The sequence below is a fragment of the Paramormyrops kingsleyae genome, chromosome 4, assembly GCF_048594095.1.
Source record: "Paramormyrops kingsleyae isolate MSU_618 chromosome 4, PKINGS_0.4, whole genome shotgun sequence".
Taxonomy (NCBI): Eukaryota; Metazoa; Chordata; class Actinopteri; order Osteoglossiformes; family Mormyridae; genus Paramormyrops; species Paramormyrops kingsleyae.
The window spans coordinates 10,224,869-10,334,007 of record NC_132800.1 but is presented as its reverse complement, the minus strand read 5'-3'; the positions used below and the strand labels follow the sequence as shown (position 1 = coordinate 10,334,007).

The 109,139-nt window shown below is 45.4% G+C and overlaps 2 protein-coding genes across 6 annotated transcripts; both read left to right on the top strand.

Annotated features, from left to right (window-relative positions):
• Nucleotides 1-1,725: 1,725 nt before the first annotated feature.
• Nucleotides 1,726-8,915, top strand: LOC111832846 (polymeric immunoglobulin receptor-like). Its single transcript, XM_023790568.2, has 5 exons — nt 1,726-1,862; nt 3,833-4,153; nt 4,805-5,125; nt 7,216-7,300; nt 7,886-8,915. Exons 1-5 carry the CDS (start codon nt 1,817-1,819, stop codon nt 8,043-8,045), a joined length of 933 nt encoding a protein of 310 aa, XP_023646336.2. The 5' UTR covers nt 1,726-1,816; the 3' UTR covers nt 8,046-8,915.
• Nucleotides 8,916-19,071: 10,156 nt separating this feature from the next.
• pde1ca (phosphodiesterase 1C, calmodulin-dependent a) lies at nt 19,072-107,388 on the top strand. 5 transcript variants are annotated; one of them, XM_072710632.1, is made up of 18 exons: nt 19,072-19,420; nt 24,316-24,366; nt 25,739-25,898; nt 80,740-80,853; nt 83,245-83,427; nt 84,828-84,894; nt 86,543-86,659; nt 86,989-87,129; nt 89,870-89,970; nt 90,112-90,240; nt 90,609-90,710; nt 91,132-91,252; nt 92,372-92,453; nt 93,440-93,560; nt 95,102-95,253; nt 95,589-95,828; nt 97,934-97,990; nt 99,396-101,810. In XM_072710632.1, exons 1-18 carry the CDS (start codon nt 19,339-19,341, stop codon nt 99,476-99,478), a joined length of 2,103 nt encoding a protein of 700 aa, XP_072566733.1. In that variant the 5' UTR covers nt 19,072-19,338; the 3' UTR covers nt 99,479-101,810. The 5 variants fall into 5 exon arrangements, with proteins under 5 accessions (XP_072566733.1, XP_072566732.1, XP_072566734.1 ...); XM_072710631.1 differs by lacking the exons at nt 97,934-97,990; nt 99,396-101,810 and adding an exon at nt 104,265-107,388; XM_072710633.1 differs by lacking the exon at nt 97,934-97,990.
• Nucleotides 107,389-109,139: the final 1,751 nt, after the last annotated feature.

The following is a 109,139-nucleotide window of genomic DNA, read 5'->3' as shown; positions in this document are numbered from 1 at the left end:
TGGAGGGTGAGGACAGCTCACTTAATTATCAGTCACTGTATCTCAGTGCTGCTATACTTTGTCACTCTTGCTAGGGAAGTTTATTGTCTTGCAGACAGTTTCCTGCTGATGTACAGCCCCGGTCACACAGGCCACAGTCAGCCATTACTGTAAGTCACAGGTGTCAGACTCCAGTCCTGGGGGGCCGGAGCCCTGCGCATTTTTGGGTTTCCCCTTGTTTAACACACCTGATTCAGCATCTTGTGCTAATTACCACATAGCTGTTGAGCTGAATCATTTGTGGTGGAACAGGGAAAGAACTAAGCTACACAGGGCTGCGGCCCCCAGGACTGGAGTTTGACACCCCTGCCGTAAGTGATGATATCGATCAGGTGGGCTGTGCAAAGGCAGCAAGACGATAAAGTTTGTGATCAGTTGGTGAGAAGGGGCCGACACCCCATGCAAACCGAACAGGAGAGAGCAGAACCTGTATAAACCAAGCGGAGGGGAGAAAGTGGGTTTTTCATTGGACTCCAGGAGTCCTGGGTCACAGACAGAGACAGAGAAACAGCGACTACATGGAGAATCAGGAAGTGAGTGTCAGTCTCCACAGACCTGAGGTCAGTGAGACGCAAATAAGTTTATTTTATCTGTGAGAATCTCTGTAATGAAACAACAGGCTGTGTCTTGGGCGTCTGTGTCTGTGTGTGTCTGTCGGGGGCTGAGAGAAACACAAACAGCACTCAGTCTGATAGGACTGCTGATAAGGCCCAGGTGTTTTTACAGAGTCTCAACCTCACATCCTGTATGACGACATTTCTGCCTTTCAAAATAACTGCGTGTCTGAGAAAAATTTCTGCATCATGCTAGTGATTTAGCTGCTTTATGCTCATGCACAGTAGAAAAAGGAGGAAGTTTGGCATGGATCGCTCTGGGGGATCCTTATCGTCATCCCAGCCACACCCCCCGGGGATTCCGATCCCAGCCACACCTCGCGGGGATTCCGATCCCAGCCACAGCCCCTGGGGATTCCAACCAGTAGGGCTTCCCTGAGATGACGAGCCCTATCGCCCCGTTTTTCTGGTTTTGCCAGTTACTCCAATTTAATACACACCTCTCCCAGCTGTTTCACGTTCTCTCTTGATCTGTGCTTTATTTCTGGTGACCCGGCTTCCTGATCTAGGCGAGATCTTCATGATGTGCCCTGAGTTCGAACAGTTATTCCTGTGTCTGTTTCCCTGTGTATCGACTCCTGCTTTGCCTCCTAGATTCTGTGTTTCTGCCTGTCCCTCTCAGTACCGACGCCAATCGCCCGACCCTCATCCGGTTTACCGAACACGGTCTTTGGCTCTGCTTCCCAGTTACCTTCGCCAATTTCCCGTCCACCTACCCGTGCTCCCTGGACCCCCAAGTGTTTTCTGCTGTCCAATAATAAACTTGGTAACCCGAAGGTGATCTGCGTCAATGTCTATCTTCTGATCATTACGACAAAGTTAAATAAATTCAACATATTTGCTTCACTTGCTTGTATTTTTAATCGCTGAGCTGCAAGGATTCTTTGTAAAGACCAGCTGCCAATTGTTTTCCTTTGAAGTTATGTTTCTAAAATAAGTTTCTCAAAGTATTTTAGTTTCTACAGACCAATAATAATGGTCTGACTTTCTGAAGGGCTAAACATTCAGCTTTGTGGTTTTGTCACGTCCTGTTTAAAGTGTCCACTCCCCCTTCACTCTGCCTGCTGTGTGTAAGAATAGAAACGACAGAAACAGTGAAGGTACAGAGGATGAGAAAGTGATTGTTACTCTCCACAGATCTGGGCTCAGTGACACACAGACGTATGGATCCTCTGATGCTCCTGTTTCTTCTCATTGCTGGGCTCACAGGTGAGTGTCACTCATTACAGTGGAACTGAGTAGAGATCTCTCTCCTGCTCCTCCACACACTGTCAGGTACAGTTTGGAGATCAGGATGGAGATCTGCTCAGGAGAAATCGCAAAATGTCAATTGTGAACAGATTCAGCTGCTTTCTGTAACATCAAGAAATTGTAAATATTTTTGGATTCTTACGGGTGTTTGTATCAAAGCATTTATAATCGCTATGTTAATATTTTAAAAATGATCAGTGTACCATATATCAGCTTATTGATATTATAGATATAGTATCTAAATATTCAGTGTAATACTATCATGTCTTTCTTTAGTAACCAAGCAGTACAAAGACCCTGTTAGTGCAGATAAAATATCCCTGTCTCTTGTTCCCTTTGGTTTTCTGTGAAGCCTACGATTGATCTTCCTGGGGTCATTTCAGCAGCACAGGTGGTTATGTGAGCAGACAGCCGGCCCGAGCCGGGATGCCATCAGTCATTTCTGTGTGTACAGTCAGAGAGGTCTAAACACCCAGCTTCATGTGCTACTGGGGCAGGTCTCTGTTTATCAGGGTCAAGATCAGCCTCAAGCCCAATTCATACTTCCCTTTTCCATTTGCACTTTCAGCCTGCAGAAGGTCATGCGCACAGCAGCTTGTGTTCATGCGGCATTTATTGCTGGATGCAGATTGTCATGGTCAGTGCCTGCATGCAGCAGTGATATCCCACCAGACCCAGAGAGAGCAGATATGTTGCAACAAACACAAAAGCAGTGTAGTGAAATGGGTAAACTTTTTATGAATAGTTTTAAAGTTTTTAGTAGAGACTTGGGCAGAATAGAATGCTTTTGAAAAGACCATATATAGCTGTATAATGTCTGGACAGTATAAATTATCTGCATAGTAAAAATGTAAAAAAACATTTCTCCTCACCTCTTACAACAATTTTTCTTCCTCTTCTATTTTTTGTTTGCCCTGTGAAAGTCAGTGCTGCCACCTACTGGAGAGACCTAGTCAGTTATCTTGCACAAGCGCAGTCGACGTGCAGCAATGTGCATGATCTCCACCGAACAAAAAATCCGGGCTAAACATGCATCATCCACAGTCATCTGGCGTAAACCTTTGATGACGAAATTTATGTCACCTCACCCTGTTTGTTACTGAAAGTATGAATTGGCCTTCAGGGGTCGAGATTAGACCTGGTTGTCTTTCACTCTGCAGCAGGTTTGGAGAGCTAGTTAACCTCTAGCTGGTAGAGACTGGGGGCAGCGTGGGGGCCTCACACCTCCAGGCTTGTGGTTTCAGTATCTGGCCCAGCTCTCTGTGGGGAGTTTGCATGTTATTCCTGTATCTGCACTGGGTTCTTCTGAGTTCTCCAGTTTCCTCCCACAGTCCAAAGACATGTGGTTCAGGTGAATTGGTGCCTCTAAAATTACCCATAGTGACTGTGAGCGTTTGCCCTGTGACAGACTGGCATCCTGTCCTGGTTGTTCCCCTGCCTTGTGCCCTGTGACAGACTGGCATCCTGTCCTGGTTGTTCCCCTGCCTTGTGCCCTGTGCTCCTTCAGATCAGCCCCACGCTCCCTGTACAGGTTAAGATTGGTGGCTGAGCTAAGGTATATTTCAGTGGCGAACTTTGGACTGAAGCACACTTCAATCCAGACCGCTGTGATCGACAAATACTGTGGGTAACTCCCCCCCCCCCATCCATGGTCAGTAAATGATGTGGACCTTGGCTCTGTGCCCCTGATGGGAATGATAGCTGAGTGCCCCTCCCCTACAACACACCTGCTTTGTTTTCCTGTGTCTTTCCCTTGTTCTTATGGCAAAATGACAGTCTTGCTGTTTGACCTCCTCACTGTCCTCTTAAACCCATCTCTCTGTGCCATGACACCTGGTACAAGTGTTACACAAACTGATAATATATAATATTAACCAGAGATACTGTGATGCTGTAAAAGTGAATTCAGTTGGTTGTTTTCCCCACAGGTGCTGACAGTGTGTCCTCAGTGGGACGGGTGTCTGTACAGAGTGGAGGATCTGTCACCATCCCATGTTCCTATGATGGCAGATATAAAACACATGTGAAATACTGGTGCAGAGGGAGTGGCTGGAGTTCATGTACTTACATAGTACGCAGTGACTCTCCACAGAAGGATGAAGTGTCAATCAGTGATGATCCTGACCAGTCAGTCTTCACTGTGACCATGAACAATCTGACAGCTGGGGACTCTGGTTCCTACTTGTGTGGTGTGGAGATCAGCAGAGGTTCAGCTGTGGGAACACGGATTTACCTGTCAGTTACTGAGGGTAAGATGTCTGTACTGCAGACTGTAGCCAATGAGATGCTCAGTATGTAACATGTCATTCAGTCAGAAAGGAAGGATATTAACATAAACACAGGAGAAAATATTTTAGAAAATATTATGTTTCAATATTTTAAAACTTCATTAATATATAAGAGGGACCAAATTTTACTTTTTGATCAATACCATAAATAAGATCTGGGAGGAGTAACAGTGACATTTTAAATGGGTTTTCAGGAGGTTAAATACGATAAGTGGGCAGTGGTGGCATGATGGTTAGGGAAGCGCACTTGTAATTGAAAGATTGCAGGTTCGAATCCCCCACCAGCAAGTCACCACTGAGGTGCCCTGCGCAAGGTACCATCCCCAAGCACTGCTCCCTGGGCGCTGAATTAGCGGCCCCTGCTATGTCATGAAAGTCACATATGGGTCAAATGCAGAGGTCACATTTTGTTGTTGCACACTGTGTGCTGTGGTGTGTTGACAATGACCACTGATCACCTAATTCTAAGTAATATGTTAAGAAATGTCCTTTGGTTTAGTTTTATATGTGTAAGAAATTTGTGGAGAAACATCAGTATTAACTGACTAATATTCATCACTATTTTATTGTTATGTAAATATCACAGTGTTTTTTCCTAATCTGTGTGTTCAGGTTCCCCAGGGCTGTCTGTGGACAAACAGGAGATGACAGGTGTGGAAGGAGACAGCGTCAGTGTTCAGTGTCGATATGAATACTATTACAGGGAATTGTCATGGTGTAAGATGGGGGGCTCCTGTGCATCAGAGGGATCTGGGAGTTTGGATGGGAGGCCTGTCCTGATCACGGATGACACAGTAAATAAAGTCTTCAGTGTGACAATGAGGGGACTGGAGAGGAAGGACACAGGCTGGTATTGGTGTGATAATGGAAACCAGCAGATCCCAGTTCATATTACTGTCAGTCAGAGAACTACAACCACAACCAGCACTGAACGTAAGTAATGACATAAAATCTGGCTGTGAATTGTTTATGCTTAAATCCACAGAGATAAATGCTAAATGAGCCCAAGGGGTCTCCTCATGATGGGGGTCTGTGTGTTTGTGGGATAATCTGGGGGGGTGGGGCTGTGTCTTCCCATATCAAGGCAGACCCAGGCAAACTAGACAGGGGTCCAATCAGGAAAAGGGGACCCAGATAAAGTCATAAAGGAATATACAGTGTATATCATATATTCATATATCCATCCATCCATCATCCATCTGCCGCTCATCAGGTTCTGGGTTGAGGGGATAGCAGTCAGAGATGACCTCCTGCTGGTCGGGTCTCTACCCATGGGGCCCAAAATAGTTACATGGGTCTGCCAGCCTATGGGCCCACTACCTGCAGGGGGGGCCGGGGGGTGGGGGGGAGGTCTGGTGCTGTGTGGATTGGGCAGTAGTCGAAGGCCGACACATCCTCATATAACTTTACATCAAATGAAAATGTTTTTATGCAGACAGATGGGGGGATGGGGGCAAAAAATATTGTCTCCTTAGTGTTATTTGATGACTTAATCTGGCCCTGGGTATTACCAACAAGCACCAGGCTGAATAAAGTAATGCAACAGCAAAGACAAAGACTCTGAATTTAAATATTATTATGAGCCTTTTTAAATATCTCAATAAATCTCTTGTGAATTCTTTAAACTCCCCAATATTTCAGCTGTTGTTGAATAGGGTAATTCATTGAGACAATAGTTTCTTTGTGGGTGGCCCAGTTGCCCAGTAGATGGTGCTGCTGCTTCACACCTCCATGTTTAGGGGTTTGAATCTCACTAATTCTCTGCCTTTATGGAGTTTGCATGTTCTCCATGTGCTGTGTGGGTTTCCTCCCTCAGTCCAAAGACATGCAGTCAGGCTAATTGGTGTCTCTAATAGAGAGTGTGTGTCTATGTGCCCTGTGACTGACTGGCATCCCGTCCAGGATGTCCTCCATCCCTGTGCCCTGTCCTGCCTGGGATCGGCTCCAGGCCCCACATCCCTGATCAGGATGAGTGATTAGAAGATAGATGTGTGGATGGCTGTAGTTTTATGTATCTGTATGAATGTACTGAAAGATAAACTTACATATCAGCATTACCTCTAAGGGAGACATCCCATAATACAGGCTTGATGACCTCATCAGATACAGGTCCTGCTCTTTATCAAATACATGAGTGTCTGATCTACATGTTACACCTGGGAGCTACAGAGGCCTCTGGATTTGCCTAATTCTAGTTTATGATCTATCTTTGTAAAATGACAAATATCACAAGATTTTGCCACAGACAGGCACCAATGTTACAGCCATCTATTATGCGTGTGTATTAGGTTTATATTACATTGTGGGGACCAAATGTCCCCCATAATGTAATGAAAACTTATTTGACATTTTGGGGACCATTTTTCAGGCCACCATAAAGGTCTGTAAATGCAATCAAAGAAGTAAAAATGCCAAAAGTCTCATATTTTGCTAATTATAGTTAAGGTTAGGGCTGGGTAGGGGTTAAGGGTGTCATGTCGTGGTTAGAGTTATCCCCATAGGAATGAATGGAGAGTCCCCACAAAGATATAATTACAAACCTGTGTGTGTGTGTGTGTGTGTGTAAATCCATATAAATCCATGCAGTTTTCAAATCATTAAATGCAGACTTTACTGTCATACTTAAAATCTATTTCAGGCATATTTCTTCCATGTTGGGATCATTACTGAAGGTGTTCAGACTGCTTATGTCTGTCTGTCAGTGGTTAATAATTGCAGCAAAGGCCAGTGTTACAGCTGTACTCTGTAATAACTGATCCAGTTCCATCATAAATACATTGTGATGTATTAATGACATAATTCATCTCAGCTTGACTGACCTGGCATATGAATACTTTTGTCATAAGCCTAATTTATTATTCTGTATCCAGCCAGCTACTCTTAAATATTTTCATTATTCTTATCTCAGTTTTAGAAAGGACTTTTTTTTTATCAATCTTTAATAACTGACAGAATAGGAGTTTTAACTCCTCATCAGAAACCAGAATCTTTTCCCCCTGTTTTCACTGCTGTCCTTTTCTCAGAAACCATCAGGGCTTCTGCTACCAAAAGGGTCCTACAGACAGTCTCAGTGCATGATGAGGAAGGAGGGAATAATGAAAAACAGAAGTAAGCATTCAACAGCATTTACAGTAGTGTGTTGGTCCAGCTAGCATCGTTTATGTGATCACACATAATGTAAAGCTTCAATGATATTTATGAGACAATTTGCATAGTTTTTCATTTTCAAATTAGAATATACTTGAGAAGGCATCCCATCCAGGGTGAGCCCCCCCCTTGTGCCCTATGCTGCTGGGGAAAGGCTACAGGCCAGTTTGGAAAATGGATGGATGAATGGATGGATGGATTCTACAAAGCAGTGTAACATGTTTATTGACCATAGTAAAACTGGAAGAGACAATTGTCCAGCTTTTTTCATGCTCTTTGTTAATGTCTCCTGTTCCTCTCATGCAGTCTGTGTAATAGTACAGATGAGGCTGAACCATGTTACTATAAAGCATGTAAGACTTTACTGTTCAGATCCACCCTCTTATTCAGCTCCTTGGTCCAGCTGGCTCTGTATGTAGGACTGGGCTTATTGGTGCTGCTGTTGATGGTTATAATTCTGTCAGAGTAGATTCACTGCGTTGTTCTTCAGGTTTAAATGTGATACGTGTGACTGACAGACACACTGATGTATTATATGTCTGACAGGTGGGAGCAGGTTCTGGATGCTGCACTGAAAGCTGGGACTGGTGTGTTGTATCTGATTTGCACCATCATCGCCATTCAGCTGCACTGGAGCTCCTGTAGAAAGAGGGGATCCAATCAGAGAGAAGCAGAGGGAGGGGCCAATACAAACCATGGGTCATAGGAAATTCTGAATAAATATACAAGCTTGGTAATCCTGTTAATATGATTAGCATGCAGCCTCTATTAGTGCATATAAATGAACAAACCTCAAGGCTGTATCAGCAGGGTTATGCTGTGCTCATATGAAATGTGTCTTTATATTTCAGCAGCATTTCAGTTTATGCTCTAGTAATTTTTTGTACATAAATCTCCCCAGATCAGAGGTTGCTGGGAGGCGGAATGACCTTAGTGGTGCAGAATGACTCAGAATAGCTGTAAAATAAATGGTTATGCTAACTGCAGTGAGGTCTCTCTCACACGGCCCTGCTCAGTCTGTCCAGTCATACCATGAGAGTCAGTTAAACACAGAGGGTTTGGTCTGTAGTGTTGGATTATCTGCTGGGAAGCCATGCGGCCGGTGCTTTGTATGGCTGATGGCCTCTTCTTCACAAGGACTTTGCTGCCACCTGCTGGTTACACTCACACCTTTGTAATTCTGCTTCACTTGGCTGTCTTATCACTGTAGCATAAAGAGTTAAAAATAATTTACTCATTAGTGAAACTAAATTAATTGTTCTGATTTAATAAATCATTGATAAGGATATGGTTTACTGTATATTTTGTATTTTTCTGGAGTTATTAAAATGATTAAAAGAGAATGAATAATTTTCCAAACTTGAAGTGAAAGCGTCTTCTCTGCAGTTGTGGGTTCGAGGCTCTCCAAAGGTCAGCTTCAGCTCTGTTTGACATTTTGAGTCTTCGTTTTGTTCCCCTTGTTATTTTGCAATCATGTTATTTTTGTATTGGTCCTTGTTTTTATATCTGTTTCTGACTGAGCACAATATGAACTTATTCTGAATGTCCTGTGTATAACACAATATTCTCTTCCTTGCTGCCTGTTAGGAAACTATACAAGGTCCATCTGGAGAAGCAAATAAATTCAATGTTGAAATACCAGTTAAAATTCAGGTTTGTGGTTATTTGCTTGTCTGGGGTCCCCTACTCCGAAATTTCCCATTAATTGCATTATATTCCCTTCACATAACTTTAAGTGACATATAAGAAAAATATAAATGAAATTCTTGTGCCATAGTAGCAAGGGTGGGGACAAGTGTAAGGGAGGACAAGAGGACAGACAACAAATTCCGGACAAAACAGCACATGACAAAAGACAATATAATATGGGAATAGGTTAGGGTTAGGTTTAGGGTTAGGGTTACAAAACAATAAACATGCAGTAAATATGTGGTGCATTGAGGAAGGATGTGCAGATAGCCACAGGTAGACGGTACTAATGAAGTGCAGAAGTGGAATTGACAATAGTGTGCATTACAATACAGTGGGGACAGATGCAGGTCACTGGTTATTTAGCAACCTGATGGCTTGGGGAAAGAAGTTGTCTCTGAAACAGGTGGTGCAGTTGGTGATGCACTGGTAGAGCTTTCCCCAAGGGCGGGAGTGTGAAGGGGGCGTGAACTGGGTGGCTTGTGTCCCTGAAGTTGGACTCGGCCCTCTTTCATCAGTCAGAGAGGCAGATGGCTTGCAGGAGGGAAAATTGGTGCTGAAGAACTTTGGGGATGTTCGGAAGGTTCTTTGTAGAAGTTTAAGGTCCTGAGCATTTGTGTTTCCCATCTACACTGTGATGCATCCAGTCGGGATGCTCTCAATGGTACAGGGGTAGAAGTTCACCAGTATTTAACAGTGATGGGAACAAGTCATTCCTTGGCGAGTCTGAGTCAAGTCTCAAGTAAAAACATGGTAATCTAACTCAAGTCTCAAGTCATTTGCCTCCAAGTCCAAGTTGAGTCATAGGATAAATCTTTATAGACAGAGACAGATAGAAAAGAGAGTGTCTACACATGATTGTCCTCACACAGTTTTTATGATCCATGTATATGTAGGGAGTGATGCATATTTCCAACAAACTATCTCAGGAGACCTTGCATTTGTTACCAGCCCTGACTTAGGGGTAATCCGAGCCGGCACAAGGTCCCACCAGTGGGGTAGTACTGTGGGTGACGATAAGGAGACATAAAACTTCACGTCTTGCTCAAGTCGATCGTCGTTTAATACTGTCACATCAAACCTATACATCTAAATACAACATTCATGATGCAGCACCCCAATACTTTTCCATTGCAACCATTAACAAACAGTAGATGATAAACTGAGACCAAACATACACTAGACATAAATACAATATTTCACCTACAATAATAAAATACATATGGCATACATACACAAAATGCAATACAAAACCTTTTCTAGATATCTGCAGGTTATAATAACAACATAATGACATACCAACAATATCAAACAAATACTACAATACATATAAATAAAAATACAGATCAGAAAATAATACAATTCTTAGGATACTCTTGTACTTATAAATACAATCAGTTTGGGGACTGTACTTGAATCTGCAGGTCCCGGTATTATCCGGCTACATGCGCATGCATCCTCATTAACGTTCTGTGGCAGCAAGCCAAGGGAGGACAGTAAGCGGCTCTGCCTAGGAGAGCAGAGTGATAGTGCAAACTAACAGAATAAAAGTTGGAAATAAAATAAATCAATAGGCAAACATGTATGTCAGGTATAAATGTAAACATTAGTATACACAAAGTACATTTCACAGTTTACAATCTAGATGGTTGACTGAAGCGCTAACTAACAGGAGCTAGCTAATTGGGCTAACTTGGTAACCACGACCGTCTGCACAAACAAAACACTTCATAAGTAGATGCTGTATTTACGCTTCACCCAAACATTACTAGGACACTGCTACTGTTAAACAGTTGTGTTTGGTTGACACAAACCCCTCTTGGAAATAAGTTTAACCAACCTGTGGGAGACGATAAGGAGACACAAAACTTCACGTCTTGCTCAAGTCGATCATAGTTTAATACTGCAGAAGTCTGGGTAGCAGGGGAAACACAGTAAGGACTTTTACAACGGGGAGGACAGGATGGACAGTGACACCTGCTGGCCAAACGGGGAGAAGACACAAAACACTTGGACAGATGGGTGCTGACCCTGATAGTAATATGTTTAGTGGTTTTCTCTATCCGCTATAGGAAAGTTTACTAAGCCTCTCCCATCATATTACATCACCTCAGTGATGGAGATGCACATCCCTAATAATTCCATCTCAATTCATCAAATTTAGGAAAATATACCCACCTTACCTCCAGATTTGCTTAAAAAAAATCCAGAGTAATAATCCAGGCTGTACTTTGTAACGGGAAACGGTAAAACTATAAAATTCAGATCTCTACTTGAGGGGGAATGTATAGATTAAATATCGGGTACTATTATTATTCCAGTATTTTTGGCTGGAAGATAATTGGCTGAGAATCTGTGAACATTTCACATTCCTGGAAGGAAAAAAATGTCTTTGAAATTGTATTTGGACCGTTGATTTATTATGATAATTATGCAATTATGTTCAGCTTCCAAAGACGAAGATTTTAGGAGATGTGTTTCCATGTTGCCTTTTGCTGTAATCTGATGATAGCTGATTACTTACTTATTCATTTTGCATCACTCAATTTAACTGAAAATCCTATTAATGTCTTACTGCTATAATCTATTAATGTAACATATTTCATGCTGTGCAATATTGGGAACCTGTGTGCAGCGTAATTCTGTAATGATAATGCAGGATAGAGGGTCTCAGTGAATGTGTATAATAATAATACTGTAGTGATAACGCAGGTCAGGGAGTCTCAGTGAATGTGTATAATAATAATAATACTGTAATGACAGTGCAGGAAATGGAGTCTCAGTGAATGTGTATAATAATAATAATACTGTAATGACAGTGCAGGAAATGGAGTCTCAGTGAATGTGTATAATAATAATAATACTGTAATGATAACGCAGGTCAGGGAGTCTCAGTGAATGTGTATAATAATAATAATACTGTAATGACAGTGCAGGAAATGGAGTCTCAGTGAATGTGTATAATAATAATAATACTGTAATGACAGTGCAGGAAATGGAGTCTCAGTGAATGTGTATAATAATAATAATACTGTAATGATAACGCAGGTCAGGGAGTCTCAGTGAATGTGTATAATAATAATAATACTGTAATGACAGTGCAGGATATGGAGTCTCAGTGAATGCGTATAATAATAATAATACTGTAATGATAACGCAGGTCAGGGAGTCTCAGTGAATGTGTACAATAATAATTATACTGTAATGACAGTACAGGAAATGGAGTTTCAGTGAATGTGTATAATAATAATAATACTGTAATGACAATGCAGAACAGGGAGTCTCAGTGAATGTGTACAATAATAATTATACTGTAATGACAGTGCAGGAAATGGAGTCTCAGTGAATGTGTATAATAATAATACTGTAATGACAGTGCAGGAAATGGAGTCTTAGTGAATGTGGTCTCGGCTATGTGCCCGAAGGAGTAATAATAAATAAATAAATTAAAATAATAATAATGTACTGATATTGCATGATTGAGAATCTCAGTGAATGTGGTCTGGGGTCCGTGCCTGAGGGAGTGATAATAATATTATTATTATTATTATTATTATTATTATTATTATTAATAATAATAATAATCTACAATCCTGGCTTCATACAATAATACTGGATACAAAGTCAAAAGTCACAGTCATCTCATTAACCATCTGTTATATATGGATGACCTAAAGCTCTACGCAAAAGGACTTCAAGAGCCTAACATGCTATTAGGAGATATTATGGAGATATTCACATGCGATATCAGCAAAAAAGGTAAAGAGCCGATAATAACTGGCGAAGGACCCGTTCAACTCAGCGGCCAAGAGTTTGAGGAATTACTACTCAATCAGACCTATAAATACCTCGGGATAAAAGAATCTGGCAATCCCTACTTCTGACCTTAACAAGCAACGTGCAAGCAACAGCGGCAGAAGTTAATTGTGCTTTATTTGGCGCAAAGCCATGTTCAGCAACACCACAGGTGCGGCATACGCTTCAATCTGCCACTGATACAAAAGAGGGCACAAGGTGATGTCGTGCAGGAAGAGCCAGTGAAGCAGTCCGATAGACAGGTTACTGTGCAATGCCGCCACAGAGATGCACGCACAACTAGGGGATAGAAAGTAGCACTTTTCACAGCATAAAGCAAAGAAGACAAGGACTTGTTGTGCGGTAAGTGTGGCAAATCACAATGTCACATTATCTTCAGTGTAATACCCTACCATGCATGTGCAGTTAGCTGACTGGATGTACCCAAGATCCATGTGCACATAAACCCCAGCATTAAGAGGTTTAGTATTTAGACCTTATCTTTGGCTTGGTAGGACTCCTGCCCTCAAAAGACGAAACTCTAATCTCACGTCATAAAATGTTATCGCTTGTACATGACCTCAAAGTACATACTTGCAGTGGATATAAAACGTTTACACACCCCTGTTAAAATGCCAGGGTTTTGTGATGTAAAAAAATGGGACCAATAAATCATTTAAAAACTTTCCCCACCTTTAATGTGACCTAGAACCTGAACAATTCAACTGAAAAACAGACAAATCTGTTAGGGGGAAAAATTTACAAAACACAAAACAAACTTACAATAAGTCAGTTGCATAAGTGTGAACACCCCTAAACTAATACTTTGTTGAAGCAGCTTTTGATTTAATTACAGCATTCAGTCTTTTTGGGTAGGAGTCTATCATCATGCCACATCTTGACTTGGCAATATTTGCCCACTTTTCCTCGGAAAAGCGCTCCAAACCTGTCAGATTGCGAGGGCATCTCTTGTGCACAGCCCTCTTCAGGTCGCCCCACCGATTTTCAGTCATATTTAGGTCTGGGCTCTGGCTGGGTCATTCCAAAGGTTTTAATTTTCTTCTGGTGAAGCCATTCCTTTGTTGATCTGGATGTAGGCTTGGGGTTATTGTTGTGTTGAAAGGTGGAATCCCTCTTTGTCGTAAGCTTTCTAGCAGACACCTGAAGGATTTGGGCCAAAATTCAGTGGTATTTGGAACTGTTCATAATTCCCTCCACCTTGACTAAAGCTCCAGTTTCAGATGAAGAAAAACATCCCCAAAGCATCATGCTGCCACCACCATGCATCACTGTGGGTATGATGTTCTTTTGGTGATGCGCAGTGTTGTTTTTGCAGCAGACATGCCTTTTGAAATTGCGGCCAAAACATTAAACCTTGGTTTCATCAGACCACAACACTTTTACCACATGCTTTTGGGAGACTTGATGTATGATGATGAAAATGTGGATGGGGCTGTATGTTCTTCTTTGTAAGAAAAGGTTTCCGTCTTGTGACCCTACCCCATAGTCCGGAGAATGCAGGAGAGTGACATACTTGCCAGAAATTCCTGCAGCTCCTTCAGTGCGGATGTAGGCCTCTTATCAGCCTCCCTGACCAGTCTTTGTCTTGTCATCAATTTTGGACCAACTTCCAGTTCTCTGTAACATCACTGTTGTCCCGATGACTGTCTTCACTGTGTTCCATGGTATTTCTAATGCCAACTGATACCTTTCAACAATGAGACCCCTTTGATGCTTGTAAGCTCTCTGTGAACCATGGCTTTTGCTGTAGGATACAACTGAGTAAATGTCAGGAAAATCCTACTAGGACAGCTGAACTTTATTTGGTGTTAATCAGAGTCACAGTAATCAATGGCAGATGTGTACCTAAAAAGACTGAATGCTGTAACTAAATCAAAAGGTGCTTCAACAAAGCATTAGTTTACGGGTGTGCAGACCTACGCACTCCATGCTTAGCTTACAGCTTATTGTCCTTTTTTATTTTTTGTATTTCCCCCCTAATAGATTTGTTTGTCTTCAGTTGAATTGTACAGGTTATAGGTCACATTAAAGGTGGGAAAGGTTTTGAAATGATCTATCATGGTCTCATTTTTTTGCATCACAAAAACCTGGCATTTTAACAGGAGTGTGTAGACTTTTTATATCCACTGTATACTGTAGGCATCTAAGGATTTGTATGTGTGCAGATTTTCTTTTGTGTGAACACCAGGCTTCCCTATGAGATAGTTGTATGTATCAGGCTACATGATTGCTGGCCACTTGGACATATTTAAAATCTATTTGTGCTCAGGAATAGTATTCGGATCTGGTAATATGTCACCATTACTGAAAACTAATTTATTGAGGTATTCGGCGCAGTCAGAGCAACGTGGGCTTCCAGTGTAATTTGTGCCACCCATTTCCTCACTTTCACAGACCCAGCTACAGTAGCTGTCATGTCTTGCGCAGTATGTTTACAGTAGCTGTCAATTTCAGATGTGGCATTTCGTAAAGTTGCCTCGTTTTTACTCTGACTTACTTATCTGAGTAACACTAATGTTACCTCCAGGGTCCTCATGTGGTCAGATGAGGAGAAAATAGACAAGATCAGCAACCAACAAAACCAGGTAAGCTGAACGCAATTCACAGGACACATCAGCCAACCGTAAATGTTTTTGTGATTCAACTGGCTCCTTTTTGCTAAACATTTATGTCAATAGAAGACAATTTCACAGAGACCTGATGACTATACTGAAAGTTAACGATTGTTAGCTAACGTTTTACATAATGTTATATTAATATGCAAATGATAGACAAACAGATCCAACTCTGAAATGACATTTTATTATTGAGTTAAGAAGAATTTACTAACAATGCAAAATCTACATTGTTTACAATGGGTGACTCTGATTTTGTGACTGGATACCAAAGCGGTTCTGCCCCTTGGGTGCACACACACCCAGTAATGTTTGTAAACAGGAAACCCATCTGTAAACCCAGGGCCGGCCCGCCCTCCGAGATCTTGCCTATGGTGCCAGAACATCCAGCGTTGGCCCTATATAAACCTCACCGTGAAGCCTTGCTTTCACCTAGAGTAGGCAGTGTTTAAAAATCCACCTAAAACTTACACTAAAAAGCATCTCAGGGTGTGTTTGAATTCATAAAAACTCTCCCTACAATGTCAGGTGTCTGCGCTAGAAGTGCTGACTGGTGAAAACCTCTTACATTAAGTCTGGCCTGCTCTAAGTAGTTTTGATCAGTTTAATTATTTCCAAAGACGGGTATCACAGGTGATTTAAATAGCAATAAACAGAAAACGCCAACGATCACTCCCAAATGGTCGTGCGAATCAGTGAACAGCCGCAGAAACCATCAATACTGTATGTATCACATTTAACCACATGTGCAATAAAAATACAACATAGTTATGGATAAAATGACTAAAACCCCATGTTAGTATCCATGTTTATAAATAACTCAGGGTGTATTTTAACCATGGGTGCTGTAAAGACCCGAAAAGCACAGTCTGCCTTTGGAAGGACAACTTTTGGGTACAGTTCCTGTCTTCCACTGTTTCTCTCGGCCTCTGTTTTGACCATTCAGGTGTTTCCTGAGCTTCTGTTTGATCTACTGTAGAGGTTAAGAAGCCTTGTCCTTCCTTTGTAAATATTTAATTAAGTAGATAATATAATACCAAGCTAAGCTGTCAGGAGATGGATGGATTTATGAATGGTAAATATCATAGTAGTGTCATTCAGCAGGATTGTGTAGCACCTCACCAGAGGCACCAACACAGCCCTCTGCTGACCACCAAAAAGTTGCAGCACTGTTGATATTGAGTTGCACCAGCTGTTTCCCACCTTTTAATTGGCTCTGAAAAGGTGGTTGTTTCTTGCGTAACTGCGTGTTCTGTTTCCAAGGAAACAAGAGCGGGCAGAAAATATTGGAGTTTTGAAGGACCATGGCCTTTTGAACGGACAGAATAAAAGGAGATCAGACTTTTGTGCAAGCACTCCCACTCAGTGGACGTGCAAGTTTGCCGCTTGAAGTTCCTGGCCTTGATTTTTTTAAATCTGTACTTTCATACATATGTGCTTCAAGGCACTGAGCTATGCTCCTTTCCCACATCGCTAGCTTGCATAGTTCACTTAAAGGTTTTCATTCGGCCGACAATGAAATGAAAGCTCTTTTCTCTATGGCAACAAATCCAAACATAACAGTAAAACAAACATGGATACCTGGATGGTGGAACTAAAATCAACTCAACTTTGGATTTTTCTAAACATTTATACGGACCAAAATGTACATGTAACTGATTTGGCCATAAAATATCTCTGTGTACCTGACATTATGATGACAGGGACATAACTGCAGAAATTTGAAAAGATGGAAGTGAGCCTAATCTGTAGTGTTAGTCTGAAACCTTAACATCACAGGTGTTAGGGCAGATGTTAGCTGAACACAGCAGTCTAGAGCCCTGGTAAGATGAGACAGCTGATTCTCCCTGAAACAGGATCTCACCTGACCGCTGTGTGACCCCTGGCAGTGACAGTGCTGTCCATAAAAAGTGTTTTGTAATAGTCGAATATTAGAAATTGTTGATTATGTTTATTCAGGCTCACTGGACAAAATAAATGCCAGCCTACCTAGAAAACTATTTACTGCAGCCATCCAAGGCTGCAGATACTGAGCCAGAATTGGGTTATAGAATGAAAATTACACTCTCCATTGCAATTGTGAAGAATGATACGACAGGAGAGCATTTTAGACACAGCTGTAAAAACCTTTCTTCATCTTGCACACTGTCTACATCTGCACCCTTCAGTGTTTGCTGAATTTCCCTGAACCACAGTATTTTGAGCAAGAATGAATCAGAGTGACTGGAGGCTCTTAAGTCAACACTGCTGTATCAACTGGCACCCCCTGCTGGCTGGCCACAGAATCACAGTGACTCTCTGCTTATACACCTGCATTACAATGTGCAGCTGTTGTTGTTTGTTTTATCCTTTTTTTTAATAATGTTTAAAAAAAATTTGGATAATGTTCCTGGCCAGGTGCCAGAAAAAGCCGGCATCCACGCGAATAGGATTAACTGGCACTTTTGACCTGCCGATTGTCGTGATCGCTGAAGTGGCAGCAATTTTACAGCGTGTACATTCACATGCAGGCACATGCGCGGATGTGAGGCACTCATCACCGTCGATAGTGCCATACACGAGTCCTTGTAACTACCAGTTCGTCACATAATTGAAGTAGTGTGTGTGTGTATGGGGGGGGGGGGGGGCATTTTTCCCATTAATGATGATAAAATGTTACAGGACCCTTGGTAGCACTGAGAGTAAATCCCCCCCCCCCCCTACCGTATTTCTCTGTGAAGGTCAGACTCCTCACAAAGGCTGAGTAACATGCTGCTGATGCCTTTGAAAAGCGCTGGTCCTGCGCGGCCAGCCAGACCGATGACAGCTAATTCGCAATTAAGGCTGGAGAGAATTCTGATCAGGACCAGTGAAAGAAAGATATACACAGGTATTCAGCCGTTTAGGGTGGACGACCAAGCCTGGATAATAGGGGGCTTCTGCACATCATAACGATGATATTTTGAAAGGGAGTCCCATGTTTTGATTAAGATAACTGTAGGCAGGTTCAGCATATATCCCGGTTAAATCAGATAGTATGTAATATAATATAATATAATATAATATAATATAAAGTGTCTAATTTCACCCATTAACTATAAAGCTCCACATGGCTGCCGTTGCTGCATGCATGATGTAACACAGCGCTGGCAAGTGTGCGGCACCAGGCTGAGGGGACTGTGATTTCACCGGTCAGCACAGCGACCGGTGGGGCGAGCAACCGCCACGGGGTTTCGATCTGGTGATTAGCGGCGCCATTTAGGCTTGTTTAGCTAAGTGGGGGGGGGGGGGGTGGGGGTTGGGGCTGTGGGAGGCACCTGTGTGGAGACAAGCGCGTCACCAAGGCACCTGCCATCTCTTGGGTCGCGTGTAAAAGTGACACAGGAGCCGGAGCATGGCCGTGTGGCATGTCACTGGGGCGTCGCCACGGAAACTGCCTCTGCCACCAACACGCACACATAGGATGGCACAGATCCAGGATGGACCGTCAGGGCTGGCTGCTCCTCTTCATTTATAGAGAGAGTGATGGAAAGAATAAGAGAAATGGAGGAGATGGGGGGGAGAGAGAGAGCGAGAGAGAGAGTGTGAGGGAGAGCGAGGGAGGAGGAGAACACAGTCCCTGGGACGAGCGGAGACCGGCCGCTGTTCCTCCCGAGCAGTGAGCAGTGCTGCAAAGTGGCTGAGGGACAGAGCAGCCGTTTAAGAGCCCAGCCCCATGGCCGAGCCCCTGAGGGGGCAGCCTGGGGGGCGGGGCTCCCCTGCGGGGCCGCCCACGGGAGGTCTGCCACTCGCCGGAGCCCTGCCCCCCTCCCTCAGACCCTCCCCTTCTTGGGGAGGAAGAGGAGAAGGACTGCCAGCGGCAGGAGCGAAGGAGGAAATAGGGCAGGTGTGCCTGGAAGGATGGAGCCCAGCTCCAAGAAGCAGGGCTTCAAGAAGTGCCGGAGCGCCACCTTCAGCATCGATGGCTTCAGCTTCACCATAGGTAAGGGGGTGGTGGGGGGCTTCCAGCAGTTTAAAGGGGAGATGGAGGCACCTGGCTTCCCAGGATGGGCGTGTTCAGCTTCCACAGAGATAAAAGGCTTTAAAGATGGCAAGGAGTGCACTTTTACCACAGGTGGAAGTTATGGTGCTTTTCTGGGGTGAGGAAAGAGGAAAGAGCTCTGCGATGCTGCAGGTGGAGGTAGTGCTTCTCTGGGGCAAGTTACTCAGTCAGGCCAGGTGTGGAGGTGCAGGTGGAGGTGCAGATGGAGGTGCAGGTGGAGGTGCAGGTGTGATCCCTGTGTGTCTTTCTGTCAGCTTGCTTCCCTTCAAGAAAAAATGACAGGACTTCACTGAGGTCAGAAAATTTCAGGTGTCCTGGGAGGGCGAGCAGGTGTCACTGCTGTGTTTAAAAGTCAGAGAGAGTGAGTGGGAAAACCAAGGGTGTACCAGTTAGGGGTGTACCAGTTAGGGGTGTACCAGTAAGGGGTGTACCAGTTAGGGGTGTACCAGTTAGGGGTGTACCAGTAAGGGGTGTACCAGTAAGGGGTGTACCAGTAAGGGGTGTACCAGTAAGGAGGGTATCAGTCAGGGGTAGGCCAGTAAGGACAAAACCAGTAAGGAGGGTAGCAGTAAAGGAGGATTCCAGTAAGACATATGACATATGTGTAAGGAGGATACCAGTAAGTACCAGTATGGGGAAAACAGTAAAGGGTATCCCTGTAACCAGGATAGCAGTAAGGGGCATGCCAGTAAATGGGATACCAGTAAAGGGGGTACCAGTAAGAGGGGATATCAGTAAGTGGCATACCAGTAAGGGGTATGTCAGTAAGGGATACCAGTGAGGGGTTTGCCCATAAGGGATATACCACTGATCAGGATCCCAATAAGGGGGGATAGCAGTAAGAAGGATACCAGTAAGAAGGATACCAGTAAGAAGGATACCAGTAAGGATGACAAGGCTCTAGAATAGGCTGGATGTCTGGGCTGAAGCTGTTCTTATTGCGCCGGGTGTCAGCGCAGCACCAGTGGGTTTGGACCTGAATGTGGCACGTGCGGCCTGTTATGTAAGCCCATACACAGCCGCAACCCAAAGTGATTCACAGATACTTCATTTAAAGGGGCCCTTCTACCATTCACACCCTGTCCGAGGCTGGGTGGTGTGACAGGCAGGCCCTCCTCACTGGCCGGTGTCAGAAATTACATCAAAGGTCACGCGGCAGCTCTTATGTAAGTGCGCTGTCGTCCTGGGGGCGTGTGTGTGTGTGAGGGGAGGGGGGGTCGCGTAGGGGTACTTGACAGTAGACAGTATGGGGGGACTTTGCACCGTGGCCCTGGGTACGGTCATGTGCGTCCGCAGGCAGCACTTCCGCTCCTCCTTTCCGTGCGGGACGATCGGATTCCCCAGCCCCTTCGAGAGCCAGATTAAAAGAAAGAAAGAAAACAGACAGAGGAGGAGAAGACGGCCGGAAGGCGTCAGACTCTATGTGACAGAGTGGTCCATGTTTACCCGCTCGGTCTGACCCTGCCCCCAGCTGGGCGATTCTCCTTAAGCAAATACAGCCCCCTCAAATATAGATTTAAAAAGGCGTTATCGTAAAACGAAGATTTCCCAGAATCCGCGCAGGTGCCTCATGGCGTCACCTGGACGAGCCTCTGGGGTCCACCCTGAATCCCTGGGCGGCGGGGGGCTAACCAGAAAGCCACCCCAATCCCCCCAACCCCCGCTGACCTTCAAACCTGTTTTTGCTCCACCTCTTTGTCTCTTCTTGCCCTTCAGCTGTTCTAAAAAGCCAACAGAGACCTCATTAAGCAAGCCAGAAGGGTAATCACCCACGCGTGTGGCGATGTCACATGCTCTGGGGGCCACGCCTGGTGGGAAGGGGGGGGGGGGGGGGTTGTATCACAGAGGCCGGATGGTTGTGGCTGTTGGAAAAGCAAAGAGCAGGGTTGCTTGGCGTTCAGGCCAGGGGCCCCAAAGGGGTCATTAGCCCTAATGAAGTGTCTGTACTTCTTGTCTCCTTGGGGGGGCCCAGCTTGTCTCCTCCCCATGACCTCCCATCAGGCCCTATTAGCGCCCCCTACATGTGAGCTGAGGCGTTGATGAAGCCCCCGTCCTCCTTCCATTTGCTGAGCGATTGCTCCCAGCGCCGAGTCCGTGTGAATCGATGGCTGGGGATCCGTGTCCCCATGTGCATGTGTGTGACATGTGTGACCCTGGGTGTCATAGTGACCCCCCCCCCCCCGCAAGTGGTAGCAGGGATACAATAACAGAAGCAAAGGCAAGACTATATACCAAATATATTCTAGAGCTGAACTGAAGAAGTTAATATTCACAATTTTATATAAATATTGAAGTGCATATTTATTAAGTATTTTTTACATAATACATATTTTTCTCTTTAATTTTGCAGGCTTGTGGTTCACATCAATGAATCACTTTTTAAAAAGCCGAGTTATTGGTATTTGATGAGAAGCTGGATCGCGAAGTAACCGCTCCATAAAAAGTAGGCTGAGTGCTCTTTATCTCTGAGCTGTTATCATCTGCTCGGAAAGCAGCATTCTGGGAAGGCGCGTGACGTTTTACCGGCCGATGGCGGCGAATGCTTGCATTGCCATAGCGATGTGGCCCTTCCCCAGCCACGCCTGAAGGCTGTCGGTTTTTTTTAGAGCAATTGTCTTTTAATTTGACACGACTACGAATCAGACTTTGCAGAGTTATCAACATACTCGTCCCAAAAGGCCGATTTGCTCATGTGTCTTTTGTGGCCGTCATTCAGAAACAATGTTTACCATCAAGTTAAAAAGCCAGTGAGAAATTTCATGAGGGAAAAACTCCATACTAAGGACATGCGGTTTGCATGTGGATGGATTATGAAGGTATTACTGGGTGTTTTTGTTTTCAGTTCTTTCTGGGAAAAGGTACAATATGTCACTTCACCCAAGGGCGTAACATTGGGTTGATCATTGGGGGGGGGGGCTGAGGTCTCCATCCATTTAAGGGGTTCCAGGGGGTTGTACTGGCTGGGTTAATTTATTGGGGATACACACCCCCCCCCCCATAATTTACACCCATGACTGGTCTGTGTGCAGTAGCACCGTGAGGCTTTTACTTTAAGAACACAATGGACATACACGGTCCAGCCGACCCTTTGCCTCTGGTTCGATGGCCGTCTTGGATATTTCACCATTTTGCCGGTGAATTTTAGTGGTCAGACATTGCATAATACAGTGTATTAAGAGTAACATTATAAACACACCTTTCTTTATGTGATACAAAGGGAAGGAGATGTGCCGTATTTTCGCATCGCAAGGCCAAGCGTGGGAGTACCGGCAGAACAGAGGCAAACGAGAGGGAAAAAAAACACCTTTGTGAGTGAAACGGAGGGGAGGCAGGCGGCCTCGGAAGGCAGGCGGCCTCGGGGGGCAGGGGGCCTCGGGAGGCAGGCGGCCTCGGACGGCAGGCGGCCTCGGTGGGCAGGCGGCCTCGGGGGGCAGGCGGCCTCGGGGGGCAGGCGGCCTCGGAGGGCAGGCGGCCTCGGTGGGCAGGCGGCCTCGGTGGGCAGGCGGCCTCGGAAGGCAGCGTCTCTCTTGGCCTGGAGATAGAGCGATGCTCCGGGTGCATGCCGAACGCGGCCCTGTCGTCGATCCCACTGACATCTGACGCAGATGGGCTTCAAGACGCTGCCCCCGTGGTCTGCCATCTCCCGCCGATCCGGGAGCCGCTTCACGCGTTCCTAACGGCTTTGCGCCCCCAGAAATCCTCTTCCGGTCATGGTGAGAACCGTTGCTCCTTATTCTCCTTTATTCATTTTGGCTACTGTGCTGTCCTGATTCACGCGGCACGGATCTGGGTGTGGAGGAGGTCACACACACACATGGTGACACCAGCTGCTCAAAGGGGATCGTCCAAAGAGGTGACGATGACAGTCTGCCATGGGCTTGTAAGTGTTGGGCTCCCTCTCACATTACTATCAAACTTTATGCTTTTTATACTTTTTATTATTATTTCTACATAAAGAGCTCTCCTTCAAAATAAAGTCAGATATAGTGTAGAGATATAGTGTCATTATTTTCCATCGGCAAGGTTAGCGAGTTTGTTTAGGGACATTCTGAATACATACAACAAACAGGGTTAAGAGGTTCATTTACTGTTTGGCTGAGCATCTGAATGGCTGAGATGTCTGAGCTAAGAGGCTGTGGTGTGATTGTTGCCGCCAAATGCTGTGGGTCCAGCATCTCAGAAACAGCCACCATCCTGGGATTTTAACACACTGCAGTGCGTAGAGTTTACTGAGAATGGTGCAATAAACATTTATTAACATATGGCAGTTCTATGTGCAAAAACACCTTGTTAATGAGAGAGGGCAGAGGAGATGGGGAGTGAGAGAGGAGATGAGGAGTGAGAGAGGAGATGGGGAGTGAGAGAGGAGATGAGAAGGCCACAACTGCAAAATTAACAGCTCAATAACACATGGTGCCCAACTCATGTATCTGGCGTGACACTCATGCTTTCAGACTCTCAAGCTCATGCAAGAAATCTTATGGCAAATAAATATATTATTCCTTTGTAAACCTAAAATTAGCTACATCAAAAGCATTGGGGTTGTTTGCAAACCATACAGACTGTTTACAAGGTAATAAAACTTACATACATGTAAACGTATGTGCAGATTTCTCGCGAACTGAAAATCTCACTCCATCCAGCTGAACAAAGTTAACAGCCCCAATAGCAGTGATTTGCAAAGTAGTTTCTCGGATCGAGTTAAGCTAGTCTACTTTTGACGTGGTTCTCCAGACTGAAAAGGGACTAGCCTCGGTCCAAGCCGGTACTTCCTTAAGTGACCGCTAAGTTTATCCCTATCAGCGCAAACTCACCCCCCGCCCTTGTTTCTACAGTGGCAAACGAGGCTGGAGAGACCAACCGGCGCCCCCTGGCCCGCTTTGCTCGTGAGTATGAGGGCATCACGCCGAATACCACACGTTTCCCAATCGAGATCGTTGACATCACAGCCACTGCGCTCCTTACCTTAATCCGATGAATCCCATGACTTCTGTTTTTAATGCATTAATATGCATTGTGTTGAAATACAGTAACCCTTTCATATTCGCGGATTTGGAATTTGCGGTTTCGATTATTCGTCAGTTGGCAGTGAACGATTAAACGGGGATATTTTTGTAGCCAAAAACAATACTGAAAATGATTTGGATCGCGTAATGTCATTTAACATATAAATATTAGTAGTAGGCTTTCATAATATTTGTTAGTTTAAAATCCTGAGCTTGGTACGCCGCTCATCTTTGTCTCAGTAACCTGCTTCACTCACGTATCTGTCTCCGTGACCGTGAAATCTCTCCTTTCTTGCAGCAACTTTTAAACTTTTCAGTGCTGGTAATCTTGCATTTTAATAATGTGTCCCAAATGTAATGCTTCTGTTACACTAAAGTACACTAACTTACATTCAGGGGCATGGCTTAGGTGGTTTGTATATTATAGAAAAAGTCTACATAAGAGATGACAAGACAATGACAAGCCAAAGTTTTATTCGCGAATTGTCACATTCGCAGGATCTGCCGCCCCCAGTCCTCGCCAAAGTGAAGGGGTTACTGTATATATACTTATATTCCTTTCAGTGATTTTAATTGACTATCAATGTATCGACCAATCCAAACTTAAACAGCAAATAAAATTTTTGTATAAGCGCAGAAACACCGGCGATGCTTCTGCCATCCCTGGTTACGTGGTTACCCTATTCAGATGCCACTCCTAATTTCCTTTTGATTGCTGCTTCATTAACATGATTAGCTTCCTTCTTTCTATCTGAAGTGGCCTGTATAATTAGCACACTTCTTATACGCTGAAAGGAGTTTAATTACACTTTAGGTCATAGCATCACAATTGGCACTTCTTGTCCCCTCTAGTTCTCAGAGATACCTGTTTCAAATAATAAACAAAGTATCTTTAATTATCCCGAAGCAGGTAATCAAGGGTGCATCGGCTGTGCAGTAGTGCAGAGAGAGAACTGTAATGACACTGTTTTTCCACTGGATGGCAATAGAAGACCAGGTCTGATCATTAGCGTATCCTGAACATTTCACGATTTCAGCGCTCTAATAAAGTATGAAACGACGGGATAGTACACCCAAGTCCTTCATTATGATTATGTGTTACGTGTCCAAGTCATGCTTCAGAAAACATTACTCTATAATTTACTTTGAATTAATTGGCAAGCAGAGTGACTCCATGGGTAGTTCTATAAAGGGTAAGAAGTTTTTTCTGGCAGCGAAAATACAGATGGTTGTTCCCCATCCCACCCTCCAGGCTCCAAATCCCAGAATGCACTGTGGAATGCCATCACAGCGGGCATCGGGATCAACGACAAGCGGGGGATCCTCATCGACCCACGGAACCCGGAGGAGATACTGGCGGATGAGCTGCCAGCGGTGGACAGTCCCGATGCCATGGAGAAGACCGCCATCAGGTCTGGAAACAGCACATGCAGTCCCACATACACGCACAAGCCCAGGCGGAATCAGCACGCCTATGCGCTGGGCATCTTCCCCAGGGTCATTAAGCTGAGGCTGGCTGTCAGTCAGGCACCAGAACGTACCTTTTGAGCACAAACTTATTGCAGTGACATAAGGATTAGCCTCTTCCCTTACTGGTTTGTGGGACTAATTTCTCAATCACGTTGTGTTGGTTGTAACCTTTTATGTGAACCTTAGGGCCACTGTCATGGAAATGAACTTGTGTGGTAGAAAAGACGCTTCCTTTAAACCTCGAAAGGGGGGATGAATGACTTTGAAGAGGCACCAGGGTGTAAATATCGCGTCCCTCTTGAGACGCGGAGGGTGCGTGGTTCACAAACGCCTCAGATGATGCTCCGGGGTCTGGCCGGAGATGGCGGGATTGCCTTGGCTTTGGGTAGGATTTGCTGCCAATTAGTGTTTGAGTGCCCAAATACGTTGCTGGCCCCAGGGTTTGAGAGGCTCACAAGTGCTGCTAGCTAAATTCCCCACAGATGGGATTAATTCAGGGGTGGGGAGAAGGTAGGACTAAAGTGTTTACCCTGCCAAATTCTGGGCATTTCACCTGAGTGCTGTTACCCCCCAAGAGGAGACGTAATGGTATATTCCACCCCAGTGTGAAAGTAACTGGCAGCTCGGCCCACTGATGGTCCGGGGCTAAGCCTTGCTGCAACTCCCTGTCAAAACCACCATCCCCTGTTTATATATGTTGTGGTACATTTGGGGCCGATATGCTCCCCACGATTTTGTGCTAAATTTCTGGAGTCTGGGGGAGCTGAGCTGGTGTCTCCTTCAGCATTTATAATCTAGCTGCATGAAAGGATAGAAATTGCATCCTCTTATTATATCAATCTCTCTTCAGTTGTATTCTTAAATGCTAAGTAAGTAAAAGCATCACCTCGGCTTATGGGGGGGGGGGGGGGGGGCATGGGTGTAACTTCACATTGAACACGTCAAACCAATTCACATGCATATGTGAATTATGGTATTTCTGGCTTTTATAACTTTATCATAGTTCACTATGGGATTGCATCCTGGGATTTGTGAGATGTGACAGAGAAAATCCCTTCATTTATTCAATCCCTCCATTTTAAGAATGAGAGTCACGGTGAATTCCCTGCCTAGGCAGATATGTCTCTGTGTTCCTGTGTATGGTCTCCTTATCATTCCTGGAAAAATGACCCCCGACCTACCAGCAAAATAAACGTTTTTGACTTTGTGGAACTGTGCCGCTCCCCGGCTTGAAAAGGGAGGAGGCTGATGATTCGGAAACCCCCACCCCTGAACACCATATGTTTAGCTCCTTGGCAGATGGGCCTTCCCACATCATTAGTGAGCACTTCATCGCGGCTGTTGTGCATGAGATGTTTTGCCAGTTACTGAACTGAATACAAATAATATGAAATGCTGAATCTCACTGACTCATATTGTCTCTGTGGACCTCAGTGTGTACCCTGCATCTTATTCTGAACCTCTATGTCTATCTTATGATGTTCTTAACCCTGCTTCCTCTTTCCTCACATCGTTACTTATTCTGTTCCTCACCATGTTCCTCAACATGTGTCTCACTCTGACCCAAAATCTGTTCCTCACATTGCATCTCACTCTGATCCTCACCCTGCTCCTCATTCTGTTCCTCACCTTGTTCCTCACATTGTATCTCACTCTGCCCCTCACCTTGTTCCTCACTCTGACCCTCACCCTGCTCCTCATTCTGTTCCTCACCTTGTTCCTCACATTGTATCTCACTCTGCCCCTCACCTTGTTCCTCACTCTGACCCTCACCCTGCTCCTCATTCTGTTCCTCACCTTGTTCCTCACATTGTATCTCACTCTGCCCCTCACCTTGTTCCTCACTCTGACCCTCACCCTGCTCCTCATTCTGTTCCTCACCTTGTTCCTCACATTGTATCTCACTCTGCCCCTCACCTTGTTCCTCACTCTGATCCTCACCCTGCTCCTCATTCTGTTCCTCACCTTGTTCCTCACCTTGTTCCTCACTCTGACCCTTACCCTGCTCCTCATTACCTCATCGCTTGGTTCGGTATCTCTGTATGAGAGAAGGCACCTGGCCATTAAAAGGGAGAGGGAACGATTGGGGGGCTTTTCTAGAGGATGACTGACAGCTAGAGGATGCATTTATCTTCCAGAGGTACTGATTGGGTCCCAGTGATCTTATCCCCAGAATGGAAATGACTCCCGTCAAACTGGCACCTGTGACCTTTCGAGACGTTTTGTTTGTTGTGATTAAGCAATGATGCTGAAATGTCTCAGGAAGAATTATCTCCTGGACTATGAATCAGAAAGCACAGAGAGAATGTGTATGTGTGCCTGTATGCTCACAACATATGTGCTGAAACATTTAAAGTACAGCATTATTTTAGGTATAAATAGAAAAACATGATCTTGTTGCATGTAACAGTTTCATTTGCATATTTTGCTAAATGTATACAGGCCTTTAATCACATAGTATGCATTTTTCTAGTGTATTTCTTCAGAATGCATGACTTTCTGGTGCACGTAAAACATTTTTTTTTATGTAAACCATGCCAGTAAATTGATATGTTACCGGAATACACACCTAAGCTCCTCCTGGGATCTGAACCCACAGCCTACTGGTGATAAACAGTCTTGCATACAGCACTGTATCAGCCATGTTTTGGCTACATCGTTGTCCAATCCAGCTTGATCAAAGCCAGTGACTCCTCTGTCTTGTCGCCACGGCAACCCCAGATGAGAACGCATTATCGTGTGAAGTCTTCCGTTTTTTCCCCGCTTTTTAAAAGCCTCGATTGCATTTGTGAGTGCAGGCGCGGCATAATCGTCCATCAATCTGTGTTTTAGCTGCTTGTCAACTTTTCCTAGAGCCTCTTCGAGGGAGGGGGACAACAGGATGGGATGCTAGCCCATCACAGGAACAAGCGTAGTCATAATTACGATCACATTGAATGGTACCTATTTTGTGGATTTTCAAAGGAAAGTGTCATGATACATGACTTCTTAACCACTATGCCAGCTGCTATGTGAAGGAAATAAAACCTGTTTATTTCAATGACTCTAACTGCTCCACACTGCTAGGTCTCTGGTCGTCTTTCACATATTCAGCAGTTTAGCAAAGTCAGTCTTTAGTCTCTGCTTGTAGACCAGTTGGCTTTATGTTGGCATCTTTGGCATGTGCCCAACATGTCCCTTTGTGACAAAATGTGCATCTGGCCAGCACACTAGCTGCAGACGACGGTGTGAACCACACCCACCACACCACACTACTTCAATCTGTGCTCTTTTACACCCTGTGGGTGAAAGAATGTGGGTGTTAAGGCAGGATTGATTGTTGACTAGGATGGTTTTGTCCACTCAAACAATGAGGAGGTACACTTGTTTAAGTTAGGCTAAATCTAGAAATGTGACATAACCGAATCCCATTGTGGCAGTTGTAAGGCTGGATTGAGATTAGGATTAGAAATTAAGTGTTTTGGATAAGATTATAACCATGGACTGAGCAGAGCATTAGTGGTGCAATTCAATGGCATGATGTTTATGTAACATTTTTCAGTTGGTAAAAAAAATAGTGACGAGCAGTTGGAAGGAGGCTTGATGGATGGATGAATGGATGGATGAAAAAAGAGACATCGCAATCTGACAGTTCAACATAAGCTTGCCAAAATGCAAATCCTGAGGTCTGTTTAAGATTATTGTGTTACGCTTTTGCGTTTTCCATGCTTTTCCGAATTGCTCCTCAGAAGCCCATTATCAATTACTGCCTCACTCGGTCGCCGGTTCGAATCCCATTGGTGCCTCCCTGGGGGCATCTTGTTACCAGCGCAGTTTCCATTTGACTGTTTTCTTTAGCGCTCGTAGTCTGGGCACACTGCTGCCGACGCTGCCCGTCCGATGTCACCGAAATGGGCTCCGCTATCCCACAATGCACCTGATGCCAATCCAGGACTGTTTTACGTTTAGACCAGCGACTTACATTCTGCTGTTTAATAAAAACAGGATATAGGAAAAACAACAGGTGATGGTGCACACACACACACACACACAGACACACAAAGACATACACGCACACACTGACACACGCATACAATTCAGGTCAAAACAATAAAAATAAAATAGAAAGGAACGCAGGAAGGAGTGTTTTCTACAGTGTTTGGTTCATATTTTGTTATTAATCGCCAGCCCTGTCACCGTAATATAAATGTACACACAAAGCAGCGAGTACAAATGCTCCTCATGTCGCCCATCCTCCGGCAACATACGATCTGGTACGAGATGCCAAAACCCAAAGCCAGCCTGTCGCTGGCCTGCAGCCCCGATCACTGGGGAGGCGTCAGCCTCTGCCATCGCCCACATCCCGCTGGCCGCTTGTGGACTCGCTAGATTCGCTCGCCCCACAGATCGTCATTGTTTCTCAGAGAACAGTGTCAGCACCCATTGCACGTCCAGCCCATTGTCTGCTTCATTTCGGCGCTTTTGACATTCAAGGAACTGTAGTAATGTCTAAATCACCATTGCTGAACTTTGCAGTGGGAAGGTGTAGATTGGGCAAATAGCCCCCAAACTGCCTGTGTGATCCAGGATGAAGTCCTTCATCACACTTAATAATAAAATACCTGCTGCAGATTTCTGATGTAGGGCTATCAGGTTAGTGACAACGTGGGGATTTCCCAGGGATTTCCCCCATAGCTTCTGTCTTGGTAAACTAGGTGAAAACAGTCAGTAGGAGGTGAGGGGTTGACTTTGAAGTGTCCAACATAAGCTGCTATGCTGGGTTTAGGGTGTGGGGGAGGGGGAGGGGGATCCTTATGAAGAATGTTTGTGGTGTTCTTCTCCCCAGCCTGCACATCCTATCCAGCCACTCAGGAAGCCGTGGGGAGGGGTTGCTCTCTCCACGATCTGTCAGTCTGAAGCAGCGTGCCCCCCTTCCCCCCCCCCCCCCCCCCAGGGGCAGATAAGCGTGACAGGCTTTCAATGTTAATGAGATGCCTTCAAACAGTATAGAGGGGGAGGCAGTCTGGAGCAGCTCCTAATTATAATTAAATAATTATGCAAACATTTAATAAATAGGGGTGGCGGTCTGTGTGTGTGTGTTTGTGTGTTTAATGGATATGTGTGGGTGTCTGTGTGTGTTTAATGATGTGTGTGTGTGTGTGTGATGGATGTGTGTGTGTCTGTGTGTGTTTAATGATGTGTGTGTGTGTGATGGATGTGTGTGTGTGTCTATGTGTGTGTTTGTGTGGGTTCTCGCATCCTGCATGTGTGACAGTATCATCACAGCTGCTGAATGACAGCAGCCTGACTGCTGCACCAGTCACACTGTTGCCCTGCTGGCGTGACATGCAGACCACACCCAACATGTTGCCCGCCACTATACCCCCTGAGACCCCCCTCCCCCACCCAACATGTTGCCCGCCACTATACCCCCTGAGACCCCCCTCCCCCACCCAACATGTTGCCCGCCACTATACCCCCTGACACCCCCCTCCCCCACCCAACATGTTGCCCGCCACTATACCCCCTGACACCCCCCTCCCCCACCCAACATGTTGCCCGCCACTATACCCCCTGAGACCCCCCCACCCAACATGTTGCCCGCCACTATACCCCCTGAGACCCCCCTCCCCCACCCAACATGTTGCCCGCCACTATACCCCCTGAGACCCCCCTCCCCCACCCAACATGTTGCCCGCCACTATACCCCCTGAGACCCCCCCCACCCAACATGTTGCCCACCACTATACCCCCTGACACCCCCCCACCCAACATGTTGCCCGCCACTATACCCCCTGAGACCCCCCTCCCCCACCCAACATGTTGCCCGCCACTATACCCCCTGAGACCCCCCTCCCCCACCCAACATGTTGCCCGCCACTATACCCCCTGAGACCCCCCCCACCCAACATGTTGCCCGCCACTATACCCCCTGACACCCCCCCCACCCAACATGTTGCCCGCCACTATACCCCCTGACACCCCCCCACCCAACATGTTGCCCGCCACTATACCCCCTGAGACCCCCCTCCCCCACCCAACATGTTGCCCGCCACTATACCCCCTGAGACCCCCCTCCCCCACCCAACATGTTGCCCGCCACTATACCCCCTGACACCCCCCCACCCAACATGTTGCCCGCCACTATACCCCCTGAGACCCCCCTCCCCCACCCAACATGTTGCCCGCCACTATACCCCCTGAGACCCCCCTCCCCCACCCAACATGTTGCCCGCCACTATACCCCCTGACACCCCCCCACCCAACATGTTGCCCGCCACTATACCCCCTGAGACCCCCCTCCCCCACCCAACATGTTGCCCGCCACTATACCCCCTGAGACCCCCCTCCCCCACCCAACATGTTGCCCGCCACTATACCCCCTGACACCCCCCCACCCAACATGTTGCCCGCCACTATACCCCCTGAGACCCCCCTCCCCCACCCAACATGTTGCCCGCCACTATACCCCCTGACACCCCCCCCACCCAACATGTTGCCCGCCACTATACCCCCTGACACCCCCACCATCCAGCACAAGCTACTCGCTCCCCTCATGTCACTCCGACAACAAGCCTGAATCTGACGCTGATCTGCTGTCCGGAGAGCTGGGCTGCACAAAGCCTGATAGGGCTATGAGGTTTGTCCTGATATTTTTATGTGGTTAAACGTGGAATTTGTAGTTTGAGAGAGTAACTCAAAAGTAAAGTAATGAGTTGTGTCAGGGGCATATTTTAGCCCCTCCCACTTGAAAAATACCTCCCCCCCAATAAATAGGTAACTGTTGGTGTCAGTAATGAATAGTTTACCATTAAACCCCCCAGTAAAGACTCACCCCCCCCCCCCCATCCATTCATCCCTAAGTACGCCCCTGTGTAGTGTAATTACTTTTTGAAAGGAGTAATGGGTAAAGTAATAACATTGCAATTTAAATAAGTAATTGGTGACTTCTATCTAATTACTTTTTTGAGTAACTAGCCCAGCACTACTAATCACATTCTGAGACCCTTCAACACGTCCCAGGACAATGTCCCCTGTCAGAGCAGATGTGATGCAATATGTCCCCCATTGTGTGCTCATGCTGACACAGACAATGTGTGTGTGTTTCCTATACATGTTGCTATGATCAGCCCACTCAATGGCTGAACGTCAAGGCTTTGTTAAGCTAAAGAAATTCGTCATGGGGCTACGCACAGCCATTGTCCCACCTGACCCCATTCCCTGTCACAGGTAGGGGGTCAGGAGGGGGGCCACCTTCCGGACACCCGAAACCCAACACGGGGGGGGGGGAGGGGGGGCAGAAAACAGACCCCCCTAAGGCCTCAAATGGGGTGTAATTATGGTGTCAATAATAGATGAGAAACATCAGACTCTACCTGCGGAGTTTTGCCTCTTTCACTTGGATCTGATGAGCAGATTCTGTGAAAAATGACAGGAAGAATGACACGCTGCCGGTGTGAGGGGGCTGTGAAGATGGTGTGTCCAGTGAGCTTTGGCCACCCTGTAGCCCCTGTCTAAGTCTTAGCATCAGGCCCACCCTGTAGCCCCTGTCTAAGTCTTAGCATCAGGCCCACCCTGTAGCCCCTGTCTAAGTCTTAGCATCAGGGCCACCCTGTAGCTCCTGTCTAAGTCTTAGCATCAGGGCCACCCTGTAGCCCCTGTCTAAGTCTTAGCATCAGGGTCACCCTGTAGCCCCTGTCTAAGTCTTAGCATCAGGCCCACCCTGTAGCCCCTGTCTAAGTCTAAGCATCAGGGCCACCCTGTAGCCCCTGTCTAAGTCTTAGCATCAGGGCCACCCTGTATCCCCTGTCTAAGTCTTAGCATCAGGGCCACCCTGTAGCCCCTGTCTAAGTCTTAGCATCAGGGCCACCCTGTAGCCCCTGTCTAAGTCTTAGCATCAGGGCCACCCTGCTAGTCGAAGAGTTTAGTCAGCGTGCAGCTGACCCGTGAAAAGCCGTATCAAGTGATTTGTTTCTATTGCGAGACGGTTCTGGGTTTGCAGTAACTGATCATTATCGAATGGGAATATGTCAGTCTGATACAGATCAGCAAAACCTATAATACGGTGTTGAGGAGAAATCCTAACAAAGTGTTGAGGAAGGATACAGTACATATATTATGTTCAGTGGAAATACAACTATAATATTCAGGAGAGCCTGTAATGTAATGGTTAGGAGGGACCCTAATCCAGAAATGGACAGATACGGTATGTCTTCTGATCTGCAGTCAGTCGTTTTTCATATCACAGCTGGTGATATGCACTGTTAAGGTGAGTGTGGAGGAGAGTGATCCTGCTGTCACTGAACGACGCACAAGCAGAGTGGCCTCAGACCCCCAGCCCTGGTGAAAGGCCCCTCAGCCTGCTGGTTTTAATTCTCCCCTGACATCAGGAGAAAACCATCCCAGGTCTCTTCTGGCATCGCGGCTGGGTGAGGCTGCCCTCTGCTACCCCAGGGACCCTCGTCTTGGATCGGCACGCGTTCTGCGTAAAGTTGTGTAAACACCGGGACCCCGATCCAGCAAACTGACCTCAATGTGCCTGCCACAAAAGACCAGGCTCAGAGATAAAGTCTGCGGAGCCTGCCAGAGGGGATATGGTCTGACGCACACTCTCCCTCCCTTCCTCTCGTTCTCTAAATCTCTCATTCTATAAATATGAGGAGCTCAAGGTCATTTCAAGGTCATAGCTCACAAACCAGCCCTACAGTGGCCGTTCAAGCCTGGTTGTCAAGGCAGGGTGATGGGAGCCTGCTGACATACTAGCTGGCTGAGGTACAGGATCTCCATGCTTAATACGGAGAGTCACCAACAGTGATTGGTGATTGGCTAATGGTGCTGGTGGGGGGTGGGGCTAAGGATTCCGTGTCTTATATGTGATTTCTGAAGAAGCTTGCAGTCTTCTCCAGTAATGGGAACCGGCCACGCTGGGGAGTGATGTTTGAGTGACATGGGTCTGAGGAGGCGGAGCTTATGGCATAAACAGAATGACTTGCGAGCCCCAGCATGCCTCTGGCTAAGTATATCCCATCTATTTGTGGGACAAGGTCAGGGGAGTGATGACAGTGACATCTGGGATTGATGTGTCTACTGGCAGTTGTCTAATGAAGTAATGCATTTGTTAAAGCCCCATGTGAGGGGTCATGCTGAACACAGCTGACCAGTGAGGAATAGCAGAGTGCAGAGTGCGGGGTGGGGGGGAAGGGGGGTGTTAACAGGCCCAAGTCTCAGATCCCAGGATTTGTCTAGTGTTGTACCTTTGATCAGGGCACAGTTTGGGCACCTAGATTCAAACCAAGACTGAATCACAGACCAAAATTTTGTCGAATTAAGCAGATGTGTTAAATAGGCTTTACATCTATGCATCGATTCGGTTGGGGGCCTGTTTCAGACAGGGGGCGCTGTTGGCAGGGGTCACAACCTGCTCTTTGTGTGGGTTGAGCTGCGTCAAAGTGATGGCTGCTCTTAGTGGCAGTATTTATCATACGGACCACAATGTCACCCGTAGGTAGTTTGGGGGTGTGAACAGCAGTTTAAGGGTGTTCTCCATACGGTCAGGAGAAATTTCTTCTTCATAACCAGCCCTGTGGTTTAGTTTTGCCATGTGGTCACATGAGCTGTGTTTGTGTTTAGGTCAGACCCCCCCCCCCCCCCCCCCCGTACCTCACAGCCCCCCGACTCACAGCTCAGCCCCAAGTGCAGATGGCTTGTTTGGCTTCCTAACCGCACTGCTAACCCTTTTATTTAGTACCAGTCATTCACGAGGTGCTTCTAGCCATCTCAAGGAAGGGGGGGGGGGGAGGGGTGTATGAGTTTAAAACCATCATAAAAAAATGGAGTGTTAAGAGATTGACGTTGCTTAGCGACAACAACAAAAAATGGTGATGGGATGTGGATTCTCCCCATTAGACGTGCGGCGTCTTCATTTGCAAGTTGATGGTGTTTCTTTCCCCTCTTTCATAGTGACCTCACAGTTCAGGGAACAAAAGTTACTTCAAAAATGCATCTACAAAAGCTTCATTTATAGCTTTGTATGAGACGCTACACATTATCCAGGATGTCCCCAGCCTGAAGCCCCTGCTTCCTGGGATAGGAATATTATCAGTTTATAGCATCATTCAATGTCAGGTTTTATAAGCATATTTTCTGCATCATTATGTATCTTTATGTTTACCGGCACTATTAAAGATGCAACACTGTGTAACTTTGTCATTGTTGAATCTTCTAATTCCTGATGAGGACCTTCTTGGTTGTAGCTCTTAAGTGCCTGGTTTTCCTTAACAACCGCGCCCCCCACTGGCCAGACACGGTAATCAGAGCAAACAGTGGTGAAGGCTGCAGCCAGGCCAACATAGATGTGGGTTTACTTCACCCGCCTGGGTGAACTGAGCAGAGGGGATGTATAAGGAAAACATATGGAAGCGTTTACTGGGTCTTTGTGCGGCGATGCACTGAATTGCCGTCTGAAGTGTGGCTGCTTTCATTTGTTTGGGTTTGTCGCCCTGAGGAGGAGAGATGGTGTCCTTTTGGGGCCTTAAAAGGCGCAGATGTCTAAGATCCCATGCCACACGTTCTGGTGGGTCATTCTCTTTGCCAGTAGCACCCCCCAACAGCTGATGAGTGGGAAAAAACAGAGATGAGGTCAAAGAGAGGTCAAATGTCAAACTGAAGCTTGTGGGTCAGCCCCCCTTTTCCTTATATTCATTAAACAGTGATCTGCTTAATCGGATTGCTTTGGAGAACTGTTTAAAGGGATGGCCTTTGGAGAACTCCTTAAAGGGACGGGCTTTGGAGAACTCCCTAAAGGGACGGGCTCTGAGAAAAGTTCTTAAAGGGACGGACTTTAGAAAATTGCTTAATTAAAATGATAGGCTTTAGAAAACTGCATAATGGGATGTGCACCAGCTTCTAGAAACACCAGAGCCATCTGCAACTGCGGTCATTTCCATTATAGAATGTCAGTGGCCATTGTCATGAAGGCCTGTATCACATATATGCAGAAAATGTTTTGCAGGCATTAATTACAGAGTTATTAATTAATTAGATAAATGCATAAATGTCAAATGTAAATATGCACAAGCGTTCCTCTCTGAGCCGCCATACTCCCCCCACCCACGTCCTGCACGGCGTCAGACTGGCGTGACTCCCGCTGGTCGATGCCCTCTGCTTCAGAAGAGCCGGGTGTTAAATTGCTCTGGTTACGTAAATGAAGCTGGTCTTTGAGCAGCCCCAGATCCTCCCAAGCCCCCGCACGCTCAGTGTGAGGTAATTAAAAGACCTTGGCAGTATCAGGGGTAGCGAGAGTGTAGGAAGGTGAGAGAGGCAGATCCAGCAGTGGGGAGAGGAATGGTGGGGGCAGCGTCCCTCCCCACCTCAGAGTCACTCACGGGCTGCATATCCATGGCTGAACATCACTCAGCTTTTATTTATTACCATATCATCTTCACACTGTAACTGGGGCTCAGATTAGCTCAAGGAATACAATGATAAGACTGGGGGCAGCGTGTGCATAAACTGTGGCAAGAATTTGGTGATTTGGTGATTCTCCAACTGCGGAATTAAGTGATTGGGTAATGAGGTAATTTGGTGAATCTGTGATTGGGTAATTAAGTCATTCGGTGAATCTGTGATTTAGTGATTTGGTTATTTGGAGATTCAGTGCTTTTGGGATTGAGTGATTTGGTATGGAAGTAAATTAATGACAAAAGTCGTTGATGAAAAAAAACACGTTGAATTACACTTATCGAATAAAAACTCATTGCATTAATGACGCTTTGAATTTTTTGGGACTGTAATTTAATATGTGCATACAATTAAACATTGAACATTTCAACTGAAAACATTTCAATCGTAATTTCATTGCTTAAATATTCAGTACAAAAATATTCGGCTTCCAAAATTCAGTTCCAAAGATACGTATTTTAAAGTGCATGTTTATAATTCAACCACATGAATTCAGTTAATTTAATTTCGCCTCAAAATAAATTTCAAAAGAACAAATTCAGTTGAAAATATTTCATGTGTTTTATTCGCATCTTTATTATTCAAGCAGTAACATTCAGTCCTCTTATTTCTGCTTTACAATATTCAGTCCCGTTATTTTCGCTGTTTCAAATACGCTGCCACAATTTCAGTGGTTTAAAATACGATCCGAAATTCAACCCTCTACATCCGGGACTAGCAGGATGAGCCATAGATTGCCGATAGAGTTCCCTTCGGGAACCGCGATCAAAATGGAGCAAGCGATCAGTACAAGAAGCCTACTGATTGACCTAGCAGCAGATTTTTGTTGATTGTGTTATTTATGTTTCTTGTCGTTTACTGGTCAATACGATAACTTATTGCAACCCCAACTAGTAGGTTTTTATGTAAATAATTCGCTAGCTGCATTAATTATCACCAAACTTATCTTGCTAACGTAAGATGCCTGTGGGCAACTACAAGGTCCGCTAGCTTGCAAGCTGGCCAGCTAGGTAGTTGGGATGAGATAGTAGTCGACTTGGGGATTGACAGGTCCGTGATGTTGGCGATGACACTAAAAGGGACCTTAATAGCACTTTGAAAGTATGATATGCCTAATTAATTAAGGAAAAGACGGTGACAATGAAACGGTATCGGACAGGGCTGGGCCATGAAATATCGCGTCGTGTTTATGAACATTCATATCGTCATCAGTGTATAATATCGTGCTAAACATTTGTTTTCTTACATAATTAATAGTTATAATGCACTATTTATACAAATTCCATCAAGGTATGAGTCAGTTGCTGGCGCCCTTACCATTATACCTGTTGCCAGCAGCTTTCATAACTGACTGTCATTATCATAAATTTATCACGCTGATTTAAACTCTTGGTGTGTAAACCTTGTAGTTGCCCGCAGGCATCTTACGTTAGCAAGATAAGTTTGGTGATAATGCAGCTAGCGAATTATTTACATAAAAACCTACTAGTTGGGGTTGCAATAAGTTATCGTATTGACCAGTAAACGACAAGAAACATAAATAACACAATCAACAAAAATCTGCTGCTAGGTCAATCAGTAGGCTTCTTGTACTGATCGCTTGCTCCATTTTGATCGCGGTTCCCGAAGAGAACTCTATCGGCAATCTATGGCTCATCCTGCTAGTCCCGGATGTAGAGGGTTGAATTTCGGATCGTATTTTAAACCACTGAAATTGTGGCAGCGTATTTGAAACAGCGAAAATAACGGGACTGAATATTGTAAAGCAGAAATAAGAGGACTGAATGTTACTGCTTGAATAATAAAGATGCGAATAAAACACATGAAATATTTTCAACTGAATTTGTTCTTTTGAAATTTATTTTGAGGCGAAATTAAATGAACTGAATTCGTGTGGTTGAATTATAAACATGCACTTTAAAATACGTATCTTTGGAACTGAATTTTGGAAGCCGAATATTTTTGTACTGAATATTTAAGCAATGAAATTACGATTGAAATGTTTTCAGTTGAAATGTTCAACGTTTAAATGTATGCACATATTAAATTACAGTCCCAAAAAATTCAAAGCGTCATTAATGCAATGAGTTTTTATTCGATAAGTGTAATTCAACGTGTTTTTTTTCATCAACGACTTTTGTCATTAATTTACTTCCATAATTTGGCGATTCTGTGATTAGATCATTTGATGATTCTGAGATGTATTGAGTGAAGTGGTGATCTGATGATTTGCTCATTCAAGTCAATGATTTTGAGATTTAGTCATTCAGCGATTCATTGATTGGGCGATTCAGTAAATCAGGGAGCCACTGCTCCTTCTCTTGGCTTAAAAAAATGTTCATGTACGCGAGTGTAATCAGTCACAGCTCAGAAGGAACTGATTGGGCAGCAGCGTGAGTCCTGCTGATGCCATGCCCCCCCCCCATTTAAATCAGAAGCTTGTGGTTCCTTCTCCCCAGAATAACCTATCGACTTTCCGTATGAGCCTACAATGGCAACAGCGCCCCCTGGGGAGAGCTGGCTGTTAATCAGACAGCCCAGGTGAACCTCGCAAAAGCTACACAGTCTCACTGTTGCTGACATCAGGGAATGCGGGGGTGGGGGGGGACGTATGAGGGGAATTCCGGAGTCAGCTACACATGAGCATTTCCTCCTCAGTGACTCCGGGAGTCATAGACAGCCATGGATGGCCTCTCTGCTCTCTCTCTGATCATTTACATTTGATCATTATAAGCAGTAACGTTAACGTGGTCTGGCTTCTGTCACTATAAAATTCAGTATCCCCCAGGCAGAAGGAGTTGGGTCAATATGGGGTCCCAAGATGGGTGCAACAGACCAACCCAGACCATCTCTTTCATTTTTACATCACAGCCATGGCCGCCCGCACAGGGTCACCGGATACTGCCCGGTTCCGTCCCTTAGTCGCCATGTTTAGATGGAGCTTTGGTGACATTCTAACAGCTGAACGCTCTTTGCATTAAGCATTTACTGATGCCGTGGTGGCGGAAGGGGGCCAAAATCTTGCTGATTTTCCAAGACTGAGATAAGCCTTCAGTCTTCGGCAACCTTTCCGGGACATTCTGTAAAAAGACGATCAAAGTGCTTGATTGTTCGTGAGGGACAGGTCCTACCTTGTCAGAAAAACAAGTGACCAATTTGTATCTTCGAGGGTTGCTTGTCACTCGGGCTGCACCCTCAAAGGTCTGTCAGATGTACCCTAGCTGTGGGTAAATGTACCTTTAAGTCTAATTTAAGGTAGAGAAATGGGCTCTGAGGAACTTTTTTGTACCATTGAGGCTACATTGATGCTGTTTGTACCTTGGGAAACAAAAGCAGGGTAGTTTTTTCTGACAGTGTACCATATGGTACATTGTTTAATTAGTTAATCCAAATATTTATTTCACAGTGATTTTGACACGTATTCTCTTGCATTTCCTGGATTAAAACATATTTACTGAATGATGCAGATAATATAGCAGATGGAAGATGGATGGATGTTAATAGGGTTATTGAGGGATATTATACGGTTTGTGAGAGTTACCTGGTTGAGCGGGTCACCGGAGATTCTTTTCTCCTTGTGTGTGTGAATATAACAAGACGTTCAGTCCTGCATATACCGCATCATACAGCAAAAAATAAAAACTAAACAAAACGCCGTGCTGTAACTTGATCTTGTGGTGTTCTGTAGCAGCAGTGGGATTTCAGCACTATATTACCAGTGTGTGCTGGAAAGGCATTTCTCCTCTAGAGGGCGCTGCCTCAGAGCATCTTCGTTGGGAGGGTGGGGGGGGGGGGGTTACTCTGCTCTGCTCTGGTAACTAGTCAGCAATGAGATGGAGAGATGTGGTGTCCTGGGAGGAATCATTTATTTATTACAGAAAATAATGTTCACAGTCCTGCCAGAACAAAACGATTGTTCTTCAAATAAAGATAAAAAACAAAATGACTTGTAATTGTGCATGTTTGAATATAAAACTTTCTGTGCCTGGAATGCTGGTCATTCTATCTCATCCCCTTCACCCCCCCCCCCCCCCCCATCCCTGGGTGAGTGGTGCCCCCTCCCTTTCATCACCCCTTGTCTGGGCACCCTCCCATTGAAGGATGGCTTATCTCAACTGTTGCTCTGCTAATCAGCCACCAGCAGGGGGAGCTCTGAAGGCTGAGGGGGTTACTCATTTCCCTCAAAGGAGTGGTGCAGCAGGCCAGAGATTCGGTCTCTCTCTCTCTCTCTCTCTCTCACACTTTCTCACTCATTCTCTTTTTCATGTCACTTAGTCACGCTAATGCTGCTACTCTCTCAAAGTTACAACTCTTTCTGCCTCTCTCCTTCTCCGTGTCCCTTACGCGCAATCACAAACTCTGCTGCAAGCTCACACACACACACACACACACACACACACACACACGTGTTGTGGTGTGTTCATCGATAGCCTGTCAGTGTGGCCACCATTGATCACTAATGTTAGGGACTGGGACTTCTTGAAGCAGGGATCAACAAACAAACCCCCCACCCCCCCACCCCCATTCAGTACGTCATATGCATGAGGACGAGCATGCCAGAGCCCACTACGCCCCCCCCCCCCACCCACTCCCTGTTTCAGCTGAAGCTTCTGCACGCGCTCAGTGAGCACCTGAAACCAGAGCTGCTGACAGACAAGCTGTGAGTGTGAGCAAGCGAGCGAGCTTGGGGGGGGTTGGGGGGAGCTGGGAGGAGGGGGGGGGGTGGGGGGGCAGGCACCGTGGCCGGACCGCTGCAGACAGCCACAGCAAAGTGAGGAAGGGAGGGGAGAAGATGTCTGTCCCACCGGCACCGATCTAACAGGCAGCAGAAGGGGGGGCTTCTATCGAAAAAAAAACTGCTCGGCTGCGATCGTCTTTCAGGGTGGGGGGGACTTTTTTGTGCTTCGGGTCATTTTTTTTGTGAAATTGTGCCGTCATGGAAGTCCTGGAGTCTCCCACGAAGGAAATCGAGGATTTCGAGAGCAACTCTCTGAAGTACCTGCTGCCAGAGCAGATCGAGAAGATCTGGCTACGGCTGCGCGGACTGTGAGTAATGCCTCGTGCCCACTGTGTGGTGCGTGTGAGTGTAAAGGTGTGAGTGAGTATGTGTGTGTGAAAGAGAGAGTGTGCATGTGTTCCTATAAGTGTCTGTGTGTGTATGTGAGTTTGTGTGTGACGGTGTGCGTGAGGGTGAGAGTGTGTATGTGACTGAATGTAAGAGAGAGAGTGTGTATGCCAGTGTAAGGGTGAGAGTGTGTGTAACTGTGTGTCAGATACTGTGTATGTGTCACTGTAAGTGTCTGTGTGTGCATGTGATTGTATGTGAGAGAGTGTGTATGCCAGTGTAAGTGTTTGTGTGTGTGTATGAGTGTAAGGGTGAGAGTGTGTGTAACTGTGTGCGTGAGAGAGTGTGTATGTGTCGGTGTAAGTGTCTGTGTGCATGTGAGAGTGTATGTGATTGTATGTGAGAGAGTGTGTATGCCAGTGTAAGTGTTTGTGTGTGTGTATGAGTGTAAGGGTGAGAGTGTGTGTAACTGTGTGCGTGAGAGAGTGTGTATGTGTCGCTGTAAGTGTCTGTGTGCATGTGAGAGTGCATGTGATTGTATGTGAGAGAGTGTGTATGCCAGTGTAAGTGTTTGTGTATGAGTGTAAGGGTGAGAGTGTGTGTAACTGTGTGCGTGAGAGAGTGTGTATGTGTCGCTGTAAGTGTCTGTGTGCATGTGAGAGTGCATGTGATTGTATGTGAGAGAGTGTGTATGCCAGTGTAAGTGTTTGCGTATGAGTGTAAGGGTGAGAGTGTGTGTAACTGTGTGCGTGAGAGAGTGTGTATGTGTCGCTGTAAGTGTCTGTGTGCATGTGAGAGTGTATGTGATTGTATGTGAGAGAGTGTGTATGCCAGTACAAGTGTGTGTCAGTTTTGGGTGTGATTGTACATGATTGTGTGTTTGCATATTGCGGTGTTTGGGTGTCTGTATTCATATTGCCGTGTAGATATGTTTGTGTGTTTGGATGTGTCTGTGTGTGCGTGTGCGTGTGTGTGTGTGTGTGTTGTGCTCCTTTCAGATGTTCACCCATTAAATGTAAGTTTGCTCTGGAACCTGTAGCAGTCTGAAAACAGGAGGGAAACATCTACCTCCTTACGGCCGCGCACTGTAGCCATTTACATGCAGTGTTCAGCAGTAAATGCTGCATAGACAAGCAGTCACTTAGTAGAGTTGTGTTTTTGAATGACTTTCAGGAAAGATATTTTAAAATCAATGATATATATATATATATATAAAATGTGACCTTAAAGATTTTGTAGGGCCACAGACGTCAAATTGAACTTTAATACATATTCATATACAATATTTATATACATATATTAATATTTAACCATACTGGTGCTGTCTCAGTTGACATTGAGTTCCTAATTTGTTCTTGGTTCTGCTTTAAGTACGTCTCAGGTTTTTAAAGACAGCGCCCCCCGCTGGCCTGATATTGCTCAGATGTCAAAAAGCTGTACTGAAGTTCAGTTTCCAATGAACTTAATACTACAGAGGAGTGGAGGAGGGGTGGGGGGGGGGGGGGGGGGTACGAACACGGTCATCATCATTTAATCCCTCTGTTTCTGCAAGACGGCATTTAGCACAATTGAAGGTTCGTGCATCACTGGAAGAAGATAGGCTGGCCAGCAGAGATGGGGGGGGGGGGGGCAAACACTGAGCGCTAATCCAGCCCCCACCTGCTGCTCACCTCATTTATTCATCGTGACTGGTTGGGGGGGTAGGGTGAGTGGGGAGGAGCATCGCCCTGCTGAATCCCCCCCCCCCACACACACACACATACACACACAACACATGAGCCGCAAGGCAGTTTACGTGTGAAATTTACACGAAACATAAACGTGAAAGCAAAAAATGATGAGAGCGGAACCCCAGAGGAAGTTGCTCGGTCAGGGAAACGTGAGAGTCAGGAGCCATGCCATCACTGTGTGTGTCAGAGCGCAAGGCCATGACAACACTATGTGTCACAGCGTAGGGGCCATGATGTCACTGTGTGTGTCAGAGCGCAGGGCCATGACAACACTATGTGTCACAGCGTAGGGGCCATGATGTCACTGTGTGTCACAGCACAGGGACCATGACGTCACTGTGTGTCTCACAGTGCAGGGGCCATGACGTCACTGTGTGTGTCACAGGGCGGGGCAATGACATCACTGTGTATGTCACAGTGAAGGGGCCATGATGTCACTGTGTGTGTCACAGTGCGGGCCATGATGTCACTGTATATGTCATAATGCGGCGGCCATGACGTCACTGTGCATGTTATAGCGCAGGGAGGAAAGTATGTACAGCGCTCACAGAAAGTCTTGTTTATTTCGTTAAAAATATTACAAATTTATTGGTTTTATTACAAAATCATTTCTTTTTATATTTGTTTACAAAAAAATCACATAATAACCAGTAAATATAAATAAAACATTTATTTCAAGTAGTAATAAATTGAAACACTTCTGAGATGTAGCTCAGAGATGTTCTGAGTTAAAAAAGTTCATTGACAAATATTCTCATTGGGTGCTTTTTAGTTTGTAACACCTTTTCAATAATATAAGACACCAAACATTTGTGTTTAGTGTCCCTTTGGGAGCCAGTTACTGCAATTGCAATTAATAGAAAAATGGCAAGAACAGAAGTGAATGAGTCAGTCAAAAAATTTATGACACTTAATAAAAAGAAAATCTCTGTGCTGCAGATATTATAATCATTGCTTGTCAATGGACTTTTGTTATGAAACTAATAAATTTTCAACTTTCTCACCAAATTAAGCATCCCAGCACATTCTGTGTGCACCGTATATTTCTGCGTGTGTGTGTGTGTGTGTGTGTGGGTTTGCATAGATCACATTTGAGGACCAAATTGTCCCCAAAGTGTAGTAAAACCTGAAATTTCCCTACTTTTGGGAACATCTTTTGAGGTCCCCATTTGGATAACCTCAGTTTTATAAAACTCTGTGAATGCAATCAAAAAAGTAAAAATGCCAAAAGTCTTGTATTTAGGTTGGTTACTTACGGTTAAGGTTAGGGATATATATATGTATTTTAATGCCAAAAGACTTGCCTCTTCTTTGGTTACTTATGGATAAGGTTAGGCCTGGGTAGGAGTTAAGGTTGTCATGTTTGGGATTAGGGTTTTTCCCCATAGAAATGAAAGGACGGTCCCCATAAATATGTGAATACAAGCATGTGTGTGTCTGTGTTTCAGAACCTGATCTAAATCTGACCCCACATCAATAGCTGTCTCCCACCCCCCAACTTCAGCAGTACTGACTGTGTTAATCCCCAAATATGAGTGATGGCTGCCTGTCATAGATATACAGTTACTAGATAAGCCGCAAGCGCACTGTAACTCTATATGTACCAGATACCATATGGACCAGAGCACAGGCAGGTCAAACACATGGTCTGCTTACTCTACCGGTTTTGGATCTCTGTGTTCGACATAAAGAAAAAATTGAGGAAGCCCCCCCCAGCATGTCCTACAGAATCATAGAATTAATTGTTTCTATTGTTCACCATTAATTAGCAAGGCAGGTGTCTTTGACACTGAGTGCCAGTTTAATTCGGCATGTAATAACTGTGTTAGTGGGTGGCCGTGCGAGCTAGCATTAGGATTAGCATTGACACGGGGCTGACTGATTTGCCCGTGTTGAGGTTACTGTATCAAGCTGGTGTCTTTATTAAGCTCCACGGTGTAGCAGGAGGCTTCAGTGGTAGGATTTATGGTGGCTCGAACGGTATCCCAACGTGGCTCTGCATGATCAATCAGTCACGCCTTTCTGTTGGTCATCATATTGCTGGTGTGAGTCATATCCCCCTCCTAACTCCAAGTTACTGCTACTCACGTGAACCTTAATTATTTCGTGTACTTATCTCTCCAGCAACATCCACCTACATTGTCTCCAGCTGCTCAGTTGCGGCATCCTACCATCTAGTCCCATCCTCTCGTAATTGCTGTCCAATCCTGTCCTCTCCTAATCGGGTTCTCCTACTGTCAAATCCCATCCTTTCCCAGTTGCCCTCCAATCCTGTCTTCTACCAATTGGTACCTCCTACAATCCAATCCCGTTCAATCCTAAATGAAGTCTCTTCCCACGCAATTCTGTCCCCTCCCATTTGGGATCTCCTACAATATAATGTTGCGCGTTCCCAGTTGCCATCCAATCCTATCGTCGTCTCCCACTTAGGGTGTCCACCCATCCAATCATATACCCTCCCACCTCATTTCCAAGGCTTCACCTTCCTCCAATATGTCCATCTCTCCATCCTCCCTTTCTTTCATTTCTCTCCAATAAACCTCTCCCTTTTCACACACTCTGGTGTCGGCAGCCCTTCCTGAAGCTCGACCTCAATCCCTCCGTTCCACCTCAATCTCCATTGCTGAATAGATCCCTGATCAGGCCCAGACCTCCTGACCCCTCCCCCCTACCAGCTTCCCCCCATCCTCCTTCACTCGTCCTTCCCAAGTCCCCCTGGGGCCGAGCCTTTCATCGCAGCATAACGAACTGGCTGATGTCATCAGGGCTCCACGTCACCGAAGGAAATGGAAACATCTGAATACCCCTGGCGCACAATCGAGCAGATCCTCAAACCGCCAGCTATTCTATCCGTTTTTCCCGCTTATTGATCTCGCCGTTAAAGCCAGCCGGAGTAGACGCAGATACGTTTTCATCACAATGCCAGCGTTGTTGTGCCGAGGTCACGTTTGACTGAACGTGAGAGAGCGTGTGTGTCATGACAAAGAGGGCCAGCTTCTCAGAAGCATTCTTAAATACACGTGACGGCCCCCGGTCGAGATTTTCACCCTTTTTTTTGTTGTTGCCATTCCCCCCACAGGCGAAAATACAAGAAGACGTCACAGAGGTAAGGGGCCTTGCCGCCCCCATCTCCACCCACCTCTGCTCCAGAAGCATTCCGATTGGCTCTGGTGTCTCTGCTGCTGAAGTGTCACGTGGCTGGTTTGTGGTGACCCTGGCCATGCTGCAAGGTGTCACCTGCCAGCCTGATCATAGATAACCTGGGGTGGGGGAGGAGGGGCTCCTCAACATAAAGCTGTGACAGGGCAACTCGATGGTGGGGGGGATGAATGATTTACGGGAGGGAAAAAAAATCTGAGTTTGGGATTTGGGGCAAATGGTTAATCTGTGACCAAATAGTATCATGCCAAAGAGACTCTCGGACTCAGAGTCACTCGTCAGAGCTGGAGTAGGGAAGCCATCCGACTCTGCTGATGTCACACGTTAATGCCACGTTCAGAGTTGCTGTCACTCCTGACGGGTGAAGCTGTGTGATTAGTGCTCGTCGATGCTTATACTCTCCCCCCATCTCATCGAGTAGAGAGACTGAGCTGTATGTCTATGAGGCTGAGCACCAGAACATGAAGCTACACGTCATGTTAAAAACTCTGAGAGGTGGGATTCTTAGCTGATCCTGCCAGTCAGCATTCCTTCTGAGTGATGCTCAGCTTTAGGAGTACTCAGAATGTTCAGCGGTGTACCTGTACACTTACTCTGAACGTTCAGCTGTGCCCCTTTATGAGCAATCTAAATATTCAGTCGTCTACCTTAATGTGAATTCCGAATGTTCAGCTGTGCACCTTTATGAGTATTCAGAAAGTTCAGCTGTGTACCTTTATGAGTATTCAGAAAGTTCAGCTGTGTATCTTTATGAGTATTCAGAAAGTTCAGCTGTGTAACTTTATGAGTATTCAGAAAGTTCAGCTGTGTATCTTTATGAGTATTCAGAAAGTTCAGCTGTGTAACTTTATGAGTATTCAGAAAGTTCAGCTGTGTACCTTTCCGAGTATTCAGAAAGTTCAGCTGTGTACCTTTATGAGTATTCAGAAAATTCAGCTGTGTACCTTTATGAGTCCTTTATGAGTCAATGTACTCAAATAACATACTGCTTATTCCACTGCATATCTTAAGATTGCAAGATCCTTAGCTGTGTATTGCTCCTCCCTTTTATTGATTTCTTGTTGGTAACTTCATGCCCCTGTTATTTACTTACGTTGTCCAAGGGCACGAAGCTGAGACTGACGGAGCATCTTACATGATCTGAAGCTTGTCATAGAGAATCGCTGCTTAATATAGCTGACCAGGGCTGTCGTTTACTCCTATTTATTCTGTGGCTTGGTGGAATCGCTCAGTACTGCCACTTGCTATACGAAACAAGCTTTGAGTCACAAGTCTGTCAAGTAAAATGACTGGAGATTGATGGCTATAGGAGGCCCTGAGGCCTGACGTCTGTGATATCTGTGACGTGTCTCTGGGGGGAATGATTCTGTGCTGTTGTCATAACTAAGGGCCTGAAATAAGGCACCTGATTGGGAACATGAAAAGGCAACATACCACAAGACAGGCAGCAGAGTGGCATATACGAGGCGCTTTCACACCAAAATTCCGGAACCTGGTGCCAGGTTACTGGTTCCTGGTTCCTAGGCTGTCTTGACCAAGGACTTTTGAAGCTCCTGGCCACGTACATGTGTCGCTTTTACACCACACAACAGAACTGGGATCCTTTATGCTAAATAAGCATGGAAGACACAAAAAGATGAAACTTCACACACAATTTGAAACTACACTGCCACCCCAAAGCAATGGAAAATTAACAAGTTATTTTGTTAAATTATTCGCTAGTTATTGAGGAGGAGTGATCAAAGCAGGACACAGCCTTTTATTTATATTTTATTCACACGCAGCATGTTTATATTTCATTATTAAATAAGGCTGGCAGATTGACCTTTCAGTTTCACAGAATAAAAAACAGTGTAGCATTCCGCTGGCAAGATTCACCACCAGCACTGGCAATAGTAGGCAAAAGTATATTGGTTATCAGAAATATGGAGATGCAAACAAATTCATTAAATGTAACTGAAGTACAAAAAATAATTCCATCTGCTCAATTTTTGCTCAGCTAATTACATCTCTTTTCCATGCACTTCTGCGGGGAGTAATTTTGAAGTTTGCAGCAGTGCTTGTGGTCAACCAATCAGCTATAACTCTGTAAGCTCCTCCCCAGTAGATCTTGTTTAAATGAAAAGTACCCTATATAGAGTAGGTGCTAAAAAGGGTTCCATAACTGCCTTTGAGGAACTGCAATTGGGCCGAGTACCTGCAGTATGAACGTGATGAAAGTTCCTGGTTCTGGAAAAGGGTTCTGGTTCTAGGAAAAAGTTCTTGTGGTATGAAAGCGGCCATAAACACAGAAACATAAATACACAGCCAACTCTAAACAGAGTTCCTTGTCCTGCAGGGCTAAATGGAAGGGTTTTGAATTCCTGACTTTTTGAGTGTTGAATGTTCAATGTCTGAGTGTGTTTGTGTGGTTGTGGCGGTGGGGGGTGGGGTGTTTGCATCTGCAGCATCCAGCCTGTACAGTTTTGGGTGTTTCCAAACTGGCGGTTGAGTGATGTTGGATGAGAACGGGGGGGCAGATTGAGCACAGCTGCATGGTCAGGGGCAGTGCAGAACCTGGATGGTGGAGGAGTGTAGATATGCACCCAGGACCAGTCAAGTGAAGGGTTGGTCAGCTGCACAAACCCTGCGTGTGTGTGTGTGTGTTATCTTTATGCTACATTGTGGGGACCATTTTCCAGGTCCCCACAAAAATCTGTGAATGCAATCAAAAAAGTAAAAATGCCAAAAGTCTCGTGTTTTGTTTGGTTTCTTATAGTTAAGGTTCGGGCTGGGTAGGGGTTAAGGTTGGCATTGTTGGGATTAGGGTGATGCTCATAGAAATGAATGGACGGTCCCCACAAAGATATGAATACAAAAGTGTGTGAGAGAGCGAGAGCCAGGATATGCTGCTGTTACACATAGCTAAAGTACAGACCAGCAAGACTGTGATGTGGATATAGGGAGATAAAGTTGATTTTTAAATGTCTTTTTTTACTTCTGACTGTAAACATATAAAGATTAGGGATAAACAGCGATCCGCAGTTCTGTGTTTGCAGTCTGTGGTAATACTGCCTGTGCCCAACTCTATCGGAGAGCGTTAATGAGAACAGCGACCTTCCTGGGCGGTTTGGGTGGTTTTCAGACTTCACAAGCTGAAAGGAACAAAGACAGGATGGCCTTGCCAAAATTTCAACAAAACTTTCAAATTGCTGTCAAAAATCTCCCCACTTATTACTCCATAGATGTAATACTGGAGTAGCGCTTTCCTGAGCACACACTCAACTCCCTTAGAAACACATACTCACACGTTTTTTCTGATTATGCCAAATATTTTCAGCAAGCTGACAGGTCCTGAGAGAGTTAAGAAAAACTTGGCAGGAAATACAATCTCTTAAAGACCTTGTGAGTGACACAGTAAAGACAGCGGAGCTGATCAGCAGGAAAGCACGGCCGCCGTTCTACTTTTCATGCGGCTATACAAACAGGTCCCTGCTTATTCAATGTAGAGGTGCATCAGCCGCCTGATACAGATTTTGCCCTTTGCGGGGAGCATGGTGATTGGAGGAGCCGCACAGGGGTTACTTTTGTTTAAATGAATTTGATTCACCAGGAGGGGGCGACTGGGGGCGTCCTGGACCATATGGTCATGGAGAGCTGCTATTGCAAAATGAAAAAGCAGCCCAGAGCTTGCTTTTTTCCCCAGCGGTCCTCTAAAAGGTCGGGCTTTCAGCTGATTGGACACACCCTGTCATGTGATGTCACAATCCGGCATGCCGAACCGAAAACCAGCGTAGCAGTACGGAGTTTAAAAACAAGCCCACATCTATGGGATTTCAGACAATCACATGGTTTATACGAAAGCCCCCTGCACTCACATCCAGTCCTCTGCTGCCCCTCAGCCCCAATTTCGCAGCTGGCCTGTGTTTCATCTCAGCTAGTTAGTCAGGGGGGTGGGGTGGGCTGATTTCCTGTGTGGCTGCATCACGCCGCCATCGGCAGAAACATCTGCAGGAATATGTAGAGGCTTTCTCCACTGCCCCCCCCCCTTCAGTATCACCTCCTGGAGACCCCTCCCAAGCCGTCCGACCGGGTCCCGAGACGCTAACGGCGTTGTTCTGTCCCAAAATGAGGTCATGTGTGATGCCCTGTTCAGCCGTCTGTTCTCTGGTGGCCTCTTGCATGTGACACACACAAACAATCTGTCACCAATGTGACCAATGTCACACCGCTCGCTCTGCGGGGGTGGGGGTGCAAGGGACAGGGAAATGACTCAGAGGTCATCTCAGGCAGCTTTCATATTGTGCTCCATCCATACATCCATCCATCCATCCATCCATCCATTCATTCAGGGTGGATTTACTTATCTGAGGGCCCAAGGCTGACATCAGCATGGACAATCAAGAGTTGCTGATAACTGTTGAGTTTTCCCGAGGTGGAGCTCGAGGCTGTAGCCTAGGATAACCTATGCATTAATCTCCCCCTGCATCCATCCATTCATCCATCCAAACATCCATCCAGGGGCAGATTAACTTATCTGAGGGCCCTAGGCTGACATCAGCATAGACACTCATATGCTGCCAATTTAAGTAGCCATTATTTATGTTTCCCAGCCCCCTAGGCTGTAGCTACGATAGCCCATTAATCCACCCCTGCATCCATCCATCCATCCATCCAAGATAACCCGTTCAGGGTCACTGTGGGCCTGGAGCCTTTCCAGGAGGCACGAGGCAGGAGGACACCCTGGACAAGATGGGCGTTCAATGCTGGATGCACACACCCACTGTGGGAAATATAGGGACACTAATTCCAGTGAATGTTTCTGGACTGCTGGAGGACAGCCTGACAAACACAGGAAGAACATGCAAACTTAGATGAATCAATCCCCCAACTCCGGGGGCGTCCAGCTGTGGGACATTTTCAAAGATGGAGCACCTGCGTGGGATTGTAAGACCTGGGTGGATATAAGCCATGTTTGACGTAGAATACGTCATGTGTAATATGCTCATCTGAAGTCAGATGCAGTTGGAGACGGGAGACATTTCTGAGACCTGCTGAACCTGTGGCACTGGTATTATTTGTGTAGCCTGGTTTTCTTTGCATGCCGCCCTAACCTCAGCCTCTGTAAATCCCTCCTCGGAGATCCAAAGTGTATCCCCCTGGCACACACACTTTCTGTTCCCGCCAGCCTCTTTCAAATCCACTTTATCCAGACACAGAGAGCTAGCCAAATTCCAGTAAGTCTGTTTGCTATGTCATCGTATTGCCTTTGTGTTTGATAATCAATCTGGAATCAGTGAGGCAACCAATCACGCTGTGGTCGGGGGATTCAGTTGGCGCGATTGTGGGCTTTGGTGGTGATTAGATTAACCTGGACCACCCAGCTGGAATTCGCTTCTGAGACCTGACTTCTGACTTGTGTCCGACTGACTGGCCGAAGACCGGCAGCTCAGTCGAAAGTCCTTCTGCCATCCCAAACGTGGGTTGGTCCTGCTTGGGGAATCCTGTTTATCGTCTCCACTTAGCATAACTCAAAAGAAGTCCCATGGGGTAATTAGAGATGAAATATGAGAGTGATATGACAGCGCAGTCGAAAGCTGTGTACAACAGCACGGATGAAGGGAGATTAGTCTTTCATCTCTATAGCTTAAGCAGTTCGCAGCCGTTTGACACGCTGTTTGTTAGCTTATGTTCACCACAGCTTACCCTGCCTATTGGCTGCTTTAGCGGACAATCCCATCCAGAGAAGCGCATAGCTCTGCATTTCCTGTTGGAAACTAGAAGATGTAGCCTTCAGGACAGAAACATCTGTCTATCTTCCAAAGACTTATCTAATACATGGAATCCAGAGCTAAGGGCAAAAAGCAGGGGAACACTCTGGCTGAGATGCCCAACCACTGCAGGCATCACGCATTCCCTATGGAAACCAAAGAACCGGGGAAAACTTGGAGAACAGGAGGAAATTTTCAAAGCCAACACACCCAGAGTAGGCCTGGGAACCGTGCTGCCCACTGAATCACAGCTCCCCCTTCAGGCTATAGCCATGCTAGAGAAATGTACAGTCAAGAGAATTATTAGAGATTTATTGAGGAAAGCGAAGTCTCTTGTGGGAATTCTCGAGCAAACAACAATGAGTCATCGTCGCCTTGGACTCGCCGAAGGGAGTCACAGCGAGCTACTGAGGCAATCTGCCATCGTGACACCAGAAATTGAGAAAGGGAGATGCGGGTAGAGATGGGATGCCAGTCACAGTTGGGTTTTGGCGGGGGGGGGGGGGGGGGATTTACGGTCTCTGTTTGTTTGGAAGCCCAGGGGAAGTCTTAAGAAGCCTCCCTGCTCAAACTCCAGCGAGCAAACCCACAACAGATGGGGGCTGCAGCATTGCGGCTGCCATCTGAGCAAACTCGTTAGCCTGCATTGATAAAAGGAAAACACCCTCGCCAGTCACAATTCATGGCCTTTCTCAATCAGGTTTATGACTGACCTTGACGGCAGTCAGTCATATCACATCTCCCACTTACATCCTTTGGGGGGGGCAGTCCATCACTCTTGTTTATAGGTGGTGAATCACAGAGGATGCACCTGATCATTAACGGAATAATTAAGGAAGATAATGAGATAACGATGTCACACAAAAAAGGGGGGAATTGCTTTTGCTGAGTTTTTTGTCTCAGCTCAAAATGGGTTGAATGATCTCCTTGGGGGCAGATGGGAGTGGGGGGGGGGGTGTTCACCTGAAATCCCTCGATCTCACAGTACTTTGGTTCTAGGGGCTGCTTTCATTTCACCCCATTCCCCCCGAGACAAAGAGTATTTTATCTCCATGCAATGGGTTGTTATTGTTTCTGCTGTATGTTTTTTGTTGAGCCTTAATGGTCAATAATCTTTGTGTAGTGGATAAGCCTCCATGCAGATAGGGGTGGGGTCGTGGGATGGAAAGGTGAGACTTTGGAGGGAGGGGCTGTATGGTGGTGGGGCACAGAAGACTTCCTCAGGCTTGATGTGATAGGAGGAATGAGGCTGGATGACCAGCAGATACAGGAGAGGTTCTTCTCGAAGTAGCAAAAATACAGTACCTGGTGCAGTGGGATCTGCCCAAAGAAAAGGCCTATTCTTAGGTTTTTTTATTTTTACAATATATTACAAATATATTTCATGATATTATAGAAATACAGTTTATTGAAAAAAAACAAAATCCACCTTTTCTTTTGTAAATGCTAAATTCTTTCACCATTCAGGTTTGTGTGCACAGAGGTCATATACCTGGGCGGGGCCAGCTGATTGGTCCCTGCAGTAGCCCATCCTCTGCCATCCTCTGTCACTCACACGTCCAAAACATATCATAGGCAAATGAAATGATTGGTCTCTCCTTATGAATTATGTCCTCCTGGTGACCAGAACTCATCCAGGACTGAAGGTCTGAGCTCGAAGAGCCCTGCATTCCCAGCTTTCCCTCATCCACCCTATACCCCCCCAGAGGGACGGATGGATGGATGGATGCTGTCTCAGTGTGCAGTGATGACAGGTGATATCAGGGGACGCTTCAGGAAAGTAGTGAATGGTCCTCAGCCTGCGAAGAACCTGGGCTGTTTGATCACTGCTGATAGCCACAGGCATGATTTACACTTCCTGTCGTTCACTCCCTCAGTGGATAAACGGATGGCTTTCCCTAAGCTCCTCATTCTGTTCATTCGAATGCCTAATGCTGGGCCGTAGCTCCGAGCAGAAGGGACAGGGATCTCTGCTAAAGCCAGGATGGTGTCCTCACTGTGACTCCCGAGAGGGTCAGTAATGATGGGATGACATGACCTATATCGAGTCTGATTCAGGGCCTAAAAGGGTGGAGTCTGAGTCCAAGACTTTAGGGGAGTCAAGACCATTGAGTTAAGACCGAGACTGGAAAAAATAAAGTGAATTTTTGAAACCATGGTTTTTCTAATCCTTTTTTTTACTATTACCATCACCCCTGCTAATAGTTAAAAGCAAAAATCACAGTATAGTTAAGCATGACAATCCTTTGATCTCAAACATTAGTATTTAATCATAAATATCCAACACTACCACCAATACCCCGATCAAATTTTTATATAAGCAACTCATCAAGGTGAGAGATGTGTAAAAAGCTGTTTATAAGCATTAAAAATAAGTTAAAGTGAATTTTCATTAGTTATATGAGCTGTTTACTTGAAATGTAAAACAACACTTCTAGCACACGCTGTAATTAGGGTCTAATGGTGCTTAAGTGCACACATGCCCTGTCCTTACAGCCGATTTTTACATGACTTACTTAATGACCTTAAATGTTTTAATCGAAACTGAAGCCTATTCCAATTTGCCAAGACTGGAGTCAGGACACTGATCACGTCCCGTGTTGGTTCGGGACTGGACACAACATTTTATTTTTTTAATAATATACAGTATAGGCCATAACTATTTAGAACAGAAGAAAAACTTTCCAAAGTAGCACAGCACTCTGGGACTGTCTTTTCAAAAATAGATTAAATTAAATTAAAATACAAAAAAGCCAATACAATGAGGCTGAATTATATTTTGTATTTTATTAACTGGTATCATTATTTCAAGAGGACTATAGAAATGAGAAAGTTTATCACCATGGTATGACAGGACGATACGGTAAAATATTTTTATTGCAATATTTTTTCGTTAATTTTCATGATATATCATGATATAATTCAAGTAATTATTTCTTTATTCCAAGGCTCTGTTATTGATTCCCTTGGGATTTCCTTTAATTTGATTCAGTATATTAAAAAGACAACACATTGAAGGAACTGCAAACTGAAATCTAATTTTAATTAATAAATCTTACAAAAAATTAACTTTTTTTGTCGCAGAGTGTAACACCTGTAATACACTGACAGTATGACTTTTTGTTCATTTCTTTTGTGTGTGTGACTTCAGAGTAGGGTGATCAGATAATCCATGTCAGGCAGGACACTTTCAGCTACTTTTAGTTTTATAAACTACTTTTAAACTGAAAGGCTCCTGCGCTTGGCTAAATAGTTCTGTTCATCATGTGCTTTGATTGGTTTGTTTACTTGATTGAGAGACTCATCCAGTTGTTTCACATTAACATTAGTGGCGCATGCATGATTATATGAATCTGCACACAGTAAGAACTCAGTGCTTAAGTAAAATCCAGGCTCCTAGCTCATAGTGTCCTCCCTGACATGGACTGTCTGGTCACCCTACTCTGATTGCCTTGCTACTCGTTCAGGGGGCAGGTTTCACATGGCTGGTAGAGATGCCATGTAGGATGGGATGCTGCATCCCATTTTGAACCAGTGCAGGATATGATTTGTCCCATATTGCTTCGGATTGAAAGTGGAAGCACTTACTGATGGTGTCTTTGACTATAGATGCTTGCATTCTCTATGTTCTTCTCGATGGCAATGCTTCAAGTGTTGAAATAAATTTGTAGTATCTCCAATTTTAGTTGGTGCAAGCTTTTGGAGGAGCTTACAACACACAGCACCAGAATTACGGATTGCCAAAGTGTCATTACACCGCTGACGACTTTTGTTGTCCCTTGTTGTGCGTAGCTTCTCCATTCTTAGGAGATCTACCATGTGATTAGTTGGAATTGCATTAGTTTCTGTGATGCAATAGGCTGATGTGTGCTATCAAAATGTTCCTTATCGACAGCTTATTGAAGTTTCTATTTTTTTTTTGTCTGAATTTTATATTGACTGTGGTGTAAAATTACAGGTCACAACCATAAACGCCCTAGTCTGAGACCACTTCAAGACCAAATAGAAATGCTTTCAATTCTGAGGCAAAGCCAAGGATTCTAAATACTAAAAATGTAAAAATTGTACTTGTGTTCTTGGCCAGAGTGTTCTTGCTAACTTGCTTCCAAAGAACGAACTTGGGATGCAATGAATCACGGGATTGTTCTCGTTGGTGAGGATGCAACTGATGCATCCTTGATATTTGGGACTGGGCAGGAATGACATCCAGGGATTTTTACTGTCCTCTTCACTTCTGTTTTTGAGTATTGGAGCTGTAATGGCAATGGAAGATGACATCGAGTACTACAGCACTGAGGGTCTTGTTGGGAAGCAGCCATGAAAAAAAGAAACTTCTGTTTGACCTTTTGCCTTTTATTCATCACCTCCCCTGAGCTCTAATCCAGAGCAGCCACCTATGACTAGCAAAGACCAGTAAACTAGTAACTATTATTAATATATATAGTATTAAACTGTAATAGTAAGCAGTAACCTCAAGTATTAAATAGTAAACAAATATTAAACACTAAGCAATAAACTCCAGTATTAAACAGTAATTCAAATTCAAATTTCAAATTAAAATGTTTATTTGTCACAGTCGTACACAGTACGAAATGCAGTGAAATGCTTAGACGACTGCCCGTGACCTTAAAATAAAAGACTATTAATAGGAAATAAATATGAAAAAGAAAATAGAAAGTAAATTTAACTAAGAGAGAATAAAATATCTGTACAATACAAAATATACAATATAAGAAAAATAAGAAAAACCTAGCTGTTCAATATAGAAAATATAGAATTATGGAATTTTTGGGTGGGAATGTAGTGAATATAAATAGAAATGTCCAGGGGGTGTGCAAATATGCCTGAAAGTGTCATATTTAAAGTGACTTATGTGCATCAGGGAAACAGAATAAAATAGAACAAATAACTAATGTCCACGAATGTGCAGGTGTGCAGTGACCAATGAATGTCCCGAATGTCTAGAGTCAGTGCAAGAAACGTATGTGTGGATGTGCAAAATGGATCAGTACTGTGTGGTGTACTGATTTAGAGACCGTATCACCTGCGGGAAGAAGCTCCTCCTCAGTCTTTCTGTATTGGTCTTCAGGGAGCAGAATCGCTTTCCTGACCTCAACAGAGAGAACAGTCCATTGCTGGGGTGGCTGAGGTCCTTCACGATCTTCCTGGCCCTGGTCCAACACCGCTTACTGTAAATTGAGTGCAGGTCAGGGAGCTCGGTGCGGATGATGCGCTCAGCTGATCGCACCACCCTCTGTAGAGCTCGTCTGTCCTGCATGGTGCTATTTCCGAACCAGGTTGTGATGTTTCCAGTCAGGATGCTCTCTATGGTGCAGGAGTAGAAATTCCTGAGCACCCTGGAGGGCAGACTGAAGTCTCTCAAGCGTCTGAGGTGGAAGAGACGCTGCCGGGCCTTTTTCACCATGGTGTTGATGTGACGGGACCATGACAGGTCCTGCGTGATGTGGACACCGAGGTATCTGAAGCTATCCATTCTCTCCACTGGGCTGTTGTTGATGACGGTGGTCTGGTAGTTCCTCTCCTGCTTGGTACTAAACTCCACTATCAATTCCTTTGTCTTGCTGACGTTTAGAAGGAGATTGTTCCTCTGGCACCATTTCTCCAGATTTCCAATCTCCTCCAGGTAGGCCGTCTCATCGTTGTCAGTGATCAGGCCCACCACGACGGTGTCATCAGCAAACTTGATGATGGTGGTGGAGTTGGTAGAGGCTACGCAGTCGTGCGTGTACAATGAGTACAGCAGGGGGCTCAGAACACAACCCTGGGGGGCTCCAGTGCTGAGAGTGAGGGGGGCTGAGACATGTCCACCCATCTTTACTGCCTGTGGCCTGCCAGTTAGGAAGTTGGAGATCCACTGACACATACTGTAGATGAGCTGAGTCCCAGGTGCTCCAGCTTGGTGGATAGTGTGGAGGGAATTATGGTATTAAATGCTGAACTGTAGTCGATGAAAATCATTTTAACATAATTCCCCCTTCTAGTGTCCAGGTGAGTGAGAGATGTATGGAGGAGAGTAGCCGTAAGCATGCAGTAAGCAGTAAGCATGTAGTAAGCATGCAGTAAGCAGTAAGCATGCAGTAAGCAGTAAGCATGCAGTAAGCATGCAGTAAGCATTAAGTATGCAGTAAGCAGTAAGCATGCAGTAAGCAGTAAACAGTAATCATGCAGTAAGCAGTAAGCATGCAGCTCAAGTATTAAACAGTAAACAGGTGTTAAACCAAGCAATAATTCATAAGCTGTAAACAATACACTGAGTTAATAAACAGTAAGAAATAACTCAAGTATTAAACAGTGAGAAACACCAAACTAATAATCACATTGTGAATCAAAAAATCTAATGGTGGTGTACTTTGTGAAAATCAATTGCTCAGGTCGATTAGTGTTACAGGTCTGAAGGTAGCCAGCTATTATTAGAGATATATGCACATATTTATATGTAAGATTTATATACGAGTTCCTGATGGTGGTATATTTATAAGATGAATTCCTGATGGTAGTGATTCAGTGGCCAGGGTGGATGGGATTATTCTCAGCTGTCACTCAACACCTCCCTCCTATTAGATAGTTTATTGATTACCTTTGGGGTGCAGTAAACCCACCCTCATTGTGAGCTGAAGGCTCATTTGTCCTGTTGTTGCCTGACAGAGCCTGGTCTCATAGCCGCAAGGCAGAGAGAGATGAATGTATCTTCTGGAGCCTGTGGAGAGTGGAACTGACTTGATAGCCCAATGACAACATGTTGGTTAGAGCGGTTGGTCCTTCTTACAGCCACTGCTACTCTGAAAACAACTTCCTGTTTAACCTCATTCCATTCTCGGGGCTTGATCCAATAACCTTCTGGCTATGATGCCACAACACTTTCAGGGCATGTTCACGTCTTCTTCGTGCATTTAAAAGACACACAGAGAGGTGTGTTATATGCAAAGAGCGGGGGGCCACCAAACCTGCTTCTTAAAGGTGTGAATTAATTAAAGAAGTTAATTAAAATCTACCCTAAAACCTAGCTGGAGTTTCTCACCCCCACTAAGTTAATTACAGTGGTTCTTATCCCAGAAGATGGATCATTAGTAAACCTTTTTTCGTTGTCAAAGCATTTAAATACACGCTAAACAGCAGACTCTGAACATTTAAGGTCGATCAAGTTTAAAAACCTCAATAACCAACAGGAAACCCCAGGTTGAGTCAGATGACATTTCTTCTGTGTCACACTCCCAGACAACATCTAACATTATGGACTGATGGTACTTCATCCCTCTTCAAACAATACCGACTTAACCATCTGCTGACTCAGACTGTCTCTGATAAAGCGAGAAAAATGCAAATCCCTCTGGTTGTAGATTGCTTTGCCACCCTGCTGCCTATCTCGCTGATAGCGCTGATAGATCTGGCCATCGGTGGTCAATTGCAAAGGAAGGCGGAGTTTGCCTCAGGTCCCCTGGATATACTGTATGACTCTGATCTCTACCTCTCACCATGATTAATGATGCTCCTTTGTTCAAAAACTAGCTTCGCCGTCTGTCTCTGGATCTCCAGAGTGACAAAGTGTCACTTTAACCTAGGCACCCCCTCATCATATAATTACAGTCACGTATTACAAATGCATTACAGTTTTATATGTAAAATGTGTGTGGCCCTATATGATTGTGAGCAGGGTGGAGGGATACGCCTTGTGAAGGATGTGTGAATCGCCCACTGTGCTCGAGCCTGCCAATTACAGCTATGACTAACAGTTGGTGCATCGTGGGCTCCGCTCGTCATTCACCAGCACAGTCCAATCATGTGATCCACCTGACACTGTGTCATAAAAAGGTGTCATTTAAATAGAGGAGAGGCTGTGAAACTCTGTCAGGGGGTGGGGTTAATTTACGGTTCACTGATTGGAAGACCTTTTGGTTGGTTTGTGGCTGTGTGTGATTCATCAGCATTATTCCTTCATTGACTTACAGTAGAGAGCAGTGAACAGATTCAGATAATCACTAGATGCTGTTAGGATCAATGCTAATTGATTAATTGCATAACCTGTGTACAGATGGGCTGCCCTGATTTTATCTAATTACTAACTGTTGACCCCAATATATCAATTAATTTAATAAAAATAATTGTGTGTTTAATTCTTTTTATACTGAAATATCTTTGTGCAAACAGAAACAAATTCACCCATGACATTGACAAGGACAAACAGATCAAATTTGGATAGATGGATGGATGGATGGAGATACATTCTTACAGAATATGTCTTTTGACTTTTTAAATATGAAACTGGGAGCTACAGGCCTGACGGCATCAGTCTGCGGGGAGGGGATAATCAGACTGGGCTGTGAGTCGGACAGACCGCCGTCTTTACTGCTCCTGCTTATTTTCACTGTTTGCGTATTTTTTATGGATGTGCGATAAGGTTGTGAGCCCTGGGACTGGGGGGGGATTTGGGGGTTGGAGAGGCGTCACGGTCTTGTTGCTGGCAGGAGTTTAAATCCCACTGGATCTCCTGGGCTGCCGTAACTGCAGTAGAACATTTCCTAACTGTTCCCAGCCTCCCGTCCTCCTTCTGTTTCGCTGAGGCTTCGCTTGGGTGGACGTGCATATTTAGGCTCCCGGACTTCCGGCCCGGCATCGTCTAAATATTTACATGGAAAACCGTGCATGGACGCGGATCTGGTAAACATTCCACGAGAGGCAGCTCAAGTCCCAGGCTGTCATGCCGGGACGCCGGTCACATCCCTCGCTGTGGGTCACGTACACAAACCCTCCCTGACAGATTCCGGGAGGCTGGCCTCAGGTTCGAACGCGGAAACCATCATCAAAGGATCAAGAAATATCACAACACACCTCCAGGGCAAAGTCTCTGACTTTTGCTATTGAATGTTTGTAACAAAAACACAGTGTCTTCATAGAGATAAGCAAAAATGGCCGTGACAGGAAACTGCTGTAGTTTAGCTATACCATGATATTTTCATTCAGCAAAATTTATCGTGCCACCCCACTGCCAAGATATCCTGAAAATACATATGGCAAGATTCGTGGGCATGCTAGATAGTGATGTGTTACAAACAGGGACTGACATAAGTGGTATGCAAGATCTCATACAACAGTTTTTTTTTATTATTACAAAACTTTCTTGTTATAACAGTGCAAATGTGCATTAAAAAGTACAGTATATGATAAGAAATTACTAACAAAAGTGAATTTTCTACATGTCGCCTCCAGTGGCTAGAATGGAACTGAAAGAGAGGGGGATATTTTTTTCATGCTAGTATGACCATACTTTGAGAATGTGAAAATTATCAGAGAACAAGACAGAGAATAGACAGAGTGGGATGTGGTCCTATGGCGTAAAAAAGGTGGAAAGGGGTGGAGCTTGAGGTTTCCCCCCTGACCAATCATCTACCTCTCCATTTCACTGCTCTCTAGAAGTCTCCCGAAGATGGTACCAACACAGGGATAAACTATACCTTCCAAAATAGCTGCAGGGAATTCTGAGAGTAATTTGTTAATTACCCCCCTCTGCCGGCACCCCCAAGAACACACGTGGTGCTCACAAGCCCCCTCCAACCACCACCATCCTCCCCATCTGTATTAATTGTCAGTGACGGCCCCTAATCGTCACGCTGTCACGCCCATTAACATCGTCACCCAGGGTCATCGTCATTGGCTGTGTCGCTGTTGGCTGCAGCTGGTCCCCATCACAGCTGGTTACCCCCCCCGCCCCCCCAAGTCCCACAAAACATAAGAGCAGATTAGAAGTTATACAGAAGAAAGGAGAGATGAAGGATGTTACAGCTGGACCGGAAGGTCGTAGGTTCATCCCCGCTGCCGCAAAACTTGCTTCCCTGCCCTGAACCAGACACACATCCAGCTGCGTGTCAAATTAGAACCTGTGTAAGCCCATCCCCAATAACAGTGTCAGCTAAGATCAGTTGCTGCCCTTGGCTTCCTGGCTGGGGTTGAAATTACGCTGACAGTTCCTGCCCCCGTGCTGACAGAGTCTTGGGCTACTGTAACATTCAGCATTTCTGTTCCGTTTCATTCCTGAGAGATGTGAGTTATGCCCCTTGTGGTAGGGGCAGGAACTGCAGATATAAGAACAGGGGTTTCTTAGTAAATTAAGCTGTAATGCAGCCCCCCCCCCCCTCCCCGGCCAGCCCCCCATTGACATGTCCCTGAATTCCTCATTCCTTCTGAGATTTCTGTAATATAACCATGTGGAGGAAAGTCTGAGGGGTTTGGGAAGCTGGTCACAGCCCTGACCCTACCCCCCCGCCCCCCCCGCCACTGTGTGGGAACCAGCTTCCTGACTGTGAAACAGGATTGGCGGATGAGGGCCGAGAGGCTCCATCAGCTTCTAACTGTGTGTGTGTGTGTTTCAGCTACAGGTGGGGGCAGGAGACCAAAGATTTCAATCCTTCACCAATTAACATTTTCAATTTAAATTCACAAGGTGCCAGCAAGTTGTTTCCATGCAGAATAGGCGTGTGAATATTTTATACGCCCCCTTCCCTCCACCCCCGTCCGTTTCGGCTGCTGGAGTGTGTCGGCTCGGTGCCTCCGGAAAGCCCGTGAAAGGCACGGAAGATCTGCTCGCCCCGTTTCATTGGGTCAGGACACGGGATGCCCCGTGCCAAACGGTGTGACGTATGACACGGAGCAGCTGCCCCCCTCCTGTTTGTCAGCAGGTTAATACCCCGCTGGGCCGATGGGCAGGTGCAGATTCTGATCCTACATCCAGCAGCGGGACGGCGTTGTTTAAGGGTCAGATTGTTCAAAGGAGAGAAGCAGGGACCCTGGTAGAATCCAGCACCAATCTACAAACTGCATTCCAACACATTCCAAACAGCACTTATTTTTTACATTTATACATTAATTTACTTAGCAGACACTTTTATCCATAAGTGACTTTTTTTCAGAATGCAGTCCAAAAACTTTGAGGTTAAGGACCTTTTTCAAGGGCCCAATGGTAAAAATCACTCTGCTGACTCTGGGATTTGAACCGGAAACCCTCTGATCACAGGCACAGTGTTCTAACCCGCTACATTATAATAAAGCCTTTTTGTTATGGATACACTCCGTTCGTTAACGATGATTGAGGGCATCTCTCGCACTCCCCCAGCGAGGGGGCGCCCTGGCTCAGAAATCACTGATGACTTTCCAAAGAAGCTACCTGTGAAAGACGAACGGGGTTTGGAACACAGCGGGCCCATGTTTGGTTCATTGGACTCCTTGTAATATGAACCCCCCCCCCATCAGCATGTCCTAGGCTGCCTCTGCCCCCCCTTCAGTGTCCTTCACCCCTGATGCCCCCGACATTTCAGCTGCCAGAGGCGGGTCACGGCCAATCTGTCGGTTCAGCGATGGCCGTCACACGGCCATGATGAACGACCGCCCGTTTACAGTCGGGGGGTGTCGATCGTTCATGTTCAGGATGCCGAGCGAGTCTTTGAGGTCACGTAACAAGGACCCCTCCAATGTCACCCAGTGAAAAATGCACCCTTCCCCCAGTTAGAGTTACTGCATATTTCAAACACTTAATTGTATAATTGTGTCATTCTAATCACTAGTCATGCCGCCCACATTCGATCACATGCAGAATGCACCACACTTCCTAAATGACCTCACTTCCTGTTGATGTAATGAACCACCGCTCATTAATTGGTGATTATAACGAGAATGATCGTTTCTGCTGATCCCTGATGCCAAGCTGGTAGCTTCGTGCTCTTCGCCTCCTTTGAAGTTTTAATATGATTCGAGACACGGAGGAATGCTGACCTCCCTAATTCTGTGACTCCCTGTCTGTGTCATTGTCATCACATAAATATTTCTAACCCCCCCCCCCCCTTTCTGAAGACCTAGTTAGAATAAACCCCATGCTGAATTTACGATCCACAGATATTTAATAAGTGTGAAGCAGCAATTAACAGCGTCTACCAGAAAAAAAATATGTCCTTGAACTATAGTCCTTATTTTGACATAACTGCTTCTTATTCTGAACAAATCCAAGGCGTCATTTATCTCAATGTGCACTTGGGTTAAATTGCTGCATTTTGCCTGAGATGGATGGATTTCACGCTTTCATATACCCAGAACAGACGTGCTCTCAAGCTTTATCCCCCTCCCCCCCCCCCCCCCCACACACACACCACTCCTCCCTGTGTGAGAAATCTTGGAACAATCACTGGTCTGTCCTTCAATGGAAAAAGAAAACATTGGGCAGGTTAATCCAGGACAAAACCCAGCGGCAGAAAATCTGGAATTTGGATGTGATAGGACGACTGTAGCTGTCAATCTCTGTAATGCTCTCCCTCTGCCGTCCCTGACTGAGCACCATGCCGAGGACCCCTTATATCATACCCACGCCGTAAGTGCTTACCTTGGGCTTAAGCAGCCGGTGGGAGCGTCGTCATTTACCACGTGTATGTAGAGTGGGCCAGACTCTCAGGCAGCTGCGAGTCGTATTTATTGGTGTTCTAGCACATATCTCTTCGTTTATGCATGTAGCCCTGCACACTTACACACCTCTCTTCATTTAGGCATGTAGCCCTGCACACTTACACACCTCTCCTCGTTTAGGCATGTAGCCCTGCACACTTACACACCTCTCTGTTTAGGCATGTACCCCTGCACACTTACACACCTCTCCTCGTTTAGGCATGTAGCCCTGCACACTTACACACCTCTCCGTTTAGGCATGCAGCCCTGCACACTTACACACCTCTCCGTTTAGGCATGTTGCCCTGCACACTTACACACCTCTCCGTTTAGGCATGTAGCCCTGCACACTTACACACCTCTCTTCGTTTAGGCATGTAGCCCTGCACACTTACACACCTCTCTTCATTTAGGCATGTAGCCCTGCACACTTACACACCTCTCCGTTTAGGCATGTAGCCCTGCACACTTACACACCTCTCTGTTTAGGCATGTAGCCCTGTACTCTTACATACCTCTCTGTTTAGGAATGTAGCCCTGCACACTTACACACCTCTCCGTTTAGGCATGTAGCCCTGCACACTTACACACCTCTCTGTTTAGGCATGTAGCCCTGCACACTTACACACCTCTCCGTTTAGGCATGTAGCCCTGCACACTTACACACCTGTCCGTTTAGGCATGTAGCCCTGCACACTTACACACCTCTCTCCGTTTAGGCATGTAGCCCTGCACACTTACACACCTCTCTGTTTAGGCATGTAGCCCTGCACACTTACACACCTCTCTGTTGGCCTGCAGGTCCTGAGTTCTCTCCTACTGACTTCTTAGAGGGAAACAGCACCACACCGTGGTCAGGGGTTTACAGCAAATGTGCCATGGGCTGTTAAGCCGGTTGTTTCAGTGTGCCACGTGTCTCGCTGCCAGCAGCACGCCACACCGACGCCTCACGCTGGTGGTGTTAGGCCACCTCCCACCCTATCGCCATCACAGCCCTCCGAGGTCGCAGCCCTGTGAGTTTCGCGGCTCCTCGGTGGTAGATTTCCACCTCGGACACTCAGGAAGGGAGCTTGCTGAGCAGATGCTGGTGCCTGTGCAATAGGGAAGGGTGTAAAGGGCTGGTACTGCCCCCTGCAGGTCCAAAAATGCATTGCCCAAAAAGGTGAGGTCACACCACTTTAAAACCAGCTGCTCCCTATTCCCAAATCCTGAATCCTACTCGCTGGGTGACGATGGGATGGCATCTACTTTGTCCCAACATAGGGTTAACATATTTGGTGAGACATCCTTCATAAATATTAATGAATTTTCCCTAACCACCCTGTAAAATGAAAATCCGCATCCGGGGAAGCCTGGACACATGGGCCTTACAGTTAACTCTCGTTTAAATATTTGACAAAAGAAATACAAGAATGTATTTTTCATCAAAAGTTACAAAATGATAACGTTTGTTAAACCCCAATGCACTCCGATATCGAAAATGCACAGTGGCCCCCTCACAAGGAAGTTTAAATGGCTGGATGGTTTGCAACAATCACCTCCACTCCAGCTGACAAGCCCAGAGATGAATCCTGCTGTGATTTGTAACGCTTTAATCACAACTAATGTAAACATCAATTATCAAGATGACCTCTATCATCCTGGGGGATGCCAAAGGGTCCTGGTGGGGGGGGGGTGCTTTTATGGGACTGTCTCTTTCAGTTATGTAGTAGTGCTCATCTTCCAGCCTTTTACCTGGAGATTAAACAGGAATAACTGAAAGTCTCTGGCTGGGGGGGGGGGGGGGGTTGGTGTTGCTGTCACACAGAAACACATACAAACATCTCACTTCCTCAGTCCTCAGCTAGTATCAGGGTGATGGCATTAACAAGCCCATTAAATCTGTTAGCCTGCTGTAATTTCATGTGATGACATCTTCCTCCTGGCCATCACCCCCAGCCTGGAAGGCACCTGTCCTCTCCGATTGCACCCCTCCCTCTCCCTCTCACACTCCTGCTTCCACCTCTCGGAGCATCTCTCACATACAAACGCAATTGGTGCTTCACCATTAAATCAGCTACGGTAATTAGCAGCCGACTTCAGCTACTGTCGCCCACAGTTAATTACACTTCTATTGTAATTACAGTGTAAATTCGCCCAAATAAATGGCTGCGTGGTTCGCTGGAGGAAATTCCTATAGGGTGCAAAATCAAAAGTCTCTTTGGTGATTGGAACTCCCAGTTCCAAACAGCCGGTGCAATTCCGGAAAGTTCTCCGAACTCAGGGCTCAGAAGTCTCCCCTGTGCTTCGTGGGTGTGATGGCATGCGTGGCGAGGTTCATGATGGCATGAGCGCTCTTATTTAGCACATGCTACAGCACAGAAACTTCCTTCCTTCGGGGAAATGAACAGGTCCCTGTTTGTGTGGTGTTACCCATGGTGACCAGAACCCCCCCCCCCCCCCCCAAGGAGTGGCATAATCTCCCCCCAACACGCCTCCTTATCGCTCCACCTGAGTCGGGGAAGCAGGGCTTAATTAGTCATGGGTTAAAAGGGATTAAGTGGAATCAGGTTGCTTTTTCATTTACTTTGCAGAGCGCCCCTCAGTGGCCGTTCCCGGCCACTGCAAGTCTTTGTTTTCCCTGTGCTTTATTTTTCTCTGAATGGGGATCCTCTCTTTAGCTCTGCCTCATTCATTTTAGCGCCTGTCCATCATTGCTGTCCATCTCGGCCTTGCAGAGTGTCGTGCGGCAGGCTGTGCTGGGGGTTGGGGTTGGGTGGGCCGACTACAGGACAAGTAGGATCCAAATGTTTCTCTTCTGTTACTGTTCACATAAAGATCGACACTAAATGAACATCAGCAACAATACAGACATAAATGTGGGAGCCAGTTTGATAATGGGGACTGAAACGTGTTTTTAATATTCATAATTAGTACTTCATCCTTTGGTTTTTATGTGGGTGGACATTTTAAAATCTATTTTCATGACTCGATATTTTGCTGGAGCTATTTAGGTCAAAGGCCAAGGGTGATTATGGGTAACACTGCTTCACTAAGAAACTGTCAGGTTATATGAGTTAGTACGTTAACGAGCCATTTGATGTTTGGATGACTGGGAAAAAGGACAGTTCTCCACACCAAGCAGAATTTTTGCAATTAACTCAGTCATTTTTATTTTAAATGGAAAAGAAGCCCATTATAGTGTAGAAATTCAGTTTGGAAGTGCAGGAATTTCGCTTCATCAATCTTTTTTTTCCATTTTAGATAATGGTCTCGTTTGTGACAAGCTGCTGCATAGTGTTACATCTGCATCCTTGGTGTTTTAATACAATATGACTTAAGCCCTCTGTAAAAATATTGCTGTTAAAGGGATTAGTGTTGATCTTTCGGATAAATACTGTTTCCTTACAAGGAGTAAGTGAAGGTATTGTGGGTAATAGTTTGGTGTTTCAATGCCTTTCCTGGTACCTACATCCCATCCAGTCAATGGTCTGTTGGCTTCTGGTCGCATGATGGTGATGGTAGGCAGGTGTGGCTTGATAACCGGATACCATGCTTTACATCCCAGGTGAATCCAGGTTTTAGGAGGGATTCACCTATAGGGAATTCAACTGGCACCTGGCAGCCCTTAAACACTACTCTCACTAGTGGCCAGTTGTCCACCTTCATTAAAATGTACAGGCAGAGAGAGGCTTTGAATATCGCTAATCTTAGTTCCTCGCCGTCTCTTGTGACAAACCCTACTTTGTTCCATGTGCCCGCCGTGACCCAGCATGCCTTACTTCTCCTTCACCTCCCCCCCGCCGGCTCCACATATGGCTCTGTCCTCCTGGGAGGTGTGACGTGTGCCTGGTGTATCCGTGGAGATATCCGCGGCAGCTGCCGCTTGGGTCCAGGCAAGCCGAAACACGGGGAACCGGCCCAAGTCCCAGTGGGACAGGCAAGGTCAATTCCAGTGCCACTCATCCGTCACTAAATCCTTCGTTTTTCCATAATGTCTCTTTCCGTAATGTTAAAGCTCTAGCATGCAACAAATGCATTCCACTGACACATTCTCTGTCCCTCCCAGCCAGATCCCACGTCATTAGAAGCGGACCTGGTCACAGATTCTTTCTATAATGTAGAAACTTCCATCTGGCCGGAATTCCATCGTAATTAAACGAGAACAGGTATGAAGTCCATTAATTAGCTAGGGCATTCAGTCCCCCACCATGAGGTGGTGTTCCGCTTTAAAATGGCCGTAATTAAAATTCTGCTGGCAAATGAACCATTTAGCAAATCCAAACAGCTTCCCGCTTTTGTTAATATTAAGAAGAGCAAGAATTTGTTCCGGTGCAGCGTGGAAACCGAAGGGCATGACTTTCGATCGCAGTGATAAACGAAAGGGAGATCACATGGTATGTCACATGACCCTCAGTCATACTGACAACGCATGTTTCTCAGCCAGGAACAGCATGAATCTGCCGTGAGCACCAATAGCTGTCAGGCGATTCATTGCCACATTAAGCCATGCAGATTAGATGCTGTAAAATCCATCTGCACAGAAACAGGCCCTACATGCCATTTACTAAAATGTACCTCAGTTTATTCTTGATCTTTCTAGTCAAAATCTAGTTGTAAAGATCCCCAGTTTTTTTTCCCCAGTTTTCTCTCATTTATTGGACCGCCTGTTAGCACCCTGTTGCAGAAATCCAGGTTCAGTTCCTGCCCTGGATCTCTCTGCATGTTCTCCGCATGCTTGCGTGGGTATCCTGGTTATCCTGTCCAGGATGCCTGGCAGAATCCACTCCAGGATGTCCTGTGCTTCCTGGAATTGGCTCCAGACTCAGCAGAAAAAAAAAAACCCAGCCAAGGATACTGATCGACTTAGACAGGGAGCGACAGGGAACGAGAGAAGCAAGGTGATGCAGGGAAAAAGAGATATAAGAATCAGAGCTGGGGGAAAGGGGAGAGCTGACTTCACCTGCAGAGGACAGTGCTGGGAAGGGAACCAGTGCTCACGCTGGTCAGTGACTCCTGAAGATGCCGTTTAAATGCTACTTTCGTATTATCTCCCCAGCTGTGCATCCTGCCCAAATCCTCTACTCGTATCCCATTTCGGGGTCCACCGGTGAAGCACAACCTCTCTCTCTGAAGGGTGCCTCCACCTCATCATAGGCGGAGCCTTGGGAATGCGGTGGTTTTGTGGATGCTAAGCCTCCCCCCACCACCCCTGTGACATTCCCATCTGACACTCAAGGCACAGCTTATCACTAAAAGCTGCTCATTTTCTAGAGTGATGCTGCTGTGCTTCCTCGGCCCCTAACCTGACCTGCTTGATCAACTGGCAGCTCCCCAGACTCCATGTATGTTGCCCCTTGTCTTTCTGTATGTTGCCCCTATGTATTTCCTGCTTAGGAAGGGGCACGGCTGCCTTTGCGATCTCTGCATCTGCTCCGTGAGGATGTCCCGGCACTTCCCATCAGCACCGGGACAATGCTGTTGCCAGGAACACTTTCTTTCTCTACTTCCCCATTTCCAGTGAGGAAAAGAACATTCTAGAAAATGAATTGCCAAATGCCCACCACTCAGTCATTTTTGAAACACAGGACCTGGAGGTGAACATGGGTGCTGTACTGTCCTACATCAAGCACTACACAGATTTCGTCACCATTGACAAGAGAGGTCAGAACCCTGTTGAAGGACAGAGACATGGCCTTCAGGTCTGGTGATGTGGAACTGTACAGTGCGGCCAGGGCTAACCTGAAAAGAGGCATCAGACGGGCTAAGAGGCTATAAAAAGAAAATTGAGGACCACTTCTGCAGTATTAACACAAGGCAGGTTTGGCAGAGACATAGCTGTGGATGGGGACACTTCATTGGCGGAGGAGCTGAACTGCTTCTTGGAGTCACCAGAGGTGGCCGCATTACATCCACTAGTGCACAGTAGCCTTGTCCTGACTGTGGAGGAGCAGCGTGGTCAACCCCAGAAAGGCAGCAAGTCCCAATGGTGTCACAGGGAGGGTGCTGAAGGACTGTGCAGACCAGCAGGTAGGGGTCTTCACAAAGATCTTTAACCTGTCCTTAGTGAAGTCTACTATCCTTCCCTATCTGAAAGTCTTCAACCCTCATCCCCGTCCCGAAAAAGACCCCTATCAGCAACTTGAATGACTTCCATCCAGTGGCTCTTACTCCAGTCATTACAAAGTGTTTTGAGAAACTGGTCAGACGCCATATCATCAAAAGTCCTCTTTTCACGTTCGACCTGCACCAGTTTGCGTACAGGAACAACAGATCGACAGAGGACGCCAATGCCACAGTCCTCCATATAACTCTGATCCATCTAGAGCAGAAGGGGAGCTATGCCAGACTTCTCTTCATTGACTGCAACTCGACCTTCAATACAATCATCCCAAACAGACTGGTAACCAAATTATACAACCTTGGTTTCCTACACTCCACCTGCCTCTGGATTAAAAACTTTCAAACTGACTGTTGACAGAGAGTCAAAGTAGGCCTTCACAGAGAGTCAAAGTAGACCTTCACAGAGAGTCAAAGTAGGCCTTCACAGAGAGTCAAAGTAGGCTCTCACCTCTCCTCAGCACTCAGCCTCAGCACCGGCTCCCCACAGGGATGTGTGCTGAGCCCCCTACTGTACACTCTTTATACCCATGACTGCATCTCCAGCCACCCAAGTAATGCCATCATTAAATTTGGAGATGACACGACTGTGGTCGAGCTCATCTCGGGGGGAGATGAAACCGCATATCGGGATGAAGTGGCAAGACTGTCAACATGGTGCAGCAAGAACAACCTGATCCTCAACACCACAAAAACCAAAGAAATCATTGTGAACTTCAGGAGAGACAGATCTGTCCCTCAGCTCATACACAGTGTGCAGTGGGTCCCAGCCTTCAGGTTCCTGGGCCTGCATCTGGACGAGGATCTGACCTGGATAACCAACACCGCTGTGCTGATAAAGAAAGCACAGCAACAACTCCACTATCCTGAGGATCCTCAAAAAGAACAACTTAGCCGAGATGTTGGTGGTATCCTTCTACAGGTGCTCCATAGAAAGTGTATCGACTTACTGCATTACCGTGTGGTTTGCCAGTTGCACTGCAGGAGAAAAACTGCGCTGCAGAGAATCGTTCACTCAGCCCAGAAGATCATCGGCTGTTCTCTCCTGTCCTTAGAGGAGCTCTACAGGCCCCACTGCTACAGAAAAGCCAGCAGGATCCTGAAGGACACATCACATGCAGCACATCACCTCTTTGAACTGCTGCCATAGGCAGGCGGTAAAGAGCATTATCAGCTCATACAAACAGACTGAAAAACAGTACATATCCCAGGGCCATCACTGTTATAAACAGCAAAATGAAATGAATGATCATCCAATCTCTCCCAGTGCAACTCTGCTACTCTGTGCAATATTGAGCCCCCGCGATATATCTGTCTTTACATATAAAATATCTGATCTTCATATGCAATACTACAGTGCAACTTCTCGCAGATGTCTGAGTTGTGGCATAATACACTGTAGATCAGGGGTGTCGAACTCCAGTCCTGGGGGGCCGGAGCCCTGTGTAGCTTAGTTTTTTCCCTGTTCCACCACAAAAGATTCAGCTCAAGACTTGTGTGGTAATTGGCACAAGGAGTTGAATCAGGTGTGTCAAATGAGGGGAAACCCAAAAATGTGCAGGGCTCCAGCCCCCCAGGACTGGAGTTTGACACCCGTGCTGTAGATAGATATATATGTATATTTATTTATTTATATTGTATTAGAAATCAGTTCAGTTATTTCTCAATTTTTTTATTTTGCCTTCTACAATCATTCTGCACTGAAAGGGACTGCACCTAACTTCATTGTACTTGTACAATGATAATAAAAATTCTGATTCTGATTCTTTCATTTATGGCCGTTAGATTAAAAGTAGCTTTGGGATGGCCGGGCACAGAATGTCTGCGGGATGGGTGGCGGGAGACACAGACGTCTCCAGATTGATGCTGGACAGGGTGAATCACGGGAAATCTGACTCTGGGCACGTTTGGATGGGGGGGGGTGGGGGGTAGCGAAGCCCATCTGTCTGACGGTATGGCGAACAGCTGGAAGGCAGATCACAGGGGTGAGGGGGATTACAGGGATGAGGCAGCGGCGTGAGGCTGACGGGTGACGTCACCGCGTGGCGAGGGAGCGGGGGAGGGGTGAGTGACATTTGTGATCAGCTGATCATACACACAGTCACAGAAATGCCACTCACATCCATTTCCTTATGTGATGCTTTTATCTGAAGAAACCCATTTAGCCAGTAAATAAATGTTAATTACTTTTCACTCCCCCAGTGCTCTGAGTCTTCATCACCGTTTGCTAACTATATATGGATCCTTGCCTGGATAACCGGCAACCTCCACTTAACCTTTTTTCATTCATGAGGGGGGGGGGGGGATTCCTTCTCGCTGGCACGCAGAGATTAGCCCCGCATGGCTGGAAAGCAGATTGAAACATTCGGCAGCAGTTTCCAGAGTGGGAACTGAGGTTGTAATGCAAGAAAACACAGCTGCTCTATGGCACCACCTGCTGGTAGGGCTGAATCCGATTTATTTAATTAAGCAGCTTTATCATTTGGAATTATTTTTATTACAGTGTGTGAAAGTTCACCTTCATAATAATATCTCTCTTCAAGGACGTGAACCTGGGGTGAGCAGTCCGTCAGTGTCGTTTCCTGTTTTTGCCCCCCTCCTCAGGGACTTTTTGCGAAATCCATTTCCTTTACTTCATTTTTTATTTTTATTTTTTGCTGATAAAGGACTTGCGTTTTTACAGCATTTGGGCTTGACAGCTGATGCCCTCTTACTAATTCCATTTCAAATGTAGGGAGGGCAGGGGGTTGACACAAAGGTCCTTCTTATTGTTAAAATCCCCCGGGGGCCTGACGGTCTTATGCCTCTGGGAAGGTTTCCAAATAAAAGACCTCGTGGCTGTCCGTTCCCTCTGCCTTCCTCCCACTCTTATCGTGTGAGATCCAGGTGAATTCTGGGATATCGTAATCCCTTAAGTGCCCCGGCATTGACTTCTGCCATTGATTATGTATTTGTCTGACAGAAGGGGCATGCCTCTGAGATGGGACGCGAAGGGGCTCCTCGTCTGATGTTTCGATAGCGGGACACCGTGTCCTCTTTTCGTTTATCCTCCCTTAACGTTGTTGTTTGTAGCGCCGACACCATCTCTAATCTGGGAGACAAAGCAAGCAGCATAGATAAACAGAGGGGAGGAAATTGTGCTGCTTTGGCTGCTTTGCTGTCTCTATAACTGTGTGGGATCGCCTCCGGCAGGCGAAATTGAACTGGAACATTGCCAGTGCTGGCGTTTCCATGTATTACTCCACAGCTCCTGTGGGTTTGCGTATCATAGGCAGAATTAGATCAATGGAGAATGGTCTTGTGGAACCATATGAGGTTCTTGAGAAGCCCCCTTCACATGCTGGTATGTGGATTAGCAGGTTAGGATACTGTGCTTGGTGGTCAGAAAGTCAGTTCAAAACCCATGGTCGGAAATGTGACTGGCCCTTGAGCAAGGCCTTTAACCCCCAGTTAGTCCAGGGACTGCTTTCACTCAAAGAATGTAGGTCACTTTGGACAGAAACATCTCCTAAATAAATGAAACGTAAAAAACGTACTACAGTCTACCATCTTGGCCTGCAGTCTCCCAGTGACGGTCACATGCCATCATTTGGCCCAGATATGGGCATTTGGGCACCGAACAGAATATCTCCACATATATCCACTCCCCAGACACATCCTCAAATGTTTTTTAACAAGTTAATGCGATTTAATGCCTAATACATTTAATATGATTGGATATTGATCTTTTAATATGGCACTCATTGAAAAGCCTATGTAACGATTTCCCTGTGCTAGATGCATCCCTGAATTTCGTGAAGCACCAATCAGCTCTGTTTCTTTCTGATGTGACGTCATGTGTGCTGCTGCCCAGGGGCCCCTAATACTCTTAATCCGCCCCTGGCCATTATCACTGGAGATGGACCAACAGTGACGAAATGTCACCTTGGACCCCTCAGCCAATTTTACACCTAATTTTACAGTTTCCTGCCCCCTGCAAAGTGCAGAGCCCCCTGAATCTGCCGGGGTATGCATACCCCTACTGGGATGCTGCCAGAAGTACTTTGCTTTGATCTGCTCCTTGTTCAAATCTTTGGTCACAGTCGCTTCCCGTGTGAATGTGTCATGTTTTTCTGCCTGGATGCTTGCATCACAGGCATGGGTGATGGCGCCCTGTCACCATGGCGATCGGGCAGGACTCCCCATTGGCAGTTCACGTGGGCCCAAGTCGACGTGCCTTAGGAAGGGCTTGACTCACGTGACCTGGATTAAGCCGTTTGCGGACGGCTAAAGTGGCACCGTGGCTGGCGTTAATCTGCTGCTACTATCGCTTGTGGGCAGATTTGGGGATATCTCACATCTGCTGTTTGTTGGCTGGGCAATTTATGTCAACAGAGATAAGGGTGAATGGGGGGTGAGGAGAGGCACCGTGGAGAGGGTGAAGTGGGGGATAGATGACCGGCTGAAGAAGGAAGGAAATCACATCAGAAAAACTCTGGAAATACAAATCATAAGATACACAAATGCGTTGGATTTCAACCACCTCTTATCTGCATGTTTGCACAAAATGGTTATAAACCATAAATGTAGATATAGGGCTCTACATTTTGTTTTAGGTTGTGGAAATAACATTCAAGGAATGTTAAATGTGTGAACATATAAATGCAAAAAACACAGAAACAAGTTCAAATTCCAAATACACCGACCTACCCCTGCTAAGCAGACTGATTAACCTCATCAACCGAAACAGTGGTTTCCGCTAACGTATACCTGCTCACATATACCTGCTTATGTATACCTGCTAATGTATATCTGTTCTTGTATACTTGCTAATACCTGTTCATGTATACCTGGAGCCGACACCTTATCGTGGTGGAGGGGTTTGCGTGTTCCAGTGATCCCAGGAGCTAAGTTGCCCAGGGCTTTATTCCCCTAGTAGGGTCACCCAAGGCAAACAGGTCCGGGGTGAGGAACCAGACGAAGTGCGGCTCAAAAGACCCCTAATGATGCACAAAATTATGGAATCATGGTTTCCCTTGCCCAGACGCGGGTCACCGCCCCCCCCCCCCCCCCCCCCCCCCCGGAGCCAGGCCTGGGGGTGGGGCTCGATGACGAGTGCCTGATGGCCAGGCCTATACCCATGGGGCCTGGTCGGGCACAGCCCGAAAAAGGCACGTGGGTCCCCCCTCCAATGGGCTCACCACCTGTAGGAGGGGCCATAGGGATCGGGTGCAGTGTGAGCTGGGCAGTAGCCGAAGGCGGGGACCTTAGTGGTCCGATCCTCAGCTGCAGAAGCTTACTCTTGGGACATGTAATGTCACCTCTCTGATGGGGAAGGAGCCTGAGCTGGTGTGCAAGGTTGTGAAGTTCACCTCGACGTACGGCTTGGGCTCTGGAACCAGTCTCCTTGAAGGGGGTTGGACCCTCTTCCACTCTGGAGTTGCTCACGGGGAGAGGCGCAGAGCAGGGGTGGGCATACTTATTGCTTCCTGGCTGGGCCCCTGTACATTGGGGTTTACCGCAGTGGACGAGAGGGTAGCCTCCCTTCGCCTTTGGGTGGGGGGACGGGTCCTGACTGTTGTTTGCGCTTATGCACCAAACAGCAGTCCAGATTACCCACCCATTTTAGAGTCCCTGGAAGGGGTGTTGGAGAGCACTCCTCCTGGGGACTCTCTTGTTCTACTTTAATGCCCATGTGGGCAATGACAGAGAGACCTGGAGTGGCGTGATTGGGAGGAACGCCCCCCCCCCCGATCTGAACCCGAGCGATGTTTTGTTGTTGGACTTCTGTGCTCATCACAGGTTGTCCATAATGAACACCATGTTCAGGCATAAGGGTGTTCATATGTGTACTTGGCACCAGGACACCCTAGGCCGCAGTTCAATGATCGACTTTGTATTCGTGTCATCGAACTGTGGCCGCATGTCTTGGATACTCGGGTGAAGAGAGGGGCTGTCAACTGATCATTACCTGGTGGTGGGTTGGCTCCACTGGTGGGGGAGGAAGCCAGCCAGGCCTGGCAGGCCCAAGCGTATAGTGAGGGTCTGCTGGGAACATCTGGCGGAATCCCCTGTCAGGAGGAGTTTCAACTCCTACCTCCGGCAGAACTTCTCCCATGTCCTGGGGCAGGCGGGGGACATTGAGTCCGAATGGGCCATGTTCCGCGCCTCCATTGTGGAGGCGGCTGACCGGAGCTCTGGCCGTAAGGTGGTCAGTGCCTGTCGCAGCGGCAATCCGCGAACCCGCTGGTGGACACCAGTGGTGAGGGATGCCGTCAAGCTGAAGAAGGAGTCGTATCCCAGAGGCAGCTGACAGGTACCAGCAGGCCAAGCAGAATGCAGCTTCGGCGGTCGCTGTGGCAAAAACTCGGGTATGGTAGGAGTTTGGCGAGGCCATGGAAAACGACTTCCGGATGGCTTCGAGGCGATTCTGGTCCACCATCCGGCGGCTCCGGGCGGGAAAGCGGTGCAACATCAAAACTGTTTATAGTGGGGGTGGGGTGCTGCTGACCTCAACTCGGGACGTTTTTGGTCAGTGAAAGGAGTACCTCGAAGACCTCCTCAATCCCACCGACACGCCTTCCAGTGTGGAAGCAGAGTATGGGGACTTGGGTGTGGACTCCCCTATCTCTGGGGCAGAGGTCACTGAGGTAGTTAAAAAGCTCCTCAGTGGCCGGGCCCCAGGGGTGGATGAGATCCGCCCGGAGTTTCTTAAGGCTCTGGATGCTGTGGGGCTGTCCTGGTTGACACACATCTGATGCATCGTGTGGACATCGGGGGCAGTGCCTCTGGACTGGCAGACCGGGGTGGTGGTCCCCCTTTTTAAGAAGGGGGACCAGAGGATGTGCTCCAACTATAGGGGGATCACACTCCTCAGCCTCCCTGGTAAGGTCTATTCGGGGGTTCTGGAGAGGAGGGTCTGCCGGATTGTCAAACCTCGGATTTAGGAGGAGCAGTGTGGTTTTCGCCCTGGCTGTGGAACAGTGGACCAGCTCTATACTCTCCACAGGGTTCTGGAGGGTTCATGGGAGTTTGCCCAACCAGTCTATATGTGTTTTGTGGACTTGGAGAAGGCGTTCGACCGTGTCCCTCGGGGAGTCCTGTGGGGGGTGCTCCGGGAGTATGGGGTGCTGGGCTTCCTTTTAAGGGTTGTTCGGTCCCTGTATGACCGGTGCCAGAGCTTGGTCCGCATGGGCGTCAATAAGTCGGACTTGTTTCCGGTGAGGGTTGGACTCCGTCAGGGCTGGCCTTTGTCACCGATTCTTTTCATAGTTTTTATGGACAGAATTTCTAGGCACAGCCAGGGCGTTGAAGGTGTCCAGTTTGGTGACCTCAGGGTTAGGTCTCTGCTTTTTGCAGATGATGTGGTTCTGTTGGCCTCATCGGACCTTGACCTTCAGCTCTCGCTGGGACAGTTCGCAGCTGAGTGTGAAGCGGCTGGGATGAGAATCAGCACCTCCAAATCTGAGACCATGGTCCTCAGCCAGAAAAGGGTAGAATGCTCTCTCCGGGTCGGAGATGGGGTCCTCCCCCAAGTGGAGGAGTTTAAGTACTTCGGGGTCTTGTTCACGAGTGGGGGGACGATGGAACGGGAGATCGACAGGAGGATCGGTCAGATAAAATCGGTCAGACATCGGTCTGTCATGGTACAGAAGGAGCTGAGCCAAAAGGCAAAGCTCTCGATTTACCAGTCGATCTACGTTCCTACCCTCACCTATGGTCACGAGCTGTGGGTAGTGACCGAAAGAACGAGATCGCAAGTACGAGCGGCCGAAATGAGTTTCCTCTGCAGGGTGGCTGGGCTCTCCCTTAGAGATAGGGTGAGGAGCTCGGTGATTCGGGAGGGACAGAGTAGAGCCGCTGCTCCTCCGCATCGAGAGGAGCCAGATGAGGTGTCTCGGGCATCTGCTTAAGATGCCTCCTGGATGCCTCCCTGGTGAGGTGTTCCGGGCATGTCCCACTGGGAGGAGGCCCCAGGGAAGACCCAGGACACGCTGGAGGGACTATGTCTCTCGGCTGGCCTGGGAACGCCTCGGGATTCCCCCAGAGGAGCTGGATGAAGTGGCCGGGGAGAGGGAAGTCTGGGTTTCCCTGCTGAGACTGCTGCCCCCGCGACCCGACCTCGGATAAGCGGGAAATAATGGATGGATGTATACCTATTCATGTATAGCTGCTCACATATGCCTGCTCATGTACTTTCTTTTAACCAAAAAAGCACAAAGAATTACTCAGAAACAAAAGTAGTTACCTCAGGTGAATAACGCCTTTCAATTTAAAGGCACCTCAATGCACCTCTCTGAGGTGAGCAGTCAGGGGTGAGAGATTGAAGCACTTGCTAATCAATAGGATCGTTCCAGAAGCTCTTTATTTGATTTCCCTTCCCCGTTGCCTCCTAATCACACCGCAAACTACTCAATGCTAAATGCCAATAACTGGAAAGAAGGCCCAGTGTCTCTGTTTGGGGGGGAGGGATTTGTTTGTGACATTTCATTACAGCTGCAGTGAACCGCGTCAAATCCCCAAATAAAACAACTGTGTCAATGGCTTGTCGTTTTGCCTGGAACACAATCCAAAGTGACAACACCAGCAGATCACGCCACGGGTTCGTCTCTGGGGCTATGCTGTTCCCTGCCGTTTATTTATTCATTTTCATCTGTCTGTTTTAATTCAGCGCCTCAGTAGGGGGGCACTGTAGTCTCACACCTCTGGGGTTAACATCCACTACCCAGCTTTGTACTTCCTGTATGCAGCTTGTGTGTTCCACAGGTTCAAGGGCATATATATATATAGAGAGAGGCGGGGCCACAGGGGCACTGGGCCCCAGTGACATCCTCTCCCATGTGACATTTACAGTCTCTCCCATGTGACAGTGACATTCTCTCCTGTGTGACAGTGACAGTCTCTCCCATGTGACATTTACAGTCTCTCCAGTGTGACAGTGACTCTGTGTAATGGTGACAGTCTCTCCTTTGTGGCGGTGACAGTCTCTCCCATGTGACATTTACAGCCTCTTCCATGTGACAGTGACTCCGTGTAATGGTGACAGTCTCTCCCATGTAATGGTGACAGTCTCTCCCATGTAATGGTGACATTCTCTGCCATTTTTTCCCTCCTCCTGCAGGCTACGATGCCTGGTGAAGCAGCTGGAGCGAGGAGAGGCCTCCGTGGTGGACCTGAAGAAGAACCTGGAGTATGCAGCCTCTGTACTGGAGTCAGTGTACATCGAGGAGACACGGTACAGCACCAACCACCCCCCCCCCCTCCCTGCACGCTCCAAAAAAAATAGGCAGTTTACATTCTCTAGATGTATCTTGGCCCTCCTTCAAATAGGATCAGTGTCAGTGTTTAAGCCTTACAGTATAGAAATGGGACTAAATCCTTACAAATTCGATTAAATGCTGTTGGCTGTCAGAATGAGATGTGGAAAAGGGTTTATCTAGGAATTCCCTAGGATATAGGGTTTAACTGGGAATACCCTGGGATATAGGGAAGAGTGTTTAACTGGAAACATACTGACCACAAACAACTCCAGCTTAACTGTTTAACTACTTACCAGTTACTAATCTGAATTTGGGCCTTTTTTCCTTCACTACAGCCACTTCGTTAGAAACACATGTGTTTAGCATTAAATTCAGATTAACATGCATCTGCTCATGTTCTACCCCATGCGATGTTCTTTTTTTTTTAAATGCCCAGCATTTGCAGGTAAAGTCGTTAACATTTTATCTGAAGAGGCTGGGGCGTGCTGTGCCATTTTAGTAGCTGCTCACATCCTCGCTAGGTGGTTAGTGTGCCGATCAGAAAGGCAAATGTTAGCTGACTCATATTTTCACAAACAAATACATTTAAAAATGGGAAAGACTGAGATATTTCCTCAGTGCCCCCTTCCGCTGTTGTTCTGGCTGTTTTTAGCATAGACAGAGAAAAGGAAATACAAAGACACAGTAGATAACATAGCGTAAACTACTAACAGTGCTAACACACTGCGGAGTTGCCAACTTTGGACAGCTAGCTAGAGTGAGATTTTTAATTTTTAATTCACATGCACACACATTTACATGTGTGCAACAGTTTTATTACTCTGTAAATAGTTTGTACGGTTTGCAAAATACCCCAATGTTTTAGATGTAGCAAATTTTAGATTTATAATGTAATAATATCGATTTGCTGTAATATTTCTTGCCTGAGAATGAGAGCCTGAGCGTGTGAGCGTCAGGCCAGATGCACGAGAGCCAGCAACCCTCAAACTGAGGTGTCATAGTTCTGTGACACCAATGTCACTTTGAAGTGGTGATTTCAGAGCCCTTTGGTGACATCCAGGGGGTGGCTCTCTACGTCTGCCCATTTTCCAGGATTCAGAACCTGGTCCATCATTAACTGGAAAATCAGGAAGTGAAATCCACTGAAATCTCCTCACCATACTGACCAGGGGAGGAACACTTGACAGGGATGCAACAATAAATATTGAATGTTAAAAAAACATGTTGAATAATGGATTTAAAATCAATAGATTATGGGAAGACCACTTTACCAATCAAAACTGTTCCCAGAATTAAATTCGCAAATCAAACAGAAAATTCTCTAATGGTACTGAAGCATTTCTAGTTCAGTACCTGAGTACACATCCAAAAGGAACCTTCCTACTCCAAAAGCTAAATTTGACTGCTCAAAATGCTACAACTGCAGCGTGTAATGAGCTTGTAACGACACACAATGAGAAAAAACTCCCATCCACTTGTTCTTGCTGAAATTAGCGCTCGCGCCGTGGATGTGGATGGGTTTTACAGCCCAACCGTCCCTAAAAACAACACAAAAAATAGCTCATTTGCATTCAAGGACACATTTCCGCTCTTCGGCAAACTAGACGTATCTGTTTTTCACAATAGAACATCAAGATGAATAAATGTCAGAATGAAAGCGAGTGCATTATTTCTAAAGCGTTTGTTTTACACTTGAGACAATTGAAACCCTACCATATTTTCCATTCGGGGTAAAAACATGGATGGACCATTGCCTAAAAGATTAGGTAGCGTTAAAAAAAAGGACATTTTGATATTTCCCATGTAGGTCTGAGAGAGGATATGGAACAGGAAGGCTGTAGCTACCCATAATGCCACTGTGGCGTCCGGTACAGCGTGATTGAAGGTTTAGTATTCCCTAGCAGGGCACCATTCCAGCTGTGTTATTAGACTCTGGGCCAGACGTGTCAAAGTGGAGATGAACGCATCAGAGGCTGGAGGTGTGACAGAGTCAAGGACCTCTGAGGTAAACCACATGTCTGTTGGGCCCGTGAGCAAGGTTCTTAACCCCCCGAAATGCTCCAGGGACGCTGAAAAAATGGCCTGACCCTGCGCTCAAACTCCGAGCTCCACTCTCGACTGTTCATATGTTTGTACAAGTCTCAAAGGAGATCAAGATGGAATATGCATAAAGAATTGCTATGTGCCTGTACTTGTGCAAAAGGCAAATAAAACATTTTCATTTTTAAAAGTCCTATTATCCACAAGAAACAAAAATATTAAAAGAACAGTAATTAAAAACATATATGTAATCATTATATTATTAGATTGGTCAGCAGCAGATTTTCCTAAGTGGTTGTATGTCTTCTCTATGTCGCCCCCTACAGGCGGTTGGTGGACACGGAAGATGAGCTCAGCGACATCCAGTCAGACTCAGTGCCGTCGGAGGTGCGGGACTGGCTGGCGTCCACCTTCACAAGGCAGATGGGCCTGATGCTGCGGCGGACGGAGGAGAAGCCCCGTTTCCGCAGCATTGTGCATGCCGTGCAGGCTGGGATATTCGTGGAGAGGTAGCTGTTTGGAGCAGATGCCAAAGACGAGCGTTGTCAGTATATGAGATGCAAAAAGATGCTAAGTTAGAGTCCAGCTGATCAGTAGCTGCTCACCAAGAGTTCTCATACCCAACATCATTCTTTGGAGGATAAAGTCCGGCCTATAAGCTACTACTAATTGTTAGTGTTTCTTTCTTTGGCTAATTTCACCCCTGTTCCTTCTTGACTGTGGCTTCTCTTGGTTAAAATCCATGCCACCACCACCAAATGCTCCTTCTCATATGACAATATGGCTTAAATGGCTCTGGACTTAATCTGCATTCTGTAAAGAACATGAATGCAGTCAGTCACTTCATCTGGTGCGCGTGACGCATAAAGGTTAAGAAGGGTCTCTTTTCTAGTATGTCCCAGCACCCAGCCTGCTTGTCTAATGAGATCTCTATCGAGACGGTCAGTGGGGAATGGGATGGGGGGCTTGGAAAAGTGACAGAAACACATTTATTACAGACCTGTGCTGGAAGTCACGTCTGAAATCAGAGGGTTACAGGTTAGAAAACTGAGTTATGTGTCAGAAAACAGAACTGTATTGATTGTTAACCACGGCAGCTGGTAGCCGGACTCTGTGCAAGATACTGGACCCATAGAAACTGAAAGACATTTATTTTATTCCTATTATTTGGTCAGTGACTTCTGGACAAGTGTTCATTGACAGATGGCCTTTAAATTAATGCTTGTACCAGGATTTGAACATGTGGGCCTTGTAATTTATCAACTGATACCTTTTTTTTTTAGTGATGTTATAGCAACGGGCAAATTTCAGTGTATTTGTTATTCCTGCCAATGGAAGCCAACCCTCCTTCACGTGATTTGTACATAATTTGGATGATTTGCATATGAAGTCTCTTGATTTCTCAAAGGGAACTAAGGATAGAAATTATGTCAGGTTAATAAGAGCACTGTCTTTCATTGATGTCTTTTTAAGACCCCTTATTATGTGTGCCTACAGTACCTAATGTGTGAGTTTATTGCTTTTTGCTACAGCTCTGCTCTGTTTCCTTTTCGTGTGAAGTTGTTTGTTGGTATGAGGATATTATCCACATTTTAACATGTACAATGTTCTCATACATAAATCACACAAAGGAGCCAACCAATCAGGGTTGGTGCCATTCCGGAACGCATTCATCAATTCCAATCCAAATCAGGAAATGGTAATGGAGTTTTGATTGGAAAAAAAAACACTGTAGGGATCAGAATTGGAATTCAATTTGCATTTCGGGGAGATTTAAATTCCAACTCCAATTCCATTCCCTGATTTGGATTGGAATTGATGACTGCATTCCGGAATGCTCCCAACCCTGCAACCAATGACGTATTTTAAATTGAACTCCTAACAGTGGTATGTTATCTCCCAATAACAGGATGTACCGCCGGACCTCAAACATGGTTGGATTAAGCTACCCACCAAGCGTGATCGCTGCTCTCAAGGTAGTGACACATGACAACTGTCATTTGGGATGAACGGGGTTATAATGTGGGTGGTCAAGGAGGCGGAGTTACTGGGTGAAAAGACAAATGTATATTTTAGAGATATTTATGATCTTGGGGTGCTTGTTTAATTCTGTGAAGATGTTGCAAACATATTTGTTTTGTAACGAAAGTCCATTGACAGTGTTTAACATATCTGCACATATCTTCTGCACAGAGATTCTGTTTTTACTGCCATATATATTTTTTGACTGATTAATTCAGTTCTGTTCTTTCCATTTTGCTGTTAATTGCAATTGTAAGCATTGACTCCCAGAGGAAGGCGAAACACAAATGTTTGGTGTTTTAGTTTATTGCCCTGGTGTTACTAATTAAAAATCACCCAATGAGAACACTTTTCAATGAACTTTATAATTCAGAGCAGCCCTTTTAGAAATATTATTTGGGTTTCAGTGTATTACTATTTCAACTGAATGTTTTGCTTAAAAGTACTGGTTGTTTCTAATGTTATATATATATATATATATATATATATATATATATATATATATAGATACAAACACACATATATATAATTCTTCTTCACTTTCATATTTTTTATCAATGGTACACATAGATATTTTATAAACTACCTACTATGCTATTATTTTCTGTTTTTGATTTCCTTTTCTTTTTTGCAGCATCTGGAGTGAAAAATAATAATTTCACACCGTACTTCACATTCACATTAGCAGAGACAGATAGAAAGGAACCATGGATAAATCTATGCAAGCAGCTGTCATCTAAGCGTCCTGCAGGGCTTCCTCATGCTATCCGCTCTGACATCAACGCGTAGAACGACGAATCAGTAAAATCGCAGAATATTCATATAATCAGAGCATAACCGGTGCGGAACATAAATAATATTTATGGAGGGTTTTGAAAAGCTGGAGACAAGTCTGGGTGGCTGAAAGGCATGTATCTGACAGAACTGGCAATGCGCACGTTTTTGAAAATTGGGTATTAGCCCCAAAATGAGTAGGAAATAAGAATTAATTATTAAATTAAATATCAAATCCGGAGGAAGGTTCAATCAGCCTTGCTCTTGTTCCTCTAATAAATGGCTCAAGTATCTTTAAAAGAACTATTTTTGGTTTAATGATTAATGCAAGAATGGGGGAGGTTTCAATTCACTTGAAAGGAGCTGCTATTTACTCACTGGTCGCCTCCCCATCATTGAGCAAGATGCTGCTAATAGGAGTTAATGGGGATGTGGACTTCTATGCCCCCCCCACCCAGAAAGACAGCCATCATGCACGACCGCAACAGACAGCAGGTATTGGCATCCAATTGAAAAGTTTAAATCATTAATATGTCGTTAATCATATGCTCATACTCACCAAGTGAAGTTATCAGAGGAAAATATATATCGGATTTGCCCTTAGGGATGGAAAGGAACAGTGCAGTAAATCAGCCGGAGCCGTGGCCTTTACCAATCCACATTATTGAAGGATTTATTTAGCTACTGACTCCAGATCTCGCTCGAACAAAGTGGGCTTTATCGCTGCTTTAGTTGCCAGGTTCCACAACTCTGTCTGTCTCACTCTTGTTTTGAGTTGTTTTTACACTAATGAAGATCTATTAAAAAATGTTTCCCTCCTGCCTTCAGAACGTGGACCTGTGGTCGTTCGACGTCTTCGTCCTAAACGAAGCCAGCACAGATCATGCCCTGAAATTTATATTCTACGAGCTCCTCACCAGATATGACCTGATCAACCGCTTCAAGGTATGGAGCTCAAAATCCAGTGAAATGTTACATGCTACATTTACTGGCATGCTTCATTTGTTAGACAACACGTGTTTTTAAGCATGCTACATTTATTAGCATGCTGTGTGCACTAGTATGCAGTATTCATTAGCATGCTATGTTTATTACCATGCTACTTTCACTAGCCTCCTCCCTTTATTAGTACGTACATAAATCAACTTTCCTTGGGTCAATTTTTTTAACACATTTTTTTTATCTCTTTACGTTCTAACATCTAGAGGCCTAGGCAGTGATTAGTGTCTTGGTTCTGCTCAACCCTTCTTTCCCTGTTATTTGTCCTTTTTCAGATCCCTATATCTGCACTGGTGTCATTTGTTGAAGCCCTAGAGGTGGGCTACAGCAAACACAAGAACCCCTACCACAACTTGATGCACGCCGCGGACGTCACACAGACGGTCCACTACCTCCTCCTGAAGACCGGGATGGTGGTGAGGGCCATGTAGGAATGACTGGCTTGGGTCTCGACATACCATCAGCTTAAGCCTCACTCGAGTTTAACACCCTGCTAGCTCTGAGAAACTCTCATATCCTGAGCCTCCAAATATCGCCTTCATGTCTCAGTGTTCTCCAGGGACAAGCTAATAAACAGCTCGGGTTTGACCGCACCCCCCAGGAGGATGTGTCAGCCCAGGATCCCTCCATTAATGCCATCACTTCGCTAACATCTCATTCATCTTGCACCCCATGCACACGAAGGACCAAGACAAAACACTGGGGACACTAAGCAGCAAATCCGAGGCTCCAAGGTCTCTGTCAGTACTGTGACCCCTTGTGGGGTATTTGCACTGTCCTCAGGGGGACCACTGAGCTGAACTGGGGTAGATGTTGTTCAAAAGTGGACAAATCAGAAAGAGCAGAATCCAAACCCTAGACTATTTGTAGAATTGCTGAAGATGCACCACAGTTTGAACTTCCTGATGTATAATAAAGTTAGCATTTAGTTTAAGGCTGTTTCAGTAGGTAACAAATGTGACGAAGGGTCGACACAGTGGATAAACCCCAATCCAGAAGCAGGACTTTTGGGATCCTTTTGGAAAAACACTAACCAGCCCGTCTATACAACTTACCCAGCAGCCCAGGGGTAAAATAATGTCCCATAACAGACTTGTTAGTGGTAATCTTGCCAATGCCTTTCTCTAATTTTCACCTAGTTCCCAGTACTTTTATGACCTTGACTGTTGCCCAGCCACTCATCCATCAAATTATATCAATTTCTAAGCATGTGAAGATATATATAGATTTGTCATGGCAGATATTTATTTTGCGTGTAGCCTTATCGATTACCTCTCTTGGTGACGATAAAGACAATCTCACAGGGACACCAATGGGCGTCAACCTCTCGTCCTCGAAGACACCTCTCCTATTTCTCTTCCTCTCCATTCTGTAATGGTTGCTGGACGTTCATTATTGTCTCATTAATCAGGTGAGACTCACTTCCAGTCACCACATTTTTGTTCTCGACCGTCGGAAACTGAGTTCTGAAAAGCTTTAAACGAACAATTTAACGTTATTGTAAAAATTGTAAACATTAATATGAGCGATGTAACTTAGAAGGACACGCAACATCGTGTCTCTTCAAAGGACCTCATCCCACTGCCATAAATCAACCTCATTTATAGAGAAATGACCTGTGGTTAAATTAAATATAAATGGCCTTGATGGATTTCTGATCGGCATTTATTTAATGCACGTCACCATCAAACATATTGGGAAAAAAAAAACAGACAGGCCTATTAAAACAAAACCTATTAGTTTAGCACTCATTAAATTCCTCCACATTCAGGCTCAGAGACTTGCCTATTCACGCAGCGTGTAAATAACTCATCCCAGATGATGGGAAAGCAATGATGAGTCAACTCAGGATTCTTAATCAGTGCTTTGCAGCGGATTCAGGGGGGAAGGGGAATGCTTTCTGTTAATTAAACCGTCAAAAGTGTCACGTTTGACAGAGTCAAGTAATCTCCCACTGGTAGGTCTGTCTCATTCCCCTCACATGCAGAAAAACACCAGCAAAATACCCTGGAGATACTGCCCGTGGTGGTACAATGAAATACAGGTCAGAATTACAAAGCTCCCTACCTGAATTACAATGTTAGAATTATAATATTACCAGCCTAAATTACAGTATTAAAATATGTTGACTGCCTGACTCACAAAGCTGGAATTAGTTTTCCTGAATAACAGCATGACCAATACCTTAATTACAATTAAGGTACAAATACGTACCTTAATTACAGCAAACACCACAGTAATTAAAAGTGACAAATAGCATTGCAGAAATAGGATTCAGAAGATGAGTGGATTTTAATGAATACCTGTTCTGGAAGGATGAGGAGAATGAAGGGATGAGAAGATCAGAGTGGTAATCCGGTGCGTTTGAGGTGAAAATGGGTTTGAGGGAGAGTAGGGAGCCACAGTGCTCTGTAGGTGCCAGCTTCAGCTTCAGCTGATATGAACCAGACGGGAAGGACAAAGAAACCAGGTTCCTGTTCAAGCTTTAAAGCTGAAGCTAGGTGTTCCAACAATACTTACGTATCTTATCGAAAACACAGTCATCCTGGCTGGTCTGCTGACACTCAGAACCCAGGGCATCTACAGTCGACCAAACCGGCCATTCACTCACGTCGGATACAATCCCAGACACTGGAATTTCTGGAGATTTCTGGGAAATAAAGATCAGTGGCAGTGGCACTCTAGTGAAGGCGTGCATGCCCGCACATCTCTACCACATGCGGCACTTGCTGTGAATCACGTCAGAAGAGGCTGGATAACAAACAAGCAGGCTGACTTAGAGGAAGTGAAAAAGGAGGATGAGAAAGAAAGAGAGAAAAAAGCTCACAGAAGCTCACAGATATGGAAACAGCCAATCAGCAGATCAAAGAACCTCAGACCAGCCAATTCATCCGCTTAGAGTGACTGTCAGCCTTTAAGGGTGGGGATAACAAGGATCACCACGCTGATACAAAGTGGCACTTCTTTATAAAAAAGTGTCAAAGTGCCAGTTCTTTAAAAGCTCTCTAAATTATATAACAGGAAGCTAGAGTTGATGCACAGTATATCTTCTGTGCAGTATCTATAACAGAATTTAAAAGGAGAAATTGGCAGACTCTTTCTTTAACCCTGTTTTCTGCATTTTTTCCAATCTTCTCCTGCTCCCCATCCATTCAGCACTGGTTGACCGAGTTGGAGATCTTTGCCATGATCTTTGCGGCCGCTGTTCATGACTACGAGCACACAGGCACCACCAATAACTTCCACATACAGACCAGGTGACAGTCTGCCTGCCCGTTTAGACACGTCTTCACTCCATATCCAGTACAAAGTCAAAGTGTGGTTAACATTAGGGACATGTTCTCCTACTTGATTCACAAACATCCTCACCAAAAAAACACCGCTCTCTCCCCGCTCAGGTCAGACACAGCCATCTTGTACAACGACAGGGCCGTACTAGAGAACCACCACGTCAGTGCTGCCTACCGCCTTCTACAGGACGATGATGAGATGAACATCTTGTACAACTTGTCGAAAGACGATTGGAGGTGAGAAACTGAGGTGTATGGTGGACCTGTTTGTCTAGAACTCCTAACTGAGCCAAGTCCAGAATATACAGTAGGTCTAGACCTCCTTAGAGAACCAAGTCCAGAGCATACAGCAGGTCTGGACCTCCTTATAGAACCAAGTCCAGAATATACAGCAGGTCCAGACCTCCTTACAGAACCAAGTCCACAATATACAGCAGGTCCAGACCTCCTTACAGAACCAAGCCCAGAACATACAGCAGGTCTAGACCTCCTTATGAATCCAAGTCCAGAACACACAGCAGTTTATTGATAGACGGTGATTCTGCTGGTGGACTGGCCTCTTGAAGCAGAAATGGACTTGACCTCTTTCTGCACTGCGTCCACAGGGAGCTGAGAGCCCTAGTGGTGGAGATGGTATTGGCCACAGACATGTCTTGTCACTTCCAACAGATTAAAGCCATGAAAAACTTCCTACAGCAGCCGGAAGGGTGAGCCACACATTGGCCTACATTGAGATTTATTCGGTGGCTTCTGGTGCAACCTAGTGAGAATATAGATTTATTTTGCAGTTGAGGCTGCTTAATACTGCGTTACTGTCTGTAAATTTACATGCCTGGAATTTACTAGCGCTTTTCCTGCACTTTTTAAATATGATGTGTTCACTGTGAAAGTTTGATTAAGATTTTACCATGAATGGCCTCGTTACCTCAGTATGGGACAGAACTGCTTGACTTAACTGCCCAAAGCATCTGTTTGACACATGTGAATGAATGGCTAGAAGGGAGGGAGGTGAGGAGACAGTAAGGGGAGGAGACTGACTCCCATTGGTGGGCAAGAAACCAGACCGATACACCAAAATGAGGGGGGCATCAGCGTGTCTGTCTCAAGAAACATGACGTGCGTCTGCAGGATCGACAAGCCCAAAGCCTTATCCCTCCTGCTGCATACAGCAGACATCAGCCATCCTGCCAAGAAGTGGGAGCTGCACCACCGCTGGACCACCTCCCTTCTGGAGGAGTTCTTCAGGCAGGTGAGGCCTGCCCCCCCCCAACCCCTTCACAATGATATACTGTAAACACCATGTTAATCGCTCACTCATTGCACCAAGTAAAATAATCCACTGGCTCCGACTGAAAGCTGATTGGCCTCCTTCCCTGTCACTCACTTATTCAAAACCTCCTCATTGGTGGAATATGGGATCGTGACCGTGACTTAATATCAAGTGACTGACGGTTGCTGTGGGTCATCACTCATGCATTTCTGCAAAGTCATCCCCCAAAGACAGGCTGGGATGCCATTTGTAATATATGCCAAGGCACATTCTCCATTTTCCCTGAAAGTCTAATCCCATTCCAACTAAACGCCACAATTCATCTCCACGGTGTTCAGTTCTGCACCCCCTCCCCCACACACCACTCTCCGCTGTCCCTCTCCCACCCAGTCGGCTTTGTGTAATCTGCACTAAATGGCTGCAAGAGGTCCCACGAGGGATCAATACATCATTCGACTGCTGATGTTTTTATGTCTTTTGTTTTTTAAATAATGTGTAGATTTCCACCAATTAGGTCCATTCCATGTGCAAGCTTTCCCGGGGGGTGGGGGTGATCGTAAATGTGTATCCTGGTGCAGCCCTCGCTTTCTCCATCACAGGCGGGATGCCCCCCCCTCACCGTGGGCAGCCGATAATGGTGTGAGTCGTGGCTGCCAGTTGTCACGCCGACAAACAGAGTGATTCATAAATTCAAATGAGGCAGGAGCCACGGCCGCAGGCCTCAGCCTCCGGGGGGCGCTCACGCTCATTCTCACACACGTGGGCCTCACGCCGCTGTCACGAGGGAAGGTGTGAGAGAGTGAGTGCGAGAGAGAAAGAAGAGCATGAAAACAGAAACATCATGCTATCTAACAGCGTACTGTTATACCTGTACTGACAGACGCCACAACACACAATACTCCACACTCATACTCATACTTGCTTGTATTTCTTTCTTCTGCGGCATAATTATTAATGTTCATCTCCGTGTATTTTCTGGGTTCCCTGTATGTCATTTACTTTATTTATCCATTGTATTTGCTATATAGTATGGTACCTCAGGACTCCACATTGCGTCCAGTTCGTGAATAATGCTAGGGTCTCTCTCTCTTTCATCAGGGAGACAAAGAAGCCGAACTGGGGCTACCGTTCTCTCCGCTGTGCGACCGCAAATCGACCATGGTGGCCCAGTCTCAGATCGGTCAGTTCTTTGGTTGTGTTTGTACTGTATGACCACAAGTCGACCAATACATGGGTTTTTTACTTTTCCGCTGTATGTCCACAACCACATAGGAGAGATCCAACCTCAGCCATCAACTTTAAGCTTTAACTGGGTTAATGATTTCACATTCCTTGTTTCTGCTGTACAACCACTAGATGACCAGATTTGTGAGCCCAACCTATAAGAAACATCTTTAGCCCTCGGGTCTAACATTCACCCAGACCGCCTGCCTTCACAATGAGGTGCATTTTCTTTTTTGTTGATCCCAAGGGCTCAAAGTTTGTACTTTCAAACCAGCCAAGCTCTCAATTACTAATGAATCCAGTACTTTTGGCAAATACATTACTGCACTTGCACTTCAATTATGGGGTAACTATCTATCACATGACAGTGCAGGTAGACCCTTTAAATGGGGTTAATGGTTTAATGTGTTTTTTTGCCAATCTCAAAGAGATGCCTGATAAACGATGATGAGACTATGGGTGTTTATCAATATGCGTACTTGTGTTCTTGTGTATCCACTTTACATTGTCTTCCATTGCTGAAGACCATTTCCGATACGCAAAAAGAGAAGTACAGAGGATGGTTAAAAATCCCTGGATATCGTTCTTGCCCCATTCCCAAATATCAAGGATACATCAGCTGCATCCTCACCAAACAAGATCAATCCCATGATTCTTTGCACCCCAAGTTCATTCTTGAGAGGCAAGTTAGCAAGTATGATTATTGCGTTATTGGTATTAAGAAACACCCTATAACTTTGCGTCCGTCTCGCCTTGTTTTTAAACGGTTTGCCCTTTAAGAAGGGTAATCACTGAGCTGTTGATTAGCTCATTTGCACGTTGCATCTAAAAAGGTTAAAATGACAGCCGCACACTCCCGCCGGAATACAAACTACGGCTCCAGAGCTCTGGCGAGGCAGAGGGAAAGGATTCTGAGCCTCCTGGGTCATCTGTTGGCTCCAGGGTTCATTGACTTCATTGTGGAGCCCACATTCACTGTGCTGACTGACATGACGGAGAAGATCATGACGCCACTCATCGATGACGCCTCCCGCTCCGGCCTCACGGGCTTCCGGCGCTCTAGGTGAGGACTTCCTATCATGTGACTTCCTACTTCCTGTCCCACTTCCTGTCACAAAGTGTCGCTACTCACACCTAATGTAAAGTAATGGAGACACAAATGATAGCGTTCTCCTTCCTTCATTTGATTTGAACCTCTCAGTTTCCTAAGCAGCCACAGAAGCTCACGTTGCTGGGTCACATTAGCCAGTCATGTCATTGTCATCTACGCCTGATTCTATCGTTTTTTTCGTCCCTTTTTTCATCTCGCCGCTGCATAAGCATGGAATCAAGCTAAACGAAGTGATAAAATTCCCCCCACAGAATGTTTCCGGGAATGTTCCCGGCAACGTGACACACATGCAAATCCATTGTGTCGTTCTGCAGAGATAAGGAGGTTTCTAGAATCTGTTGTCATGGCAGCTGTGGGCCTGAAGGGGGCAAGTTATTGAGGTCGCAGCCCAAAAGGCTATAGCTTTGAACCGAACAATGGGACATTTTTAATTTTGAATTAAAAATTATGGCTGATCAGAGGCTGTTAGTAACATAAATGTAAACAGCACAAGGTCTTCACCCCCGTTCCGCCTGACAAGGGCTGCAGCTTCTCATACGCACAGAAACTCAAACCACCAACACTCTGCTGTCTCGGACCTTCGACACACATGTAGGCCCCTGGGTCAGCAAAATGGATACCTTTAATATGTAAACAAACATGCACACACATGCAGAGACTCTATCCTGTTATTCTGAATGAAAACACTGCTGATACACACACTACACTCCAGATGGAGATTACGTGGACTAAACCGTCACCCTCAAGCCCACACAGATCCACCCCTTTCTCTTTCAATGTCTTTCTCCCTAGTGGAACGGAGATGTGGGATGGCGCAGTCGAGCAGAGCATGAGAAGAGCATCGCAAACACACTGGCTGTCATGCTCTCCCTCAGTTCTGCTCAGATGTTTATATTGTCCAAGTGTGTGTTTGCTTCTCTCTTGCCAGATGTGCAGAGCGTGCATTTTTCCCAGCAGACGGCTTCTTTCTGTAAACACGGTTTATTTTAGGGTTTGTTGGTTCACGTCCCGCTCGACACATGTTCTCTGTGGACTCACAGATAAATACATCATTTCTGCTGGTGCCTCCCACAGTTTTGATTGCTTGTGAGTCCTAAAGCCAACAAAACTTACAGTGGGTCCCATTCCACTGTGGCTCCAATTCCCTCTGTGCTGTGGGTTCCAATCCCACTTGTGTTTTATAGTTATGGGTTTCAGTTCCTCCCATGTTTTTCTCGATTGAAACGGTCCAAATCTCCTTTATTTATTTATTGTTTTTATAGGTTCTTATCCCGCAGTGTTTCTGAAGGTGTTTTGGGTCCAATTCCATCTCCATCCTAGATCCTTCTGCATTCCTGTCTAGTGTAGCTGGGAAATACACCCATTTAAATGCAGTGCATTTAGCTCTTCTTTGGCAGAAATCAGTAATGAGTCAGTTTGTTCCAGCTGCTCCCCCCCCCATCCTGAATGAGCCTCTCCCTGTCCTCACCCTTGTAATCATGCTCCCCCCCTAGTCTGAACAACATCACACAGACAGTTAAGAGCTCAGAGGGCAACTCCGCACTCAGCTGCTCCCTGCTCAGCGTCGACTTCAAGAACTTCAAAGCCACCTGGAACGAGGAGGTCCAGCAGAACCGGGAGAAGTGGAAGGCACAGGCAGCCAAGGGTATGGCACGTGGGCGGGGCATGCCAGCCTTTGTGGGCGTGGCCTGGAATGGCACACCCATTTTATCTTATTGCTTGAGAACAACTTACCATCGACTGATTGTCTGCCCTCTGTGACCTGATTCTCCCCCCTGGCTGACTGAAGCACTGGAAATTGAAATTTCTCTGTCCAAGTGACAGGATCTGAATCCTGGGGCATATACATATAGGGGCGGGGTCACAGGGGTTCTTGCCCCAGGTGAAAGCTGATTGGCCCCCTCCCCTGTCACTTATCGATCCAAAACACCTTAAAAAATCCTAGAATTGGCCCTGTCTGAATCAGATCTGTCCCCACAGACCTGGAGGAGAAAGCAGCACAGGAGGCCAAGGAGGGAAGTGGCAATGGGGCATCGGAAGCAGCAGAGGCTGAACCAGGCCAGACCAGATCAGAAGAACAGCAGCCACAGGAGGAGGGAGCGGAGAAAAAGCCTGCAGGTGATCAGGACCCAGAAGGGGGGAAGGACCCCCCCTTAAAATCGGATCCAGACCAGTCTGGCAGCGCCAACGACCCCGAGAAGAAACAGCCAGTCCAAAATGGTAGGTCTTCTGTTACTCCTCACATGCCGTCCGCCAAAGCGTCCATACTTTGCAGGTGGCAGAGTGGTTAAAAAAAGAGGCATAAGAGGCTGTCAGTCTCAGGAGGGCCCCAGCTGTCGCACATTGAGTGTCAGAAATCGTATCCGCAGGTGGGTCAATGTGTGACATGTTTTAGCTGTCATTTATAGCTAATTAGCTGAATAAATATAATTTCTTTATACCATACTGAAAGCTACAAGCAAAATGCCTTGTTCCCTGTGTTTCCTTGATCAGGAAGTAAAATCTGTATCGTATATGTAAAACTAGACAGTACATGAGCTGCTTTGGATACAGCAATCTGCTCCAAAAGTGACTGTTCATATTCGGTCTCTGGTATTGGCGCTTCACCTCACACAAGGAGTACGGTGTGATGAAAAGCTTCTGAGTGGCGTCACAGAGCTGCATTTCACACCAAACAACCAGCAATGACGGGGATACAGGTGCGGAAGCCAAAGACAGGCAAAGTCAATACAGGAAATACAGGGCAAATAGCCAAATGCGAAAGAACCAGAGAACTAGGAAACTGCATACTTGTTTGCTATGTAGTAGGTGAAATACAGTATAGTATGCAAAATGAGCAGTACACCATAATCCTCAGTATGGATGAGACAGTAGGTGAATGGTACCTGGATGTCATACTACATTCTGCGACACTCAGAAATGTGCGAACGATGGGTACTACACTGTCCCACAAGGCCACAGGAGCTGCAGGCAGAGACAAAGAATGTCCCTCGCTCAGAATTTTTTGTCAAGATGGAGGAGGAAATGCTAGATATGTAGAAATTTGTAGAAAACAATACCCAGTTACATAAGTTGACTCAAATATTTTCATTTTCATTGATAAAGTCTTTAGCTTTCACGGGCATCAAGCTACATCATTGGAAAACATCCAGATTATAGGTGATGTGCAAAATGGTGCATGTGTGACACACACAGTGTATAACAGTATATAAAGCAGGAGACACATCTAACAGTATAACACATATACAACAGTGCAACAAAAAGGACAAAGCAAGGCGACGACACAATGAGGCCCATTGGTGTCTGGTTAGAGGGACATGGGAAGGAAATGGAAGACTGACAATGCTGCACAAATATTTTAAGTGATTATAATATACAAGTATAAAGTAAAACTACATGACCCCCCCCCATCCTGAGGACTGCAGGGAAATATACCTTTTATCTGAACTCCCACATGTTATTACTTGCTAATTTGTTAATATGCTTGTTCAGCCTGCTTCTCAAAGCATAGCTTTGCTTCTGATCTGTTTTACGCCCCTTTTCCTGGTGGTGTTGGTCTGTTGCCCCCTGCTGGCTAGTTTGTACGACGGTTAGAGAAACAACCCCAGGGAATAACGTTTCCTCAATGACATCACCCCCGTCACATTCGGGTCTGAGTACCATTCTACTTTCAATTCACTGACCCTGGACCGAACAGAACACTTAAAAGGATTAAACAATTAACCAAGTTAAAGTACTTAAGTACTTTTTATATCTAAAGATGTAAATGGTGCACAGCAAAATTGCACATTTTATGAAAATGGTCTTAAGGCAACAATGCATTGAAAAGGCACTAATGGCTGTACTATGTTATCATTCCGGAATAATCTTCTTACACCATGCAGCTTTGAATGTGAAATCGGGCCATCAGTTACTTTTTAATTTCCCTTTAGGATTCCTAAGTAGAATGTGGATTTTTCTTTTTGAGTTCCTCGATTTAAAACATACGACCCCAGTTCTCTATTTGTGAGTTCAGGGCCTGAGGTCTTTGGTTGGACTCAGTTTTCACGATGGGGCTGTTAAACACTGCGACAGAGCACAATGGTGTTATGGTGAACTGCAGACACACTCATGGCACCTTTCCACCCGACACTCCAGATCCTCGTCTGGCTCGTTCTCTGCAGGCGATTTTTCCCGTCACCTAAACCGGCCGTCCATCAGCATGGTGCTTTGTGTGATGGTGTTTTGTTTCGTTTTGTTCATCTCCCTGTTTGTTTGGTTCGGTTCCGGCCTGCAAGAGGGCCCTGACCTGGTCTTTCTCCGCTTTCGTTTAATTCACGTCACAGGAGAAGCGCCCAGAGGGAGCGACTTGCCCGAAAGTGACGAGAAAAAGAGCCCAAGTGGTAATCTATGTTTCTGTTCCCAGAACTGCACCACCTCCATCCACCACAGCCAGACAAACTGGGACAGGACCAGACAATTGATCCAAGCTCACAAAAGTGCATCTAACAGAAGGAAATAAAAACAGAAAGATATGTTTGTCGCATGAGGATCCAGTATTGCTAAAGCCATACAGTATTATTGTATTATTACTTTATCTTTCAGCTGCACTGAATCCTTCCTCTACAACCAGTATTTTCCCGACACCCTGGACCTTGCGACAATCCATTTACTGGAGACATTAGTTTCTTTGAAGTAGTACTATCTCACAATACAACATTCAGTATGTTTAGCTGAAAGTTCAAACCATGAGGTGTGTGTGTTGTATCAACTGAACGGTAATCTTCGTAGACAGCTAAAAAGGATATTTCCTCGGGTAGTTCCTCAGGACCCCTGGGAAATGTATTTTTATCAGGGAAAGTAGTATGCTATATACATGGATGCAGTGTGATGTTGTATAGTTTAAGCAGCTAAAATGAAGCTGAGGTAGATAACAGGATGTAGTTAAATGTACTTACATTTTAGCTTGAAACCTGGATGTTTTACATTTTCAGTGAAGCACATGCTTCTAGTAACAGTGCTTTTAATTAAACCTGCGCCCCACATTCCGTATTCCCTTGGGCTAAATAATTAGATTTAGCCTTTTTACATATTTAAATCCTTTTGAATAATTAACTTTTTATCCAATACACATTTTGCTTTGTCTTTTGTCCACACGCATCCTATTGATTCTGAAGTTAATTAAATTAATGATTTTTTTTTCAAACTCAGCACGACAGAACCTGCATACACGAGGAAAATGATTGCAAGCAAAAAGTTTTAGTGTATTTAATTACCATTTAAAATGCATAAAATCCAAGACTTTAGTTTTATTAAAACAATAGTGATAAATAATATAGACATTTGTGCAATAGTGCAGTGAAACATGAAATTGTTTGAAAACGAGGGATACTTAGGGTTATTGTATCAGTGGATTACAAAACACACAAACAGACACGCACACACACAAACATAGACGTACAGTCCACGCATAGTATTCATATCTTTGTCTAATCTTAACTATGACAACCGTAACACCTACCCTGCCCGCACCTGCGCCATAAGTAGCCAAAAATACAAGACTTTCGGCATTTTAAATCATTTGACTGCATTCACAGATTTTTATAAAATTGATCTTTATGTTGTGGGGACCTGAAAAATGTCCCCGGAAGGTGAAAAGTTACAGGGGAATCTGGTGCCCACAATGTAATAATTACAAAAATGCACCTGCACACACATAGACACAGACACACACTGCTCCACACAGACATCCAAAGCGGCCCTCCTGGATCACCCGGGTGCTAAAGGTGCCATATTTCTTCCCCGCAGGTCCTGAGGAGGAGATGAAGTCTACCCAGCGCTGCCACCCTGCTACGCTGGCAGCTTTAGCCTCTGCAGCTCGCCCAGTTTAAATAATCCGCCACCTCAGTTTATTTTCCAAGACTAGATCCCCAGCATGAGCCACGGCTCCAGATTGCTCCCCCTAGTGGACACACTATTTTTTCTACCACGCTCCTTTTTTTTTTCTTTCCTTTTTTTATTGTGTGTTCTAGGGTGGGGTAGGGCAGGGCAGCAGTGGGAGGTGCCATATATTTTTCTCCTTTTCATACTGACTCCCAAACATGAGCTAAGTAAGCCCGCCCACTTTTAAAAAGGGGAGTGGCCTGGGCGTGAGTGGGACATTGGCACACATGCATTGAGAGAGACTCTTTCCTATTTTATTTGCTAAATTATTTATATAATTATTTGTAATGCTGTTTGCTAATAATGGGCACTGGGATCCAGGGGCCATTACACCCATTGCATTATGGGTGCATTATGAGAGTTAAGGCCCGTCCCTGAGGAATGGAGCATAGATGACGGTTAAGCAGCCGTTTCCATGGAGATAGAGAGAGTCACGACGGGGTGGGAGCTCAGGTCATGTGCTTTTGTTTGTTGTCCTTCTGTAATCGTTATCTTTGTTAAGTTGCTCATACTCGTGCAAATACTGTTCAATTCTAACACCATTTGTCACACCAGAAATCCGACTGAAGAATTAATCTCAAAGGCACAGGTGGAGCCTAATTTTCTAATTTGTTTTTCCTAAATACTGATGAAAAAGCAATGGAGCGATAAGCTGAACGGGGGGAAATTTACCCCGAAGAATCGGCTTCAGAACGTTAGAGTGGTTTTTAGCAGTTTTTGGGTGGGATACAGGATTATACTGTGGTTGATTCAGCCTTTAACATAATCAGAGCTTGATATGTATCTCATATATAACTAATACATTTCCAAATACCTAAGAGTGAATGTCAAAGAACCTTGAGTCTCTCACTGATGATGATGATCCACCCATCTTCTGTAACCAATTGTTCTATTCAGTGTCATGGGGGTCCAGAGCCTATAAGCACAAAGCAGGGAATAACCCAGGATGGGATGGAAACCCCACAACAACACTACACTACACTACAGCAGCCATAATTCATATAGAGGGGCCTTATCATGAAAAAATGATACACTTTTAGCGACACTAAAAGAGCATCATGGGAATTGAAGTCTATCATCAGAATGTTCCGCCTCACAATTTACATGGGGATAATATTTAAGTGTACAGATCTAGCTAGACTAGTGACACACAGAGGATAGAAATGTCATCCCAGCTTTCGTTTTCAACAGCACGGTCGAAAAACACTATTAAAGGATTGAGATGTCAGAATTACACTCTTGTAGGATGATTCTAGGGTCATAGATATTATATCTTTTGATGCCTTTTCCAAATAATACACCAGTGCTTAGAGACACTCCTTGGGCTTCCCAGAGAGCTCAGTACTGGAGCCTGACCTGTGTCTATGTGATTTTGACATTATTACCATCACATCACCCATATCACCTTAAGCACTATCCCACCGCCCAATTGCCTTGAGCGCTTCTTAACAAGCGGGGCTGTTTTACCCCCCCCCCCTTCACTCGCTGGGTGCACTCCTTCCTTACTGTGACAGTCTCTGCAGTTGGGTCATCCATAAACGTTCCGCTCCACACGAAGAACAAGCCATCACAGTTTATAAGACCTGTACATATTTGTAATTTTGGGGAAATTGGCAGAAAACATGAGCCATGACCTGTTTTAATGGGTTTTCTATGCTCCTCAACTTCCATCTGCTGTTGATGTGAGTCTACTGTGGTAAATCACCCATATCACGGCTTAATTTCCCCCTGGCAGGATGCTGCAGCTCAGGTCCTCATCTGCTGCAGGCCAACATGTTTTATCAGTACTTGGGTTTCTGGCCCAGGTGAGCGATAAAGATTCAGGGTAGAGCAGAAGTGTGCACGTCCCATTTGCTTTGAGGCCTGTCGTCACTTGTACAGATCACTAGATTTCCCTCATTAGATATATTGCGCTCTTTCTCCTATGTCACATGCTGAATTTACAGTTTATCTCTTCATCACAATGTAACTACACAGCTCAAGTTACATAACACTGTCATAACAGCACCAGTTGGAGCTCTTGGGATGTAAACCTGCAGCCTTTTGGACCCAGATCCCTTAACCACAATCCCACCTTCTTGCCCAAAAGGAGATAAAGTCTGATAACTGGTAATAAAAAGAACGTACGGATGGATTTGTACCCAAATGAACTTGAAACCTTACCATGTCTTGGATTTCTGTCTGTCATGGCCGCTCGTAATTGTACATGTGCATCGTGTATTTATCTACAGGCCTCATTAGCAAAACAGCATAAATAAAACGTGTTAGCCTGAACCTTTATGTACGACATGAGTGTCGTCCCTGCCAGCATTATTCTCTGTTGAGAGTGCCTATAATTACCAGGTCTTTGACGTCTATAGCGTTTTCATTTAAATGTGGACGTTTTCCTATGAGCAGTCATATTTGGACAGGATTTTGACATGTATGCAATAGGGCCGATAACACAGCGTATAGTAACAGAGTGACAGAAACGTATAATTAGAGTCAGCTTAGCTTCCACCTTCACATTTCCGGGTGCCTACTCTATCCTAATACTGTGCTGCATTTTAATTGCAATACCCCAAAGTGGCCCATTTGCGTTAATGTATGCGTGAGAGTTGCTTTTTCCTGCATCTGCGGTGGCGGGGGTTCATACTGTTGAAAATGTTAGTGCGGTACGATGAAGTGAGACATAATTGCACAGTGTCACTCCACATAGTTTTATCTTCCTTTTTAAACAGCGGTATATATTAAAATCCAATAGGCATATGTATTTACTTTGTAAGGCTACATTATTGAAACTTTAACAGATGACTGCATTAAAACATTATTTCAGATTGTAACAGTATTATAATCCGCATAGTATGGACAGCCATAGTAGGCTTATCGAACTCAATATTTATCACAGTTATTAAAAAACTTGCAAAGTCGAAGTTATTGCAAAACAGTGATTGTTTGCCAAGCAACATGAGCCGTGTAATAGCTGTCCGTTCTATGATCACTGAGTTCAATAAGCTAATAAATTCGGAATTAAATTAAATATGATTTTTAAAGTGTTTGAGATAGACTGTAGATATAACATACAGTTGCATTAAGTGCCAATAGTTAAAATATTTTCAATCAGCGGCGTCTAAAACGGATTTACCCGAGGGATGTTTTTGATTAACAGAAGTTAAACCATCCTTAATTTTATCACTTTAAGGATGATATTTTAGCGTTACCGCTAGTGACATCTAGTGGAAGTAAGCTATGGTCACTCAAATGCCATTTTAAAAACGTGTGCGGTACTGTAACCATTTAAAAACCAGCATTGGCAATCGTGAGTGGTTATATTCAGCCCCAAAATTAGGGTTATTTGTTCAATTAAGATGAAAAATCATTTAGAAAGACGCAATGCATGCAGATTTACCTACAACCAGAACTTCGAAGGTGTGCATGGTCGAATGTTCTGTGTGTTTAAAAGCATCAAGCTGCGGGTCATAAGCCCCCATTTTCAACTACTTCGCCACCTGGTCTCCGTGTATTTTAAAACCAGCTTGCTTCCTGTGTCGCCGGTTAGTGCCACTTCGATTGTAATATCACTCGATTTTGGTTTATGTTTTCCCAGTCATACTTCGAATTTCGTCTGATAGTAATGATGTGTGATTTGAGAGAAGCCTTTATTAGGTGGGCATGTGTCCGCTTTGCCCCTCTATGTACAAAAGTCATATTTCGTTTGTCAGCTATTAGCAGTGTTTACAAGGGCGGCACGGCTAGAGCAAGATCATAGAGCAAGATAAGCCTGGTGTTTCGTGGTAAATAGTGCCACCTATTGTTTAGGACCCGCAACACATCACTATGCTGTTCACGCGATCGTTTCCATAGGTTTTTGAAACAAGGCTTTTGCACTTCCTTAGCTTGACAAATAACCGCCTGTAAAAGCGTGGGGATTGTTTTATGTTTTGTTTTTTTGTTTGTTTCTTTCATATTTGGAGACATGTCTTATGCATCTCTGTGAAGAAGCTCCATTGTGCAAAATGTTGACCATCGCTTTAAATCAGCCTCTAATGGTGTCATTATTTGTTTTATCGTTTCAAGTCGGGAAACAATACTGTTAATCATAAACCAAGAAAAATAAAACTGTGCTGACCATGTGGTCATGGTTGTTACGATGTTAATATTTTGTTGTTGCATTGTTGTGACAATAAATCTGAATTCAAAGGGCTCAGATCACGTCTCTGTGTCCTTATCGACTTAAGCTGCAGTGTGTGGGAAGTGGGGTGGGGGAGGGGACTGGGAGTTAAAGGCTCACAGAATTTTGTAGATGAAAATTACTTAATATCATTGTATCCAAAGCAACTTACATGGATAGTAGTTTCTCAAACTTTTAGATTAACTAAGCACAGCTTGTTGGGTCCCTCCAAAAACATTCTAGACCAGGGGTGGGCAATCTTATCTGCAAAGGGCCGGTGTGTATGCAGGTTTTTGGGATAAACTTTATGTCAGCTGTTCAAACCCACGTGTGAGGACTCTTCAGCCAATCAGTCCTCTAATGAGTAGTCTAATTAGGGAGTTGCAGCGAAAACCCACACACACACCGGCCCTTTGCGGATAAGATTGCCCAACCTTGATCCAGACATCAAGAACATACTCATGCTTAGGACAAGTAAAAGCTGGAATGTTTTTATGGGAGTCCCATACCCATGTGTTGTGTAAGCGTTTCCTCAGTGTTTCTATACAGCAAGATAACAAGCCACACATCCCCCTGTCTTCCAGACTTCCCCCAGAAGTACAACATGATCCGCTACTGGAAGAGACCCAGCTACTGCGCCAGGTCACACTTGCCATCCAGCGAAAAGGCACGTGAGGGCCGACCCGGTGACGCTAGGATCAAGGCCAGGCAGCTCCAGAGCATCTCCTTGCGCCACAGGAAGTGATGTCACAGGAAGTCATATTTCATCATCTTCTAAATGACCTGTTATAACTATCATTCTTTTTATTTCCCCCATCAGAGATGTCAGTAAGATGCTGCTGTGTAGAGAGAGCTACAGTGGATATAAAAACTTACACCTATCAAAATGCCATGTTTTTGTGGTGCAAAACAAATGAGAGCTCAATAAATCACTTCAAAACATGTCCCACCTTTAATGTGACCTATAATCTGCACAATTCAGTTGAAAAGCAAACAAATCTGTTAGGGGGAAAATAAAATAAAAATTAAGAAAACAAATTTTAAAATAACACGTACAATAAGCTGGTTGCATAAGTGTGCACAACAAACTAATACTTTATTGAAGCACCTTTTCATTTAAATACAGCATTCAGTCTTTTCGGGTACACACCTGCCACCAAGTGACTGATTAACCCCAAATTAAGTTCAACTGTCCTAGCAGGATTTTCTTGACATTTACTCAGTTGCATCCTACAGCTAAAGTCATGGTTCACAGAGAGCTTACAAAGCATCAAAGGGATCTCATTGTTGAAAGGTATCAGTCAGGAGAAAGGTTAAAAAAAATCCATGGCAATAGATATACCATAGAACACAGTGAAGACAGTCATCAAGACGTGGAGAAAATATGGGACAACAGTGACGTTACTGAGAACTGGATGTTGCCCCAAACTGATGAAAAGACAAGACTGGTCAGGGAGGCTGATAAGAGGCCTACAGCCACACTGAAGGAGCTGCAGGAATTTCTGGCAAATACTGGTTGTGTACTGCATGAGACAGCAATCTCCAGTAGTCTCCATATGTCGGGACTATAGGGTAGGGTTGCAAGACGGCAGCATGATGCTTTGGGGATGTTTATTTTCATCTGGAACTGGGGCTTTAGTCAACGTGGAGGGAATTATGAACAGTTCCAAATACCACTGAATTTTGGCCCAAATTCTTCAGGTGTCTGGTAGAAAGCTTACGACAAAGAGGAATCCCACCTTTCAACACAAGAATGACCCCAAGCCTACATCCAGATCAACAAAGGAGTGGCTTCACCAGAAGAAAATTAAAGCTTTGGAATGACCGAGCCAGAGCCCAGACCTAAATACAACTGAAAATCGGTGGGGCGACCTGAAGAGGGCTGTGCACAAGAGATGCCCTCGCAATCTGACAGGTTTGGAGCACTTTTGCGAGGAAGAGTGGGTAAGTATTGCCAAGTCAAGCATGATGATAGACTCCTACCCAAAAATCAAAAGGTGCTTCAACAAAGTATTAGTTTAGGGGTGTGTGCACTTATGCAACTGACTTATTGTAAGTTTTTTTGTGTTTTGTATACTTTTCCCCCTAACAGATTTGTTTGTTTTTCAATTGAATTGTTCAGGTTCTAGGTCACATTAAAGGTGGGGAAAGTTTTGAAATGATTTATTACATTTTAACAGGGGTGTGTACACTTTTTATATCCACTGTAAATGAGACTAAATGGTGCTTAATAACTTAATTTCTAATAATTATTCTAATAAAGGATGTATTCACTGATATAGCAGTATAGATAGTAAAACACTGATCAGCTCACACCAGTAAAACATTTCTCTCTCCTGAGATTTATGTCCTGAAAACTCTACAGCTACAGTTAAAACAGCTGCTAACTTCTGCTTATGGATGTAATGTGATATTATGGGATAACATTAATGAAGCTTTAAGGCCACTATCCTCTCAGACTATAACACATAGCCCTGATACATCCCTGCATTTTTGTTATGCCGTGAAGCCTGAACATGTTGAATCGATAATGTTAGTGGAGACATTCTGATAACCAAGCACTTTGTGCACTTGCTAGGTTTGGGCCTGACAGGGGGTTATGGGTATTTTTGGCACCCGAGTCATTCCCTGGCATGGCTATCTCAGGCAAAGAACAGTGCTTCCGACACGAAATGATGACATCACCGCATTACCATAAAAACACAACTCGCCATTCTGGAACTCCCATCTTTTTGCTGTGTCTGTGTTTTTTGCATTGTATGTTCATTCTGCATTGGTATTTTTTCCATGCAGGACATGCATTGGCAGTAAAGAGTTTGTAGGATACATGCAGAGGAGGCTTATATTCACCCATCATTAAATAATCATCTTCCACCAAAAGTAAAGTGATTAGTATATAACTGCTTTGATGTGAAAGAGTTCTGTGTAACTGTGCAGCATATGGGATATACATTCTGTAAACAATTAAAAACCTTCTTTCAGACCAGTCTTGATGACTGGTGACAATTTCTATGAAGATGTGAATTTCTGTGGCTTCTGCATTTCCCAGGGGTTTTAGCAAATACAGCTCTGGAAAACATTAAGAGACCACCGCACGATTTTTAGTTTCAGTCATTTCTCAATTTATGAATGTGCTTCTGTGAATGATGTTCTCTGTTTCTCATTAATGAAGGGCTGCTTTCCTGCTTTATGGGACTTCAGTCCTGCTTCAAGGAGCCTGATAGAAACTGCCATAGTTTCAGTGCACTTCACACCTGTGCTTAAGGTCACTTGATGTCATCCTCTGATTCCTGAGAAACTGTTGGATAAATTGACAGTCATCTCTGGCATTAAAAAGTTGCTTCTACCCTCTACATGGATAGTTTCTGGTTGTTCCCAGTGTCTCCTGCTTTATTTTGTTCTTGTATACTGCTGTCTTAGAAACTTTGAGCCTGGAAGCAGCCTGCAGTGCAGTGTAGCCTCTGCCAGCAGAACCAGGATTAAACCAGGATTTAACTCTCATAAAATTGAGCCCAAAGGCACGTATCAGGTGACTTCTCACAATAACTTAATTTTTGTAGGAGCATTTAAGAGTTAAGAACACAGATTCTTAAAAAATATGGAGTGGTTTCCTAATTTTTTCCAAAGCTGTATATGAATGGCATCATACTGTTGAAACTGATGAATGCATGATTGGTAGATGAAAATTAAAAACCTTATAAACAAACATGTGAAATTTCCTATTTATTCCCAACTTGTCACAACCACAGGACAGAATTATAAAGTAATACACACAATTTCAGGTTGTTTCCTCTCTGATTGCTAAGGACTCGGAGCTGACAGCAGTGGGGTAGCCGACCACAAAGATACATACACTCACCTAAAGAATTATTAGGAACACCATACTAATACGGTGTTTGACCCCCTTTCGCCTTCAGAACTGCCTTAATTCTACGTGGCATTGATACAACAAGGTGCTGAAAGCATTCTTTAGAAATGTTGGCCCATATTGATAGGATAGCATCTTGCAGTTGATGGAGATTTGTGGGATGCACATCCAGGGCACGAAGCTCCCGTTCCACCACATCCCAAAGATGCTGTATTGGGTTGAGATCTGGTGACTGTGGGGGCCATTGTAGTACAGTGAACTCATTGTCATGTTCAAGAAACCAATTTGAAATGATTCGAGCTTTGTGACATGGTGCATTATCCTGCTGGAAGTAGCCATCAGAGGATGGGTACATGGTGATCATAAAGGGATGGACATGGTCAGAAACAATGCTCAGGTAGGCCGTGGCATTTAAACGATGCCCAATTGGCACTAAGGGGCCTAAAGTGTGCCAAGAAAACATCCCCCACACCATTACACCACCACCACCAGCCTGCACAGTGGTAACAAGGCATGATGGATCCATATTCTCATTCTGTTTACGCCAAATTCTGACTCTACCATTTGAATGTCTCAACAGAAATCGAGACTCATCAGACCAGGCAACATTTGTCCAGTCTTCAACTGTCCAATTTTGGTGAGCTCGTGCAAATTGTAGCCTCTTTTTCCTATTTGTAGTGGTACCCGGTGGGGTCTTCTGCTGTTGTAGCCCATCCGCCTCAAGGTTGTGCGTGTTGTGGCTTCACAAATGCTTTGCTGCATACCTCGGTTGTAACGAGTGGTTATTTCAGTCAAAGTTGCTCTTCTATCAGCTTGAATCAGTCGGCCCATTCTCCTCTGACCTCTAGCATCAACAAGGCATTTTCGCCCACAGGACTGCCGCATACTGAATGTTTTTCCCTTTGCACACCATCCTTTGTAAACCCTAGAAATGGTTGTGCGTGAAAATCCCAGTAACTGAGCAGATTGTGAAATACTCAGACCGGCCCGTCTGGCACCAACAACCATGCCACGCTCAAAATTGCTTAAATCACCTTTCTTTCCCATTCTGACATTCAGTTTGGAGTTCAGGAGATTGTCATGACCAGGACCACACCCCTAAATGCATTGAAGCAACTGCCATGTGATTGGTTGATTAGATAATTGCATTAATGAGAAATTGAACAGGCGTTCCTTATAATCCTTCAGGTGAGTGTATATGAGGCGGCCGAAATGAAAGAGAAGAGGCCAAAGATGAGGTCATGAGTCAGCACAACGAGCAAACGAAAGCCAAGGATGAGGTCATGAGTCAGCACAACGAGCAAACGAAAGCCAAGGATGAGGTCATGAATCAGCACAACGAGCAAACGAAAGCCAAGGATGAGGTCATGAATCAGCACAACGAGCAAAGGAAAGCCAGGACACTAAACCAAAAACCAGCAAGAGACCGGAACACCAGGGCTGAAAGAGCAATCCTGACCGAACGCTAAGACCAAAAAGGAAGGACTGGCCGATTGTGAGCTTAAATAGGCTGAGTGATTGAGGACAGGCATGATTAGTAACTGAGTGAGACAGCCTGAAGGTGGGTGTGTCCATGGTGGGGGCGGGGGGG

Excerpts from the sequence above, each read along its gene's own strand:
- LOC111832846 (XM_023790568.2), top strand. The coding sequence starts at position 1,817 with ATGGATCCTCTGATGCTCCTGTTTCTTCTCATTGCTGGGCTCACAG. Across the intron at positions 1,863-3,832 it reads TCTCATTGCTGGGCTCACAG|GTGCTGACAGTGTGTCCTCA; the intron begins GTGAGTGTCACT and ends TTTTCCCCACAG. Across the intron at positions 5,126-7,215 it reads AACCACAACCAGCACTGAAC|AAACCATCAGGGCTTCTGCT; the intron begins GTAAGTAATGAC and ends TCCTTTTCTCAG.
- pde1ca (XM_072710631.1), top strand. The coding sequence starts at position 19,339 with ATGGAGCCCAGCTCCAAGAAGCAGGGCTTCAAGAAGTGCCGGAGCGCC. Across the intron at positions 90,241-90,608 it reads TTGTCGAAAGACGATTGGAG|GGAGCTGAGAGCCCTAGTGG; the intron begins GTGAGAAACTGA and ends CTGCGTCCACAG. Across the intron at positions 93,561-95,101 it reads ACGGGCTTCCGGCGCTCTAG|TCTGAACAACATCACACAGA; the intron begins GTGAGGACTTCC and ends CTCCCCCCCTAG.